The sequence below is a fragment of the Dasypus novemcinctus genome, chromosome 21, assembly GCF_030445035.2.
Source record: "Dasypus novemcinctus isolate mDasNov1 chromosome 21, mDasNov1.1.hap2, whole genome shotgun sequence".
Taxonomy (NCBI): Eukaryota; Metazoa; Chordata; class Mammalia; order Cingulata; family Dasypodidae; genus Dasypus; species Dasypus novemcinctus.
Window position 1 is genome coordinate 13,062,488 of NC_080693.1, and position 142,951 is coordinate 13,205,438.

General features: G+C 48.6%; 2 protein-coding genes and 1 pseudogene across 3 annotated transcripts in view; 2 read left to right on the plus strand and 1 right to left on the minus strand.

The window, feature by feature from the left end:
- LOC101415611 (glyceraldehyde-3-phosphate dehydrogenase-like) overlaps nucleotides 1-5,560 on the plus strand; it is a 23,067-nt pseudogene extending 17,507 nt beyond the window's left edge.
- Nucleotides 5,561-18,484: 12,924 nt separating this feature from the next.
- Nucleotides 18,485-83,293, plus strand: USP22 (ubiquitin specific peptidase 22). Of its 2 annotated transcripts, none has more exons than XM_058283329.2 (13): nucleotides 18,485-18,839; nucleotides 39,211-39,343; nucleotides 51,577-51,690; nucleotides 53,545-53,646; nucleotides 54,211-54,380; nucleotides 59,775-59,922; nucleotides 61,491-61,596; nucleotides 62,488-62,646; nucleotides 73,503-73,629; nucleotides 74,475-74,566; nucleotides 77,726-77,788; nucleotides 78,821-78,970; nucleotides 79,727-83,293. In XM_058283329.2, the coding sequence occupies exons 1-13, from the start codon at nucleotides 18,702-18,704 to the stop codon at nucleotides 79,767-79,769; spliced, it is 1,545 nt and encodes a 514-aa protein (XP_058139312.1). In that variant the 5' UTR covers nucleotides 18,485-18,701; the 3' UTR covers nucleotides 79,770-83,293. The 2 variants fall into 2 exon arrangements, with proteins under 2 accessions (XP_058139312.1, XP_058139313.2); XM_058283330.2 differs by lacking the exon at nucleotides 18,485-18,839 and adding an exon at nucleotides 19,481-19,925.
- A 13,614-nt stretch (nucleotides 83,294-96,907) lies between these two features.
- The window catches only part of TNFRSF13B (TNF receptor superfamily member 13B), a 50,418-nt gene continuing 4,374 nt past the window's right edge, over nucleotides 96,908-142,951 (minus strand). The window contains exons 2-7 of the mRNA XM_058283331.1: nucleotides 140,007-140,097; nucleotides 139,385-139,466; nucleotides 109,236-109,373; nucleotides 107,554-107,805; nucleotides 98,945-99,130; nucleotides 96,908-98,435 (exon numbers count right to left, since the gene is read on the minus strand). Of these exons, the coding sequence (XP_058139314.1) occupies nucleotides 98,203-98,435; nucleotides 98,945-99,130; nucleotides 107,554-107,805; nucleotides 109,236-109,373; nucleotides 139,385-139,466; nucleotides 140,007-140,027 (912 nt within the window). The 5' untranslated portion in view covers nucleotides 140,028-140,097 and the 3' untranslated portion in view covers nucleotides 96,908-98,202. The remainder of the gene's footprint in view (nucleotides 98,436-98,944; nucleotides 99,131-107,553; nucleotides 107,806-109,235; nucleotides 109,374-139,384; nucleotides 139,467-140,006; nucleotides 140,098-142,951) is intronic.

Genomic DNA, 142,951 nt, shown 5'->3' on the forward strand with positions numbered 1-142,951 from the left:
GCTGGCCATGCGCAGTGCTGATGCGCGCAAGGAGTGCCGTGCCACGCAAGGGTGACCCCCGCGTGGGGGAGCCCCACGCGCAAGGAGTGCGCCCGTGAGGAGAGCCGCCCAGCGTGAAAAGAAAGAGCAGCCTGCCCAGGAATGGCGCCGCCCACACTTCCTGTGCCGCTGACAACAACAGAAGCGGACAAAGAAACAAGACGCAGCAAATAGACACCAAGAACAGACAACCCGGGGAGGGGGGGAAATTAAATAAATAAATAAATCTTTAAAAAAAATAAAATAAAATAAATGCAAAGGCTATAGGTTTGCTTGACTATGTTAAGATTAGGGCTTTGATTCAACCACGTCATTAGGGCGTGCAGGGTTGAGTCCCTGCCCCCTTGGTGGGCTGTGTAAAGGGACAGTCCATCAAGACGACAGAAATATGTACACAGAAGAACACAGAGGAAGAGAGACCGCGCCATAGACCCAGCAGAGGCCCCAGGAAGAGAGATGAGCCTGACAGTCTACAGCTGCCCTGGTGAAGAGAACAGAGCAGCTGAGCCCGGAAAGAAATGAGCCCCAGGAAGAGAGAGGAGCCCTACGCCAGCCTAGAGCTGAGACTGGAAGAAGCTGGGACCATGGAGACAAGAGAAAAAGGAAGGCTGAATCCTCGCGGACACCGCTTGCCATCTTGCTTCAACACGTAGCAACAGACTTTGGTGAGGAAGTAACCTTGAGTTGGACTCTTTAAGGCCTTGCAGCTGTAAACTTTTATCCCAAATAAATACCCTTTATAAAAGCCAATAGATTGCTAGCACTTTGCATCAGCCCCTTTGGCTGACTAATACACCAAAGTAAAGACATTTCTCAAGGCATTATATTTAGCATGAAATTAAATGCAGTAGGAGGTCCTTGATTGGATTCTGGATGGAAAAAAATGCTAGAAAGGACACTCATGGGACAACTGGGGAAATCTGAATCTGGAATATATAATGGATACTAGTTTTGTATGACTATGAAATTTCCTGTGTATGATAATTGTACTGTAGTTTTGCAGGAGAATGTACTGATTCTTAGGCAAGACCTGCTGAAGTATGTCTGCAAGTAATTCTCAGATGACAAAAAAATTCAAATAAGAAAATAGAGAGAGATAACATAAACATGGTAAAATATAAACAACTGTGAAAGCTTGATAAGGTGTTTATGAATACATTTTGCTGTATTCTTAGAACTTTTCTTTAGGTTAAAAATTTATCCAAAAAAAAAAGCTGAGGAAAAATAAAACTCATATAGAATTGGGGAGGATGAGGTGGGAACATATATAAAACAAGATTGTCTATGAGTTTATCATTATCATTCGATGGGTGCTTTCTTGAGGGTTCATTATAATATTTATAATATTTGCTATTTTTGTCTATTTTAAAATTTTTTCCTAGTAACATTTGTTTAAAGGCTATTGCAGACACCTGGCCCCATCGAGATGGCAGAGTGAGATACTTCAGGGCTCCATTCCCCTCCAGCAGATTTGAACAACCAGCAGGAAAGCTGCAGGAAGTAGTTAAAGGATACGAAAGCAGCGTGAGTGCTGAATCAAGAAAAAGGCTACTTAAAAGCAGTCAGATCTCCTGGTGTCCTGGCTGGCCCCGCCTCCACCCCCATCCCCACTCCCAACCCCGTCCCCATCCCCGGTGTGGAATGTTGGTCCTGGTTCTACATAATCCTCGTGCATATACTGGAGCATGGCTGTCTGGCCCAATATGTCTGGTGGTGGCCTGAGCAACTAGCCATCCCAGAACTTGCCAAGCATGAGGTAGGCAGCTCATGGAGCTCCCCTACAGAACACTGGCAGGGAGCAGTCAAGTAGCCGCCTGGGGCAAAGGATTGCTGGCCATAGGACACACAGTGCAGTGCAGGGGAGCGTAACGAAACTGTTTCCTAGGGAAGAGAAGTCACTTGTATCCTGGGAGAATTCCCAGGGCCACATGTGCATGCCCAAGACAAATGTATGCACAGAAAGGATCAGGGGTCCCCTGCACCTTGGCCTCGAGCTGTTCTCTAGACTCATTGTATGGACAAGCTCTGAAGGAGAGCACTCACACAGGCCAATCTGCAAAGTTCAAGGAAGGTATTTTCTTACTTCCTCCCTCCCTCCCTCCTTTCTTTCCTTTCTTCCTACCTTCCTTCCTATTTTTTTTTCTTCCATTCTTCTCCTAGCAGTTAAGGAAAGCTCTGTCACAACACTAGCTAGACAAAAGTTTAAGAAATAGACTTCTCAGAGTCTAAAATCTAGCAACAACACATTCAAATATCAAAATGACCATATTTCAACAAAAGAAAGATCGCAAAACATACAATAACTGCTGACCAAGATTTCTGCATCTGACAAAGTTGTCATTCAAAAATGAGGGAGCGGTGAAGACATTCCCACATAAACAAAAGCGGAGGGAGTTTGTCACACTAGATCAGCCCTTCAAGAGATGATAAAGAGAGTTCTGCCTGTTAAAAGGAAAGGACAGCAGGCAATAGCTCAAAGCTGCATGGAGAAATAAAGATCTCCAGTAGAGGTAACACAGGTGTAAATATAAATGCCAGTACTATTGTAGTTTTGGTTTGTAACTCCACTTTTTACTTCCTACAGGATCTAAAAGGTAAATGCTTAAAATGTAATGAAACATCAGTGATTTTTGGACTCATTGTGTATAACCTTGTAATATGTGACAGGACCTATATAAAAGTGGGGGGTGGAGGGTAGGAGAACATAGCTTATATATACTATCAAAGTTAGGTTGGTGTCTAAGAAAACAAAATTGTTATAGATGTTTTTTAAGATTTATTTTTATTTATTTCTCCCCTCCTCTCCTCTCTCCATTGTCTGCTCTTTGTGTCCATTCTCTGTGTGTTCTTCCATGTCTGCTTATATTCTCAATAGGTGGCTCCAGGAACCCATCCTGGGCCCTTCCAGAATGGGAGAGAGGTGATTATTCTCTTGTGTCACCTCAACTCCCTGTTCTGCTATGTCTTCTTATTTTCTGTCCTCTGTGTCTCTTGTTGCGTCATCTTGCTGCGCCAGCTCTCCGTGTCAGCCGGCACTCCTGCACAGGGTGGCTTTCTCGCACTGGGTGGCATTCCCACGCAGGGGGGCACTCCTGTGTGGGGCAGCATTCCAGCGTGGGCTGGCATTCTGCGTGGGCCAGCTTGCCCTCACCAGGAGGCCCTGGGCATCGAACCCTGGACCTCCTATATGGTAGACGGGAACACAATTGGTTGAGCCACAACCACTTCCCAATTGTTACAGATTTAAGATGTTAAACTCAAGTCCCAGGGTAACTATTAATATAAAGAAAATATCAGAGAATACATAAGCTTGTAGAATCAGAAATCAGAGTACAGGTTGCCAGGGCACAGGGCAGGCAGAATGGGGAGTTAATGTATAGTGGGTATGAGTTTCTGATGGGAAGATAGGAAAATTTTAGTAATGGAAGGTGGTGAGGGTATTGCAACATGGTAAATGATTAATCTCAGTGTGGTCTGCTTGGGAGTGGTTGAGATGGGAAACTATGTTGTATGTATGTTCCCACAATTTAAAAAAAAAGAGCAAATAAAAAAACAATGACAATTAAAGGCAATACATGAACCTGGACATGATCTAACAAGGTAGAAAGAAAAGGCTCAAGAGGACATTATCGGGACATATGAAAATATTGGAATGTAGACTACAAGGTTTATGTCAATGTTAAATTGCTTGAACTTGATAACTGCACTTAAGGTACTTAGACAGGTGAATATTGTTCTTCTTAGGAAATATTCATGGAATATTAAGTGTTCATGGAGCATGATGTGTACAGCCTACTCTCAAGTGCTCAGAAAATGGACTGATAAATAGATAGACATATGGATGAATAGAGAGTTGGATTGATTGAGGGATAGATAGAATGCTGTGGCAAAAATGTTAAAAATTGGTGGATCTGGATATCTGGGGGGATTGGGGGATGCTGGGGTTTCCTCTTTTGTGTGTGTATTACTTTTGTAACTCTGCTGTAGGTTTGAAAGTGTTTCAGAATAAATGTGGGCTCTCTGCCTCCCTGTTGGACAGAAAGCCTCATCTAATTGTGCAGTGTGAGTGCATCCTTGAGACACAGTGGTGAAGGATGGCATACATGGCTTTGGCCATATCGAGAGCCTGATCACTGCGCCTGCTTTTAACTCTGGCAAAGGGGAGGGTGTCACCATCAGTGACCCCTTCACTGGCCTCAACTACATGGTCTACATGTTTCGGTTTGATTCCACTCACGGCAAGTTCAAAGGCACTGTCAAGGCTGAGAGCTGGAAGTTTGTCTTCAATAAGGAGCCCATCTCCATCTTCCCAGAGCAAGATCCCACCAACATCAAATGGGGTGATGCTGGTGCTGAGTATTTTGCAGAGTCCACTGGTGACTTCATGACCCTGGAGAAGGCGGCGGCTCACTTGAAGGGTGGAGCCAAGAGAGTCATCACCTCTGCCCCTTCGGCCGATGCCCCCGTGTTTATGATGGGCATGAACCACGAGTAGTGTGATGGTTTGGCTCTTGTGTCAACCTGGCCAGGTAATTGTGCCCAGTTGCTTGGTCAAGCAAGCCCTGGCCTAACTGTAATACAAGGGCATTTATGGACTTCAGTCACCATTGACTTTACTGCAGTATTAAATCCTAGATAGCTGATTACAATTGCATCAATCAGGGAGATTGCCATCAGCAATGAGTGATGCTTAACCCAGTCAGTAGAATGCCCTAAAAGAGGAAGTGATTCCAGCATTGAAAGAGAATTCCCCAGGTTGTCTTTGGACAGCTAACATCTCCCAGAAGTCCAAGAACCTTCATTGGACTTTCATTGCCACCCTTGGTTGCAGCCTGCTTGCAGAACCTGGACTTGTGCATCCCGACAGCTGCGTGAGAGACTCTTATAGAATCGTGCACTATTGACACATATCTCTTGTTGATTCTGTTTCCCTAGAGAACCCTGACTAATACAAGTAGTGTGACAGTTCCCTGAAGAATGTCAACAATGCTTCCTGTACCACCAACTGCCTGGGCCCCCTGGCCAGGGTCATCCATGACAAGTTTGGCATCGTGGAGGGTCTCACGACCACTGTCCGTGCCATCACTGCCACCCAGAAGACTGCGGATGGTCCCTGTGGATGGCCTAGAACACCGTCCCTGCATCTACTGATGCTGCCAAGGCCATCGGCGAGGTCATCCTGGAGCTGATGGGAAGCTCACTGGCACGGCCTTCCGTGTCCCCACCCCCAGTGTGTCTGTCGTAGATCTGACGTGCTGTCTGGAGAAGCAGCCAAATACGATGACACCGAGAAGGTGGTAAAGCAGGTATCAGAGGCCCCCCTAAAGGGCATCATGGGCTACACTGAGGACCAGGTTGTCTCCTGACTTTAACAGTGACACCCACTCTTCCACCTTTGATGCTGGGGTTGGCAATGCCCTCAATGACCACTTTGCCAAGCTCCTTTCCAGGCATGACAGTGAGTTTGGCTCCAACCAACCGAGTGGTGGGCCTTATGGTCCACACGGCCTCCACGGAGTAAGAGCCCCTGGACCACCAGCCCCAGCAACAGCATGAGAGGAAGTCAGCTTCTGGGGAGTCCTAGCCCCAGTGCGATCCCCAACACTGAGAATTGCCCATCCTCTACAGCTTCCATCCCAGACCCCCTGAAGAAGGGGAGAGGCTCAGAGAGCCCTGCCTTGTCATGTTCCACCAATAAAGGCTATTACATTTAGAAAGAGGATGCAAATGTACATTTGGGGGAAAAAAGGGAAAGGTCTCCATCAGTTTCAATTCAAAAGAACAAAGAGGAGTAAGTTATTTCAGGTCTGTAAAAGAATTACCATAGTTGCTTAAGGGATTTAATATATTACAGAACTTTTAAAAATTTCAGTTCTTCCTTTTTAAAAAAAAAGATTTATTTATTTATTTATTCCCCACCTTGCAGCTTGTTCCTTTCCTTTTTTTTTTTAAGATTTATTTATTTATTTATTTCTCTCCCCTCCCCCCCCCCCCAGTTGTCTGCTCTCTGTGTCCATTCACTGTGTGTTCTTCTGTGACCACTTCTATCCTTATCAGCGGCATCGGAATCTGTGTCTCTTCTAGTTGCATCATCTTGCTGTGTCAGCTCTCCCTGTGTGCGGCGCCATTCCTGGGCAGGCTGCACTTTCTTTCGTGCTGCGCGGCTCTCCTTACAGGGCGCACTCCTTGCGCGTGGGGCTCCCCTACGCAGGGACATCCCTGCGGGGCAGGGCACTCCTTGCGCGCATCAGCACTGCACATGGGCCAGCTCCACACGGGTCAAGGAGGCCCGGGGTTTGAACCGCAGAACTCCCATGTGGTAGGCGGACGCCCTATCCATTGGGCCAAGTCTGCTTCCCTGTTCCTTTTCTTTTGCTGTCTCTTCTCTGTGTCCATTGGCTGGCATTTTTTCTGTATCTGCTTGTCTCCCTTCCTTGCGCCATCTTGCTGTGCCAGCTCTCCACAGCACATGGGCCGTCAGCTCTCCGCAGCGCATGGGCTGGCTTTTGCCTTCACAAGGAGGCCCTGGGACACGAACCCAGAGCCTCCATATGGTAGATGGGAGCCCAACTGATTGAGCCACAGCTGCTTCCCTGTTCTTCCTTTTTTATAGTTGAAAAATGGAGGAATATTTTCAGATAACTGTGAGCATTTTTTAATACTACACCAAAATTTCAGCAAATCGTAGTTCCTTACAGATTAGCTGCAATGGGCAATGTGAAATCTACCGTAGTCCACAGCTTACCTCAGGGTTCACTCTTTGTGGTGTACAATTCTCTGGGTTTTAAACTATTTTATATTTTGATCACACGTATACAACCTAAAATCGCCCATTTTAAGCATTTTCAAGTGTACAATTCAGTATGATGATCATTCATTTTGTTTTACAATTCCGTGGGTTGTTAACATTTTTATTCTAGTAATTCATATACAACCTGAAATTTCTGGTTTTATGAACTGTCAGATACACCATTCAGTGGTGTTAATCACATTCACAATGTCGTGCTCCTACACCACCATCCATTACCAAAGCTTCTCCATCCCCCCAAACGGCAACTCTGCACCGATTAGTTAGTTCAGTTTTTAATTTTTTAAAGCAATTTTATTGAGATATATTCATATACCATACAATCCACCCTACATCCGATGGGTTTTGGTATGATCACAGAGTTGTGCATTCAGCACTACCAACAATATGAGTTTATAACTGTTAAAGTATCTGACATAAAGTTCTGTTAGTTACCGAGGGCCTATTTTCCTCTTGGGTCTCCACTCTGGATGTAAAAATCCATGTATACCTTAAGTTCTATCTTTTCCAGAGCTGTAATGTGACCCAGTGGCCAGAGGCCACCAGAGACAAACCCATCATCCAGAAACAACAGGTTTGCTAACCTCCCTCCAGCAAGAGAGGCCCAGACAGCAGATGAACCAGGGGCTTCTCATCCAGCGCTGGAGGAGACGGGGTTATTATAGGATTTGGGGAAGGGTAGAGTTGAGGCAAAATTTAAATGAAGCAGTGTTGTGATAGGTTTAAAGCAAACAGGAGTGTGTATAATGGGACTAACGTCCGGCCTGAGCTGAAGACCAGAGCCAGAACTCTGTTTCCTTAGAATGTACAAAGGTGAGGGAGCTTGTGATGAAACCCACAGAATGTATGCTTGGGAGAAGTTAAGCTGGGAACGTTCTTGTGTATATTTCCACAATGAGAGAGAGAGGGAAAGAGAGAGAGAGAGAGAGATTAAGGACACAGTAATAAATAAAGGCTACACACGATTCCAGACTGGATCTAATAATGGAGGAGCAAATGCATATGGGGACATATAAAAACACTGGAGTTTAGATTAAGCTTTATATCAATGTTAAATTTCTTGAACTTGATACTGCACTTAAGGTAGTTACCTAAGTGAAGATCCATGTTCTTAGGAAATGTCCATGGAAGTATTAAGTATTTAAGGAGTATGATGTACACAACTTCCTCTCAAATGTTTAGAAAAGAGGTAAATAGATAGATTGATGGATGAATAGATAGAATGATAAGGCAATTATGGCAAAATGTTAGGTTGGCAGATCTGGGTATCTGGGCGGAGGATATAGTGAAGTTTCTTGTAGGCATTTTGTGTTATTTTTGCAACTGTCCTATAAGCTTGAAGTTCTTTTAAAACAAAAAGGGTTTTTTGTTGTTGTTATTTTGCTTTTTAAGTGGGAAGTTGTATCTGAAAATGCGGTTCTGCACCTTGATTGGAAAAATGGAAGCTGCTTCTGTGTCAAAGAAAGTTCCATTCTCACTAATGTGATTTCAAATAATCTGTGATTCAGAGAACAAGCTGTTTCAGTAGTCTGTCCTTTGCTAAGCCTCAAAAGGTAGTTTTCATTGGTTCACAACTGTAATAAATTGGCATTGCTGTACGAGGCACTCAGGGCGAGGGTCCTCGTGAGAGGCAGAGAAGGCGGGACTCCCTGGTGGACAAAAGCAAGCTACATTGTGCAATAAAGACTGTTCTGCAGCCTGCAACCAGCATCGCACAATGCGCTTCCCAAAATCCAGCGCCTACCACAGTCCCAAGGTTATTTTCCTGTGTCTCCACCTGTCGTGGCCATCACTCATTTGATCGTGGGGGTCACAGAGTTACCCTGTGTGATGGTTTGAAGCCGTAGGGACCCCAGAAGGGAAAGTTCTTAAAGTTAAGCCATGCCTGTGGGGGCAGACCCCTTGCAAGTAGGGTCTTAAGTTATGATGTGACCCATCGCGTTTAGGGTGGATCTTAATCCTCTTACTGGAGTCTTTTATAAGAGAAGGAAATTCAGACAGAGAGAGAAAGCCACAGAAGCCAGAAGCTGGAAACGACACCTGGAAGAGAAGGGAGCGCCCAGCAGACGCAGCCGTGTGCCTTGCCACGTCACGTGGCAGCGGAGCTCAGGATCCCCAGCAGCCCGTCTCCAGGGAGAAAGGATCGCCTGATGTTGCCTTGACTTAGCGTTTTTCTCAGTCTCAAAACTGTTAGCTAGTAAACTAATAAGTTCCCATTGTTACAAGCCATTTTCAGCGTATCTGCTTGAGGGGCTTTAGCAAACTAGAACACCGTGCTTTCCCTGTGCACTCTCTGAGTCTTCAGTGGTATCCGTGGTTTGCAGATGAGCCAGGCTCACCTTGTTTGGGGTCAGCTCTGCTGTGATTCTGATTTGTGGTCCATGTCCTTCGTGCTGGGCAGTGAATGAGTGATCTGGAGGAGCGAGACCATGGCGGCTGCCCTGTGCATTGCACAGGGGAAGGGCTGTCAGAGGAACCGTATGGGCCCATCTAGGTGGAACGTGGAATTTCCTCCAGAATTCTAACCGGAAAGCATGTATTGGCAAGGAATCCAGGGTTGGCATGGCAGTCCCTTTTTTTTTTTAATATTTATTTCTTTCCCTTTCCCGCCCCCCAGTTGTCTGCTCTCTGTGTCCATTCACTGTGTGTTCTTCTGTGTCCGCCTGTATACTTGTCAGTGGCACTGGGAATCTGTCATCTTGCCTCATCAGCTCTCCTTGTGTGCGGTGCAACTCCTGAGCAGGCTGCAATTTTTTCGCGCAGGGCGGCTCTCCTTACGGGACGCACTCCTTGTGCATGGGGCTCCCCTGTGCGGCGGACACCCCTGCGTGGCAGGGCACTCCTTGCGCGCATCAGCACTGCGCATGGGCCAGCTCCACATGGCTCAAGGAGGCCTGGGGTTTGAACCACGGACCTCCCATATGGTAGACAGACGCCCTAACCGCTGGGCCAAGTCCACTTCCTAGTATGGGATTCTTGAAGTAGGAAACTATCTTAATCATCTCAATTCCCAGTGACTACCAGACCAAGAATTTCTATTGTTTCTTGAGCCCTTAATAAATGACAGGCCTGTGCTAAGAGGTTTGCACGGACTAATTCACGTGTTCCTTACCATGTCCCTACAAGTTAAGCACTATGCTCTTTGCTGTTATTATCTCCCATTTTAACAGAGAAGTAAACAGGCTGAGAAAATTGGACAGTCTGCCCAAGGTTACACAGCTAGTAAGTGGTAGAGCCAGGATTCTAATTTAGCAGTCTGACTTGTTTTTGTTTTATTTTGACTTAAAACAACAGAAATTTATTGTCACAGTTCTTGAGTCTAGAAGTCTGAAATGAAGGTGTCAGAAGGGCCAATCCTTCCTCGCCTTTTCTAGCTTCTGGTGTTTGCTGACAATATCTGGTGCATCACTCCAATCTCTGCCTTCAACTTTTTTTTTTAAGGAGGTACAGGGGGTTGAACCCAGGACCTTGTACATAGGAAGCAGGTGCTCAGCCACTGAGCTCCACCCACTCCCTTCCCATTTACTTTCCAACCCCTCCACTGTGGCTTTTGTGCCTGCTCTGATACCCAAAACAATCTTGGCATGCTGTCGTTTTTCAGCCCTCCTGTATCTTACTTGTTGTTTTCTCAGCTGGTTGCGTAAGGAACACTCTCATCATTGAATCAATCTTCCCCATGACACCTGGTTGTCCACCAGCTCTGTGCCGCTCTCTTTCAGTCTGCCATAGAGCCTCCTTCTTTTCTACCCACCTGGCTTGGTTTTCTGTAGAGATGAATAAATTCTGAAATTGAACTCTTGGACCTCCTCTGCCAGATTTTGTGGAGCAGCATGAATGTGTGAACTTGAGCAAGATCTCTTTATCTGGGCCTTAGTTCTTTTTTTTTTTTTTTTAAGATTTATTTCTTTATTTCACTTCCTTACCCCCCACCCCGGTTGTCTGTTCTCTGTGTCTGTTTGCTGTGTCTTCTTTATCCACTTCTGTTGTTGTCAGTGGCACGGGAATCCGTGTTTCTTTTTGTTGCGTCATCTTGCTGTGTCAGCTCTCCGTGTGGGCGGCGCCATTCCTGGGCAGGCTGCACTTTCTTTCGTGCTGGGCGGCTCTCCTTACGGGGCGCACTCCTTGCGCGTGGGGCTCCCCTACGCGGGGGACACCCCTGCGTGGCAGGGCACTCCTTGTGCGCATCAGCACTGCGCATGGGCCAGCTCCACACGGGTCAAGGAGGCCCGGGGTTTGAACCGCGGACCTCCCATGTGGTAGACGGACGCCCTAACCACTGGGCCAAGTCCGCTTCCCATGGGCCTTAGTTCTTTATGTTCCCTTGTATCCATGACATTTTGTCCTTCCTTTTTAAGTTTTTGTGATTTTCGGTACAAAGTGCTGTATTAATAATTTCCATTGCAACAAAATTCAAACATTACAGATTGTCAAGTTAACTTCCTCCTCCCCAGTGGTTGACTATTGTTTATTGATTTGTTTGCTTCTTCCACACCTTTAATTTATACCTATAGATATACATAGTATTATTTTTTTCTGTAAATGTCAGTCTATTATACTATCTGTATTTTCCTTCAGCTTGATTTACTCATTCCATATTAATACCTACAGATCCACTTTATTCTTTTTTTTAAGATAATTTTTTTATTAGAGAAGGTGTAGGTTTACAAAAAAACCATACAGAAAATACAGAGTTCCCATGTTACCCCCTCTCGTTATTAACACCTTGCATTAGTGTGGTTTCTTTGTTATATCTGAGGAAAGAATATTATTATAATTGTACTATTAACTATAGTCCTAGTCCCATAGTTTACATTAGGGTTCACTGCTTGTGTTGTCCAGTCCTAAGTTTGTTTGTTTTTAAATTCTCATAGCATATATATAGCCTAAAAATTTTAATGTTGCATAGTATTTCACAGAATGGCTTTTCCATTTCACTGTCACTTAAGTTTTTTTTTTTTTTCCTATTTTGCTGTACTGAACCACTTTGTACATGACTCTTGGGGATTGTTGCACAAGCGTGTATGCTGGTGGGAAGTGGATGTGGCTCAAGGGATAGGGCCTCCACCGACCGTGTGGGAGGACCCAGGTGTGATCCCTGGGCCTCCTGGTGAAAAAGAAGGGAAAGCGTGCCCATGCAGTGAGCTGAGTGCCCACGCAGTGAGCTGAGTGTCCGGGCAGTGAGCTGAGTGCCCACGCAGTGAGCTGAGTGTCCGGGCAGTGAGCTGAGTGCCCACGCAGTGAGCTGAGTGCCCACGCAGTGAGCTGAGTGCCCACGCAGTGAGCTGAGTGTCCGGGCAGTGAGCTGAGTGCCCACGCAGTGAGCTGAGTGCCCACGTGGTGAGCTGAGTGCCCGGGCAGTGAGCTGAGTGCCCACGCAGTGAGCTGAGTGCCCACGCAGTGAGCTGAGTGCCCACGCAGTGAGCTGAGCGTCCGGGCAGTGAGCTGAGCGCCCACGCAGTGAGCTGAGCGCCCACGCAGTGAGCTGAGCGCCCGGGCAGTGAGCTGAGCGCCCACGCAGTGAGCTGAGCGCCCGGGCAGTGAGCTGAGCGCCCACGCGGTGAGCTGAGTGCCCGGGCAGTGAGCTGAGTGCCCACGCGGTGAGCTGAGTGCCCGGGCAGTGAGCTGAGTGCCCGGGCAGTGAGCTGAGTGCCCACGCAGTGAGCTGAGTGCCCGGGCAGTGAGCTGAGTGCCCACGCAGTGAGCTGAGTGCCCACGCAGTGAGCTGAGTGCCCGGGCAGTGAGCTGAGCGCCCACGTGGTGAGCTGAGTGCCCATGCAGTGAGCTGAGTGCCCATGTGGTGAGCTGAAGCCCACGCGGTGAGCTGAGTGCCCGGGCAGTGAGCTGAGCACCCACGCGGTGAGCTGAGTGCCCACGCAGTGAGCTGAGTGTCCACGCAGTGAGCTGAGTGCCCATGTGGTGAGCTGAGTGCCCGGGCAGTGAGCTGAGTGCCCACGCAGTGAGCTGAGTGCCCGGGCAGTGAGCTGAGTGCCCACGCAGTGAGCTGAGTGCCCGGGCAGTGAGCTGAGTGCCCACGCAGTGAGCTGAGTGCCCACGCAGTGAGCTGAGTGCCCGGGCAGTGAGCTGAGCGCCCACGTGGTGAGCTGAGTGCCCATGCAGTGAGCTGAGTGCCCATGTGGTGAGCTGAAGCCCACGCGGTGAGCTGAGTGCCCGGGCAGTGAGCTGAGCACCCACGCGGTGAGCTGAGTGCCCACGCAGTGAGCTGAGTGTCCACGCAGTGAGCTGAGTGCCCACGCAGTGAGCTGAGTGTCCGGGCAGTGAGCTGAGTGCCCACGCAGTGAGCTGAGCGCCCACGCAGTGAGCTGAGTGCCCGGGCAGTGAGCTGAGCGCCCGGGCAGTGAGCTGAGTGCCCACGCAGTGAGCTGAGTGCCCGGGCAGTGAGCTGAGTGCCCACGCAGTGAGCTGAGTGCCCACGCAGTGAGCTGAGTGCCCGGGCAGTGAGCTGAGTGCCCACGCAGTGAGCTGAGTGCCCGGGCAGTGAGCTGAGTGCCCACGCAGTGAGCTGAGTGCCCACGCAGTGAGCTGAGTGCCCGGGCAGTGAGCTGAGCGCCCACGTGGTGAGCTGAGTGCCCATGCAGTGAGCTGAGTGCCCATGTGGTGAGCTGAAGCCCACGCGGTGAGCTGAGTGCCCGGGCAGTGAGCTGAGCACCCACGCGGTGAGCTGAGTGCCCACGCAGTGAGCTGAGTGTCCACGCAGTGAGCTGAGTGCCCACGCAGTGAGCTGAGTGTCCGGGCAGTGAGCTGAGTGCCCACGCAGTGAGCTGAGCGCCCACGCAGTGAGCTGAGCGCCCGGGCAGTGAGCTGAGCGCCCGGGCAGTGAGCTGAGTGCCCACGCAGTGAGCTGAGTGCCCGGGCAGTGAGCTGAGTGCCCACGCAGTGAGCTGAGTGTCCGGGCAGTGAGCTGAGTGCCCACGCAGTGAGCTGAGCGCCCGGGCAGTGAGCTGAGTGCCCACGTGGTGAGCTGAGTGCCCGGGCAGTGAGCTGAGTGCCCACGCAGTGAGCTGAGCGCCCGGGCAGTGAGCTGAGTGCCCGGGCAGTGAGCTGAGCGCCCGGGCAGTGAGCTGAGTGCCCACGTGGTGAGCTGAGTGCCCGGGCAGTGAGCTGAGTGCCCATGTGGTGAGCTGAGTGCCCGGGCAGTGAGCTGAGTGCCCACGCAGTGAGCTGAGCGCCCATGCAGTGAGCTGAGCGCCCGGACAGTGAGCTGAGCGCCTGGGCAGTGAGCTGAGTGCCCATGTGGTGAGCTGAGTGCCCGGGCAGTGAGCTGAGTGCCCACGCAGTGAGCTGAGTGCCCGGGCAGTGAGCTGAGCGCCCACGTGGTGAGCTGAGTGCCCATGCAGTGAGCTGAGTGCCCATGTGGTGAGCTGAAGCCCACGCGGTGAGCTGAGTGCCCGGGCAGTGAGCTGAGCACCCACGCAGTGAGCTGAGTGCCCGGGCAGTGAGCTGAGTGCCCACGCAGTGAGCTGAGTGCCCACGCAGTGAGCTAGCTACGGCATTTAAAAAATATCCACACGACTCTCTGTTTTAGTTTCCTCATTGCTGAAATGAAAGCAACATGGAATTTATTTATTTATTTTTTATTTATTTTTATTGACTTTGTAATAATATTACATTAAAAATATATATGTGAGGTCCCATTCAACCCCCCCCACCCCCTCTTTCCCCCCCCCAACAACACTCGTTCCCATCATCATGACACATCCACTGGATTTGGTAAGTACATCTTTGGGCACCTCTGCACCTCATGGTCAATGGTCCACATCATGGCCCATACTCTCCTCCATTCCATCCAGTGGGCCCTGTGAGGATTTACAATGTCCGGTGATTGCCTCTGAAGCACCATCCAGGGCAGCTCCATGTCCCAAAGACGCCTCCACCTCTCATCTCTTCCTGCCCTTCCCCATACCCATCGTCCACCATGTCCACTTTTCCCAATCCAATGCCACCTCTTCTATGTGGACATTGGATTGGTTGTGTCCATTGCCCCTCTATGTCAAGAGGAGGCTCAGATGCAACATGGAATTTATTGGCTCAGGGTTTTGAGTCTAAGAAAAGTCCAAAATCGAGGCGCGGGGAAGGCGATGCTTTTTCCCAGAAGACTGAGGCGCTCTGGGGCTGGCTGCTGCGATTCTCCACCCCTGGCTTTCCGTCACCGTCACTGCACATGGCGCTTCTGCCTTTCCCTTCCGCTGCCTTCCTGTTGCCTGCTGCCCGCTGTGGCTTCTCTCTCTGTGACCTGCAGAATAGGATTCTGACCCATGCTGGTTAAGTAGGGCCACACCTTAACGGAGTGACCTCCTCAAGAGGTCCTAGTTACAGACGTTCACACCCACAGGAGGGGGTTCAGCTTAAGGGCATGTTTTCCTGGGGTACAGACCTCCAAACCACCACACCATCTAACTGCAGAAGAATACCTACGCTCTTTATTTGAATTAATAAATAATTATTTTAAATGCTCCATCAGAACGGTCGTACTCATAAATAAAAGAAAAACTGCAGAATACACTTTTTTTTTATACATTTTTTTAATTTTGAAAAGGTACTTAGATTACCAGAATACACTCTTGTTAACTCCCCCCGGGCCCCCTGCTGTTTTTGCTGTGTCCATTCACTGTGTGATCTTCTGTATCTATTTCTCTTATTTTTGGTCTTCTCATCTTTCTCCTCCAGGATTCACCAGGATTTAATCCTGGGGCCTTCTGATGTGGAGAGAGGTTCCTTCCCCGTTGCTTGCGCTAGCTCAGTTCCTGGTCTCTGTGCACTTCATCCTGATTCTTCCCTTCGTCTCTCTTTGTCATATCATCTCGCTGAATGACTCGTTTGCATGGGCACTGGCTTATGACTTGGGCACTCGGCTTGCTGCGCAGGCACTCAGCTTGCCACACAGGCACTGGCTCACCGCGCGGGCACTGGCTCACCGCGCGGGCACTGGCTCACCGCGCGGGCACTCGGCTCACCGCACGGGCATTCGGCTCACCGCGCGGGCACCGGCTCACCGCGCGGGCACTCGGCTCACCGCGCGGGCACTCGGCTCACCGCGCGGGCACCGGCTCACCGCGCGGGCACCGGCTCACCGCGCGGGCACTCGGCTCACCGCGCGGGCACCGGCTCACCGCGCGGGCACTCGGCTCACCGCGCGGGCACTGGCTCACCGCATGGGCACTTGGCTCGCTGCATAGGCACGCTATGGGCAATCAGGCACACAGCAGCCAGTCTCAGAGTGCTTTTGTTCTGACATAGAGTTCTCAGTTCGGCATGAAGCTGTTGTTCTATACATCTCCTTGCTCTACTCAGAACAGTGGCCAGGGGTGGGTCTTACTCCTTTTTACTGGAGTCCTTCATAAATGGAGGAATAAAAGCTTCAAACACAGAATAAAGCTGCAGAGACAAATAAACCCCAAGAGGCAGAGAGTGAGGGCCTGGATGCCGGAGGCTGGAGCCAGCAGAGCACAGAGCCTCAGAAAGAGGCCCCGGAGAGGCTAAAGAGACAAGGCTGGGGGAGAGAAGAGCCTTATGCCTGCTGGCCCACTGCTGGGCTCGGGGAGAAAGCAAGCCTGGAGGAGAAAGCAGAGCCCGGCAGAGCCCACTGCGCCCTGCCCTGGGCCTGCTCCCCACAGCCGCAGCTGGTGACACAGCATCGCCGCCGGCGCCCTGACCTGGGCGTTCTCAGCCTCAGAACTGTGAGCTTATACTCTAATAGATTCCTGTTGTAAAAGCCAACCCATTTCTGGTGTATTGCTCCCAGTAACGTCTGGCAAACGAAAACACTCACCAACATTTATTTCCTGTTTTTTGTTTTGTTTTAAACAAATTCTTCCTGGTGGGTGAAAAGTAGGGGTGTGGGAGGGTTTGCAATTTTCAATAGCTTGGCAGGGGAAGGCCTCACTGAGCTGGTGATGTTTGCTAAAGGCCCAAAGGAGGCAGGTTAGAAAGCATACTCCACGGAGGGGGGTGGAGAATATTCTAGACGGAGGGCAAAGAGCCTTGGGTCAAAGTGCGCCCGACAGTTTGTCCTAACCACAGACACTTTATTCCAGTCCCCAGCCCGCGAAGCCTGGCCACTTTAAGCATCATACAATGCACTTGCTTATTTATTTTTTAACTTGTGATAGCTCTCTGACAGTAGCAGGCCAGGATGGTAATTGGCGATTTTCTCCAATCTGTCAAGAAATGCAGCAGTGAGGTGACAGGTAAGCAGCACCGTGCCTCACCCAAATGCCTGGGCCCTGCAGTCTCAGAAGACAGTGTTACATTTGCCTTGAAAGACCTTCTCGCAGAGTGCTGGGGTCAGTTATTTATGGACTTAGTCCTGCACTGACCAGTACGAAGGCCCGAGCACTTGAAATGTGACTAGTGTGGGTGGGATATGCTTACGGGTAAAATACACTGCTGGGTTTCTGAGAATTAGTGCAACAAATGGAAAATACCTTATTCAAGTAAAAATATACATGTGGAAATGATAAGATTTTGGTTACATTGGGTTAAATAAAACATCTTAAATATAACTTCCCGTTTCACTCCATTTCCTAAAGAATGTTTTATTCTGGTAGCATATTTACAACTTAAAACTGCTCATTTTATCCACGTTCAAGTATACAATGAAGGGGTGTTAATTAGGTCATTGATTCATTTTGAATTCATTTTTGAATATGGTGAGCGGTCAGAACCCAAATTCATTCTTTTGCATGTGGATTTCCAACCCTCATAGACTTTTCATGCTAGTGCAGAAATGACAAAAAAAAAAAAATCAAGCAAATATGTCACACGTGGTGCTACCATCACCACCATGCCTTACCAAAACCTTTCCATCATGGCAAACAGGAAGTCTGCACCACTTACGCTCAAACTCCCCATTTCCCAACCTCCAGTAATCCGCATTCTAGTCTCTGACTCCACGACTTGGCGTATTCTGATTATTTCTTGTAAGTGAAATCATACAATATTTGTCCTTCTGGATCTGGCTTATTTCACTTAATATGATGCATTCCATTTTTTAAAAAAATGTTAGCTATGTGGTGAAAATGCTTTTTCTTGAATAACACTGTAGCAGACTAGACTGTGGGAACCTGCGGGGAGAGACCCCATTCTGCTAGTGAGAAGCAGCGCCAGCCAGTTCCAGTCCGCGGCTGTGGAACCGTGGTGCCCGAGGTGGGCACCAAAGCTGGGACCCCCCGCGGAAAGCCCCAAGTGATGGGTGCCAGGGGCGAGGGGAGGGGCTGAGGGCCTCGGAGGGGCCGGACGGGAGGCAGCGGGCGGGTGTTGGCACCGCCCCCCGCCCGACGCCCCGCCTCTCTGCGGCAGAGCTCAGGCCGGTGCAAACCGGCTCAGCGCCCTGACGGACCCCCGAGAGCCGCCCCCTCCTGCACCCGCCCCCACCTCTCCAGCGAGCGGTTGGCATCAGGGGCGGGGCGAGGCCAGGACGGACGGCGCTGATAACCAATGGCCCGGGGCACGGAGGGTAGACCGGCGGCCAATGGCGTGGGCTTGGGGGCGGGACTCCGGCGGCCCCGCCCCCTCCGCTCCCGGCCAGCCTGGGAGAAGGCGGGGCTCCCGGAGCCTGGGGAGCGGGGCGGGCCGCGCCTGCGCAGACGAGCCGTGGGGGCCGGCCCCCCGCCCCTCTCCCGAGCGCTCGGCGGCCCCGCGGCGCAGTCGCGGCTGGGCCCGTGCGGAACCCAGTCGAGGTCCGCGGGGCTGTGAGGCGCCACGCGCTCCCTCCGCGCCGAGGTCCGGGCCGCCCCCCCCCGCCGCCCTGGCGTCGTCCTCGCCGCCCTCGCCGCCCCCCGCGCGCGGCCGGGCCCTGCCGCCCGCCGCGTCGCGGCCCGAGCCCGAGCCCGAGGCCATGGACGCCGAGCTGGTGGGCCCCGCGCCCGGCTGCTCGCACCTGAGCGCCTTCAAGGTGGACAACTGGAAGCAGAACCTGCGGGCCATTTACCAGTGCTTCGTGTGGACCGGCACCGCGGAGGCCCGCAAGCGCAAGGTGCGGCCCCCCGCCCGGGCCCTGCGGGGCGAGACCCCCGCGCGCGGTCGCGCCGCGGCCCCGCCCCCTCGGGCCCCCTTCCTCCAGGCTTCCCTTCCCTTCCCCCCTTCTTCCACCCTTCCCCCCGCCCCTCCCATCCCCCTCCTCTCCCACCTTTTCCCCCTCCCGACTGCTCCCTCCTCCTCCCCCATCACCCCTTCCACTCTCGTCCCCCTCCCACCTCTTCCTCCCATCTGCCCCTCCTCCTTTCCCCCTCCCCCGTGACCCCCTCTCCTACCCCTGCCCCATTTCCCCCTCTCCCCCTCTTCCTTTCCCCCTCTCCCGTGACCCCCTCCCCCTTCCCCTCTCGTCTGCCCCTCCTCACCTCCTCCCACCCCCACCTCCTCCCTCCGGTCTGTCCCTTCTCCTCGCTCCTCCCCCCCACCTCCCTCCCCTGTCTGCCCCTCCCCCCACCTCCCTCCCCTGTCTGCCCCTCCTTTCCCCCTCCTATGAGCCCCTCCCCCCGCCTCCCTATCCCCACCTCCCTCTCCCGTCTGCCCCTCCTCCTCGCCCCTCCCCACCTTCTCCCTCTCCGGTTTGCCCCTCCCTCTCCCCTCCCCTCCCCCCTCCTCTCCCCTCCCCTCCCTTTCCAGTCTGCCCCCTCCTCCTTTCTCCCCTCCCATGACCTCCCTTCTCCCGTCTTCTCGCCTCTCCGGGTTTTCCTCCTCTCTCCTCTCTGCCCCATCCCCACTTCCCTCATCTCCCATCGCCCCCCCTCTCCATCTCCCCGCTTCCCGCGTGTCCCCTCTCCCACCCCCTCTCGCTCCTCTCCCCCCACCTCCTCCTCGCGTCTGCTCTGGGCGCGGGGCCGCCGACGTGCTGGGGGCGGGTGCCTGGAGCCGAGGGGGAGCGGGGAGCGGGGCCTGGCTGGCGGGCCCCTGCCGGCTTCCGGGGCCTCCGGTGCGGCGCTGGCCTGATCTGGGCCACGGCGCCCCGTGCCCACGACGGGGGCGCATCGCGGTGTGGTCGAAACTGCTGTGCCCGGCGGAACACCCCGGCGGGGCTGGTGTGCAGGGTGAACACGGAGACGGTGTTTCTTTCATATATGTATATGTATATATATTTTTCAAAAAATTTTATAAGGGGTATTTATTTGGAGTGGAAGCTTAATTAGAATTTTTTTAATAACCATCAGCGACGGGCTTGCTTGTACCTAGCGAGGAGGCGCGGGCAGTTGGAAATGCAGCAGCTGGGGTGGTCTCGCAGACCGTGTCTGGAAAAGGCTGGCCAGCGCAGCGGCTTGGAGAACCACCGTGGCTGCGGAGGCGTGGGTGGAGAAGCTTGGTGATGGAAGGTGGGGTCGCGGGGACCCCTGCCTTCCGCCGCGGTGCCCTCGGCGAGACTGCAGGAATAAATTTGAGCTGTAGTGTTGGTTGTAGGACTTGGAGGCAGTTAGGCTTCTTCATGACTTGAAAGTCAAAGTAAAACGGTATAAACTTATGTATTTTTTAGTTTAACAATGGGGTTTTGTAGATTGCAGTCTGAGATGGGGAGTTTCTTAAATTATGTCCGCCTTGAGCAGCATTTTTTTGTTTAAGTGGGAAAATAGACCCACCGAAATGGTAGGCAATTTGAAGCGTTAATTCTCTTTTTTCTTTTCGGCGGTAACGGTGCTGGGAAGCATTACCTCTTCAGGTGCATTATAATCGGAGTTGAAATAGATTCCTGAGGATCAGTGTGTGAGATTCCAGGAGCTGTTGAAGAAGGAAGTGCCTCTAGAATTGTGAGCTCTTAAAAATTCTGCCTCAGGTGATCATCTTGTTCTCCCCAGATGTTGCTCTCTGTAATTGATTTCTTGATTACGATGTAAAATTCGCTTCCACCTTGGATTAAGTAGGGGACACCTTGCTCTTTTATAATTTTTAACAGGGCTGAAGGAGTCAGTTAACTGTCATATTTCCTAAAGGAAGGATTTGTTGTTATTTTTTATTTTGTTATGTGTGGCTCGGTCTTTTACTTTCCAGTTGCAGTCGCTTGGTTTGAAAGCTGTTGCACCACTCTCAAGAACCTGAGTGTAGTGGACAAGAGGTGGTAAATGCCTCTTTCCTAGCTCAGGTCTGTCTTACTGCAGCATCTTTGGTCATACGCTGGTCTGTTCATCAGGCTTCCTCGTTTGGAGGTTTTGGGGGGTCGTTTTCCTTCAGCTCCCTGAACTACATTTCCAGCACTCTCTAGTGGCCCAGTTAAGAGTCCACGTGGGAAATACCCTGGTGATTAACCCTGGAGACCAACAGTCAGCTACACTAAGTGTGATAGCTTGCATAGGATTCCAGCAGATCTGTAGGCTTTTGGTTCAGAAAATAGTTTCCTCTGAGAATTCGTCAACTGACTTTATAATCTTTGTAAACAAGTAAAGTGCTTTTTAAAGTTGGTGTCTGGTAAGAACACAGCCCTGAAATCAACTACGGAAGTGAGTCCCTGGATGAATAGGCGTTAAAAAGTTTTCTCATCTGAGTAGGGGTGGATTATGGTTTTTTAATCCAAACATTGTCTTTCGATAGGGAGTGAGAAGAACAAGAGCAGATTTGGTAAATATTTTCCCATGATTTAGGACGCAGGCTCGTTACAGCGAGCTCTCTCCTTGGCATTTATGATGTGTGTTTATAGAATCAATCTCAGCACTTGAGGGTTTTTTGAGTTAACTGGCAATAAAAACTTGAGGAACTGTCACAGTTCTGGTGACTATGAGTTACACGTTCTCTATTTTGAATAGATACTTTGGGAGGATGGATAATGTTTCTTAAATAATTGTTCACCTCTATTCTCCTTTGAACTGTTTGTTTCTGTGAAACTAAATTTCTGTGGTAGCCTTTTCTCAAAACCAGAGCCCTTTTTGCAGAGAGTACTTTAAATATTTTATCAAATCTACTTGCCCACAAGTGAAGATGAGTTCTCAAGTACATTATTAGTAAAATTTGGACCATTACTGATTCTGGCTTAATTTGGGTGGTAATCTGGAGGATGGGAAACTGTATTGCTGGCTTCAGAGGCACAGTATTTGAGGCTGAAAGTAATTTTTGGGGTGGCAATTCTTAGGAAAATTTTTGGGTTTCAGAAAGGGACTGGAGAAGGAGGAAAGCTATTTGGTAAACAATAGGCACGGGGCAGAGGGCTTTGTAACTAATAATATGTACATGAATACATTGGTAATTCTAGATGCTTAGGTGTGGTTGAGTTTTACTGAGGAGGCTTAAAATTCATGAACCCATATATTTAGAAAAATAATGACAGAACTGGTAATGTAAATACATTATTATTATAAAGTGATATATACAAATATAAACCACAATAAAGGCTTATAGAATATACAAGATAATGTCCCAGCACCCAGATAACCACTTCTAAGATCAGCTTGCTGTCTGTCTGGGTCCTACAATTTTTTTTTTTTTTTCTTTTTAGCTGCATTACATCCATGTACATGTAACAGTTTATACATATTTTTCTTTTTTAAAAGATTTATTTTTTATTTATTCCCCCCCCCCCCAGTTGTCTGCTCTCTGTATCCATTCGCTGTGTGTTCTTCTGTGACCACTTCTATCCTTACCAGCGGTGCTGGGAATCTGTTTCTTTTTGTTGCGTCATCTTGTTGTGTCAGCTCGGTGTGTGAGGCGCCATTCCTGGGCAGGCTGCACTTTCTTTGGCGCTGGGCAGCTCCTCACGGGGCGCACTCCTTGCGCGTGGGGCTCCCCTACGCGGGGAACACCCCTACGTGGCAGGGCACCCCTTGCATGGGTCAGCACTGCACGTGGGCAGCTCCACACGGGTCAGGGAGGCCCGGGGTTTGAACCGCGGACCTCCCATGTGGTAGACGGACGCCCTAACCACTGGGCCAAGTCTACTTCCCTATGTATTTTATATTTTTCTTGTATACATAGAGGGGCATATATGCTATGTATATAGTTTTATTTTTTCACTTACCCATACATACAGATCTCAATTTATTTTCACCTGTGCCATTACGACTTCATTTTTTCTTCTTCCCCACAAACTTTCAATTTGGGGTTTTACTAAAAATTGAAAAAACTCAGGCCTGGTAATCATTTGAAAGGAGGACTTGTTTTGATTTGCCGAGGGGTTGAAATGTGAGTGATTTGTTCACTTGATATGCACAGGCATTTGAAAATGCACAGATAAATGAAACAGACTGAGATGCTATCAGTACATCCTAACAAAAGCACAGGTAACAGAGCCGACACAACTGTGCCCCTTGGCAACAAAGACTGCTTCTTGGTCGTTTCAACTTAAATTTTATTTTTTTTTAATACGGCTGGTTTCTGTTGATCATTGCTGAAGCTAAGTGAGTACATGGGGGTTTATCATGTTTTGATGTGTCTTTGAAAATTAACGCAACGAAAATTTAAGAATACTGTGCTCTTTTATGTATAGGGAGCAAGGTGGGGAGGTACAAAAACTAAAAATAAAAACAAACTTTTAAAAATATTTTCCTAGGGTACGAGTTTAGTGGCCTCACTTCCATTTTGGGACTTCGTGAAGTGATGGTTCACGTTATCATTCATGTACAAATACCTGTTCTGAGTCCCTGCTTTCAGTTCTTTTGGGGCTATGCCAAAAGGAGTGAGATTTGCTGGGTCGTATGATAACTGTTCTCAACTGATTTCCACAGTGGCTGCACCATTTTACAGTGCCTCCAACCGCGCGTAGGGGCTCCAGTTTCTCCACATCCTTGTGGAGATTTGAGATTATTTATGAATTCCAAAAAGAGACTTACATCTGTAAACTGGTCTGTTCCTCTGGGCGTGATCCCCTCTGATTGTTTTAGATTCAGCTGCGATGTCTTGGATTTTGTTAAGAACAGGGCTTTGAACCAGCTGTGTCCCTAGGACAACTCAGGTTTGAGCCCCCTCCGCCTTGGCGGGCTACGTAAACGGACCCTCAGTCAAGGAGAATATACACGGAGGAGTAGACAGAGCTCCGTGGACTCCACAGGGGAGAGAGCTTTGTTCCTGGAGCCCCGGGAAGAGAGGAGCCATTTGCCTGATAGTTTACAGCAGACTGTGAAGAGACCAGAGCAGCTGAGCCCTATGCCAGCCTACCTGAGATGGGAAGAAGCTGGGCCCCGGAGCCCTGGAGGAGGAGGAGGAGAGCAGGCAGGCTCCCGCCATCTTCCTTCAGCACGGGGCAGCTGACTTGGGGGAGGAGGTACCTCTCAGGGTACCTTGAGTTGGACTCTTTGGGGCCTTGGAACTGTAAGCTTCTACCCCAAATAAATACCCTTTATAAAAGCCACCGATTTCGGGTGTTTTGCATCAGCACCCCTTTGGCTGAATAAGACATTTGTCAATGCTTACTTTTTGCTAGTTTTGTGTTTTTAATGGTAGCCATCCCAGTGGGTGTGAAGTGGTATCTCACGGATGTGGTCAACATTTTATTTTCTCTGTATTTCCTGCAAATCAGTAGTTAGACCCAAGAGGCTTGATTGGACTTGAGGCTAATTCCTTTGTCAAGACTTGTGCAAGTAGCGTTGTGTTCTTTTATCAAGACCCCCTCACTGTAAACACACTGGCCTGGTCAGATAGGTCCCAAACAAACATTCAGAAGATGTAGGTAAGATGTAAGTCAACTCCGTTTCCAGGAACTAAATTGACCTACTTGCAGACCTTTGAGATCTTTTTCTTGCCTCTCATTTGATGTTGGTGGGCAGCTGAAGCAGAGAGTTGGGGAAGAAGAGAAATGAAAGTAGAATTGCGTGTCAGTGAGTTTGATTATTACTTCTAACAGCTCTGGTAAAAAGACCCAGGTATAAAATAAGAACAACAGATTAAAATGAGGTTTTAAAATAACATGGTTGATCCTGCGCAAGGGGAATTGTCATTTGGGAGGCCAGCTCAAATTTGACAGACAGCCCAGAGGTGTGTTCTGGGGCAGACCCCAGACCTCATGTCTCGTTTATGATACTTTGCGTTTACAAAGCCCTCACGTTTTACGAAACATTTTTATATGTTACCCGGTTTTATAGTCATGATAGGCTTTTTTTTAACAAATCAATTTTATTGTACAATCAGTGGTATTTGATGTAGTCACATAGGTGCACATCCATCACTTCAGTCATTATTAGAGCATTTTCATTACTTCAATAATAAAAGACAAGAAATTTCTTCACCTCTCAGTCTCTATTTCTCCTGTTGTACATAGCTGCTATTTCTGGCTATTGTGCAATTATTTATTTTTAAGATTTATTTATTTCTCTTCCCTTCCCCTTCCCCCCTCAGTTGTCTGTTCTGTGTCCATTCGCTATGCGTTCTTCTTTGTCTGCTTCTGTTCGGCAGGGGAATCTGTGTTTCCTTTTGTTGCGTCATCTTGCTTTGTCAGCTCTCCGTGTGTGTGGCACCATTCCTGGGCAGGCTGCACTTTCTTTTGTGCTGGGCGGCTCTCCTTACGGGGCGCACTACTTGCGCGTGGGGCTCCCCTACGCGGGGGACACCCCTGCGTGGCATGGCAGTCCTTGCACGCATCAGCACTGCGCATGGGCCCACACGGGTCGAGGAGGTCCAGGGTTTGAACTGCGGACCTCCCATGTGGTAGACGGACGCCCTAACCACTGGGCCAAGTCTGCTTCCCGTGCAATTATTTACTAAGCAGTTTTATTGAGATATGTTCATATATTGTCTAACAAGTGTAGTCAGTGGCTTTTATTATAATCACAGTGTTATGCATTCATCATCAAAAAAAGAAATTTTAGAACAATTTCATTACTCCAGAAAGAAAAACACACCCCTTAGCAGTCCTTCCTTAGCCCGACATAATCACTAATGAAATTTTACCTTTAAAAATTGATTTATATTCACATTTTATATGAATGGAATATGTTACACAATATATTTAGTTCATAGTAGCACAATCATACGATATTTGTCTTTTTTGTCTGGCTTGCTTCACTCAACATAATCTCCAGGCTCATTCATGTTGTCATATGCTTCACAACTTCATTGCTTCTTGCAGCTAATCCATTGTGATGCACTTTTTAGGTAGGCATCGTACAGGGATGTGTTGTACATGCCAGATCTGGGCCTGGGATTGTGTGAATCTGGCTGTAAAGCTCATACTCCTACTGAATGATGCTGCTACTTGTGTAAATTGAAGGGGTTGGACTACATGGATTCCAAGATCTATTCTAACGATGAGATTGGGAAATTAATTTGAGAAGATTGCCTAATTCTGGCCAAGTCTTTTGAAACTTTTTAGCGTCTTGTTCTCTTCATATAGAAAATGGGATGTTTATGCCTGTCCCTCTGCTGTTACTAGAAGTTTATGGTGGTAGAAAAGTATTTTGAGCCTTGAAAAAGTCATCGGAGGGAAGCGGATTTGGCTCATTGGATAGAGTATCCACTTACCATGTGGGAAGTCCCAAGATTCAAACCCAGGGTTTCTGGACCTGTGTGGTGAGCTGGCCATGCACAGTGCTGATGCGCACAAGGAGGGTCGTGCCATGCAGGGGAGCCCCACGTGCAAGGAGTGCGCCCCATAAGGAGAGCCGCCCCGCATGAAGAAAGTGCAGCCTGCCCAGGAGTGGCGCCGCACACACAGAGAGACTCAACAAAAAGAAACACAGATTCCCGTGCTGCTGACAGCAACAGAAGCGGACAAAGACGAACACGCAGCAAATGGACACAGAGAGCAGACAACTGGGGGAGGGGGGAGAGAAATAAATAAAAAATAAATTAAAATAAAGCCAAGTCATTGGAGAGAATGCCTAGAAGTTAGACTTAGCTCAAGATTGTCAGTCCTAATAGACCAGTGGTAACTGGAAGTTGCGTTTGAAATGTGTGTTTGGTCTAAAGGTGCTATTTCAGGCATTTATATTTCTTTAATCTGGCCTCAAAATGGACAGTACCGTTGGAGGCATCATTTCACCATTTGTTTGGCTAAAAGGGCTGTCCTCTGCGCTTCTCCCCATCCTTTAATTGGGACCAAATCAGTGGACGTTAGTGAGTTTCTCACCCTCTGTCAAATGCAGTTCATTTAAATTGTCCTTGTTTTCTATTCCTGTAGTACACAACTCCTAGTCGTGTCTGTCAGGGTTTACTTACAGGCAATGAGTCTACTTTAAATTGATTTCAGGAGAAAAGAGTTTTGACATAAAAATCATTGCTGGGGCTCTAGGCGTGGTGGGTTCTAAGCTCAGTTTTGGGGGGGGGCCCTGCCAGCCTCCTGACCCTTCTGCCCTCCTGCAGAGGCAGGAGGGTGGCTGTGCCGCTCGTAGGTCAGAGTGCTGCTTGCTGCCCCTGCAGAAGCCCAGCCAGGGCGCAAGCTGCTGTGGTGGCCGGGCGCGGGCTCCCCTGGCCGGGCACGGGCTCCCCTGCCGGCCGTGGCCCGCCCCCACCATGCCTCTCTCCCTGGCTGATGCAGACCAACACTGTTTTCTCACGTGTATCCTGAATCATGTCCGCAGTCCTAGCAGGGCTACCTGGGGAATTCCTTTTCTAACCTCACACAGGATTTAGTTTACTAAAGGTTGCCAGTGCAGAAATACTAGAAGTGAGTTGGCTTTTACAATAGGAATTTATTAGGTTAAAATCTGATCGTTACGAGGCTGTGAAATTGTCCAAAATCAAGGCACCAACAGACTTGCTGAGCGAACGCAGATCCTGGACTCCTGCCACTGCAGGAGCTCAGCTGTGGGCATCAGGCACACGGCTCTCTCCGCAGGCCTGTCTCTCAGCTTCCGGCTGCTGCACTGCCTCCAGCCTCCCAGCCTCCCAGCCTCTTGGGGTTTCTCCCCTGCTCAGCTGCGGCCTGGAGCCCTCTCTCACGTGGCAGGGTAAAAATGACAATCCTCGTTCTCTGTTCTCTGCATGGTTTCTCCAGGAAGGGAGGGCTGTGTTAGCCAGCCAAAGGGGTGCTGATGCAAAGCTCCAGAACTCTGTTGGCTTTTGTAAAGTATTTGTTTGCAGTAGAGGCTTACAGTCGCAAGGCCTTAAAGCATCAGTTACCTCCCTCACCAAAGTCTTTGGCCACGTGCTGAGCAAGATGGCTGCCGACGTCTGCCAGGGTGCAGGGCTCAGGCCTCCTGGGTGCCTCTCTTCCTGGGACTTGCCTCTTTTTCAGCTCAGCTGCTCTGGTATCACAAGGCCAGCTGTTGTAGACAATTAGGCAGATGGCTGGCTTCTCCTGGGGCCTTCTCTCTTTCCTCATGACCAAGTTCCTCTGTGTTCTTAACTTCCTGGGGCTCCAGCTCAAGATTCCAACATCAGAACTCCACCTCTGGGAAGCAGATGTGGCACAAGTGATAGAATTTCTGCCTACCATGTGAGAGGACCTGGGTTCAATCCCTGGGGCCTCCTGGTGAAAAGGAAGAAGAGAAAGCATGCCTGTGCAGTGAGCCAGTGGCCACATGAGTGCCTGCGCGGTGAGCTAGAGCCCGTGCAAGTGAGTTAAGCAGCAAGATGAAGATGCATCAAAAGAAAGACAAGGGGAGAGTCAAGGTGAAGCACAGCAGAGACCAGGAACTGAGGTGGCGCAGCTGACAGGGAACCTCCACATCAGAGGTCCCCAGGATGGAATCCCAGTGAATCCTAGAAGAGAGAAATGAGAAGAGAACACAACACAGAGAGCAAAAACAAGGTGGGAGGAGGGAAGGGGGAAAATAAATAAATCTTCTAAACAAAACAAAGCAAAACTCCACCTCTGTCCTTGGCTGCGTCTTTTATCTCTGAGTCCCTGCCCGTCAAGGGCACCCTACTGACTGGCCCACACAGAGCCCTAATCATAATTTAATCATGCCCAGTACAGACGGGTTCACAGACATAATCCAGTCTCCACCTTTGGAGTTCATGAGCCATATGGAGCTGCCAGGGGCCAAGGCCCACCCGGGCCTAGCCCACTGGAGAGCTCCAGGCAGAGGCCCCCGAGCCCAGGTGGTCCGAGGGCCACAGTCTCCGCAGAGGCCATAACCACAGCGATCTACTCAGAAGGCCCTTCTCCCACCACGCGCGGTAGGTTTACAGGCACAGGAATGGCTTCACTTAAGAACTTATTTTCTGGGGTCCACAAAGACTCAAACCAGGACAATCGTGTTAACGGAAGGGAGCTAGAGTAATACCACAAGCCTCTTGACTTCTGGATTGGTTTTCTGTGTGACTGCTGCAACAAATGACCATAGACCTGGTGGTTTAAAACAGTAGAAGTTGGTTTTCTCATGGTGCTGGAGGCAGAAGTCCCAAATCAAGGTGGGGGTAGGGTCCTCCCTCACTGCCTCCAGCTTCTGGTGGCGCTGGCCGTCCTGGCCTTGTGACTGCATCACTCTCTCTGCTCCTCCTGCACGTCACCTCTGAGTATGTGTGATTCTTGTCATTTTTAAAGAAGCTTTAGATTACATGTTACATCGAACATATAGGGGGAAAGCGGATGTGGCTCAGGCACGGGCTCCCGCCTCCCCCATGGGAGGTTGCTGGTTCAGATCCTGGCGCCTCCTAAAGACAGCGAGCTGGTGTGAGGGCAGGCACGGGGAGCTGAGGTAGCAAGATGGCGCAGCGAGAGGCACGGAGCGAAAAAACGGAATGAGAGACACAACAGAGCAGGGAGCGGAGGTGGCTCCAGCAATTGGACACCTCCCTCCCACATCGGAGGTCCCAGGTTTGGCTCCCGGTGCTCCTAAAGAAACAAGGAAGTGAAGCAGACTTGGCCCAGTGGTTAGGGCGTCCTCCTACCACACGGGAGGTCCACGGTTCAAACCCGGGCCTCCTTGACCCGTGTGCAGCTGGCCCATGCGCAGTGCTGATGCGCGCAAGGAGTGCCCTGCCACGCAGGGGTGTCCCCGCATAGGGGAGCCCCATGCGCAAGGAGTGCGCCCCGTAAGGAGAGCTGCCCAGCGCGAAAGAAAGTGCAGCCTGCCCAGGAATGGAGCTGCACACACTGAGAGCTGATGCAGCAAGATGACACAACAAAAAGAAACACAGATTCCCGTGCCGCTGACAACAACAGAAGCAGACAAAGAAGACACAGCAAAGAGACACAGAGAACAGACAATGGGGGGGGGGGGGATTAGGGGAGAAGGGGAGAGAAATGAAATAAAAAATAAATCTTTAAAAAACAAAAAAGAAACAAGGAAGACAAATAGATACCACAAGTGCAAACAAGAAGGGTGGGGAGACATAAGATAAATCTTTAAAATTAAAAAAACAAACAGGGGATTCCCATGTACCCCACCCCTCCTCCTCCCACACGTGCCCTCCTTAAGAACGTCTTCCGTTGGTGTGGCGCCTTTGTTACGTTGGTCAGCCCGTACTGAAGCATTGCTGCTGACCCTGGACTACAGCTTACATTATGGTTTGCACTTTGCACTGCACAATTTTATAGGTTTTGACAGAATGTTTGAAGGCCTGTATCCGACACTGTCAGTCAGTGACTCTGGATGGGATTTACTGCCCACCTGCATAGTTTGGATAATGTCATCACCTCTGCAGAAGTCCTGTTTTCAGGTGAAGGCAAGTCTCAGGATGTGGACAGCCCACTATGAAATCCCCAAATCCAGCATTTTAAAAATGAGGAAGCTGAGCCCAAGGGACAGGGTGTGACTTGCTTAATTTCACACAGCTGGTACTTGGCAGAACCAGGAGTCAAACACAGGGCCATGTCTGGTAAAGATGGTGAGTGATTCCTGGTGTCTGCTGCACCAACCGCAGCTGCATCTGAATGCAAGATTTTAAAAGAATTAAAGGGAAGCGGTTGCGGCTCAACTGATACAGCATCTGCCTACCACATGGGAGGTCCAGGGTTTGAACCCAGGGCCTCCTGACCCGTGTGGCGCTGGCTGTAGTGTTGATGCGCGCAAGGAGTGCCGTGCCATGCAGGGGAGTCCCTCACGTAGGGGTGCCCCATGCGCAAAGAGTGCGCCCTGCAAGGAGAGCCACCCTACGCCAAAAAGCGCAGCCCACCCAGGAGTGGTGCTCCGTACATGGGAGAGCTGATGTAGCAAGATGACGCATCAAAAAAAACGACACAGTTTCCTGGTGCCACATGACAAGAACGCAAGCGGACACTCAGCAAAGGGACACTGAGAGCAGACGGTGGGGGCGAGGGGAGAGAAATAAAATAAAAAAATCTTTTTTAAAAAAATTAAATGAGCTGGTTTTGCATGAGTAATTCACATCAGTACCTAACTATTTTCATAAGTCCTTGGTGGCACGAGTCACCTGCCTTTGTTTAAGTGTCTTGAATTTTGTTTTCAGGTCTACAAATATGAATGCTGTATATCTGATGCCATGGTTAATGAGTGCTACCGCCGTTTCTTTAGTGGACTGTAGATGGCTTTAGCTTCTGTGGTACATGAGGTTGAGAAAAAGTACTTGATGGTTCATTTTAGGATCTATGATTACTTCCAGTACTGTAGCCACTAGCCACATATGGCCGTTTAAATTAATTTAAATTCATTAAAATTTAAAATTCTGTTCCCCACTTACTCTAGCCACATTTCAAAAATTTGGTTACCACGTGTGGCCAGTGGCTACCATAATGGACAGTGCCAATATAGAATATTTTCAACATTGGACAGGGCTAATCTGGAGGGAAATCATAATATAAAAGGCAGAGTACATGTTAAGAGTTGTAAGAGCACATCGGTGGGAGGTGGATGTGGCACACACTTGGGCACCTGCCTACCACGCGGGAGGCCCCAGGTTCAGTTCTGGTGCCCCCTGAAGACGAGCAGACAACGCCCTCATCGCAGCAGATGCCAGAAGCATCAGGTGCTGTCGCCCCTGGGAGCGGCGGCGGCTCAGGCCGTTGGGCACTCCGGGCACTCCCTCCCGTGTGGGAGGTCTGGGGCTCAGCTCCAGTGCTTCCTGGAGACGGTGAGCCGACAACGAGCCGATAGGCGAGGGAACTGTCGGGGAGGGGAGCATAAATAAAAGTTAAGTGAATCTTTAAAAAAAAGAACCAAGGAGCACATGGTGTGCTTGCCTTGTGGTTGGTCGGCTGCTTGATTCACGTTTGAGGAGGAAGCTCTCGGGTATGTTGAATCCTTCAGCCAAATAAAATAGTCGATCTTCACAGGTGAGAGTGAACCAGCCAGAGTGCCTAGCAGACCACTCGACCCTGTTGTCCAGCTCTGCACATACCCCAGTGAGGAAGTAACGATCCTTAATAGGTGTGTTAGAAAGAACTCTGCAACAGTAAGAAAACAAAAGCTCACCTGACTGTGGAGGTGAAAAGAACTTTATTAACGATCTTGCAAGAACGGGCGCTCGACCTGGACAAGATGGCCAGTGCACCAAACAACAAGAAACGGTGACATTTATACCCTGAACCTAACCCACGGGTCCCTCCCCTGTTCCCCACTGATTGGTCCTTCAGGGGTTCCGGCCTGTCTGGAAGGTCTAACCGACTTCCCCGGTTCCTGCTCTGATTCCCGGCTCTCGGGTCCCTCACTCCCGCTGGCTGAGCGGCTTGGTGCCATTTTCATGCCTGGCCCTGCCCCCAGCACTCCCCATTGGCCCTCCCTCATTTTGGCGCCACTTTTCAAATTCTTGGTGTGCCAAAGCCGCTGGAACCCATCCCCTCCCTCCTGGAACAGCAGAGCAGGCTCCGGCTTCCCTCTGTGAACGTTCAGCTTGACCCCTTCCCACAGGTACTCCTGGTTTGTGTGTCGTTGTTTTTCTTTCTGTTAGGAGCAGTGGGGCTTTCTGCTTTGAGTTAATTCTCTTTACTCCATACAAAGTGAGATCATTGTCTAAGAAAGAAACGTTTATTCCATAGAATTCCATAGACTTCCTAACAGTTCAAATTCCACTTCTTGAATGGAGGCTTTTCTAATCTTCCTCCCTTCTCCATGATTAGGTGGGATTGTTTGTCGTAACATTTTATTTCTAGCCCTGCGCACACCCACATAGAGGTGTTCACTGTCCCGTGTTGTGGTGGTTGTCCATGTCTAATCTCGTAAAGCGTGCTTACAAGGGAGCACGTTCACACCCTGCCGCACAGATGAGAGGACAGCGGCCAGCACTCCGGGAGTGCCCCCCAGCCCCTCCCTCCCTCCCTCAGAGGCGTCCACTGTTCATTCACATCGCTCTTCAGTCACATGGCCATCCGTTCATTTTCCTGCTTTTATACTTAGATAATGGTATTGCAGCATGCACTTTACTCAGTGTTATGTTTGTGAGTTTCATCCATGCTAAGTGTTTTCCATTGCCATGTGGTATTCCAGTAAATGAATGAACTATTTTTTCTACCGCTGATAAACGTTTTTTTATTTCCAGTTTTGGAGTACTACAGATAATATTAAACATACGTCCGTGTGTTTTTGGTGCCCTTAATGTGTGCATTTCTATTGGGTATTGTGATAGTTTTAAAATTCTTATGAATCCCCAAAAGATATTGTGATAGTTATAAAATTCTTATGAATCCCCAAAAGACACATCATGTTGTGAACTAATCCGTTCCCGTGGGTGTGATACCCTTCCAGTAGGACGACGTCAGTGAGCCGTGACTCAGGTCGAGTCCCTCTTGCTGAGTCTGATACAGAGACGCAGGAAAGAGAACGCTGCCGTATTTGATCCTACATGTGAGGGTGAGAGCTCCAGGTTCGCCCGCGGCTGAGCTCCTGGAGAGAAGCCCGGAGAGGCTCAGAGAGGAGGCCGGCAAGAGCCACGCCCCAGGCCTGGTGGCCACAGCTGAGCTCCAGGAGATGGCAGATGGAGGGAGGGGCGGGGCCTTGGCGAGGTTGGGGCATCTTGCTCCTCCCTGCGGCGGGATGACAGGGTCAGTACAGCTGTCTCTGGTAAGAAAGCACCTCTGATGGTGCCTTGCTTTGGACCATCTCATAGCCTCGAAACTGTGAGCTTGTAACCAAAGAAATTTCCCATTATAAAAGCCAAGCCATTTCTGGTACTTTACATCAGCAGTCCTTTAGCAAATTAAAACCGGTATATTCCTAGCTATGAAATTATTTGGGTCATAGGGTATATATTCAATTTAATAGTTAGGTTTTTCCCTAACTTACCTTTGAGCGTGTGAAGCTACAAAAATATTGCAAGAATGACTCTCTAAGCAGCACCATGGCAATTGACAAGCAAGCACCTAACAAAGTGTGGCAAAAGGGAGCCCAGAAGAAAGTGGGCAATCCATTTCTAAGAAAGATTGGTAGGATGTGAAAGCACCAGCAATACTTAATTCAAGAAGTGCTGGAAAAACCTATTACTGGGACTCAGTGAACCAAATGTGTGTCTGACGGCCTTAAGGGTCGTGCTTTAGAAGTAAGCCTTGCTGATATGCAGAGTGACGAAGTCCCATTTAGAAAATTCAGACTAATTACTGAGGGTGTGCATGGCAAAAACCGCCTAACCAGCCTCCACGGCAGGGATCTTAACCCGTGTCACAGTGTGCTCCATGGTCAGAAAGCAGCAGGCCAAGCCTGAAGGTCACGCTGACGTGAAAGTCACCAACGCTTATCTGCTTTGTATGTTCTTTGTTGGTATTAGTAAAAAATGCAGCAGATTCGGAAGAGCTCATGGTCAGCATCAACTGGTCTGCCAAATCCGGAAGAGGATGATGGAAATCGTGACCCAAGAGGTGCAGACAAAATGACTTGGAAGAAGAGGCCAGTAAATTGATGCCAGACGGCAGTGGTGAAGGCATGGCAGAGGCTCGCCCGTCTGTGTCCTCTCCATGTGTTCCTAGAAAAGGAAAATGCTGAAGAAGCCCGGGTTTGAGCTTCACGTGAAGGAAGTAGTTCTGGAAGAGCAGCTGGAGATGAGATAGGTGCTGAAGTGGAACGAGCTGATGCATACGAGCCATCAGTCCAAGAAGTTGTTTAAAATTGAGACTTTTAAAAGTGATAGGTCTTATTTGTGGAAAAAACGGCAAGACTACCATAATGAATGTCATACACGTTCATCTAGATTCATCAGTTCTATTTTTGCCACATTGGCTTTATCTGTCTCTTCGTACCTTCTCCCTCTGAATTATTTGAGAAGTGGTCAGGATACTTTCCCCCTAAACGCATCTTCTAAAAAGTAGGACATTGTTCGCCTTAGCCACAATACAGTTATTGTGCTTGCAAAGTTTGGTATTGGTATAATGATATTATCTAATGCAGAGCTTCTTAACCTTTTTTGTTCCATGGACCCCTTTGCCACCTTTCCAGGTGAAAACCACAGACCCCTTACTAAGTCCACACTGTGCTGTGTATTTTTCAATACATATATCACATCTGCATCAGTGTGTCCCCACAAGAACAGTGTTTTTTTGAATTTCAGTTCAAGCTCCTGGACCTTTTGTTAAGAACTCCTGATCTAATGTGTAGTGCATGTTTATATACCCTGCTTCTTAAATGTGTGTATGTGTAGTGTTAATTTCAGTATGGACTGTGGGGATTCTTTTTTAAAAGTGTGTAATAATTCATTCTTGTTATTCATTCTTAAATTCAAGTTGTGTCACACTTGGCTAATGGAAACTTCCTAGGCCAGTTTCTCTTCTGCACGTTTCCCCATTAGTGTTTGAGGAGAGTAATAAAGTTCCTGTAAGTCAGCAGCTTGTAAGAGGGTTACGCTACGTTCCTTCTTATTTAGGAAGCACCAGATGCTTCAGGAACCGTTGATGCCTCGAGGGTGGCAGGCCCCTGGTGTTCATGAAGAGTGGATTGGTAAGGCGCGTCTCCAGTGAGCGTGTGCAGAGCAGGAGAGTCCTAGTAGGACGTTTCAGTCAGGATCTTAGAATGAGTACTGGGCATGGGTGTTATTTAAAGGAAAAAGATTGGGTTGAATGGCGGATGTATAATTTATATTTGAGCCTTTCTTTCCCTGACCTGATAGTGCCAGGATGTAATAAATTCTGTGTTTTCTGGTTGTAGCAGATGTGCCTTTGTATAGTTGCCATAGTTTTCTTTTTGGGGCAGCTGAAATTCTTGAAGCAGATTTTTCTTTTTTTCATGAAGTTCTTCTGCAAAGGCATTGGTAAAATGGTTTATCTTTAGAATTCAGAGCTTAATTTTGGTCTGTTTTTTAAACCTCTATAACTTTTTTTTTTTTTTTTGGTTAATTTTAAGGGAAAATAATGGTATTAAAGTGTTTAAGTTGTATACTTATCCTGGTAAGAATTGTGATGAATTTATATCTTCAGGGGAATGCTTGTCTTGAATTAATTTTTGTTTGTTTATATAAATAGAGTTTGGTTTACTTTGTTTATCAAGCTCATAGAGAAATTTTAAAAAATCTTGATCATTCCTTTATAATATCTTTAAAATAAAGAGCATTTATTCTTTTCCTTTCTCTTCATCTCTAGTTGTAAGGAACCCTAGATAACTAAGGAGAAAATTTCCATGTTAGTTGGACAGGTTGTTCTATATCAAGTATAATAGTCTGTAATTGTAAAATGTCCCTTTTACATTCCTGAGAGCAGCGATGGTCAGTTAAGTCCTTTGATTAGTCACTGGAGGAATAAATAGACGACCGTTCGACTACTACAATGTGAGTCTTTTCAATGAGCCTCTGAGCGTGCTGGCGTTACCTTGGCCTGAGGCCTGTGGGTCTCCACTGCAAAAAAAAAAAAAAAAGAGGGTTCTGGCCCCAAAAGGCTAAACCTTATGGTTTAACTAACCTCTGTAGATTATTTTAGAAAAAAGCAGCCATTGAGAGTAACTGAAATATAGTTTTAACTCTGAGATTTGGATTTGTGCTTCCGGAGGTGAACTGGCGCGTGGAGTGGAGAGAAAGGACGAGCCTGAGCAGGCCGAGGTCTTTGGAAGGCGGCGCGTCTGCGTCACCAGGAGGGCTTCTTACAACAGTTTCCCGACGAGTCCCCAGGTGATGCCACTGCTGGTGATTGGGAACCGCTGTGTGAGACCCACCGAGGAAGGACGCAGCTCCGTCCACACCGTGGGCACGGCCTGCTAACCTGCCTCTGACCAGGGCGACAGCCCCGGCGCTGCCATCCACGGGCCTCCCTGTGTGGAGAGAACCCCCTTTCCCCCACCTACCACCAGTTCTTCCAGCCTGTTTAACGTCCCCACAGACCCTCCTTTAGGCCGGGGGTCCATGGACCCCCAGGGGCCCAAGGAAAGATTGCTGGGGGTTTGTGAGCTTGAACTGAAAAAAAATCAACTTCTGAGCTTTATTTTCTTTGACCTCTAACTGAAATCTAGTATTTCTTTCACCTATGAATGTGTGCGATAAATTACAGTAGCATTCATTTTATAACCCTTTACAGTTGTTGCATATCTCAAAGTCACTTAAGCTCATCCATACTTTGAAATTATGGTGGTAGTTAGACCCATTGCTAGTTACGTGTCATGAACCGTCTGCCTCTGCGCTCTGAGAAGGGGTTCGTGGGTTTCACCTGACCAGCAAAGGGGTCTGTGGGGCGGAACAGGCTCCGAGCCCCTGCCCTGGGCAGTCCCAGTCTGGGAAAGCGTGCATCCTGCATGTAAACACAGGCCAGGGCCAGTGCCCTGGGCCCCTCCTGCTGGCCCCCTGCCTCGTGGTGCCCCCTGCCCTCCACGCCGTAGAAACCCGCTTGCTGGTGCTGCCGGGCTCCTGGCCCTGGTGGTGAGGGTGCGGCCAGAAGCTTGAAGCCGTCGGGCAGGTGCTGATGCAGAGTTCAGTCATGCCCCTCGCGGTGTGGTCACACCTTTCGGTTTCTTCTGTGTGTCCAAAGGAGTCACACCTTTCTTAGGAGATGGTTGTGCGCATTGAAGGCAGTAAGTTTACAGGAGGCATCCAATGCCCACGTCTAGCACGCCCTCGGCGGGTAGTATGAGATTTTTGTAACCTGCCTTTGTGGCCCTTCTTATGTCACCCTTTTTAAAAAATTTTTATTTTATTTATTTCTCTCCCCTTCCCCCAACCCATGTTGTCTGCTTTCTCTGTCAGTTCAGTGTGTGTTCTTTTGTGTCTGCTTGCATTCTCAACAGGCAGCACCAGGAATCTGTGTCTCTTTGTTGCGTCACCTTGCTGTGTCAGCTCTCTGTGTGTGCGGCGCCACTCCTGGGTGGGCTGCGCTTTCATTGCACGGGGCGCCTCTCCTTGCTGGGCGCACTCCTTGTGCGTGGGGCTTCCCTGTGCAGGGGACACCCCTGTGTGGCAGGGCACTCCTTGTGCGCATCAGCACTGTGTGGGCCAGCTCCACACGGGCTGGGAGGCCCTGGCTTTGAACCCTGGACCTCCCCTGTGGTAGGTGGATGCTCTATCAGTTGAGCCACATCTGCTTCCGTCAACCTTTTATTAACCTAATTAATTCTCTTTCCTTATTGTGCCAAATCCAAACAAAGAGAATTAAATAGTGTGGAGTCATCTTAGAGGTTAGAAATTCAGTTTGATCTCCAGTTATTGGAACTGTTACTGTCATGCTGTGCTGGAAAATGGTGATGTTCCTGGGTGGGTTAGAGCAGAAGAATTTTTTGCCACTCGGCTTGTAATTGCTGTGCTTTAAAATTTGAGATTTCTGTGGTCTGGACAATAAATTGTTCCCTCTTTCAGTTCCGTGCATGCTTCTGTGGTTCATGTCCCTTTCCCTTTTTCTCTCTCACTTTTTATTTTTCTTCAAAATTTGCTCTGGGAAAAAAGAAAAAAAATAAAATAAATTTTTAAAAAAGGAAAGAAAAAAAACTAAGAAAACCAAATTGGCCTAGTTCTTGACAGCTGGGCTGTTGAATTTGGAATGGCTCTCCAGATCCAGGGTGGCGGGGCTGTGAGTCGGCCTGGCGTGAGATGGGAGCGGAGGCCTGCCAGCGAGGAGCAGGCACAGGCTGAGCACACATGGAGCTCTCTGGGCAACAGTCGAGTGCTTTTTTGTTTTTGTTGTTTTTAGGAGGTACTGGGGATTGAATCCAGGACCTCAGGTGTGGGAAGCAGGTGCTCAACCACTGAGCTACATCTGCTCCCCAGAGAGAGTTGGTTTTTCCTCTTGGTCTGTTTTTTGTTTTTAGGAAGTACTGGGGATTGAACCCAGAACCTCCTACGTGGGAAGCAGGTGCTCAACTGCTTGAGCTACATCTGCTCCCCTGGCTAGTTTTTTTCCCTGTAGGCACCAGGGCTGAGGATTGAACCCAGGGCCTTGTGTGTGAGAAGCTGGTTCTCCCACATGAAGCGCTCTGGCTCCCCGCTGCCTGGGTTTGATGGTTGAGGCAGTGTGCTCAGTTTTCTTACAGAGCTAGTTTTGAGCTAAATGAAGTAAATACTCTTTTTTTGAGGGCGGGAGTGGAGGATTGATCAAAATATTTTAGAAAATGACCTTTTCGTGTATAGCAAGACTTGGAGGTGAAACTCGGAATTTCCCTTCCCTCTGTAGCTGTACCCCTCGTGGATCACTTTGCTGGAACGTTTCTCTTTGAGAACGCCTGGCCTGCTGCCTGCTGTTGATTACTGTTCTCTCCTCCTTTCAGGCCAAGTCGTGCGTCTGCCACGTGTGTGGAGTCCACCTGAACAGACTGCACTCCTGCCTCTACTGTGTCTTCTTCGGCTGCTTCACCAAGAAGCACATCCACGAGCACGCCAAGTCGAAGCGCCACAACCTGGGTGAGGCCCCTGCTGAGCTCCCCGATGAGGTGCCCGTTTGGCGGGGTGGCCTCAGCCTCCCTGCCTCCGAGCGTTGATTACAGCTCGCTTCTTCCACAGTGGGAATAGTCCCAAACCTTTTGTCTTTATCTTTTCTAAAAACCTAAAAATTACTTTTTTCCTCCTCGTGAAACGTCACAGTGGACATGAAGAGACGTCTGTCACTGAGCACTCGTTGGAGCGTGGGTGGATGGCGTATCCAGGGCCCGTAAGGCTTTAAAAGCCGGCCTCAGCCTCTCGTCGCAGGGGATGAACGGTGTCCACGTTCTTTGTGCTCATCTCTCCTGCAAACACAGCATCAAGACTCAGCTGAGGCGGAGTTTCCAGGGAATCCTCTTGGGTGTGTGTGTGGGCTGTTGGTGCCAGCGTGGACTTGATGTGTGGGGATCGTGGGCTTTCGGTGATGGGTTTTCATGCTCGCGCCAACACAGAGTCTTGAAAAGGCTAACAGCACTGGTGGTGTCCAGGTATTTACCTTTCATGTATTAAAGAAAGCAAGCTGTCATGTATTCTGGCAGGATTCTAGCAGTTACAGAAAATGAAGTTGTGTTGATTTTCTTTTCTAACCATAGTCATTAAAAGTTTTCTTTTTCTGCTCCAAATTAATGTTTTCAGTTAAATAATTATGCAGTTGTTAGGCTATCCATAAGAAAATCACTTTAAAAGTCTAAGCAGAGAAACTTTTCTGGAAAATACATATATGGACAATTCCAATAAAAGATCTTTACAGGGCTTTTTTTCCCCTAAAGAAAATTTGTGAGCTTACAAAGCAATCATGCATAATGTGCAGAATTCCCCTTCCTCACCCCTGCACTAACTATGGTCCATAGTGCACTTGGTGTATTTTTTCCATACACCCCCCGTTATTAACACCAAGTATGAGTATTGTCCATTTATTATAGCTCATGAGAGAACACTCATATTTGTACTGTTAACCACAGTCTATCTTCTACCACATGGTTCCCTGTGCTACAGTCCCATGTTTTGTAAGCGTTTTTTCCCCCTAAAAAGTGCTATATATATAGTCTGCTGCTTTCTTGAAAACATGAGCCTGAAAAATCCTAATGGGAAGCAGTGTTCGACACATTTTTCAGATCAGTACTTTAATCATGTCCCTTGAAGCTGTGTATAAGCAGATCTAATAAAAGTAAAAATCCCATGGATTTACCTAAGGTTTTCGTTATTCTGAGCAATGTGTCAAGAAGCAAGACCATGTAAGGTGCAGCTTCTCTTTTTCTAATGTGATGCTATCAGCTTTTATTATGGACACATGGCAGCTGCCACCCCACCATCATGCTGTGTTTGTGATTGTTGTAACAAACATCTCTTTAATTTCTAGGTGACATATGGTGTGCTAGGTCTTACTACAGAAAGTGTGAAAACTCAAGAACAAAATCCATTCCTTGCTTTATTTTATAATTTACCTCAAGATTTTTTTGGTTAAAGTTTAATGATTCTTAGCAGTGTAAATAATAGCTTAAAATTTAAACTGAAGGAGACAGCAGAAATTTTCACCTACATGTATTTCTTTTTTTGGTTTTGGTGTTTTTGTTTTTGTTTTTTTTGTATAAATAGTGGAGATAGAATTTTCCTAACTCAGTCATGTCCATTTGCAGTTAATATCTAACAGCACAAGTGTTTGCAAAAAGCCTGCTTGGAATTAGGGGCTCAAGCTCGGCAAGGAGAGCTAGTGACACGGTGCCCTTGTCAGCCGCAGGGGAGCAGGCCTCGCCTCGGGAGAGGGCCAGGCGATCAGTGAATGGCTTCCTTAGAAGGAGCGGCCATGGGGAGAAGAGGCTCAGCAGGAGCGAGCGTGGGAGAGGATTCTCAGTGTAGGCGTTTGCTCCAGTAATGTAACGAAGAGTGTTCCTGGCATAGCTGATTCTCATACCAGACCAGCAAGCCTGCTGTTTATTCCTGGGCTCTGATCTAGAGCCCTTGTGAAAGCATTGTGGAAAATGGGGGAAATTGGGAATGTATTTGTACTTAAGTTGCCTAAAGAATTAACTGGGTGGGAGGAGTGGGGGGCTGGGGAGTGGAAGTATATGGGATCCTCTTTATGTTTTTTAATGTACCATTTTGTATGACCTGTGTATCTAAACAAAACTTTTTTTATTTTTATTTTTATTTTTATTTTTTTTAATTTTTTTTTTATTATTTTTTATTTATTTAATTCCCCTCCCCTCCCCCGGTTGTCTGTTTTCTGTGTCTTTTTGCTGCGTCTTGTTTCTTTGTCCGCTTCTGTTGTCGTCAGCGGCATGGGAAGTGTGGGCGGCGCCATTCCTCGGCAGGCTGCTCCCTCCTTTGCGCTGGGCGGCTCTCCTTATGGGTGCACTCCTTGCACGTGGGGCTCCCCTACGTGGGGGACACCCCTGCATGGCAGGGCACTCCTTGTGCACATCAGCACTGCGCATGGGCCAGCTCCACACGGGTCAAGGAGGCCCGGGGCTTGAACCGCGGACCTCCCATGTGGTAGACGGACGCCCTAACCACTGGGCCAAAGTCCGTTTCCCAAAACTTTTTTTAATTCTAAAAAAAATCTGACTGGTACCCAGGCTCATCCATAAAAATTACATGATAAATTTGTGGTGTTAGTTCATTTTACCAACCCAAGTGATATGATAAACTCCGCCTTGACATTTGCTAACATGAGAAGTTTTTATAAAACTTGTTTGCTTAGGAACAAAAAGGAAAACATGAATTGGGAGAAAGCGCCCACCCTTTGCTGTGTTAGAGTCATGAGTTCAGGGAAGGTTGCTTGTGCTTGTGTCTGTTTTAACAAAACAAGTTAGAGGTCTCATTCCTTCTGGGAATGATATATGAACAGGATGCGTAACAGTGCCTTTTCTTTTTTTCTGTGGTTTCTGTTTTAACGTCCAGCCGTCCATTATCCATTCTTGCATTTGTATTGAAGAGTCAATCTCCTACAGTTGGTTTACAGTTTATGGAACAAAATCCAGGATCTGAAACACTTTCCAGTCATTTTCATTACCAACATTTATGTGGAGAAAGAAAGAGCTTGGAAGTCTGAATCAAGAATTCTGATAAAATAAAACAAACCTGGCCAGGTTTAACAAGGACAGAACTAAGAATGTTTTAAGCTTTTGCTTCTGTTCTTTATCACCAGATAGATGTTTTTTTTTTTCTCCTACCAACAATTTTTCCAAACCATACTTTATACAGAATGATTAATAATATTTTCTTTTTCTTTGGAGTTCTGTATACTTCACTATCATGAATAGTCTCTTAAGTTGTTTCCTGCAGCTATAATTTTGTTCCTTTATTAGATCTAAAGCCTTTAAAAAACAAAGGGTTTTTTTGGGGGGGCAGGGAGGGGTTTAGGAGGTACTGGGATTGAACCTAGGACCGAGGACATGAAGCAAGTGCTCAACCCCTGAGCTATACCTGCTCCCAAAGGTATTTTTATTCTTTTTGTATTATTTGCAGCCCAGTGCTGTGAGGAGATACTTAATATGTAAATAAGTAAATGGGTGGGTAAGTGACATATTCTAAGGGAAAATCCCATCCCCGTCATTCATACTAACCTCTGCTGGCTTTATTTAAGGAAAAAAGAAGGTAACTAACCATAAAGAGTAACTCCCAGGAATATAGATAGTTTTCCTAATCCCCTCTTCCCTGTCTGACAGGTTCTCCCCTTTTAAGAACTCTTCATGTTTTCTTATTTGGTTGTGCAGAAATGTATCAGCATGCTGAGTGACAACAGTGTTTGCCAGAAAAGGGATTGCCAGGAGCGCCAGTGAGCCTTCCACAGGATAGATAGGGCCATAGCTTGGGTTTTTCTGAACAGGGCAACACTGTATGTGTGGTTTGTTCAGCAGAGCCTCTGATTGAAAGAGGAGGGAATGTGTTGGATACACAGTTACACTTTTCATGTGGCAGCCCCCACTTGGATAGACTCTGATTCCTTTTCCAGGTGCTTCTCAAAATTGGAAATGCTGTGTGCTGTTTTGACAGTATATCATCTTAGCCTCGTTAGTTTTTCGTTTTTTTTTTTTACGGTTTATTTCTCCCCACCCCTTTGTAGTTTGCCCTTGCTGTATCTGTTTGTTGTGTCCTCGTCTTCCTTTTTTTTGACGGTATCAGTAACTGAACCCAGGACTTCCCATGCAGGAGGTGGGAACTCAGTCGCTTGAGCCACATCTACGTCCCACGCTATTTTTTTAGTCTAGGCAGAAGCAGTTTGCAAGCAGGGGCCAGGGGTCCCTCATGGGGCGCTGGAAGGGACTGGGAGTCTTGACTGACTCCAAGTGCTGTCACGCCGGCGTAGCCACACCATTTGGAAGGCTGCTCTGGAGCCTCTGGCACCTTCTCTGTAAGTAAGTAAAATGGGGAAAGTGGTGCTTTCTGCTAGCCTTTCTGTTTTAGATCCACAGGAGGTTTCTTAATTGCTGCTTTGGATGTTAGACTCCTTCACCCCAAAGAGGGGTGGATTCTGAGGCTTCAGGTTCTGGGGTTTCTAAGTACCTTGGAAGAAAAGTAGGAGCTGGATGCTCCCTGGGGCAGTAGTACAGTGTTCAGTTTGGTTTTGCTGGAATTCAGGTGTCTGTGGAACATAATGTGGAGGTGGCCAGGGGAAGTTTGGAAATTTGAATTTGGAGTAGAGGTCATAGAGCTAGAGCTTTGGAAATCCCCTTTAGCTGAGCATTTGGGGAAAAACTGTCTCTTGGAAAGGAGGAGGGGGAATGTGGAGTGGAGAGAAGAGCCGTGGCCTGCGTGGGAGGGGAGTCCACCTAGGGGACGCAGGGGGAGGACGCCGCTGAGAGCGTGGGGCAGGCGCCGCGGGTGGTCAGCGCGTCGGGATTGTGTTGCAGCTCGAAAGTTAAGGGGCAGAGGAGGAGAGGCGAGGAAGAATGCTTATGTTCTCTAGTACTGCAAGGAAGACAAGGAAAGTGGGACTAGTAACGGGCCAAGGATTTGGCCATAGCGGGCTACTGGTTGACTTCTGAAAAATTAAAATTTATATTTTGGAATAATTTTAGATTTACAGGAAAGCTGCAGATAATACAGAGAGGCCCCTGCCCGCTGAGTGCCCTTACCCAGCTCCCCTGTGTGTTGACGTCTCGTAACCGTGGGACACTCATCAAGACTAGCTGCGTAGAGTTTCTGTGGAGTCACCAGTGTTTCACCAGAGCATCTTCCCTCTCCATTGTTCCATGCTGCGTCTAGGTGGACAGGCGCAGGACAGGGACTCGGAGGCTTGATGGCGAGTTGGGGCATCCTGGAGGCCAGGGGCAGCGGGGGCTCCTGCGGGAGCCGTCAGGAGACGAGGAACTTACTCTTCTTGTAGGGTGGAGAGCAAGTTGGAGCAAAGGTGGGGTGCAGTCTTCTTAGAAGGGTCATGCAGGGAAAGAAAGGCGAAAAGATGCTTTTTTCTCCGACACAGGAGTGAGTAGAGCAAGCAAGAGCAAGGTAAGGGGAGGGGAAGTTGTGGTAGACGTCTCATTGCGCCTCGGGGAGTGAAGGACGGGCAGGTGTCCTGACAACTGCAGTCTGAGCTCGTTCTAGATGACTCAACAACAATAACAAAAAAAAGAGACACAATGAGAGACACAGCAAACCAGGGAGCTGTTGTGACTGAAGTAATTGCGTGCCTCTCTCCCATGTCGGAAGGTCCAGGATCTGTTCCCTGTACCTCCTAAATGTTAGAAAGAAGGCTGCACCTGTAGCAAAACAAAAGCTCACCTGATTGTGGAGGAGAAAAGAATTTTATTAACAATCTTGCAAGAACGGGCACACAACCTGGATAAAATGGCCGGTGTGCCAAACAACAAGAAACAGTGATATTTATACCCTAAACCTAACACGCGGGTCCCTCCCCTGTTCCCCATTGATTGGGTACTTCAGGGGTTCCAGCCTTTCCAGAGATCTAACGTACAGGGTTCCCGCTCTGATTCCCCGCTCTGCGTTCACTACACTCAGGTGGGCTGGGCAGACTCAGTGCTGTGTTCACTGCTGGCTCGCTTTTCAAATGTAGTGCTGCTTTCACTACTGGCTCTGCCTCCAGTGGTGGCACCGTTTGGTGCCAGTTTTCAAATTCTTGGCTTGCCAAAGCCGCTGGAACCCCTACACTGCCTCCCTGAACAGCAGAGCTGACTCTGGCTTCCCTTTGTGAAAATTAAACTTTTAACTCTTTCTCATGTAAAGAGAAGATGAGAAGAGAAGACAAGCAGACACAGAAGAACACGCTGCGAATGAACACAGAGAGCAGACAGCAAGTGCAGGTGGCAAGAGGGGGGAATAAATCAAATAAAATCTTTTAAAAGAAATACTAATTGGAAAACTACAGAAAAGTGACTTTAGATTACCCCTAGATGATGATATTATCGCACACATGATATACACACGTTGCACAATGTCTACAACATTGTCCAACACATAACAGGGAGTTCTGTGTTAGCGATTAGATACTATTTGATGGTGAATAAGTAGGTTTGGTCAAATATTTATATTCCATAAATGAGGGCTAAATGGATTTGAAAATACACTGTAATTATCCGACAGATAGCCTGGCAGGATTGGCAGTAGCCTTCCCTCTTCATAGATGGGAATGCCAAGGCCGAGAGGTAACTGTTGTGTTCAGCACGTAATAACTAGTTACTCTGGTAAATAGCTGTTAACAAACGCTGAATGAACAGATTAAGTAACTTGTCCAGATCCTGTCACCCATAACAGGCAGAGCCAGGGTTTAGGTGCAGGAAGGCTGGACTACACAGCCTATGTGCTCTTGCAGCACTATACGGCCTTGTCTGGTTTCCCTGCGCTGCGACAAGTGCCACACCGCGGGTTGGCGTAAACAGTGGCGTCTCCTGGCCCACGGTTTCAGGGACGGGAAGGCTGGCTTCTCCCGGGGCCGGGGGCCCCTGGCCGGCACACGCCTCGCGTTCCTCGGCTTCTCCGTCACGCCCTGGCAGCTCTCCTGTCTCCTCCTGCTTCTGTCGACTTCTGGCTCCCCGCGCCTCACCGTGGCTTTATTTTGCTGGGATAGGGTTCTAGGGTTAAGGTCCCTCCTGATGATCGCTGCGATCCTTAATAGAGGCAGCCTCCTTAGAAGGTGCTGTTGACGGGCGTCCCCCCGGGATGAGAGGAAGAGGAAGAACGGGTTTTCAGGCACCAGAACTCGGCCCCCCCCCCCCCCGCCGCTGTGCTCTCCTCCACCTTGCCCCTCATAAGAGAAAAGCGCAGCTTCGGTTTATTTTGTTTTATTTTACTACCTCAGTGGTTTTATTTTTGTCATTGACAGTATGCACAGCACTGCAAATTGCATCATGACTTTGTTTGATTTCCTTAAATGCCAAGTACACATGAAAATATGTTAATGTTCCATATATGTAGCACTTAACAAAAACCCTCTCAGCATAATCTCTCTTCAATGTTTTCCTGCTTATACATAAATAACGTAATCTACAAAATTGTTAACTCTTATGGCCTACGACTGTATGTAAGTTTTGTTTAAATTAAAAGCCTGAAAAGTGTTTTCCTTATATGATATTATAAGTAACAACATGTAGTGTTTATTGTCAGTTAAATGACCTTGTCATCACAAGTTATTGTCTTCCTGTCAGTTCTGCTAGTATTAGACCTTCTACTGCACTGGATGAAGATGCTGTGAATAGTCAAAAGACTAGATTTTTTTTTTTTAAGGAGGTATTGGAATTGAACCAGGGACAGTGTACATGGGAGACAGGCGCCCAATCAGTGAACGATATCCATTCCCCAAAAGACTGGAGTTTACAAACAACAGTAGAGAAAGTTGCTACTTAAATATCACTGGGCCTTATCTAAACCCTTTCAGCATGTCTGAAGAACAAAAATTACTACTAAAGCAGGAATGCTTGTACTATTACTTATTTTTAAAGATTCATTTTCTTTTTTCCCTCCCCTCTCGTGGTTTGTGCTCACTGTCTGCTCTCTTTGTTGTGTGTTCTCTGTGTCTGGTCTTTTTTTTTAGGAGGCATGAGAACTGAACCCAGGATCTCCCATGTGGGAGGGAGGTGCCCAATCCCTTGAGCCACCTCCACTCTGCTTGTTGTGTCTCATTGTGTTTCCTTGTTGCATCATTTAATTGCATCAGCCCGTCAGTCAGCTGACTCTCTGGTTTTGGCTTCCTTTAGGAGGCACGGGGAACCAAACCCGGCACCTTCCCTTCTATTCCACCCCCAACCCCCCCGCCGGCCCCGTTTGGTAGGTGGGCACCCAACTGCTTGAGCCATATCTGCTTCTATAACATTTAAATAATGTAAGCTTTTAAAAGTCTAATATTTAAGAAACAGAACAGATTAAATTCATGTAAATCTTGTGAAAAGTCTTCCATTGAAATTCTTTTACAGGAACAGAATCAACACTATCAGTGCTCTTCTAAAATTTATTTTGAATCACTGCTAACTTTCAGGGTAAAAATAATGACACACAAAAATGAACTTAGAGAGGCATAGTAATTAATTCTGATATAGAACATTTTATGGATTAGTTTTTGTTTGATTACTGGAAATCCTTATTCCTTCAGAAAATATTAAGATGTGTGTCTGAAAGATACTTCCCATCTAGTGATCTCTCTGGTAGCCATTTAAGATTTATTAGTTAAGCACTTAAATTACTTTTCTGTAAAAAAATCAAAAGAAATTTTGCATGATGGCTGTGTTGCAAGGTACACAATATTTTTCTAGGTCTTCATTTATAGGGCATAAAACCTAGAGAGCAACATAACCCCATTTGATTCAAGCGGTGTAAACTACAAATAATACTAAGTTAAGCACTGTCATTATTTTTAAAATCTAAGCTCCTAAGTTTTATTTTCCTGTAGAGAAATGATCAGATTCACGATATTAATTGCCAGCTGAACTTTATGTTTAGAAAATGAAATATTCTTTGTTAAATGCAGGTCACATGGTCTTACTAAAAAAATTCTGATAAAACCTAATGAATTTGAGTAAAAACTCACAAGTGGTGACTAATTCTGTCAGCTTTCAGCCCCAAACAGCACAAATTGATAGTCGTTATGCACGGGCAGTTCAGACTTGAAGTTAATCATAGAAATGCCAACAGCTCGGAAGTTATTCCTGATGGGTTCCACTAGACTTTGAATGAGGCGCAGCAGATGTGCCCATCTGATAGACAGTCTGCTTAGAAAATTAAAGCTATTGGAACTGTAAATAGGGAATACAAAAATACAAACACAGTGATGGCAGGGCATTAGGGCCGTAAAAAAAAAACGAGTAAGGTGTAAAGTCAGCACATCCGATAGTTCTTTGTTTCCACTCTTTTTTTTTTTTTTAAAGATTTACTTTATTCCCACCCCCCACTCCTTGCTTCGTTGTTTGTGCTGTCTACTCTCTGTTCATCTTTTTTTCAGGAGTCACTGGGAACTGAACCCAGGACCTCCCCTGTGGGAGGGGGGCACCCAATCACTTGAGCCACCTCTGCTCCCTTTCCACTGATTTTTAAAAGCTGTGGCTTTGTAATCTTTTTAAAAGGGAAAGCATTTCTATGCTGCTGCTTGTTGTGTTTGCATTCTGCATTCTTGACTACAATGCAGTCTTCAAATCCTCTTGCAGAGCCTGATGTATCGCTTTGGGATTTCTCCAGAAATTCACCTTGTCGTGTGTTCAGCAGCCTTTGGCGCTTTGGTGGCCTGGCAAACTTCCTTGTGTACAGAGCTGTGCACAGACAGTTTCCTGTCCAAGCCAGTGTTGAACGTTCTTGAAGTCTCCAGCAGAATGTCCACGGGCTGATCCTCACCAGGTTCAGATTCCCTCCCGCCCTAGCACCACTCCTCATTGTTGATACCTGTACGCGTAGAGCAGCTAACAGGTCGGGTCTACCTGCGTGTGAGTGGGTGGGGTGGGTTGCTGTTCCTGTGGAGAGCATCCAGGCAGCCACAGAGGGAGGGGATGGTACAGAGGTGGAAAGCTGAAAACATAAAACCGCTGCAGAAAGAAATGGGGAGGGCAAGCTCTTTAATTCTTCTAGCCCCGGTTTGCTTAGGTCTTTTCTGACATGCTGAAAACAGTCATCGTCTGCTCTATGCCTCTCACTCTACTACTTTTCAGTTTCCTGGCGTCGTTGGAGTCAGAGGCCTGTGCAGCTGAGAAGGGTTTTAGTAGTTGCCTAGAAAGGATTGGGGTGGAGGTGGGACGGCTTTCAGCTCATTCCATGTGGGTGACGTTTTCCCTCTCTTCTCAAGGTCGTCCTGTGACCTTGGGCTGACATGTGAGGACAAAACCAGGCACCCCCTAGCAGTGGGAGACCCCATCACGCGAGAGCTTCTCCACTGTGTGGGATAGCGGTTTGTTAATTTCACCCGGCTCAATTCCTGTCCTGCACCCTGTGGTCCCTGCAAAGCGTTGTCCATGGAAGGCTTGTTTTGATGTGAAGTGATTTTCCAGGAGCACCACCCTGTAGGTGCTGCTTTGGGTTTGGAACAGCGGAATTGTCATCGTGTAGAAGTGCCTCGAGGAGGCCCTAGGATGTTCACAAAAGCACTGACGTCCTCGAAAGCCCTCCGTGCCGGCGTTCCTTCCGGTGGCTCCCCTCCTGCAGCGTTTCTCGCTGACCCTTCTGCGTTCTCCATCATCCTCGCCGTAGGCTTGTGCCTGACAAGGCTTCTCTTTGTGCCCACGTGCCAGGAACTAGACTGCACAGGAAGCTAGAGCGCCCCAGGGCGTCCAGCTCCTCCCCAGGGCGTCCAGCTCCTCCCCAGGGCGTCCAGCTCCTCCCCAGGGCGTCCAGCTCCTCTCCAGGGCGTCCAGCTCCTCTCCAGGGCGTCCAGCTCCTCTCCAGGGCAGCTCTGGGGGGCATGTAGCGCAGGTTGTGGGAATTCTGTCAGGGCTTTTGGGAAGGGGGCAGTGGTAGAAATGGGGTTCTTAAATTGATAGTCTGATTTTTATTTCTTGTTATTTCTTAAATTGTTATTTTTAATCTCCACCTCAAAATGAATTATCTGTCATAGTTGCGTAAGACAGTGTTATAAAAGCCATGATTTACTAAGACATTACTGTTCACCATGAGGCGTGCTGCCGTAGCGTTGCGTGTACTAAGTGTATTATCACACAAACCATGAGGCGTAGGCGCTGTGGCTATTGCCTTTTTACCAGTGGGGAAACAAAGGCTCGGAGAACTGGAGCTGTTTCTCAGAGACAGAGCTGGGATTGAGGCTAGTTGTTTGAAATCTGTGCTCTTTTCTGTGTGCTGCACTGCCTCCCAGATGTAGGGGATTGCTTGCGGAATTTAAGCCCCCCTCCCCCTTTTTTTGGTTGTTGGTGTTTGATATATAGTGCCTTTCTTCCAAGGGCTCAAAGCACTTTATCTTGTTTGTCTTCATGATAAAAAATAATTAAGGGCCCAGATATAACCGTCTTAGAGGGGATGCATGTGAGAAAGTATGCAAGGCCCAGCAGCTAGAGGGCAGTAGGCAAGTCAGGGTCAAACAGGTCAAGGTCATTGGGCCAGAAAATATTTTTCACTCATCTTTTTTTTTTTTGAGGTGCTGGGACCAGGGATTGAACCCTCAAGGCCAGGGCTCAATCACCGAGCCACATTGGCTCCCCTGGGTTGGCTCCCTTGTCTTTTAGCTCGGTGTCTGCTCATCTGCTGGTTGTTTTTGCTCATTGTTTGTTTGTGTCTTTAGGAGGCACGGGGAGCCAGTCCCGGGACCTCCCGAGTGGGAGGCAGGCTTGAGCCAGGCTTGAGCTGCATCTCCCCATTCCCACTCTGTTACAGCAAAAGCGAGACAAACAGCTGTGCATTCCTGCCTTTGTATGCGGAATCTTAGCTGAGGTGAAACTGTCAGGTAGCCGAGCATCCTTAGGGAGTTACTCTGTTCAGTGAGAGTTTACTCGTTTTAAACATCGTGCCTTCTGAGAGAAGGCGGAGGGCCCCGACACTGAGTGTTAGGTGCTCGGGCAGGTAGGCCTGGGGTTTCCCCGTGTCTCTCTCTGACGCCTCCACCCTCGGCAGCCCTTGCAGAGGAGGGCACGTGCAGCACTGCCAGGGGTTAACCATCCCCAGGGCGGAGCCCTTTTGTGCTCTGCCTCTGTGATGGAGGGCGGGGGCAGGGTGCAGCTAAATGTCTGCCAGACTGTTACTGTGCTTTAACCTCCTGTCCTTACCTTTTAGGTTTTAATTGGGCTTTGTGTCTCTCCCCTGCCCTCCCGGCCCTCCCTCCTCTCTCTTTTCAGCCATCGACCTCATGTACGGAGGTATATACTGCTTTTTGTGCCAGGACTACATATATGATAAAGACATGGAAATAATCGCCAAAGAGGAACAGCGGAAGGCTTGGAAGATGCAAGGTCTGGTTTTGCTCAACTTTATCTTCCTCATTTGTCTGTTAAGCCTGCAATTCCCTCGTGTGTTGAGGGCAGAACTCACTAAGCCAGAGTAACTCTAGGGAGAAAGTAAAGTTGGAAGGGGGCGGCTGCCTCTGCAGGTGGGCTGATTTATGGGGAAGAGACCCAGCACCGTTCCCTGCAGTCGGTGCTCAGTGGAGTTGGCCAGGCAGGCAGAAGCGCAGCCCGGGGTCCCTGGTGTTGCTGCAGCTCACCTTCCCGGAGCTCCGCAGGACTGCAGCTCAGGTGCCTGCAGAAGTGGGGCTCGGCGGGCGCCTAGCCGGAAGCCGGGCAGTGCTGTGCCCCTCTGCGCTCTTAGTGGACGTTACAGAACACGCTACACCAGCAGTCCATGGGCTCCCCTAAAGGTGCACGTGCAGGTGCAGCTGCTCCTCAAGGCTGCCTCCCCACGTGGGGGACAGGTGTGCTGTGTTTGCCCTCGGCGCTCCAGGTGGGCCCCTGCGCTGGTATTACGCAGGTATGTGCATAGGTGCACGTGCTTTCTTCCAGGAGGGTAACTGTTTTTCTTGTTCGATTGCTGTAGAATCTCTTTTGAAACTCTTAACTGTTTGGGTTACGGTAAGCCTTTATCAGCAGAATAAACTTGCCAGATAGCAAATGTAGTAATCTTCCACTTAGGTACACTAGGCAGTTCAGATTTTCGCTGTCATGTGACATCCCCATAGTTCTCGTCCCAACATACATATTAATTACTCATTGGCTGCCACTTTTTCTTGTCTGCATGTATTAGCTGGCTCTTTCTTGGGAATATATAGAGTTAGAGATACAGACATTATGTAAACATTTTCTTTTTACTCGCCTTGGTTGCCCTGACTTTTCCCTGAGTTTTCGGTCCAGCAGATGGTCATTGCCAGTTTACAGTGACGTGCGCCCCAGCTGCCCGATGAGTGTGTCTCAGGGAGCGGGTCTGCCACTGTTCACAACCGGAACATAGAAACCTGGCAGCTGCTTTACCACATTTTGATGGGGTGTTCCTCAAAAAACTAACACCTGTCCTTTATTTTTCAGAAAGAATTGAGATAGATGCTCTCAGTGATCAAAATTACTTGTTTCCCAAATCTTTCCTGGAGAACAGTCTCTTTGAGTTCATCATCCTATTTCTCCTCCTCCTCAAAAAATTAATAAATGTTGCACCTAAGCCTGAGGTTATTTCTTTGGGCAAAACACTTTACCACAAGACTAAGAAATGTGCGTCCCAGCTAAAGTGGAATTTTTTCACATCAATCCCTAATCTGTCCACAATCTCTAAAGTTTTCTAAATTTTGTAGACATTTTACATCCCATGGCACATGAGGATGAAATGTGTTTTTAGCATTTTTAAGCCATAACCATCTTCGGTGTGATTCTTTACAGGATATCGCTGCACAGTAAGCTGGATCTATTTTAGTTTGCTCAGAAATGCCTTTTGTTCCGTCAGTTCTGCACATTTGCAGGAAATCCTTCACCTCATTGCCGAGTATTTCCCATGGGCGCTGAGGCTGTGGTCCCTACTCAAGGCCTGGAAGCGTTTGGGTAAACCACGGTGGCCTTAGCATCAGTGCAGCCTTAAGAGGAGGCTTTGCTCTCCCTTTCCGCATGGAAACGGCTTAGTCCCAGCTCACCCTGTGAAAGAGGGACTCCTCGAGTTGCTCTTCTGAGCTGTCTCAGCAGACTCATCATACTAGGGTTTCAGGAAGAGCTGCTGTGACGGAGTTCCCTGTTTGAGTACAGCACCTAGTGTCGTATTTCAACGTATGTTGTGAACACGCGTGGTGGAAATTTAGCCGACCATGCTTGGAAATGCCTTTCGTCTGCTAGGCGTCGGGGAGAAGTTTTCCACTTGGGAACCGACCAAGCGGGAGCTGGAGCTGCTGAGACACAACCCGAAGCGGAGGAAGATCACGTCCAACTGCACCATCGGTGGGTGGGGCGCCCCCGAGCCGGGCGCTCTCCTCGGGGCTGTCAGGCCCGCGCCTCGGGGCGGTGGTGAAGACGTGGGTTTGTAAGGCAGGGCCGGTCTCAGCATTTGCTCCACGTCTCCTGGAGCATCTGCCCGGGACTGCCCTGGGTGTGCGGAGCGCGGCGTGGGACGGCGTCCTCCCTGTGGGCCTGGCAGACCACCCGTGCAGAAGGGCTCGAGCCTAGGTTTTGGGCTTCAGGAAGAGAAAGGATAAGTGTATGAGAGTATTCTCTGAGTTTTCTAAGAATTAGGAAAATTAATTGTCAAAAAAGAAGCCTTTGGGGGGATGGGAGGGGCTTCTGTCCTGGCCTGTTGTGAGAAGTAACTTCAGGTAGTGGGAGGGGGTGATGATGGCGAGCAGGCCTTAAGACACACCTATGAAAAGTGTCCTAAAAGTTAGGAAAAAATGAAGAACAAAGGAAAATGCCCAAGCGTGTCAGTCACTGTGACGGGAGCGGTGCGCCAGCGTGCAGCCGGGTTCAGCCGCGCGGCGCGGTGCCTGCGTAACCGGTGCTCCCTCGCAGGTCTGCGGGGGCTCATCAACCTGGGGAACACGTGCTTCATGAACTGCATCGTGCAGGCGCTCACGCACACGCCGCTGCTGCGCGATTTCTTCCTCTCCGACAGGCACAAGTGCGAGATGCAGAGCCCCAGCTCGTGCCTCGTCTGTGAGATGTCTTCACTCTTTCAGGAGGTCAGTGCCACTCTTGATTTTTCTTCGTAACTTTCCCATAACTTTTTTTCTTTGTTCTTTAAAAAAAGAAAACCAGAAAGTAAGGGTGACTATAATAAAGCAAGGTGACTTTCCAAAACTCAGGTAGTAAATAAATGCTTCATATACGTTCGTTATGGATAACATGTTCTTTCCAAAGGAGTTGTTAGATAAGAGACCTTTAGGGCATGAGTTTTAGGGTGCACTGCTGACCTTGAGGATGAGAAAGTGCTCTTTGGAAGTGGGATGGCATCTGGTCTCAGTGCTGGAGATTTCCCTCTTTCTTCATTGTCTGCCATCCTGATTTCACAGTGAGTCATCTGTGCTTTGAAAATTGGAAAGGGTAAGTGCGTGGATGGGCGTGTGGCACTCACTCGCTTCACTGAAGGGGAGTGGTCCTCTCCTGTATTGCCACATTCTTCTCCGTGTGCTCCCTGCTTGCTTCAGTAAGAGGCACTGAAGGCCCCGTCTGTGCCCTCTACCCTGAATACTGGCTCCTGTCCTCCTGACGTGACTGCAGCGTCACTTAAGTTGTGCCTTTCCAGAGACGAGCGCGCAGCCTTGGGGTCCGCAGGCCTTGGGGTCAGGTGGGCTTGGGCTGGAGCCTCAGCTCTCACCAGTGGTGACTTCAGATGTGGTTCTCAGAGCAGAAGGAACACATTTGCCCCCAGTAGAAAAATGGGCTGGTGCCTGCCCTCCCGGCCGCTGAAAGGATGGGGACTGGAACCCAGGCACACCCATTCACTTAGGCATTGGTCACCCACTGCCCTCACTGCAGCTGCAGAGGCGTGAGGGCCAGGTGGCTGAGACAGACCGTGTGGACCTCAGAGCTGGCAGTGTCTGCTGTCTGGCCCTTCTCAGAAGAAGTTGGGCGTCCCCTGGCCTAGCTTGACCCGTTTCCTAAGTTCCTATGGCATCTGGTGATGACTGGGCTCCCCGCAGAGGAGGAGCCTGAGTAAAACCACACAGGAGTAGGCCAACACAGGAGAAAGAGTGACATGCAGAGCCCAGGGGGTGGTTTCAGCAGCGCTTGGGCTGCCGTTAGACACTACTGTTCAGGCGATAAATCCGTCTCTCTTGTATTGGGTTTTGTTTCATTTTGTGGTGGAAAGCAACCTTTGAATGACTTTAAAAAATGTTTATTGTAGTAACATGTATAATACAGAAATTCCCATTTTAACCATTTTCAAACGTACACCTCACTTGTGTTAATTGCATTCATGATGTTGTGCTACCATCACCACCACCCATTACCAAAACCTTTTCATCACCGCAAACAGGAACTCCACCCAGTAAGCCATAATCCCCCTGCCCTCGGCCCTGGTACCCTCTAGGCTGCTTTCTGTCTCTGTGAATGGGCTTGTTTCACTCCGTGTCTTCAGAGTTCATCCAGGCTGTCACATGTATCAGAACTTCATTCCTTTTTATGGGTGAATAACATTCCATTGTTTGGGTAGACCACATTTTGTTTATCCATTCATCTATTGATGGACACTTTGGGTTGCTTCCACCTTTTGACTCTTGAAATAATGCTTCTGTGAACATTGGTGTACAAATACTGTTCAAGTCCCTACATTCAATTCTTTTGGGTATAGATCAAGGAGTGGGATTTCCAGGACACCTGTTATTTCAATTAGACTGTCTTTTTTTTTTTTTTTTTCTTCCTCCTCCCACCGCCCCACTTTTGTTTTGCTCTAGCTTCCTGCTCTCTGTGTCCATTCATTGTATGTACATTTTGTCTACTTGTCTTCTCTTTAGGAGGCACTGGGAACCGAACCTGGTGGGAGAGAGGCGCTCAATTCAATTGCTTGAGGGACCTCAGCTCCCTGCTCTCTTGTGTCTCTCATAGTCTTTCCTCTTTGTGTCTCCTTGTTGCATCACCTTGTTGCGTCAGCTCACCATACCTGCCCATCGTGCCAGCACACTGTCTTCCTCTTCGTCTTCTCCAGGAGACACCGGGAACCAAACCTAGAACCTCTCATTTAGTAGGCAGGGAGCTCAATCACTTGAGCCACACCTGCTTCCCTAGACTGTCTTTTTTAATTTATTTCCCCTTCCCTTCCCCCCCCCCCTCCCGTTGTCTGCTCTCTGTGTCCATTTGCTACGTGTTCTTCTGTTTCCCTTATATCCTTATCAGCGGCACCAGGAATCTGTGTCTCTCTTTGTTGCGTCATCTTGCTGTGTCAGCTCTCCTTGTGTGCGGCGCCATTCCTGGGCAGACTACATTCTCTTTTGTGCTGGGCGGCTCTCCTTATGGGTGCACTCCTTGCGCGTGGGGCTCCCCTACGTGGGGGACACCCTTGTGTGGCAGGGCACTCCTTGGCGCACATCAGCACTGAGCATGGGCCAGCTCCACACGGGTCAAGGAGGCCTGGGGTTTGAACTGTGGACCTCCCATGTGGTAGACGGACGCCCTAACCACTGGGCCAAGTCCACTTCCCCCAGACTGTCTTTTAAACTCAGGTTTATTTGGGTGTCATTTATATTTGGTAGTGTGTAGTACTGCAGTACTAGCTAGGCAGGTGGCACTAACCACCGCCACAGTCGAGAACAGGTTCGTGCCCCCTCCCCAGACCCCCTCATGCCCTTCTGAGTTCGTCCTTCTCCCGCTCCAGCCCTGACAGCGCTGCTCTCCCTTCCGTCTCTGCAGTCTCCTTTTCTTGACTGCTCCTATGTAGCCCCTTACCTTGAGAGCCGTCCCTGCCCTTGACTGTCTAAGTAAATCTATTGCTTTTTATTGCTGAGCAGTATTCCATTGTATGGATGTGCTACAGTTCAGTTATCTATTTACTAGTTGAAAGACATTGGGGTTGTTTCAAGTCTGTAAACATTTGTGTGCAGTTTGTCCATTTATTTATTTCTTTAACTTCTGTTATCAGTGTTTTGTGGTTTTCAGTGTACTAGTCTTGCACATGCCTTGTTATATTTATCCCTGAGTGTTTTGTGGTTTCGGTGCTAATGTGAAAAGTACTGCTTTGATTTCCGTTTCTTATTTTTCATTTCTAGTGTCTAGGAATACATTTAGTTTTCTTGTATATTGACCTTGTGTCCTGTGACCTTCCTAGACTCACTTTTTAGTTCTAGCAACATGTTTTGCAGTTTCTTTGGGATTTTCAACACAATCATGTGATATTGAATAATGAAGGTTTTACTTCTTTCCAGTCTTCCCTCCCTTTTATTTCTTTTTCTTTCCTTATTGTAGTGGCTAGGACCTCAGTATAATGCCGAAAAGAGTGGTAAGAGTGGACATCCTTGCCTTGTTCCTGATAAAGTATGATCTAGCTGTGTGTTTTTCTTAGATGTGTTTTGGCAGATTCAGGAGATTTCCTTCTAATCCTAGTTTGCTGGGAATATTTGTCAGGAATGGATTCTACATAGTAAAAAAAACAACCTTCTAGAGCTTTTGAGATGCCTTTTCTCTTGTTTTGTTAATGTGGTCATTGATTTTAAATGGTGAATCAACCTGACGTTCCAGTTTGGAACAAGGAATATCACCAAGGATGAAGAGAAATACTCGTTAATGATAAAGGGGTCTGACCTCTATCCTTAGGGATTTTCCACGTACTTGAAAAGAGAGGTTTGGAATCTCCAACTGTTAACTGTGGATTTGTCTGTCTGTTCATTCATTTCTGTTCGTTTTTGCTTCATGCATTTGGAGCTCTGTTCTTGCTGCGTGCACATTTAGTTGTGTCAGGTCTGCTGCTGCTCAGGGACCATGCTTAGAACCTCTGCTCTGGAGCACAGGGCTTGGAAAGGCTCGTTCTGGGTGTAGGTGCAAGGTGCTCCTGCTGTGCTCGTTTAGGGTTTTTGGCTGTTTGATGGCCTTGCTATCACATAATCTTTTACAGGTGAGTGTCTCATAGTCAGTATAATGAAAACTGCATATTTACAAGGTAAATAAATTCTGTATCGCTCTAAAACACTTAGACTAGTTCTGGGACTAGCTCTGCGTGGCTGGCCACTTGACTCTTCTCTTGGATCGTCATTCATTACTCGGGCCTTTCCTCCCTTCTATTAAAATTAGCCAACAGTTCACTTTTCTCTAATCTATTAACAGAAGCTCTTCTCTTTGTAAGAGGAGTATGATATCAGCATCTGTTTTCCTCACAGCTGTTCTCTTATGATGGTAAACCTCCTGAGGAATTTGATGTTTCTTCCTGCCTGCTTCCTTCTGCCAGTTAATGTAAAGTGAGTGAGTGCCATGAGTATATAAGCCCTCTCACAGTTTGAAAGAATAAAACTAATTTCAGTATTAATGATTAATTTTAGTGTCTGTAACATAGCCTTATAAATCTGTCCTTAGGAAAGGTAGATTGTACATTTATTTTAGGCAAAATTACAGCTGTTCCCTCAGAAGGTAAATCTGAAATGCAAATAGCAAATGAGTGTCTGTGTTCCTGCTTCCACATCTGAACGGCCAAGAACTCCATAGATTCTTGCCCTGGTTCTGAAGCTTCAGCTCAAAGCTTACTGCTGGGTCTGCTAAGTGGACTGGAGTCCCTGGAGAAAATACACCCCGTTGCAGTGACAGCAAGCCTTGGAACCGACTGCAGTTAGCTCTGGAACAGGGAGGCTGGACTGCTGATATTCTTTGAACTATGTATAATCATGTGTTAGTTTTCTGGGCTGCTGAGAGGCAATGTACCAGAAATGAGCTGGCTTTTTGATGGGAATTTATTCGCTTACAAGCTAACAGTTCTGAGGCCATGAAAATGTCCAAACAGAGGCATCAGCAGGTGGTGGTCTCTCCCCAGAGGCCGGCTGGCGCGATCCTGGGCTCCTCTGTCACATGGCAGGGCACATGGCGGCGTCTGCTGGGCTCCCCTTCTCTTCTGGGTCTCGTTGCTTCAGCTCTTGGCTTCCTTTGGCTTTCTCTTTCCTTCTGCGGCTTTTTTCCTCTCTGTGTGCATCCCCTTTAGGAGGGGCTATGTAAAGGTAAAAGCATTAGACCACCCGTGGTCATGCCTCGCTGAAGAGCGTCTCTGGAAGGCCCCGCTTACAGTGGGCTCACCTCCACAGGAGCCGTACAACGCGAGTCCACCACCCCGTGGTCGTGCTTCTGGTGACACTCCTGAAGGTCGGGTCCCTGGGTATAGGTGCCTGTGCCCGTTTGGCTAGGGTTTCTCAGTCATTTGATCTCTTGTTAGCAAGTCATAATTCACCATTTAGGTTTATTTGTAGAAAAGTAGATGATGAGAAGGGAGAAAACGATTGTAGCCTCAAAAAGTCCAATGAGTTGAAATAAAAATACAAGTTAAAAAAAAAAAAAGGTGAATTGAACCATTTTCATCCAACTGGCAGTAAGAAATTCTAGGCAGTTGCTGAATAACTTTTTTAATGGCCAGCACTCTCCCTCCTTCTCCCTCTCTGGAGCAGTTTTACTCCGGGCACCGGTCTCCCCACATTCCGTACAAGCTGCTGCACCTGGTGTGGACCCACGCACGGCACCTGGCAGGGTACGAGCAGCAGGATGCCCACGAGTTCCTCATCGCCGCCCTGGACGTGCTCCACAGGCACTGCAAAGGTGAGCTGTCGGCCGCCCTCCGGGGGTGGGGGGTCCCCGAGCCTTCTGCGGCCAGTGGGACGCAGCGCGTTAAGAGTTCCTATAGGAAAACAAAAACGACCAAGTCGTCTTTTTATACAATATATATTCAATCACAATGCAGTGTATGTTACAAACGAGTGCTTCTTAACGGTTTATATATTTAATTGAGGATATTCACCTAACGGAAAAACAAGCATGTTAACAGTGTACTATTCACAGGATTGCACATCATCATCTCCATCTAGTTCCAAACATTTCCATCATCCTGAAGGGAAACGCTACTCTCAGTCCTTCCCCAAGCCCTGGCGACCAGCTCCCTGCCCTCTGCCGCTGTGCGTTTGTCTGTCCCACATGCTCGATGTAAGTGGCGCCGGGCAGTGTGCGGTCCTCTGTGTCTACCTTCTTTCACACAGCACAGTGTTTTCAAGATGCACCCGTGCTGTAGTGTGGATCAGCGCACATTGCTTTTTATGGCTGAATAATACTTCATCGTATAGAGAGATACATACTTTTTATTTTCACATATCTACACACACACACGTAAATAAGGCTTGTATTGATCTAGAGAGAATGGGAATGGTGCTTTATCTATGTCCAGCTGACTTGAAAACATAAGCCATTTCTTTCAAATTCAGGAATGCAAGAGCAGATGAGAAAAAACAATTATTGGCTGGAGACTGCTTTGGAATGTGCTGTGATCCTTTGTGAAATAAGGACACACCGAGTATTCGGTCGCCATCCAGTCCAGGGAGAGAAGAGTAGGGGCTTCCCTGGGAGTACTTGACTCACAGTATCTTGGCCACCTCCCAGGAAAATATTGAATTATTCACTATATGAAAAAGGCAATCACCTGCCTCAGTTATGGGTGTAAAATGTGCTTTGGTGGCACAATAGAAACCTCTTAGGGAATGGAAAAAAAAGATTTCCTTGATTTCTCAACAAAATGTTTTTTTTTTTTAAACACAAGTAAAAATACTTTATTTTTTAATTTTTTTACTTTTTTTTATAACTTTATTTCAAATTCAGAAAAAACATCAACAACAGAAAAATGCAGCTTAACAAGTTATGGAGACATTCCTCATAAAAAATTCTTTCCAGGCACTTTTATCTCATCTAACTCCAAATTCTTTTTTTTTTTTTTTTTTTTAATTCATTTTGTAAAAATATTACATTCAAAAAATATGAGGTCCCACTCAACCCCACCACCCCCACCCCAGCACTCCCCGCCAGCAACACTCTCTCCATCATCATGACACATCCATTGCATTTGGTGAGTACATCTCTGGGCATCTCTGCACCTCATGATCAATGGTCCACATCGTAGCCCGATTTCTCAACAAATTAAAATGAACTGCTGGTCACCCCCCCCCCCCCCTTGCAAGTTTCCCTAGACCCCCGTTTCGAGGAGGTTTGGCACAGTTCCGGGTCTGCAGGGCCCCCGTCCTCGGCTCTTGGAGCCGTCGCAGCCTCTGGGGCTCGCCGATGGCCAGGCCCAGCGCTGCGCGCCCTCGGCCGCTCTGGAGGGATTTGCTGTCCTCTGCCCCCAGGGGACGATAACGGCAAGAAGGCCAACAACCCCAACCACTGCAACTGCATCATCGACCAGATCTTCACGGGCGGGCTGCAGTCGGACGTCACCTGCCAGGTCTGCCAGTAAGTGCGCCGCCACGTGCCCCGCCTCCGCGCAGGGCCCCGCTACAGCGCGTCGGAGGAGCGTCTGGCCCCACTGGCTTGCCGCGTGCAGCCACAGCTTTCAGAGCCAGAGGGAGGATTGAGGAGAACGCCAAACCTGGCCCTCCCTCAGATTATATCAGCATCCACTAACGATGACCATTTTGCAGTTGGTGTAAGATAGAGTCTAGTCAGTTTTGCCCGTAAGTGTTTACAGATGCAGTTTTCTGTTAAGTAGTTTAAATTGTTTTTGGCCACTCTCTTAAGCAGTTTAGACCCACAGTTTTGAAGAACCTACTAGTTGGCCCTAAAATACTAGCTGCCTTTAGCAGATGGGCACATGATTGTCTCATTTATGTCCTGAGAAATCTACCTAATAAATTCCCCCAATTTGGGGGTTCCCCTTTTCAGTTTGTAAGTGCGTCTTCAGGAAGGGTCTGCCCTTCTCAGGTAGAGCGTCAAGCATCGTGGGGGCGGTGCCGAGGGTGGGCTCTCAACGCGACGCGTTTTTGGGGTCTACGTTGTTACCCACAGTCGCACTTCCCAGCATGATCTGAGATAAATCCACTGATTCAGAACCTCTGGATGTGAGGCTGGGAGTTAATTGCACTTTTCAAAAGCTGCCCAAATGATGTGCCTTCTAAAGACTTCAGAAGCGGGTTTATCCTCAGCCGCTCCTCGGGGTCCCCTGGCGCTGGGGCGCTCGGCCGGGCACACACCCCCCCTGCAGGCGCAGTCCCTCTCTGCCATCGTCAGGTGCTCTTTGCAGCAAAGGGCAGGGCCGCGGACGGGGCTGTGAAACGCCCTGTGCGGTGCCCTGCAGAGCTCCGCGCCGTCTTTGTGACGTCTGCTTTCCCTGCCTCCTGCCTCCAGCGGCGTCTCCACAACCATAGACCCCTTCTGGGACATCAGCCTGGACCTGCCGGGCTCGTCCAGCCCCTTCTGGCCCCTGAGCCCCGGGAGCGAGGGCAGCGTGCTGAACGGGGAGAGCCACGCGTCGGGGACCACTACCCTCACCGACTGCCTGCGCAGGTGAGCGCCCGGCAGCCCTCGCCCCCCGAGGCTGCAGAGAATTCGTGGCCGCAGAGAATTCGTGGCCGGTCGGAGTAAACCCTAAATTCAGGACAGACCAGGGTCCCCGTGGCGTTTTCTTCCTCGTGTTCAGGATGGAGCCCTGGGAGAGGAGTACGCTATCAGCCTGTGGGTGGCCGCGGTGCGGCCTCGGGGCTGTGCGGGCCGGGCGGCTTTCTCTGAGCTGGTGTCTGTCTGCCCAGCTGTGCCTGTGGGACCTCTGTGCCCCAGCTCCTCATCCACCCTCACCTCCCATTCGAATTAACAGGGAGGCAAAGAGAAGAGGAGCTTAGACCTCCCCCGTCTTACGCGGCATTTTCTGGGAGCAGTTAAAACATTTTTGTGGTGGTCTGCAATTCAGTTCATTTTGAATTGGTCCAGATCTACCCTAATCAGTCTAGACATGTGGCAAGTTTAGGATGCAGGTGCTGTAAAGCATCTCTAAGTAGCACAGTTTACACTTGTGGCGAGGCTAGAAACCTTTCTAAGTGTTCCTCTAGTGGGTTTAGTGTTTCACAGACTTAGTTTTCTTTTGCTTGATTCATTAGAGGTTAGTATAGGAGAGTGAGTGATACTTCTGGAGAGGTACAAGCATTTAGTTTTCATCTCTCTGCGTCAGGTATTTAGAATCTTAAGATGTGTTGACTTCGTGACACTAAGATGTGTTGACTTTGTGACACTGTAAGGCTGTGGTGCTGATGTGTTTATTATGGGGAAGGCTTTGGGAGTTGTTTTAGGGAAGTGGTGGGCCACAGTGTCTCTTGGAACCAGGTATAGGAGTTTGGAAAGCAGGAAAATAACCAAAACCAAATGTTTTTCAGTAGAGGGGGAAAAAAAAAACAGGTGTCTTTGATGTAGCATTAGGTTCTTATGTCCTAAGGGAATAATAATCCTTAAGAAGTGGAAGAAATAGTCAAACGAAGTGTTTTGGTTATTAAGTGCCTAATTTTACCTGGCTGCTGTTTTCAGCACTGTTCAGAGTGAACCCAGCTGAGTTTGGAGCGCTAAGAGTCTTTATTAACTGTTTTTGCCAATAGAGAATAAAATTGAAACCTTGGCAACACATCAGGCCGTGAGAGAGAAACCAAACTTCACCGACTGATCAGTGTAGAAAGTTCTCTGCAGTTAGAAGTCTCGGAATTGTGATGGAGAGAAGAGGGATTCATCTGTAGGTTTTTATTAAAGCAGAAAGGTTCTTTTTCAAGTTCTGTTGAGAACACAGTACAAAGCTAATGGGAGCATCTGCGTGTTCAGGTGTCCGGTGAGGCTGAGAATTGCGGGAGTGGCCAGGGAGTGCTGGAGCCTGGGAATCAGCCCCTTGCGTCGGTTCTCATCGTATCTCCTTGACCTCTTCCCGGTCGAGTCCCAGGGCTCTGCACGGAGGAGGCAGACCCTCCGCTCACCCAGAACCACCCCCTTTCTAGGATGCCTGATGCCTGGTCCTTTTATAAAGGCTTTTGGCCCTCGTCGGGGTCCGTGGTGCATTTCTCCACCAGGGTGGGGGTGAGGCGCCTTCGGCGTGGGGGGCTGCCTCATTCCATCTTGACGTCCCCCCTCAGCGCCTGGCGCGTGGCGAGCATCCCAGCACAGGGAATACCCGTGACGTTGTCAGAGTTCTCGGTTGCCGACAACAGAAACTGACTCTCGTTGCCTTAAGCAGGTAAAGCTATGGGTAGTTCACAGAATCCACAGGAAGGCAGAGAGAGACCCAGAGCCAGGAGAGGCACGGCGGTCTGGAGAACCCCACTGCGCGTCACTGCCCCGCGGGTGCGGCCCAGGCCCCGGCAGGCCAGGCGTGTCCCTGCTGCTGCTTCTCGATCGTCCAGATGCAGCCTGACGGAGGCGTCCCGCTGGCCAGGCCTGGGGCGAGTACGTGCTGGGGGGTGGGAATGGCCAGCACCTGCCCCCCACTTCTGCAGTGGAAGGTGGGCTCTGCCTTGTGCTAAGGAGTGCAGAAGGGGAGAGGGTAGATCTTCAGAATTACATGGCATTTTCCTTCCATGATTCCTGTGTTGATGTTTATAGGCCGCTTTTTTTCCTGCGTGACACTCTGGAAGTTGCATATATTTTTTTGGTGTGGAGGCAGTTTGGATTGACATGGAATGGTGGCAGGAGTTCAGATTAGTTTTGGCAGAAATGACATCAAGTGTCTGGGGCAAGTCACCATTAGCTCAAGGTCACTTCAAATGGAAAGGAAAATGACAAATTATCAGAAGCTTCTAGAAGAATAAAAAGAGAAAACATCAAAGGGTTTTTTTTAATGAATTGATTTATATTTTTTATACAAACGGAATCATAAAATATGTTACACGATACATTTAGTTCGTGGTAGTGCCAATCATACAGTATTTGTCCTTTTGTGTCTAGCTCTCTTCACTCAACATAATGTCCTCCAGGTTCATCCATGTTGCCATATGCTTCAGGCTTCATTTCTTCTTACTGCTCTATAGTATTCCATTGTGAATACACCACAGTTTATCCATTCGTTGGTTGATGGACACCTGGGTTGTTTCCAACTTTCGGCAGCCTTAAGTAATGCTGCTGTGAACATCAGTGTGCAGATGTCCATTCGTGTCTCTGCTCTCAGTTCTTCTGGGTGTGTACGTAGTACTGGTACTGCTGGGTCGCATGGCAGATCTGTATTCAGCTTCTTTAGGAACTGCCAAATCGTCCTCCCCAGGGGCTGTGCCATTCTGCATTCCCGCCAGCAGTGAATAAGTGTTCCTCTCTCCACGTCCTCTCCAACACTTAGAGTCCTCTGTCTTTTAATAGTGGCCATTCTGATAGGTGTGAAGTGATACCTCATTGTAGTTTTGGTTGACATTTCCCTAATCATTAATGATGCTGAACATTTTTTCATGTGTTTTTTGCCATTTGTATTTCCTTTTAGACAAATGTCTATTGAAGTCTTGCCCATTTTTAAATTGGTCATTTATGCTTTTATTGTTGAGCTGTAGCATCTTGTTATGGGTCGTGGATATTAAGCCCTTATTGGCTGTGTGATTTCCAGATTTTCTCCCATTGAGTCAGCTTCCTTTTCACCCCTTTGACAAAGATCCTGTGAGGTCCAACAGTATTTACTTTAAAGGAGGTCCCATTTTTGTATTTTTTCTTTGGTTGCATGTGCTCTGGGTATAAGGTCCAAGAAACCAGCACCTACCACAAGGTCTTTAAGATGTTTCTGTATGTTCTTCTGGAGTTCTATGGTCTTTGCATTTATTTTTCTCCTCTCTAGGATTACCAGGATTCAATCTGATGTGGAGAGAGGTTCTCTGTCAGTTGCACCACCTCAGTTCCTGATGTCTGCTGTGCTTCACCTTGACTCTCCCCTTCCTTTCTCTTGTTGCATCATTATCTTGCTGCGTGACTCACTTGCGTGGGCACTGGCTTGCCACGTGGGCACTGGCTCGCCATGTAGGCATTCACATGGGCACTCGCACCGGCACTCGCCTCGCCACACAGTTACCCACCTCACTGTGGGGCACCGGCTCACTGCGTGGGGCACTGGCTTGCCACGCAGGCACATGGCTCTCCATGTGGGCACTGGCTCACTGCGTGGGCACCGGCTCACCCTGTAGGCATTCACGTGGGCACTCGCCTCGCCACACAGTTACCCACCTCACTGTGGGGCACCAGCTCACTGCGTGGGGCACTGCCTTGCCACGCAGGCACATGGCTCTCCATGTAGGCACTGGCTCGCCATGTAGGCATTCACGTGGGCACTCGCCTCGCCACACAGTTACTCACCTCACTGCGTGGGCACCGGCTCACTGCGTGGGCACCGGCTCACTGCGTGGGGCACTGGCTTGCCACGCAGGCACATGGCTCTCCATGTGGGCACTGGCTCACTGCGTGGGCATTCACGTGGGCACTCGCCTCGCCGCACAGTTACCCACCTCACTGTGGGGCACCAGCTCACTGCGTGGGGCACTGGCTTGCCACGCAGGCACATGGCTCTCCATGTAGGCACTGGCTCACTGCGTGGGCACCGGCTCACCCTGTAGGCATTCACGTGGGCACTCGCCTCGCCACACAGTTACCCACCTCACTGTGGGGCACCGGCTCACTGCGTGGGCACTGGCTCACCGTGTAGGCATTCACGTGGGCACTCGCCTCGCCACACAGTTACCCACCTCACTGTGGGGCACCAGCTCACTGCGTGGGCACTGGCTTGCCACGCAGGCACATGGCTCTCCATGTGGGCACTGGCTCGCCATGTAGGCATTCACGTGGGCACTCGCCTCGCCACACAGTTACTCACCTCACTGCGTGGGCACCGGCTCACTGCGTGGGCACTGGCTCACCGTGTAGGCATTCACGTGGGCACTCGCCTCGCCACACAGTTACTCACCTCACTGCGTGGGCACCGGCTCACTGCGTGGGCACTGGCTCACCGTGTAGGCATTCACGTGGGCACTCGCCTCGCCACACAGTTACTCACCTCACTGCGTGGGCACCGGCTCACTGCGTGGGCACTGGCTCACCGTGTACGCATTCACGTGGGCACTCGCCTCGCCACACAGTTACTCACCTCACTGCGTGGGCACCGGCTCACTGCGTGGGGCACTGGCTCACCGTGTACGCATTCACGTGGGCACTCGGCTCGCCACACAGTTACTCACCTCACTGCGTGGGCACTGGCTCACTGCGTGGGGCACTGGCTCACCGTGTACGCATTCACGTGGGCACTCGGCTCGCCACACAGTTACTCACCTCACTGCGTGGGCACCGGCTCACTGCGTGGGCACTGGCTCACCGTGTAGGCATTCACGTGGGCACTCGGCTCGCCACACAGTTACTCACCTCACTGCGTGGGCACCGGCTCACTGCGTGGGCACTGGCTCACCGTGTAGGCATTCACGTGGGCACTCGGCTCGCCACACAGTTACTCACCTCACTGCGTGGGCACCGGCTCACTGCGTGGGCACTGGCTCACCGTGTGGGCATTCACGTGGGCACTCGCCTCGCCACACAGTTACTCACCTCACTGCGTGGGCACTGGCTCACCGTGTAGGCATTCACGTGGGCACTCGGCTCGCCACACAGTTACTCACCTCTCTGTGGGGCACTGGCTCACTGCGTGGGCACTGGCTCACCGTGTAGGCATTCACGTGGGCACTCGGCTCGCCACACGGTTACTCACCTCTCTGTGGGGCACTGGCTCACTGCGTGGGCACTGGCTTGCCACGCAGGCACATGGCTCTCCATGTGGGCACTGGCTCACTGCATGGGCATTCACGTGGGCACTCGCCTCGCCACACAGTCACCCACCTTACTGTGGGGCACCGGCTCACTGCGTGGGCACCGGCTCACTGCGTGGGGCACTGGCTTGCCACGCAGGCACATGGCTCTCCATGTGGGCACTGGCTCGCCATGTAGGCATTCACGTGGGCACTCGCCTCGCCACACAGTTACTCACCTCACTGCGTGGGCACCGGCTCACTGCGTGGGCACTGGCTCACCGTGTAGGCATTCACGTGGGCACTCGCCTCGCCACACAGTTACTCACCTCTCTGTGGGGCACCGGCTCACTGCGTGGGCACTGGCTCACCGTGTACGCATTCACGTGGGCACTCGGCTCGCCACACAGTTACTCACCTCACTGCGTGGGCACCGGCTCACTGCGTGGGCACTGGCTCACCGTGTGGGCATTCACGTGGGCACTCGCCTCGCCACACAGTTACTCACCTCACTGCGTGGGCACTGGCTCACCGTGTAGGCATTCACGTGGGCACTCGGCTCGCCACACAGTTACTCACCTCTCTGTGGGGCACTGGCTCACTGCATGGGCATTCACGTGGGCACTCGCCTCGCCACACAGTCACCCACCTACTGTGGGGCACCGGCTCACTGCGTGGGCACTGGCTCACCGTGTAGGCATTCACGTGGGCACTCGGCTTGCCACACGGTTACTCACCTCTCTGTGGGGCACTGGCTCACTGCATGGGCATTCACGTGGGCACTCGCCTCGCCACACAGTCACCCACCTTACTGTGGGGCACCGGCTCACTGCGTGGGCACTGGCTCACCATGTAGGCATTCACGTGGGCACTCGGCTCGCCACACAGTTACTCACCTCACTGTGGGGCACCGGCTCACTGCGTGGGCACTGGCTCGCCACACAGGCACACTTTTTCTTCTTTTTCCCTAGGGATTGAACCCGGGTCCTCCCATATGGTAGGTGGAGGCCCTATCACTTGAGCCACATCCACTTTCCTTATGTTTTTTTAATCCATTTGTCAGCCTGTATCTTTGATTGGGGAGTTTAATCCATTCACATTCATGATATTACCATTTTATTCTTTCTCATGTCATATCATGTTTTCATCTGTCTTTTTACTCTTTTGGTTATCCTTTCTGTTATTCTTTCTTCTATACATTCCTCCAAGCCTCTCTCTCCTGTCTTTTTCTTTCAGGCTCTGAGGCTTCCTTTAATATTTCCTGCAGAGGTGGATTCTTTTTTACACTCTCTAGTTTCTGTTTGTAAATATTTTATATTCACCTTTTTTCTTTCAGTGGCTCTGGGGCTGGGAATGAGCTCAGGGCCTCATGTGTAAAGCTGGCGCTCAATCACTGAGCCACATAGGCTTCCCTGAGTTGGTTTTTTGTTTTTGTTTTTTTTCGTTTGTTTTGCTTATTGTTTATCTGTTTCTATGAGGCCCTGGGGACCAAACGCAGGACCTGCCATGTGGGAGACAGGTGCTCATCTGCTTGAGCTGCTTCCACTCTCCTCGCCTTCATATTTGAAGGACAGTTTTTCTGGATAAAGGATTCTCAGCCAGCAGTTTTTCTCTTTCAGTATCCTAATTGTATCATACCACTGTCTTCTTGCCTCCATGGTTTCTGATGAGAAATCTATACAAGATTTACTGGGTGTCATTTGTAGATGATGGTTTGCTTTTCCCATGTTCCTCCCAGAATTTTCTCTTCATCCTTGACATTTGATATTCTGAGTCATATGTTTCTTGGAGTAGGTCTATTTGGATTTATTCTGATTGGGGTACAGTGAGCTTCTTGGGCATATAAGTTCATTTCTACATGAGAGTTGAGAAATTTTTCAGCTATTATTTCTTCAATACTCTTTCTGCGCCTTTTTCTTTGTCTTCTCTGGAACTCCCTCGACATGTCTTTCATTGCATTTCATGTTGTCATTCAACTCCCTGAACTCATGTTCAGTTTTTTCCATTCTCTCTGTCTCCATTCTTTTCTCTGTTTAATTTCAGCTGTTCCATCTTCAGTGTCAGTTTTTTTCTTCTATCATTTCGAGTCTGCTGTTGTATGCCTCTAATGTGTTTTTGATCTCAGCTGTTGCATCTTTCATTCCCATAAGCTCTACTACTTTTCTATTCAATATTTCAAATTCTCCTTTGTACTTGCTCAGTGTCTCCTTGATGTTGTTTATCTCTTTAGCCATATTGTCTTTCAGCTCATTAATTTGGCTTTTGAAATTCACGTGCATCTTGTTAATTAGTTGTCTCAAATCCAGTGTCTCTTCTGATGCTTTGATGTATTCCTTTTCTTGGACCATGTCTTCATTTTCTTAGAATGGCGTGTAATTTTTTGTTGATGTGTTTAGACATCTACTTAGGTTGTAGTTTACTCAGATGCTCAGTTTCTCTTTTTTGTAGGCTCTGTTGGCAGGAGGTTGTGTGCTACTGCTGTTCTTTGATTCTTGTTTCTTCCTGGATCGTTAGGATTGTCTCTCTTAGTTGCTCAAATCTGGGCTCTGGACCCAGTAATGGGTTGCAGAGCCTCTTCCTAGGGCCTTGGGGAGAGGGGATATAAAGACCTGAAGAAGCCTCTCTCACTTAATTTCTCCACGCGCCCTTCCTTGGTCCACCAGCAGACGGCGCGCTTCGGCAGCCCTCTCAGTTCAAAGCCGGGTCGGCCTGTTTGCTGCAGCACACTGGATCGTGTGATCGAGCTCCCCACTTGGAGGCTAACAGCCTTGAACTTCCTACTGTCTTGGAGACTGTTCTCCAGGCTTCTCTGGTAGCCCCCTGCCTTTTCCCTTTTCCCAGACAGGAAGAATTTCCACTCCCCTCTGTCCTCTACAATCAGTCCAGGTTAGTAGAGGAGGAGCTTGGGAGGGTCCTGTATCTTCAGCCCCCTTCCATCTCCAGCGCAAACAGTGGCGCGGTCCCACCCAGCGTGGAAGGGCAGGTGGGCACAGCAGACCTTAGACTGTGTCCTCCTCTCACCCCTTTCCGGGGCGGGGGAGGATCCCTGGGCCCCTTTCTGTGCAGCTGCCAGCCCCAAGGCCTGAGGATTCAGAAGCATCTGCAGCAGCAGCTGCGGTTTCAGCTCAGTTTTGCCAACGCGATTCCCCTCCTTTGCCCCTCTGTCTTCTGGGCAGAGTCCAGCCTTCCCCTGGTGTCTTCAACCCTAGGAGATTTTTTCAGCCATTTCTGCCTCCTCTAGCTATTTTTCTGGGAGAGAAGAGAGTCCCATGTCTTTCTAGTTTGACATCTTCCTAGAGGTCAAAAGGTGTTTTTGATGACACAACATTTTGCACTGCACTACATTGTCATGGGAAGCTTTATACTTATTTATCAGGTGATCAATACCCTTTACCATTCAATATTATATAATATTCTTATTGATCATTTGATAATAGTTAAATTGAAGTTTGTTGGCTTCTAGCACCTGAATCAAATTTTGGGGGTAATTAAGTTCTTTTTGCCCATTGATTGACCTGGCTACAGCAAACCAATGCATCAAACAAAGTTTGACTCTATTATTTAAAAAAGAGAGACTTCTTGCAAGTGAAACGTCTCTTCATCAGCCAGGGTTGTTTTTCACTTGTTTAGGGAGGAAATTTGGGAGTTCTTCTGGGACGTGGGGGCCTTGCTGGTGGCCCTTTGAGCCGGGTACAGCGTGTGTCTGTTACCACGAACGCTGGCTGGTTCTCTGCTGGCTGTCCCCTCAGCTCCGAAACGCCTGTTAGAGGGACGTGTGGAGTCCTCCAGCTGACGGGTTGGTGTCCAGTGGTCAAGCTTTTCCATAAATCTGGGCCAGGGGAGACGGTTCACGGCCTCTTCGGCCCCTCCGCCTGTGCTGACGTGTGCCTGGGAGCCGCAGTTGGACCAGGGAAGCCCCGCAGGCGGGTCAGAGGCCCACCTGCGGCAGGGCGCTCCCGAGCCGCACTGGTGGTCGGCACAGCGGCTTGGTTTTATTAGAGCAGTTGTACATTTACTGAAAGGAAAAGTCATGTAGCAAGTAGAGTTCCCGTATACATCATCCCTCCCACGGGCAGTTTCCCTGTTGTTTTACATTGGTGTAGTACTTCTGTTACAGTTGATAAAACAATATTACAATCATGCTCCTAATTTTAGCTCAGTATTTACATTAGGATTCACTCTTCATATTATTCATTTCCATGGGGTTTTTATGCCTCTGTGTGTGTGATAAATTATCCCTTTTCAAATATACACATCAGTGGTGGTAGTTATTCATAATTTTGTTCCTCCATCACCATCATCCATTGACAAAATTTTTCCAGCATCTCAAACAGAAACTCTGTACCACTTAAACCTTGACTCGCCATTCCCCTCTCCCCCTCCTCACCCCTGGTAACCTGTATTCTAGTTTCTGACTTTATGAATTTGCCTGTTACAGATTTTTCATCTGGGTGGAATTGTACAATATTTGTACTTTTGTGACTGGCTTATTTCACTCAACATGATGTTTTCAGGGTTTGTCCCTGTTGTGGCATGCACCAGAATGTCATTCCTTTTTATGGCTGAATAGTAGTCCATGGTATGTATATACCACATTTTATTTAGTCATTCATTAAAAGAAAAAAATTCCATGTACAATAGCAGCTAAAAGAGTCAAGTATCTAGGAATGCACAGTTGTTCGTGGTTTCCCTTATAGCGCCTTTCATTCCATGGTGTCAGTAGTGAGGTCCCACCTTTCATTCCAAAGTTTAGTTACGCCTGGCCTCTGAACCGGCCTGACATGCATCCCTCAGGGTTTGATAGATTGTGTTTTTGTTTTGGGTCATCTCAGTGTGTCTCCTGATTGCCCTTGTGATTTCTTCTTTGGTCCACCGATTGCTTAAGAACATTGTTTAACGTCTCCGTATTTCTTTCAGTCTTTTAAAATTTGAGACTTGTTTTATGTCCTAACATATGGCCTCTCCAGGAGAATGATCCATGTGAGAAGAGTTTGTATCTTGATGATTTTAGGTGCAGTGTTCTATGCATGCCTGTTAGGTCCAGTTCATTTCTGGTGTTGTTCAAGCTCTCCGTCTGCGTATTGATCTTCTGTCTAATATTCTATCCATTGACAAGAGTGGTGTAGTGAAATCTCCAGCTGTTACTCATTATTGTGGCAGTGTGTCGTTGGTGTCTCGCAGCTGCACAGTGTCCTGCGGTGGCTGCAGCAGTCTGACCACCCACCTGTTGAAGGACTTGCACGTTGCTTCCAGTTCTGTGGCTCTTAGGCATAAAGCTGCTGTAACATTTGTGGACAAGTTTTTATGTGGACATAAATTTTCGTTTCTCTGGTAAATGCCCTGGTCTGTAATGGCTAAGTTGTGTGGTAGAAAATGACCAAATTACCATTTCCCCAGACCTTTAATTAAAAACAAAACATAAATATGTTTTAAAGCAGTCGGGGAGAGAAGATGAAGAAAAAAAGAGCTTCTCTTTTCTTTTTGTGACATTGTAAACACCCTGAATTGTATGTGTATGTGTTTTTTTAAGAAAAATTAAACCCAGTGAAACTGAAAAAATAACTCTTTTCTTTCCTAATAACCTCTTACTTCTCCCATCTTTTTTGCCTAAAAATATGTTTTGTCCGTGCCTTGTAGGTTCACCAGGCCAGAGCACTTGGGAAGCAGTGCCAAAATCAAGTGCAGCGGGTGCCACAGCTACCAGGAGTCCACCAAGCAGCTCACTATGAAGAGGCTGCCCGTCGTCGCCTGCTTCCACCTCAAGGTGCGCCGGGGGGCAGGCCGTGGCCTGTTCCGTCCTTATTCCCTCCGTCTTACAAAGCCTGCTGGTTTGGTTTGCAGAGGACATTGTTAAGTTGCATTGGATTAGTGAATGCTCAAGAAGCTAGAGTGATCGTTGCGCCTTTTTCCTGTCCCTGAGATGCATGCACTCGTGATGACAAAAGGGTGTGGCTTACTCCATTTAACTGGGTGGGGATGTGTCTTGTTGCGGTGTTACTACCTCAAACCAAATTCTGCCATCTACTCCCACCTCACCCCCCACCCGTGTTTTCTGGTTTTCTTTAAATTTAAAAACTAACAGCAACAACAACAGAAAGCAAAGGCATTATGATCTAGCCCCGGGGTCAGCAGGCTTTTTCTTTAACGGGTCAGGTAGTAAATATTTTAGACTTGGTGTACAGCAGTGAACATTGTTGCATTTCTTCTTTGTTAGGTTTTACAATCCTTTAAAAAGATAATAACCATACATACCTTGGTGGTTGAATTTGGTGACTCCTGATTTCGCCAAAGGAATGTCTTCTGTTTGGTGAAAGGATTGGTGTGTGAGTTTTGTTCTCCACCACCTTTTGCTCTGCTGGGTTTGTCTTCACGTTATTTTTATTATAGCCCTGGTGTTTATCACTCTGAACAATTTACATAATTTCGAGATTTGACTTGAACCCTATAAATTAGATTGAAGTGGATTCATGTTGTGTCTTTGAACCTGTGAGCTCTAAATACGGCCAAAAGGCAGCTCCATAAATAAACATGCAGCTCTCTCTCTTACATACCTACGTGTCGTAAAGCTTGTAAGCTCAGCCTTGCCCGTCCCTCTCTCCTCCCCTGCAGCGATTCGAGCACTCGGCCAAGCTGAGGCGGAAGATCACCACCTACGTGTCCTTCCCGCTGGAGCTGGACATGACGCCCTTCATGGCCTCCAGGTGCGGGCCTGGGCGCGGGGCCCCGTCCCCAGGCACACGGCCTGCCTCTCCCCAAGGCGCCGCCGGGAAACGGGTACAAACCTGAGCTTCTGCAGAGCTGCTGCGGGGCCCTGACCCTAACTCGGGGTGCATTTTTGTCCAACGCCTTGTGTTTCCTCAGATGAATAAGTAACGCTTTAGCTTTGAGTTTCTGTCTGGCACTGCTTTAGTTAGCTCTTTTTCAGGTTGGAAGGTTGTCATGCGAGAAGCACAGCTAAAAGGCAGTGTTTTAGACAAGGGAACTGATTTTGAAATACTCACTAGTGTTGAGTTTGCTGCTGTAGATGCCATTTTTCTTTTTTTCTTAAGGTTTCTTTTATTTATGTATTTTTCCCCACCCCCTTGCTTTTCACTTGCTGTGTCTGTTCATCTTCCTTGATTCCTTCGGAGGCACTGGGAACTGAACCTGGGCCCTCTGATGTGGGAGGGAGGTGCCTAATCTGTTGCTGCCTCCACTCCCTGCTTTGTTGTGTGTCTCATTATGGTTTTCTTCCCGGCGGCTCTTGTTGTGTCAGCTTGCCATCCCTGCATGTCGTGCCAGCTCACTGCCATCTTGAGGAGGCGCTGGGAACTGAACCACGGACCTCCCGTGTGGTAGGCAGGAGCCCAGCCCCCCAAGCCACATCTGCTTCTTGTTTTTCTTTTTTTCCAAACTTCTTGTTGTAGACCACTTGACGTTCACCCTCCAGAAAACCCCTGAAACCGCCTCCGTGTGTTCCCCTGGCTGCCACAGCCTGAGTGGTGTGAAGCAACAGGGACTTACTCGCACACGATTCCGGAGGCCAGAACTCCAAACTCAGGGTGCTGGCAGCACTGCGCCCTCCGAGGCTCAAGGAAGACCCTCCCTGGCCGCATTGCTTGCCACTGCCCTCGCGGCCACGGGACCGGCTCTGCCGTCTCTCTGCCCTCGCCTTGCTCTGATGGACACACTCATTGATTAACAGTGCACCTGTCGTCCAGGATGACTTCATCTCAAGGTCTCAGTTACATCCGCGTCTGCACCTACAAGGGTCCTTTTTCCAAATAAGGCCCGCCCACAAGGGTCTGGGAATTTAGGACATGGGTAGTGCTAACTGCCTTTTTTCCTTTCTCCTCCCTGCCCCCCAAGATGGCACTCTTGTCTGCCTGCTCGTTGTCTCTGCTCATTGTGTCTGTTCGTTGTCTGCTTGTTGGCTGCTCTCTTCTCTAGGAGGCACCGGGAGCGGAACCTGGACCTCCCATGTGGGAGAAGGGCTCCCACCTGCCTGAGCCACCTCTGCTTCCCGCAGACTGCCTTTTGCTGGTTGTCAGTCTCGCCCTGTGTCTCCTCTACCTTGGTGTCCCGTCCCTGTGGAGGAGCCGTCTGGTCAACAAGACACCATGTTGCAAATAAAACACTCCGTGAGAATTAGCTCTGTATTTCCAGGTTGTGGATCTGTAACTGAGAAAATTAGACAACCTTACTTCATTTATGCAGGCAGATGCTGCTCTTGCTGATAGCCAGGTGCAGAAGATCTGAATGTTTGAGCACTTGGTGGATCAGGGACTGTGCATCATAAAGCTAGGAACTTAGCATTTCCAGCCCTGCCCCTCCCGGTTTTACCTGGAGGTATGCTGCTAGTAAAACACACCAGCAGTAATCTTCCTTTGTTTGAGGAAGTAACTGTCTTGATTGGTAAAAGTTTGAATTTGTACCTTTCACAAGTAACTCTTAGGGAGCTGAGGTTGGCTTGGGTGATTGAGCACCTCCCTCCCATGTCAGAAGGTCCTGGGTTCGGTTCCCGGTGCCTCCTAAAGAGAAGACACGCAGGCACAGAAGAAAGAGCAACAGATGGACGAGGAGCACAAGTGGCATTCGGGCGGTGGGAAATAAATAAGTAAATCTTTAAAAGAAAAGTTGCTCTTTGCATGTGGTTACGAAGAGCGTGCGCAGCGTCTGGACTCGTCCCAGATGAACTCTGTCACAGCCCCTTCAGGGGTGCCCAGCCAGCAGCCGGCCCCAGCTTCCCCTCGAGGACCCGCAGGCGCTTTTTTTTTTTTTTTTAAGATTTATTTATTTATTTCTCTCCCCTTCTCCCCCCCACCCCGCCCCAGTTGTCTGTTCTCTGTGTCTATTTGCTGCGTCTTTTTTGTCCGCTTCTGTTGTTGTCAGTGGCACGGGAATCTGTGCTTTTTGTTGCATCATCTTGCTGCATCAGCTCTCCGTGTGGGTGGCGCCGTTCTTGGGTAGGCCGCGCTTTCTTTCGGGCTAGGCAGCTCTCATTACGGGGCGCACTCCTTGCACGTGGGGCTGCCCTACACGGGGGACACCCCCGCATGGCACGACACTCCTTGCGCGCATCAGCACTGCGCATGGGCCAGCTCCACACGGGTCAAGGAGGCCCGGGGTTTGAATCACGGACCTCCCATGTGGTAGGCAGACGCCCTAACCACTCGGCCAAGTCCACTGCCAGGATTTATTTTTTATTTATTTCTCCCATCCCCCCTACCCCCATTGTCTGCTCTCTGTCCATTCACTGTGTGTTCTTCTGTGTCCACTTGTATTCTTGTCAGCAGCACCAGGAATCTGTGTTTCTTTTTGTTGCATCATCTTGCTGCAGCATCTCTTTGTGCGGCACCATTCCTGGGCAGGCTGCACTTTTTTCGTGCTGGGCAGCTCTCCTTCTGGGGCGCACTCCTTGCGCGTGGGGCTCCCCTACGCGGGGACACCCCTGCATGGCCCGGCACTCCTTGTGCACATCAGCCTGCGCATGGGCCAGCTGCACACGGGTCAAGGAGGTCAAGGAGGGTTTGAACCCTGAACCTCCCATGTGGTAGGCGGATGCTCTTATCAGTTGAGCCAAATCTGCTTCCCCAGCAGGTGCTTTTTGTGGTCAGGCAGTGCAGCCACGCAGCTGTGGGGCCTCAGGCAAGTGTCGGCTCAGGCAATTTACTTAACTGCTTGGATACTATTTCCTCACCTGAAGGTGGGGACTGTTTCTGCCTAAACGATAGTCGAGGGAGGAATTAGAATTCTGTATAAAATGTGCTTAGCCCTGTGTGCGACACAGCAGCCTGCTGTTGATGTTGAGATCATTGTTAGAGTCATGCTCCTCTCTGGTCATTTCAAGTAATGCTGGCTTTCGGTGTCGCCTATTACAGTAAAGAGAGCAGGATGAACGGGCAGTACCAGCAGCCGGCGGACAGCCTGAACAACGATAATAAGTGAGTGTGCTGCGGGCTTTGTCACGGCCGTCTCCAGCCGGGGCGGGGGCGAGGGCTGCTGCCCTCCTGGGGAAGGCCCCGCCTCGCGGAGCCCGGGCACCTGCAGGAGGGCGCGCCCGGCATGCTGTGGGCGGGCCGCCCCTCCTCCCCGCTGTGCTGTGGGTGCCCACCCCTCCTCGCCCCCCCCCCCCCACAGTGCTGTGGGCAGGCCGCCCCTCCTCGCCCCCCTCCGCAGTGCTGCAGTGCTGTGGGCAGGCCGCCCCTCCTCCCCACTGTGCTGTGGGCGGCCACCCCTCCTTGTCCCCCCGCCGTGCTGTGGGTGCCCACCCCTCCTCGCCCCCCCCCCCCAATGTGCTGTGGGCGGCCACCCCTCCTCGCCCCCCCCCACTGTGCTGTGGGTGGGCCGCCCCTCCTCCCCGCTGTGCTGTGGGCGGGCTGCCCCTCCTTGTCCCCCCGCCGTGCTGTGGGTGCCCACCCCTCCTCGCCCCCCCCCCCCACAGTGCTGTGGGCAGGCCGCCCCTCCTCCCCGCTGTGCTGTGGGCGGCCACCCCTCCTTGTCCCCCCGCAGTGCTGTGGGCAGGCCACCCCTCCTCCCCGCTGTGCTGTGGGCGGCCACCCCTCCTTGTCCCCCCGCAGTGCTGTGGGCGGGCCACCCCTCCTCCCCGCTGTGCTGTGGACGGCCACCCCTCCTTGTCCCCCGCAGTGCTGTGGGCAGGCCACCCCTCCTCCCCGCTGTGCTGTGGGCGGGCCACCCCTCCTCTTGGCGTGGGTGGGAGGATGCCAAGTGTAGTTTGAGAAGGAGTGGTTGTCGTTTCCGCTGCAGAGTGTTTCCTTCTTGGCGGTCAGTGGCGTCTCTGTCCCTGTAAACGTGGGACCCGTTAGGCGAGAGCCGAGGAGGACACAAGGTTCTTGCTTTCCCTGGGGGCCAGCAGGCTGTCCCCCAGGCTCAGGCTCCTAAGCACACAGACTACACCTGCTGAACCCCACAAATCCTGCTCGGAGGAAGCCGACGCGCTGCTTCTCCCACACCAGGTACTCCCTGTTCGCCGTGGTCAACCATCAGGGCACCTTGGAGAGTGGCCACTACACCAGCTTCATCCGGCAGCACAAGGACCAGTGGTTCAAGTGCGACGACGCCATCATCACCAAGGCCAGCATCAAGGACGTGCTGGACAGTGAGGGGTGTGTCCCCAGGGGCGGTGGGGCTGGGCAGGGGCGGCGGGGGCCGCCCGGGGCCGCCGGCTTCGGCCTGTCCTCAGCAGGGGCACGTGCCTGACGCGGCCACCCCAGCCTGTGTTGACCTTGACCGCAGCCTGAACCTCCCTCCGCTGCGTCATCCCTCTCCCTCTCAGTCCTTCCGGCACAGGGGGCCTGCCGCCCCCTCCCACCACTCCCCTGGCCCGAGAAGAAGAAGCAGAGCAGCTGCCCTGAGTTACCTTCTCAGTGGCCGGGAAGCTGCTAAGACAGTCACAGCAGAAGGGTGGTGTGCGCTCATTGGCAGGGACGGCCCAGAGGGCGCTGAGGGGGCCGGCTGGACGTGGTCTGGCCTGGGGCCCTCGCAGCCGCTGTCAGCAGGAGAGGAAGGGCCCGAGGTGTTGAGGAGGCAGGAGGGGGCTCACAGCGGCTGGGCCCAGGCGGGGGCCTGCCTCGGCCAGGCTGAGGATCCCTTCCTGGAGGGCTGAGCTTTCCAGCCAAGGGTCAGACACTGGGGGACGAGGGGCTGGACGCGGGGGGCGCGCGGGGGCCGGGGCACGAGGGGCCGGGCGCAGGGGGCGCGGGGGCCGGGGCACGAGGGGCCGGGCGCGGGGGGCGCGTGGGGGCCGGGGCACGAGGGGCCGGGCGCGGGGGGCGCGGGGGCCGAGCGTCTGTCGGGACGGTGGTGGCAGCGGCGGTTCTGTTTAGCTGGAAGGCTAGCAGGCTTTTCTCTCTGCCTCTCAGGTACCTGCTGTTCTACCACAAGCAGTTCCTGGAGTACGAGTAGCCTTATCCAGCCAGCTGGGCAGAAGCACCAGGGGAGCACCTTGGCACGCCTCGCAGAGTGACCCCTGACCTCCCTGGCGTGTCAGCTCCAGCCCCCACCCCTGTCCTCCCTGTGCTCCTCCCCCCCCCCCCCCCCCCCCGTCAGTTCCTCTGTAGCCTGTGTGGTGGTTTGAGTGGACGAGCACTGTGGGCAGGGGGCGGGGGCGGGGGGGCGCTGGGAATTGGACAGGAGGAAATGTTGTCTAAAGGGCGTGCGGGGTGGAGCGGGCAGCTCTGTCGCTGTCCTCTCCTGCAGGGGGCAGGGGTGCCCACGGCCACATGGCGCGCCGTCTGCTTTGCGCTTTGAGCCTGACCACCCGTGCAGACCCCCGCGGGACGTGGCGGCCTGGCCGCAGGGCTTGCGGGTCTCTCCGGGGGGTTCGTGTTGGGTAGCTGTGGCCGGAGGCTCCTCACTGCCTGAGCAGACGCTCACGGGCTGGGGCGGCCGCTCGGGTCCCCGCAGCCCGCCCCCACGGCCCCGGCCGACCGCGCCGCTGCTGAAGCAGGCGTTTCCACCCTTGCCCCTCTTCTCCTTCGTAATGGTGAGTTTCATAGAAGTGTCGGGAAGTGAATGAATTACTGGGTCGCTAGGAGATTTAATTTCCCCCTTTATTCTTGAGCAGGAGCTTTGCTTTTCAATTTCTGCTTCCTTCCGTCGTCCCTACCTGCCGCCTCGTTACTCTGGAAGCTTTGGAGGCGTCCGTGTCTGCCGGTGGACGCTGGGCAGGGGCCCGGCGCGGCTCGGACCTTGTGTGCTGTGGTCACGTGCGCTCGCGGAGCCCTTCCTGGGGGCACGTCCTCCTCCCTCCTGCTTTTCTTGTCTGCAGTCCCCGTCTGTCTCGCTCCCTGCTCGGCAGCTGCTGAGTGGGGTTTGGAGCTGTCGTGGCTTCACGTGGGGACGGCACTGAAATTTGGTTGCGTGCGCAGCTTTACGTTTTGTGTAGTTTTCATTGTAGCAGAAAGAAAAATAAGACTTTTATGAAATGAGCTTGTGAGGAGAGCTAATCGAGGAAATAGAATAATAGTTTGTTCTTTGTGAGATAACTTGCATGTATCTATTCACACCTGAACTTAGATGGTTTGTCCATTTCTGAGAAGTTTTTACCTTTATACAGCCTAGGGATTTTAGGGGAAGAAATGTTGTTTTAGGACTGTTTGTGAAATAAGCATCTTTCTCAAGCTGCACTCCTGGGAGCCCATTCCCCATCGGAACTGTTGAGTCTCAGTCCTGGAGAAGAAGGGATCAGCTCGCTGCAGGGCTTCCCAGCTTTCTGTGAAGAGCCGGGCAGTGGATGGCTTAGCCCCGGGCCCGCCTCTGCCGCTGTAACACGGAGACCGTTGTCCGGGTCAGAACAAGGGCGTGTCCCGGGGCCGGGAAGCTAGTTACGGGCCCTGACGCTGAGTTGCATACGGCTTTCAGATGTCAGGAGCTATTTTGGCTTTTTTTAACCAGTTACAAATGTGAGAACCACCCTCCGCTCACAGGCCGTGTACAAGCAGGCGGTGCCCGATGCGGCCCGGGGCTGCGGCTTGCAGGCCTCAGGCTGGCTCAGGAGCGGCTGGGGCTGGGCTGGGGGCAGGGGAAAACGCGAGAGTCCACCTGTGTGCCAGAGTCGTGACGTGGCAAATTCCTCGGTTATCAAGTTTTGCCAGCGCTTTCCAGGTTTATTCCCTGTTCTGCTTTTAAAGAACACACACTGAAGCATGTTTTTTTATTATTATAATTTTTTTTTTTGCCCGTTTCCTGTTACTTGTTCCTTTCCCCCCCCCCCCCCCATCATGGGACATTCATTGCATTTGGTGAACACATCTTGGAACCCTGCTGTACCCCATGGATAATGGTTTACATTGTAGTCTACACTCTCCCCCAGTCCACCCAGGGTGCCATGGCAGGACATACAGTGTCCAGCATCTATCCCAGCAGCACCACCCAGGACAACTCCAAGTCCTGAAAACGCCCCACATCACATCTCTTCTTCCCCCTGCCTGCCCTCAGCAGCTACTGTGGCCACTTTCTCCACATCAGTGCTACAGTTTCTTCCATTACTAATCACAATAGTTCCAGAGTAGAATACCAGTCCATACTCTCTTCCTCCTGTGGACCCTGGGATGGTTATGTCCACTCCGCCTTGTATCGAGAGGTGAGGCATGTTTAAATGCAGGCATTATCAGAGAGCAAGGGCAGGCAGAGCTGGCCCGTGAGACCCAGCTCTGTGTGACTGTGCCGTGAGATTTCTTGGGCTTCGTTTTGGAGGCGTAGGTGAAGCGGAGTCTAAACCAGAAACGCCCTAGCAGAGGAAACTGGCTTAAGTTGACCTCAGAACCCTGAGTCGTGTAGACCTTTCCCGAAGAAGTTTGCCACCTCTCGACATTCCTGGATTGCCCCAGACACTCAGTATACCGCCACGGAAGTGGGTTTGCTGGCAGCCGCCGGCATGGCCCTTGCTCAGCCAGGGTGTTCCCAATCGCAGGCGCTGCCGGCCGGGGGCCCACACTGGGGCCATCTCCCTGCCCCCGTGCATCCGTCCACCTGCCCACCCCTTCCCGTCTCCTCTGCTCAGCAGTGCCGGGTGCCGAGAGCGTTAGAAGGGGTGGGACCTGGTGGCGCTGCATTTTTTATAGACACTCTTCAGCTGTTTCGTATCCAAAGTAATTGTGGTTGGCTTTGGTGCTCCACACACGTTGTTCAGAACCGTGTGTGTGTCTGCCGTGGGGCCCCCAGGCTTGGGGGGTAGGGAACAGGGGTCACCGAGCCACTGCCTGCGCGTGGGCCTTGGGTCCTGTGCTCAGATGGTGGGAGTTTGCTTTTTTAGAAACAATATTTACAGGATGTGATGGGTTTGGGGTTTCTTCCTTTTGGCTCCAGTCCAGCAGTTGAGATCAGGAACACTTTTCCTGTTCCTGGTAGCCTCCCTGTGTTTGTCCATCACTGAGACTCGCCGTGTGGCCCTGCCTCTGCCGTGTGTTAACAACGGGCATCCTGTGCTGGCGGCTGTCATTTCTGTGCTTCACAGACAGAGATGGATCTCTCGCCTGGCCGTGTCCAGGGTGAAACCTTGCGGCGGGGCCACGCGTGGCCAGCACTGCGGGTGGCGCGGATGGCCTCCGGGCACCTTCAGCCCTTCTGGAAAGGCCGAGGCCTCTGCCCCAGGGCAGGCGGTGCCCCCTCCCTCCCGCTCCAGAACGACGTGGGCTTCTCGCCGCAGCAACACGAGTACCTGAGTGCTGTTGTTCCTTGGCTTGATCTGTGCTCTTCATTGTGTAAAATTGCTGTTCTTCTGACAATTCAGGTGACTGTTTTGTTTACTATAACTTTGGAAACAAAAATTGTAAGAAAAAAATCTTCAATGATTGTGTTGTGGTTGGATATTTTATTACCGAGATGTTTACACCTTCTACCTGCTGGTTGAGGAGCTATGTGACTCCCCCCCCCCAGTGGCTTGTAGTCTTTGCTGTGTCGTAATAAAGCTACATTTTATTCTGAAACTGCTGGTTCTGCTGGTAACTACTAACACAAGCAGCCAAGGCCGTGGTGGCAGGAGAGAAGAGGCCCCCAGCCCGCAGGCACGGAAGGGCAGACCCCTGCTGGGAATCTAATCTGCTCACTGCATCCCGCAGCCCCACTCAGCCGCATTCCTGGTTGGCGCCGTCCCGAAGATAGCTCCAGGTTTTTGGAAGTCCATGTAGCATTTCTTCATTGGCCGTCTGCCTTTTGCTGCTTCGACCCTCTTTTCCCGTTGTGGGTGGGAGGGTAACATACCCCGGAGTCAGGACAACCATGGGCTTTCAGATTTGGGGGTGTTTGAAAACACTGCAGGAGTCCTTGCCAGGGTTTGATCAGCAAGCCTGGGGTGTGGCAAGCACTGTGTGTGTGTAGCAGGCTCTCCGTGTGACGGGAAGAAGAGCGAGCACTCTCAGGCAGTGCGCCGGTGTCGGTGTCGCAGGCATCTGAACCGCCTGCTCGTGCAGCCCGGCCTGGGCCTGCCTGAGCTCAGAAGCTGACTTAGGGCCACGTGGGCCAGACTGCTTGCCAAAAAGGACATACCCAGGCGCAGAATGAACTGATAGCCCATGGTTAGGCGTCCAGGAGCTAGTAAAAGCTGTTTCTCAAAAGAAGAATTACCTGTAGAAGAGGACAAAGATTTGATTTGTCCAAAATCCTAGGTGTCCGTCATGATTCTCCTGTTGGTCCTTGCTAGAGTCTGATTTGCCGTGGTCCCTTGAGTGTCATTGGATCTTCTGGCTCGTAAGATTAGTGGTAGAGGAGCGTGTGTAATGTCCTAAACTTGCTCTGGTCCCACTGGAAATCTGTAGCCATATGGTGCCTGTAGATGAGTGAAACCAGCACTCACATGTGGTCTATGCTATCTCCCAAACCCACAGGCTCTGTGCCTTTTGTTATGTGGTAGGTGGAATGACATGCAGTAACTTGTCTTTCATCTTGGAGGCAGTGTCTTAATGTGCCTCACGCCACTGAACCTCTAAACTGCACGAGCTGGGAACCCCTGAAGTTTTTTAGTTTATTGTTCACCCTCTAGTTCATTTATGTCTTAGTGAAGGCATCTGTAGTATTTACTCTCCTTGCTTATCCAGTTCCGTCAGCGAAACGTCCTCAGTGTACTGGTCCAGAGTGCTGATCTTTGGAATGTCAACTTGGTCATTGTGTCTGTAGACCCCAGTTACTGCAGAGACCAGAACTGCCGCAGCCCTGAAGCTCTACTAGGACGGTATACTGTTCACCCTACCAGGTAAAGTAAGCTGCTTTAGGTGATATTTTCAAGTCGGTATGGAGAAAAAGGCATTAGTCAGACTGAAAGATGCATATTTAGGGTCAGGGACCATAATGGTTTAATCCAGTAAAGTTACATGTGATAGCAGCTGCCATTCGATAGCACCTGGTAAGGTTTACAGTAACTTGCAGTCCTTCTCTAAGACCTGTCTGTCTTTGCCAGGCTGCATGAGTGAGTTAAAAGGAGAAATGGCAAGTATTACCATCGCTGCTGCGTTAAAGTCTTTAATGGGGCATTAATCTCTGAAGTCTCCCCCAGGAATACAGCATCGTTCATGGCTTATCTTCTTGGTAAGAAGGTGAGGTTGTGGGGGCTTCAGCACACTACTTCTCTACCACAGTGGATCAAAGAGTTAATGTGGGCGGTCTGGCCAATTACACATTCAGGAATCGGGAAAAAAAAACACAGCGTGGGTCCGTGGGCCAACTGGACCCGCTTGATATTTTAATCATGTGTTTTTATTTTTCCTGTTGGGGGGCCTGGGTAGGTTGGGATTTTAAGTACAGCTCTTCTCTCTCCACCATCGCTGATCTAGATAGCAAACAGGCCATTGTGGAGAAACCAGATTATCAACATTCACTTCACAGAGCACAGAACCAATTCAACTAGCAGAATCAGCGAGAAACGGCGCTTGGTCCCCCTTCAGAAATAAGCAAATTATTTTACTTTTCTTGCATTTACACCTAGCAGAAAAATTCTTCAGTTGAAAGACTAGTTTCTATTAAGTTAGTGGAGTTACGGCGCAACAAGCATTGTCTATTACTACATGAATGTATGACACAACCCAAATGTCTGTCACCAGGAGAAAGGATAAATTGTCTCTCCATGCAGTGAAAGACTAGTGAGCAATAAACATGAACAAACTGCTGGTACTTGGAACCACATGGTTGAGTCTCTAAAATATTTTGTTGAATAAACCAGACACAGAAGAGTACGTATAGTAAATCTCTAAGTAAAATTCAAGATAAAGCAAAACTACTCTGGTGATAGTGACTGGACGGCGGCTGCTTAGGGCAGGGCGTAGGGAAGGGATTCTGGAGAACTCTGGGGTGGTAGAAATGATTTTACGTGTCATCGCTCCCAGGTATATGCATTTGTTAGAACTCATCAAACTTTACAATTGAAAGCTATGCATTTTACTGTAGGTAAAATCTTCAATTTTAAAAAATATGTGTAATTTCCGGGCAGAAACTCTGCACGCCAGTGTGTGTTCTCTGCTGCCTTTTCCCCTCTGCTGTGACAAATGGAGGCTCCGTCAGGCAGAATGCGCTGGGCAAAGGCTGACCACATGCAGCAGGAGAGCCTGGTCTAGAGAACCCCGATGGACATGTGTGAGCAAGAAATAGAACGGTGGATTTAAAAAGAAGAAAGCTGTTACCCTGCGCTGCGTCGATAAATGAATAGCGTCTAAGAAAGGAGCTGGGACCAGAATGCCCATTCTTTTCATAGAGCCACACACAATGGATGAGTTGAACACTTCTTTGACTGAAAGATAATTTTGCCAGACATAGAATTCTTTGTTGTTTTTTTTTCTTTAAGGACTTTTTTTTTTTTTAAGATTATTTTTTTTAAATTTTTATTTATTTAATTCCCCTCCCCTCCCCCGGTTGTCTGTTTTCTGTGTCTTTTTGCTGTGTCTTGTTTCTTTGTCCGCTTCTGTTGTCAGCAGCACGGAAAGCGTGGGCGGCGCCATTCCTCGGCAGGCTGCTCCCTCCTTCGCGCTGGGCGGCTCTCCTTAAGGGGCGCACTCCTTGCGCGTGGGGCTCCCCTACGCGGGGGACACCCCTGCATGGCAGGGCACTCCTTGCGTGCATCAGCACTGCGCATGGCCAGCTCCACACGGGTCAAGGGGGCCCGGGGTTTGAACCGTGGACCTCCCATGTAGTAGACGGACGCCCTAACCACTGGGCCAAAGTCTGTTTTCCTCTTTAAGGACTTTAAATATGCCATCTCACTGTCTTCTGACTCCTGTTTTTTCTGTTAAATCTGTTAATCTTATCGGGGATCCTCAGATGTGGTAAGTCACTTTTGTTGCTTTCAAAATCTTTGTCTTTGGATTTTGACAATTCCTCTATAATTTGTCTTGGTTTAGACTTCTGCCCTGCTGGGAGTCGTCGGCCTTCCTGAAGTGTATACTCATGTCTTTCCTCCGGTTTGAGACATGTCCGACCATTATTTCATCAAGTATTTTTGCCGCCCCTTTCTCTCTTGTCCTTTTGGGATTCTACTCATGCATATGTTTGTGTTCTTGATGGTGCCTGCAGGTCCCTCCGGCCCTGTTAACTTTTCTTTGTTATTTTTTCTTTCTTCCTCACACTGGATAACCCCAGTGGCCTTGTCTTCACACTGCTGGTTCTGCCCAGATCTGCTCTTGAAGCCTCTGTTGAGATTTTCATTTGAATTACTGTACTTTGCAGTTCCAAAATGTGTTTGATTCCTTTTTATCATTTTTCTTTATTTTGTTCAGATAATCTTTTCCTAATTTCCTTTAGTTCGTTGTATATGGATTCATTTGGCTCCCTGAATGTATTTCATACTGTCGATTTAAAGTCTAACACTTAACAGTGTATGAGCTTCAACAAGGGTGGTTTGGGCAAGATTTTTTTTTTGTCTTCCTCTGAATAAGTCATCGTTCCTTGTGTGTTTTCTAATTTTTTGTGAGAACTGGATATTTTGAGTATTATGTTGTTATAACTTTGGAAATTAGGTTTCCTACTTCTCTGTTGTTGTGGGCCGGAGCCATCAATTTGTAACTTTGCCAAACAATTTTATATCCCAAATTGGCAATGGAAGAAAAAAGAGAAAAAAGAAAATAGGTACTCCCTTAAGATTGCTCTGCTGCTTTAGCCTGAGGGGCAATTGGAACAGTGTGGCTGCCCTGAGAGCCAGCTCCCAGCACTGAGGTAGCGTCTCAAAAGCAGTGATAAGCATCAGACCACACTGCCCTGGATTTTGAGGAGGAGTTGCTTACAGCCCACCCTGTTACCAGCAAGCTGCACCACACGCCTGGGGGTAGGGGATGGCAGCTGCTGCACAGAGGGTGAAAGTCATCAGTATTTACCACAATTTTCCAACCTTACATCCAGTTCTTCCCTGTATGCTGCACGGTGTTCCACTAGAATGTTGTGTTTTAAAATAGTTGGCTCAGTTCCTTCAGTTTCATGGTGGTTTTGGTGCAGGGACTGATTCCTGGAGCTTCCTGCCCACCATCTTCCACAGTCCTCCAGCTTTGACATTTGGTGTTTCTAAAGTTGTGTTTTCTCTGTGCTTCTACCTCTGATGGTGATACCAAAAAGCCAGGAAGAAACTAAAGTATGAGTGGCTAAGAGAGGATGCATTTTTTGTAGACGTTTAAAGCTATAGAAGACTTGAGAAATGAGCTGATCCAAATCCAGCATTCATTCATTCATTGGCCAAACAAGTGACAGCCTCGTCCTGCGTACAGACACTGTTCCAGACGGAGGAAGAAGACGGACAGAGTTCCGTCCTCACAGCATACAGTCTAGTGTGGCAACTACATGTACGTTGGGTTCTGGCAGGTGTTATGTAGAGAAATGAGAGCCATGAGTGCTTCGTACAGGGTGGTCAGCAAAGGCTCTCCAGTAAGAGGACAAAGAGAAGGCCTGAGTCCCGCAAGCGGATGAGCGTGTGACAGTGAGGGACACGGCATTCCACGCGGAGGAAGCTGCGTGTCCTGAGGGGGAAACAGACCGCGAGGGGTGCCATAGTGAGTTCTACACTGGAATACTTGGTTGTTTTCCATTTATTCTGGAAGTCTGCCTTTAATGGTTTGTAGGAGGGGCAGTCACATGTCTCTATACTTGTGATTTCCCTGCCCAGTTCTCTTGAGCCAGTGGGAAAGTTGCTCCTGGTTTCTAGCCAGAATTTCTCATGCCTCACATGCCAGTACTCATGTTGTTACTTCTACTCTGTCAGAAACGTAACCACTGCATGCTAGAAGTTTCCAACCTCTCCAAATACATCAAATTGTAATTTTAACCTTCTCTGCAGTATAATCTAGAGAATAAGAGCACAGAATGCAAAGCCAGACTACCTGGGCTCGAAGCCTGATTTCCAGGCACTTTTTGGAGACTCTGCTTAGCTCTGAGCCTGAGTTTCTTCACCTGTAAATTGTGAACAGCCATAGCACCTCTCTCCTGGGAGTGCTGGAAGGGGAGGTTGACTTAATAAATGTAAACGTACCTTAGCACAGTGCTTGGCATGTGCTAAGAGTTATGTTCCTTAAAAAACCCAAACCTGACATGTGTCAAAGCCTGGGGCACTTTAGTTGGTTTTCTGACTAGCAGGGAAACAATAACAAAACTCAGTTTCCTAGGGTGCATTTATTATCAACAATGAAAGGCCATGGGAAATGGATGTGGCTCTAGTAATTGGACTCCCGTCTACCATATCAGAGGTCCAGGGTTTGATACCCAGGGCCTCCTGGCCTGTGTGGCGAGCTGGCTCACACAGAGTGCTGCCCACATAGAAAGCTGATGCAGCAAGATGACGCAACAAGAAGAGATGGAGAAGACAACAGTAAAACACGCAACGAACTAGGGGACTGAGGTGATGCAAGAGAATGAGCGCCTCTCACGCACTCCAGAAGGCCGCAGGATCATTTCCCAGAGCCCCCTAATGAGAATACAAGCAGACACAGAAGAACACAGAGCAAATGGACACAGCAGACAAAGGGGGGTGGGGTGGGAGGAGAAATAGACAAAATAAATCTTTAAAAAAAACCCAAAACAATAAAAGGCCAGATAGTCTATATAAAGTAATAACTTTCCTTGAACCTGTCAGCTGAGATCTCAGGGCAGCCAACTAGCCTGGACTCTGACGGGAAGGCAGGTGCCTCCAAGGAGATGGGATGTGAACACTGGCTCACCTGTGCCAGGGCAGAGGGGAGAAGACAGCACTGCCAGACGAGGGGGAGAGAGGAATATTTTTAAAGAACCAGTTAAAGAATTCAGCTAGTATTTTTTAAAAATTGTGAAAGGCTGGGTGTTGGTCAGCATGAGAGCGCAGAACTCCTGGGAACTCTCCTGTAGACAAGGGGAGTTCACTCCCACTTGCAGGCTCTTCTTCACAGAGTTCCGTTGGACTTTTACGTTTTTTAGGATTTATTCTGCCCTCCCCCAGCCATTGGTTTTTGCTCGCTGTCTGCTTTCTATGTGCAGTTGCTGTGTGTTCTGTGTCTGCTGTCTTCTCTTTAGGCAGCACTAGCAACCAAACCTGCGACTTCCAGAGTGGGAGGGAGGTGCTCCATCTCTTGCGCCACCTCAGCTCCCTGGTCTGTTGATCTCTTATTGTCTCTCCTTTGTGTCTCTTTTTGTTGTGTCATCTGGCGCTAATTCTCCATGTGGGCCAGCATGCCATGTGGGTCAACACACTGCATTGGCTGGTACTCCACATGGGTCAGCTCTTCACTTGGGCCAGCTCGCCCTGCAGGCCAGCCTGCCTTCATCAGGAGGCCCTGGGAAACGAACCCTGGACCTCCTACATGGTAGACGGGAGCCCAATCGCTAGAGCCACATCTGCTTCCCTCCACTGTACTTTTATATGAAAAGGGAAAAATGGGCACCATGGTAGGCGCCCAGAGGTAAATTCTCTTCAGTGGCCAGGCCTGGAGGGGACATCCACTGCTCCAGGAAAAATGCAAAGTCCCACCTGGACTCTGCTGCCCTAAGGACCAAAACCGTAAGTTGCTTGGGAAAGATCAGTGTCTCAGTTTCCCAGCTGCTGTAACAAAATAGCACAGTGGTTGGCTTAAGCAATAGGTATTTATCGTCTCAGTCTCCAAGGCCAGATGTCCACGGTCATGGTGTCAGCCGGCCATGCTTACTCTGAAGCCTTAGTGTCCTGGTGGTAGCTTGCTGGCAACCCAGCACTCAGGCTCTGCCTCTATCACCTGGCATCTCTATCACGTGGCATCTCTCTCCCTTTCTGTCTCCTGCTGGGTCCAAATCTCCTCTGCTTGTAGGAATTCCAGGCAGACTGGGTTAAGGCCCGTCCTGATTCATTGGGTGGGGCCTCATCTTAACAGCGTTTTCAAAGATGCTATTGACATGTGGGTTCACACCCACAGGACTGGAGGTCACCTGTCTTTGTGGAGGACACGGTTCTATCCGTAACAGGCAGCAAATGGTGCTGGCCCCAGCGTGCAGGTAAAGACCCGTTAAGATGGGTGGAAGGGAAAAGAAAACACCCTCTACTGTAGGCAGAGAAGTCTGCTGCTGCCAGGGAAAGGGCAGGATCCCTAAAAGAGCCTTGTCTCCTAAAGCCAGAGACAGGTCTGAGCTTGGACTGAGCCTCGAACAAGACAACAAACGCCTGGCCTCCGCAGCAGGTTAGCAGGCAAGTAGTGGTAGCCTACCCCTGAGGGAGGACAAAAATTGTGCAGAAAGATCCTCTTTGAGGCAAGGGCACACAGGAAGGCATAAAGCTGAGGAGCATTCTCTAGCAAACCAGCCACCACCCTGAGAACAGGATAACACTTAGGGAACTCTGATGCCAGAGGTATGTGAAGGTAACTATAACAACAACAAAACCCAAACCCAACTCAGTTCATAGGTAGACTAACTCAACTCTTCACACTAATGGCTTAGGAAAAGAAAGGGCATGGCTATTTCCAGGCATAAATTCTTCCTATTTCAGTGTCTATTGTGTAGCATATGTCTAGCATTCAGTAAAAAATTACAAGATCTAAAAAGCAAGTAAATGGAATCCACTGTTAAGAGACAAATCAGCAGATGCAGAGATGATCCAGATTTGACACTATTAGGAAATTTTAAATATGATTAAACAATTATTAATGTGTTGAAGGCTGTAGTGTAAAAGGTGGGCCACATGCACAGATACAGAATTCCTGCAGATGGAAATTATAAGGAAGAGTAAAATGGAAAGCTAGGTAGAAAGAAAAGCCATGGTAACAGAGATGAACAGGCTCATTAGTAGACTAAATGCTGCTGAGGAAAGAAGCAGTGGACTTGACAACAGAAATTACTCAAACTGAAATGCAAAAAGAAAATTAATGAAGGAAAAAACAAACCCCGAACACAAGTACCAGCGCTGTGGGATAGCAGCAAATAGTTTAACATATGTAATATTATGGAAATTTCAGAAGACGACAAAGAATAGAGCAGACAATATCTTTGAGAAGATAATGGCAAATAGTTTTCAAAAAATAAAGAGTCGCTGCCTGCCGCGGGCCCAGGGAGGAGGAGGAAAGTGCTGAGGCATATGGGCCTGGACGCCCTTGAGTGCAGCGAGCTTTGAGAAGGCTGTGGTCACTGTGCGCAGGTGTCCCCTCTAGTGCCCTTCAGCTCTAGCCACCAGCTCCATGGCAAGTCTCTAAGTGAGAAAGAAAACTTGGGAAGCGGACTTGGCCCAGTGGTTGGGGCGTCTGTCTACCACATGGGAGGTCGGCGGTTCAAACCCTGGGCCTCCTTGACCCGTGTGGAGCTGGCCCATGCGCAGTGCTGATGCGCGCAAGGAGTGCCCTGCCACGCAGGGGTGTCCCCCGCGTAGGGGAGCCCCATGCGCAAGGAGCGTGCCCCGGAAGGAGAGCCGCCCAGCGCAAAGGAGGGAGCAGCCTGCCGAGGAATGGCGCTGCACACACGGAGAGCTGACACAGCAAGATGACGCAACAAAAATAAACAGATTCCCGTGCTGCTGACAACAACAGAAGTGGACAAAGGACACCGGAGCAAATGGACACAGAGAACAGACAACCAGGGCGGGGGCGGGGGGAGAAATAAAACACAAATCTTTAAAAAAAAAAAAAAAAGAACTTGAAACTGGGAAATGGAACAATCCAAATGGCCGTGGGCACACTTAGAGAGCTGTGGTGACAGACCCTGGGAGATTGGTCCTGTGGCAGGGATGGTCATGAACATGACCAGCCTCAAAGAAGATATGGAGGAGGCAATTCTGAAGCTCCTCGGCCACAGGAATCTCTTCTGGGCGTGCACTAATTCCCAGTGTTGTGAGCATGACAGAAAATGTGGCTGTGTGTGTCTGGGAAAACCATCAAATTTCCTGAGTCCTTCATAAAGTAAAAGTATATGCAACTAACAATGATATTGTAGTCTATAAAGGGGAGTAGATCTTAGGGTTAGCATTGTAGAGACTTAATTTATTTCTATATTTGAAAAAGATCTTCTCCCCCTAAAGCCTTAGGGAGTCATCACATGGTTGTACTTCCACATTGTCTTCTGGAGTGCCTGATTTATTGAAATTATTGTAAGATCTGTTTTAAATTTAAATATATTTTAAACCAATTTGTAATATATCCTTGTAGCAGTTTGATATGGTCATAAATTCCAAAAATAGATACTGGGTTATGTTTCTAATCTGGCCTGCACCTGGGCATGCTTGAGTTATGATTAGGGCTTTGCTTGGGCCACGTCATTAGGATGTTGAGTCCCCGCCCACCAAGGGGTGGGGACTCGCAGGTAAAAGGCCTGGCAAAGGACAGAGCTGAGGGTTCTTGAATGTTGGAGTTTTGATGTTGGAGTGTGACGCTGAAACTGGAGCCCTGGGAAGAAAGGAACCCAGGAAGCCTGAACCCTGGCAGACATCAGCAGCCATCCTGCTCCAAAACATGAAAATAGACTTTGGTGAGGGAAGTAATTTATGCTTTCTGGCCTGGTATCTGCAAGCTCCTACCCCAAATAAATACCCTTGTTAAAAGCCAACCAATTTCAGTGTTTTGCACAAGCACTGTTTTGGCTAATAAAATCCTCAATATCATTTAGACAGTCTTTTATCTATAGGTTAAAGATCACTTCATTTTCAGCAAAATGTTTTGGTATAGAATTATTTGAAAACCAAGGAGATATGTTTTTTTATTGTCTCCAATATCTCAGAATTGGTATCCATTTTTTCTTGGTATATATAAATGGGAAAATGTTAATGAAATTTACAGAAGGTGAATCTTACAGAAAATAAAATATAGGTGGCCAAAATATCTGGAAACATAGACAATATGTATTTTTAAAATAAACTCCCTTGACTACTTCTCAGGTACGCTAAAGGTACACATTTATTCAGTGAAAATTAAAGACACAAATCCTCTAAAGCAATGCATTGCAGATGGATATATAAGGATTGATGGAAATGCTGCCTTAGTGCACTGTTCCTTGCAATTTTGCACAACTTTTTGAATTCTATGGAACAATACATTGAACATAGCATGTATTATCAGTGAACTATTTATTATGTATTTGGTCTGCATTTCCAGCCCTTATAGCACCTTGAACAATTTCAGTTTACAAGACTGAAAAATAAATAGCATGAAAATAGCATGAAAAGGGTATATTATTCTGTGTAAGGCATCTCCTATAATTTTTCCCCTAATTGATCCCATTTTGTTCCAGTCATTAAACTTACCTGCTTTTAAAAAAAAGTCATCAATCAATAGATTCAAAAACTTGAACTCCAAGGTTTATATGAAAACAAAACAAAAATACCTAGACACATCTTATTCAAACTGCTGAAAACTTGACGAGAAAACTTTGAAGATACATGTTACATACAGTGAAACAAAGATAGAAATGTTAACAGATGTCTCATCAGAAACCATGCAATGCAGAAGATAATAGATATCCTTAAAATGCTGAAAGGAAAAAAAGCCCAGCAGCCCCAAATTCCATAGTCAGAAAAATCTTTCAAAAATGAAAGATAGGGAAGCAGATTTGGCTCAACTGATAGAGGGGCTGCCTACTACATGGGAGGTCCAGGGTTCAAACCCCGGGCCCCCTGACCCATGTGATGAGCTGGCCCACGCACAGTGCTGATGCATGCAAGGAGTGCCCTGCCATGCAGGGGTGTCCCCCACATAGGGGAGCCCCATGCACAAGGAGTGCACCCAGTAAGGAGGGCTACCCCGCACAAAAGAAGTGCAGTCTGCCCAGGAGTGGTGCCGGATAGACGGAGAGCTGACACAGCAAGATGATGCAACAAAAAGAAAAGAATCCAAGCGGACACAGAAGAACACACAGCGAAAGAACACAGAGCAGACAACTGGTGGCTGGGGGGGAAAGGGGAGAGGAATTTTTTAAAAAGATAGACTTTCCAAACAAAAATAGAATTCATTAAAAGAAATGTTGAAAGAAGTGTTCTGTATGATACCAAACAGAGACTTAGAATATACAAAGAAAAGATCTCTGGAAATGAATGAAAGTATAAAAGACATTGCTTTATTCTTTTTTTCTTTGTTCTTTTTCCGGTGCCAGGCCGGGGATTGAACCCACGATTCGTATGTGGTAGGCTGATGCTCGACTCCTGGGCTATACCAGCTCCTAAGACATTGCTTTTAAAGAAACTTTTAATCCCTAAAAGATAGTGACTTTCTAAAGCAAAATTAGTAATATATAGTGAGTTTATAGAACATATGGGAGTAAAACATATGCCAACAGTGTAAAAGGAGGAACTGGCACTGAGCGGTGGTAAGGCTCTGGCACTACAGGACATGGCCTCTGGCTATTGCAGGTGGTAAGGCTCTGGCACTACAGGACATGGCCTCTGGCTATTGCAGGTGGTAAGGCTCTGGCACTACAGGACATGGCCTCTGGCTATTGCAGGTGGTAAGGCTCTGGCACTACAGGACATGGCCTCTGGCTATTGCAGGGCTGGCTGTGCACAGCCACTAAAAAATATCCAGAGGCATAAGGAAAAAGAGCCGTCTTTTTGCAGGTGTGGTAAACTCTGGCCCAAAGGCTAAATCTGGCACGGGTCTTTGTAAACAAAGTTCTATTTGGAGCGGCCGTCCCCACGTGATCTCTCACCGTGTGGCCGCCTCTGCGCTGTGCCGGCGCAGTCGAGGCGCTCTTGAGTGGTGGCAACAGAGGCAGTGTGACCCGCAAGGCCTACAGCAGAAAAAGCTTGCTGGTCCCTGGGGCGGGCGGATGAGGGGGCAGCAGGGCCCCGGGAGGAGGCCGGTGCACTCGCGAGGGAGACGGCAGGGCTCAGACCCACAGGCTGTGACCAGTGGCTGGAGTCAGGATACATTTTGAAGGATAGGGAACCAACAGAACATTGATAAAACGGACAGTATTTACAGCAATTCATTTCAGATTTTCTTTTCAGCAGGGGACCCCTTTCTCTTTTTTTCCAAAAATAAAAGGATACAAAAAGCCAATTTAAAAAACTGATCCCCTCCCCGCCAAAAAAAAACCCCACAGAACACCCAATTTTTGTCCGATCTAAGCCAAAGAAGGGGTTCAGCGCCGGTGCTCTCGGCAGCTTCCACCTCGCCCACGTCTGCCCCGCCGCTCCCCGAGCCCCTGGTTCAGGTGGCAGAATGTGGAAACGGCGGTGTCCCGGGAAGCCTGGGCGTTCTGAGCTGTGTCTGCGGCCATCAGCGTGGGGCTGCTCTGCCAGCGCACAGGAGGTGTCCACACCGCCCCCCAAGGTTTTGGGGTTGACCCTTTTGTGAGAGAGGAAGCTGCTTGCAGCGCGGTGGCGAGAAGCCATGCAGCCATGCTGCCACTGTTTGCGTGTCCGGCTGACCGCATACCTGGTCAGACACGAGTCTTGGGCAGGTGCATTTTAGACGCCAGCTTCCCTGGAGAGGAAGTGCAATAGCGGGGCTGTCCTGGTTTGAGTCTTTTGGGACCCCAGAAAAGTACATCCTCAGGCTACCCATCCCCGTGGTGTCAGCCTGTTGCACGTTCAGATCCAGGTGGGCCTCTGGTTAGAGGTGGGCCCAGGGTGCAGCCTGGTCCTTCACTGGAGCTATGTGAGTGGGACACAGAGCAGGTGCTGCCTTCTACCCTGCCGCGTGGGAGGGCGCCAGGGCCACCTAGGGCCGCGGAAAGTCGGGGAAACCCAGAGGCTGAGCGGGGCCAGGGGCGGAGCAGCTGAGGCTGAGGCAGCGAGCCGGAGCACCCACGGCGGGCGGCGAGGCCAGCCACGAGCCGGGGCGCCCACGGCGGGCGGCGAGGCCAGCCGCGAGCCGGGGCACCCACAGCGGAGCAGGGAGACCGGGGCCTGGGGGAGGCGGCAGGACGGGCTGCCATCGCGCCTCGCCATGCCAGGGGCCAGGACGCCAGCAGCTGGCCTGTGTGAGCCAGCTTCTCGCTGGTGCCTGGATTTGGACAATTTCACAGCCTCGGAGCTGTAAGCGTTTACCCTAAACCCCCATAAAAACCAACCCATTACTGACACGTGCCCGCAGGCCTCAGCAAACTAAGACGGGCCTCAGAGAGGGAGCACTGGAGAGCGCCCCCGGTGTTCCAGCTACTCTTCCCAGCTCTGCTGGGGGGGCATATTGGTGTTTGTAGGAATGTCAGATAATTTTGGATGGCACAGGATGAATACTTGTAATTTATTGAGAATGAAAATTGAATTTTATCTTCATGTATAAATATTCCTAAGAACAGTTATGTATTTTAAGTTATGTATTTAAGGGTAGTTAGGCAATATGTATTTTAAGGTTAAAAATGCTACTAAAAGTTTAAATGCTAATAAAAATATAAACATAAAAGCCAACAGATATAAATTCATAGGTAGCCTCTAACATATGAATGCTTAGATAGTATTGCGTAGTGTATTAGTCAGAATCCATACGATTTTAGCGTGAGGCCAAAGGAGATACATATTTTAAAAAAGAGTGAATTTAAGGAAAGCTGTTCATGTTAAGGACAGTGCAGATGGCTGGTGAAGTTTGGCAAAAGGCCAGACGCCACGCAAACCTCCTTGGCTGTGGGCGGGGGACTAGCCACGCAGGAGCGGCTGCCCCCTTGCTCCCACCCCCTCTCGGGACGGGACTCTGGTTTTCACAGACCCTTCCTGAGCCGTGGGTGACGGAGCCGCACCGGAGCTTGCACCCACTTGCTCACGACCAAGTTCCCTGCGCCCGCCCGGTGAGTTCCTTGCGGCCGGGGCGGTGGAGCCAGCCCCCCAGGGCGCAGGAGAGGCCGACGGGAAGACACAGCCCAGCGTGCCAGGGGGCCTTTATTTCTGTAGGAGGGTGGGGGCAGGGGGTGGGGGTGGGGGGCTGCGTCCAGCCCGCCAAGAGGACCTTCCTGCAGGCAGCTATGTCCTCGTCCTCGGGGCGACGGGGCAGAGAGCCACAGCGGCAGGGATGGGATGGAGGTGGCCTCGCGCTCCCTGGGTGCCTCCCCCTCCTCTCCCTCTCTCTGTGCCCTCTGCTTCTGTCTGTTTCCCTCTATCCTCTCTCTACCCCCACCTCCTTTCCTCTCCACTCTCCTCTCTCCATCCATTCCCTCCCTTTATACATCTCTGTCCCCCTTCCTTCTCTCCATCTCCCACCTCTATTTCTCTCCCTTTCCCCTTCTTTGTCCATCACCTCTGTCTTCCCTTTCTTTCTCCCATCTCCCCTTCTCTCTTCATTTCTCCCTTACCTCTCTCCTCTCCCCCCTCTGCCCCCTTCCCCCGCCGCTCTGTCTCCTGTCTCTCCCCTTGCCCCTTCATTTTCTCCTTCTCTCTCCATCTCTCTCCCCTCCCCCATTTCTATACCCTTTCTCTCTCCCCCCTCCTCTCTCTCTCTCTCCCCCCTCCTCTCTCTCTTTCCCCCCACTCCCTCTCTCCCTCTCCTCTACCCCCACTCCCTCTCTCCCTCTCCTCTCTCTCCGGGTTTTAGGTCACCAGACCCCTCTCCTGCGAGGGGGCGCAGATGATCTGGAGGCCCCCATCGCCGGTGCCAGGGGTGGGCTGCTGCACAGATGCCGTGCCGACCAGGTGCCCCCACCTCTGGGCGGGGGCCTCCGCGCTCTCCTCGGTGGGCGCCCTCTGCTCCGGGAAGCAAAAGCTGCACGTTTCCACGGGCTCCGGCGTCCCCGGCCCGACACTGCCGGTTTCCATCCAGTGATCTGAGGGAGGGGTGGAGGGAGGTCGGCCTCGGGCCCTCCGCCAGCCCCCCCCCTGCACCCCAGTGGCCCAATCGCGCGGACGAGGAGCTCGGGAATTGCACGTGCCTTGCGCCTCCCCAGCCAGCTCAGGACCCACAAATCTCCCAGGCCCAGGCGCTCCGGGGACACCCGGCCCGAGGGACGTCCCGGGGTTGGAGGGGGCCTGGCCCATGGGAAGCAGGCACTTGACTGCGGAGCTATCCCCGCTCCCCACAGCTTTCAGTGTTCTATCCCTCCTGCCTGCACCCCCAACAAGCCACATCCGCCGAGGGCGACCCGCTCCTCTGGTTTTGGCCTCCCGGGAGGCCCCTCCACCCCAGGCAGACCAGGAGGCCGGCTGCCCCACGCCACCCTTTCTGGCCGGGATGGAACAAGCATTCAGGGGTCCCCCCCCACCTCCCGGAATATCCACAAAGGCTCCCGGCGGGGCCAGGGGCAGGGACCAAGGCAGCGCCGCCTCCCGCACTCACCCTTGGAGGAGTCGGCCTGGGCGCGGCAGGGCCCCGGTGGGGGCTGGCAGGAGCGCTGGTGCCCCCTCCTCTTGAGGAAGCAGGCCACGGCCACCAGGAAGCAGCAGGCGATGGTGCACAGGCAGAGCCCCAGCGTGGCGTAGACCAGCACCAGCTGGTCCCCACTGGGCCTCGGCCCCGGCAGGGCTGCGCGACAGGGGGGCCTGAGGTCAGGAGGGGCCGCTGGCTCCAGGCCCTCCTCTGGAGTGGGGCCAGCAGCCCCAGCCCCAGGGTCTGTCTGTCCATCCTTAGGCCCACACGGTGCACACGGCCACCCCCACCACACCAGCCCCTGGGACGCACACAGCGCCGCGTCCCAGCTCCTGGCCGCCTCGGGCCCATGCGGCCCACGGAAAAGCTGGGTTTCATCCCTGGCCCTGAGGCCTGGCTGATACGCTCTCTGGACTCTGGAGGAATTGGCCCCCATCCCCCAGATGGTGGCGGCTTTTTCCAAAACCTCAAAACTGGAAACGCTGTTGAGTTGGCTGTCAGGTTGTCCCCACTTGATATGGGAATGTAGGTTGTGGCAGAACCGGAGATGGGTGGGTGAACGGATGGATGGATGGGGGGATGGAAAGGTGGGTGGGTGGATGGATAGATGACGAGATGGATGGGTGGGTGGGTGGGTGGATGGATAGATGAAGAGATGGATGGGTGGGTGGGTGGGCGGATGGATGGATGGGCGGGTGGGTGGGTGGGTGGGTGGATGGATGAAGAGATGGATGGGTGGATGGGCGAATGGGTGGGTGGGTGGGTGGATGGATGAATGGGCGGATGGGTGGATGGATGGATGGATGGATGGGCGGATGGGTGGGTGGGTGGGTGGATGGATGAAGAGATGGATGGGCGGATGGGCGGGTGGGTGGATGGATGGATGGGCGGATGGGTGGATGGATGGATGGATGGATGGGCGGATGGGCGGATGGGTAGGTGGATGGATGGATAGATGGAAGGATGCTGGATGGCTCTACCTTCCCTGAAATAGAAATTTCCTCCAAGGAGATGCCTTCCAGAGTGATCACACACTTTACTGTCCAAATCTGGACACTTTTGAGGGTTAAATGGGGCACAATTACTAACTTGTCTGGAGCCCCAGGTATGAACGAGGACCGTCCTGGGGAGAGGGGCACATGGTCCCTCTACTCAGGGACTTGAACCTCCCGGTTTTGGTACCTGAGGAAGACTTGGCCCAGGGCCAATAATCTCCTCTCGTAATTTCTCCTCACCCCAAGTTTTTCCTGGGCCCTGAAATCGGCATCCCCAAGGTTCACATTAGAAGGATAGCTAAGCCAGGTTTCATTTATGTACATATCATGAACTGATGACGGGGGCCATTTATCAAGCCCGTACTATGTGCCAGACGCTGTTGATACATTATCTCCCTTTACCCTCCTGGTCCTATGAAAGAGGACTGAGTACCGCCACTAAAAAATGAGAATATAACTTGTAGACCACCAAGTTCATCGTTTAAAGTGTACAGTTCATTGGTTTTTAGTCTATTCTCACAGTTGCTCAATTATCACCTCTAATTCCACAATACTTTCATCACCCCAAAACGAAACCCTTTACCCATTAAGCAGTCCCTCCCCATCCTCTCTCCCCACAGCCCTGGCAGCCAAGCATCTGTCTTTATGGATTTACCTGTTCTAGACATTTCCTATAAATGGAACCATACGATATGTGGTCTTTGAGCCTGACTTCTTTCAATCAGCATAATGTTTTCAAGGTCCCCTCATGTTGTCGCATGCATCAGAACACCATGCCTTTTTACAGCTGACTGATATTCCATTCTACGGACAGACCACATTTGTGTATCCATTCATCTGGTGAAGGAAATTTGGGTTGTTTCCACTTTGGCTTGTTATGTCAAATGCTGCTGGAGAACATTCCTGGGCAGGGTTTTGCCTGAACGTATGTTTCCCGGCAGCCTCTGCTTTTGCTTTCTTGGGAGCCCTGAGACAGTGTCAGAAGGCCATGTGGAGAAGGGAAAAGAGCAAGAAGGGGCACTTCACTTGCCACCATGTGTGTAAAGACATGTAATGACATGTAAATATGCTTGACGGATTTGTAGGATAAACAAGAAATGGCTAAGACACTGGGAGGCTGGGGAGATGGAGACGTTCCCCTGTTAGGGTACCTATGTCTTGTACCCTCTTATTTTCTGAATGATGTCTGTGTACCACCTGTTCAAAACAGGGAAAAAAATAAAAATTGCTCTGGTAGTCCACCCTTTTAAATTCCACTTTAAAGTCTGAGCAGGAGGGAGCAGGTGTAGCTCAGTGGTTGTGCACCTGCTTCCCACGTGTGAGGTCCTGGGTTCCATCCCCCATACCTCCTAAAAAAAACAAACAACAAGGCTGACTAGGAAGGACAGGAAAGCCACAAAGCAATTCCAGGACCCTGCGCGGCCACCAAGAGAAGAGCCGTCCCGGGGTTTCTTTCTCTGACACTCTGAGTGGGTCTGGCAGGACTGAGCACCACGGCGCTCCCGGGGGAGGGGGGGTCACGGCGCCATCTGCGCCGCTCCACGGGAACGTCGCCTCTCCTGCTCCTTTTCCTCAGTGCACGGCCTGGGGAGCGTCCTGCCTGCCCCCTGCGGCCTCTAGCGGAGGCCTCGCCCCGTCGTCCGCTGTCGCCGACCTCGGGTAGCCAAGGGGCAGGGTCACGAGGGGGCGTCAGGAGCACCCGCCGGAAGCCGCGCGCGGAAAGGGCTGCAGTTCCGGGCGCCGGCACCAGGGGGCGCCGCGGGCCGGCTCTTCCTGCGTCTGCGTTTTAACTTTCCAGAACCTTCCCTCACCCCCAAGCAGAAGGCCCTGGCCGCGCTCGGGCGTGAGCAGCGCGGCGGCCTGCGGGTCAGGCGAGGGCGGAGGGGCCGCGGGCGTGGGGGCCCGGGGGCGGGCGGGCTAGTCCTCGGCCCGGTCCGCTCAGGCCTTTCGGCCTCCGCTTCCTCTGAAAACGGGCCGTGACGGCCGCATCTCGGGGAGAGGGCCCGGGTCCGGGGTGGGCAGCAGGCCTCTGCGCTCAGCGGGGGGGGCGCGGCCCGGGGGAGGCCGAGTGCGCGGCGCGGGGCCCGGCCACGGCCTCCTCGCCGTCCGTCCCGCGCGCCCGCTCGCGCGTCTGCGCTTCACCAGCCCCGCGGGCGCGCGCCACCGCGCCCCAGACGCCTGCGCGCTCGGCGGACCGCGGGGAAGCCTTTCCTGCGAGCCCCCGCCCGGCGCTGCGGGCACCCCGGGCGCTGACTCTGGTCCGCTTCCCGCCGCGGAATCCCCCAGGCCCTGGTGCATGTGTGCGTGGCTGCCTGGGGATGCAAGCACGTGCACGTTCGTGTATACGCCGTGTTCACGTGTGTGCGTGCAAGTGCACGTCCCTGTCGCTGTGTTCACGTGTGCGCAGGCGCACGTTCGTGTATGCGTCGTGTTCACGTGTGTGCGTGGCCGCTTGTGGATGTGCGCGCGCCACGTTCGTGTATACGCCGTGATCACGTGCGCACACGCAGGTGCACGTTCGTGTATACGCCGTGATCACGTGCGCACACGCAGGTGCACGTTCGTGTATACGCCGTGATCACGTGCGCACACGCAGGTGCACGTTCGTGTATACGCCGTGATCACGTGTGCACGCGCAGGTGCACGTTCGTGTATACGCCGTGATCACGTGCGCACACGCAGGTGCACGTTCGTGTATACGCTGTGATCACGTGCACACACGCAGGTGCACGTTCGTGTATACGCCGTGTGCAGGTGCGCGGGCGCAGGCGCACGTTCGTGTATACACCGTGTTCACGTGTGTGCATGCGCACACGTGTGTAAGCCCCTCAGCAGCCAGCATTCTGGAGACGACGTGGGGACAGCGGGAGGGGGTGGGGGCTGCCGCCTCCTTGGTGGGTGGACTTTCCCGGCACCTGTCTCCAGAAGGCCACCGCCCGCCTTGGGTCCCGGAGCCCAGCTTCCTTCTGTGCGTGCTCTCCTGGGGGGCGCCCCCATCCCAACAGTGGGGTGCCGGCTTCCTGCACAGGCTGCCAGCCCCGGCCTCCGGCCCCTCCCCCTAGCCACTGCCCCGCGGTATCCAAGGGCCCAGGTAGCCCCAGACCCCAGCTGTCCCGGGGCTCCGCGGCTCCGGGCCCTGGACGCCTGGCTGCCCGCCGCCCTCGCCGGTTAAACCGCCCGCCTTCGGCTCGCCAGCTTCCAGGGTTTGCAGACGCATCCTTGGCCGAGCCCCTCTCTCCCGCTTTTCTGTCCTCGAGGGTTTTGCCATCATTTTGGAGGCGTCTCAGGAGGGAACTCAGTCAAATTCGCGTCATCAGTCTGCCGTATGTAAGGGGAAGCCCCCGCCTCTTCCAGCGACGTTGTCGTGTCCACTCACAAGGCCATAACCCTGGCTCTGGGCATCAGACGCCCGGCTCCACGTCCCAAGGGCTGATCCAGACGTCCCCTCTGTGGTGGCTTGGCGCTATGCACCCCAGAAAATCACGTTCTTAAACTCGGCCCATTCCCGTGGTGCGAGGCCACAGTACGGGGACCTCCTGTGAGGCTCCTTTGCTTAGGCTGTGGCCCAGCCCAGTGAGGAAGGGCCTGAGTCCCTTATAGGCAGAATGGAATCCAGGTGGACGGAAAGCAATGGAAGCAAGAAGCTGAAATCTAATGCAACCTGGAATACAGGGGAGAGGCCGCCCCGCGCACTGCCAGGTGGCAGAGGAGCCGGGACCGAGGGTCGCTGGCAGCCCGCCCAGAACGCCACGCTTCGGGAAGAGGCAGCGCCCTGCTGGCCCACTGACTTGGACTTTCCTTCAGCCTCAAAACTGGGAGCCAGTCAATTCCCGTTGTTTAACCCGGCCCATTGCTTGAGCAGCCAGAGAAACTGAAACACCACCCCCGACCACACACTCCTTTCCTTCCCTCCTCTCCAGCTTTCCCTCCCCGTGGCCTCCCCCCACGCCACTGACCCCACCCCTTTACTCTCTGCAGATGGATTCCACCTCCTGCTTCGCTGAGAAAACAGCAGGCGCAGCCCCCTGCCCAGGCGCAGCCCCCACCACGGCCACAGCCGCGCGACGCCACGTCCTGGTGAACGCGCATCCCAGCCAGAGTCACCCTGGGGCCCCAACCTCTTCCTGGAGCCCCTTATAAATGGAGGAGTAAAAAGCCGCAGACACGGAGAAGAGACGCAGAGACAGAGAGGAAGCCGGGAGCTAAAATTAACCCAACACAGAAACTGAGAGGAGCCGCTCTGGCCAGACGCTGCCAGCAGGGAGGCCGGAGGAGAGGAGAGAGGGGAGAGGGGAGAGGGGCGCGGGCGGTGCCCCGAGCCCCGATGGCCGCAGCCTGGGAGGAAAGGTGTGCCTGGATTTGGACACGTCCAGGGCCTCAGCACTGCAGGCTTTTAAATGAACCAATCCCCCTGGAAAAGCCAGCCCAGTCCTGGTACCTGGCTCCCAGGGGCGCTGAGCAGACTTCAACAGCACCCAGCACAGGGCGTGGAACCCCGAGCGCAGGCGGGCCCCAGGCGCAGCAGCCCAGGGGTCTTAACCCCGGGGTGTCTGTGGATAGAATTGAGGGGGTGGTCCGCGGACTTGGTCAGGAGAAGACAATCTTCACTGTCACTCAGGGCTACTGAGACCCAGCCCTCCCCTCCATTACACACGGCGGCCCGAGCCCCGCTGCGTGGCCTGGGCCTGTGTCGCCGAAGGAGTCACAGGAATTTTCACAGCCTGCTGCGGTGGTTCCTGACAGCTCAGGACCGCGTCCGAGCTCGTCGTGCTTTGGAATGACTTGTCTCCCGGTCACGCCTGGCCCTGCTCCTCCAGGGCGTCAGGGCAGATGCCTGCAGATGAGCCTCCTTGCGTCACGGCTGGCTCCGTATTTTGATGACCATATTGCAACGTCACTGGCTTCTTTGCATCCCGACGTGTTTCATCAGATGCATTTTAGAATTATGCCAAGAAGGGGCTGGGGTATCCCCACCTCCCAGAGGACTGGGGGCCCTGCAGGGCTGAGCCTCCCCCAGGAGCCAGGCAGTCAGGCCACCTTCCGCCCCGCCCGGTGCCGCCCCTCATTCCTGTCGCCCCTGGCCAGGTCCAGTCCCTGTCCAAGAGCCCTGTAGCCAGGGCCGCACCCGCCCAACAGCGTGCTCGTCACAGCCCCGTGTGACCTTCCTGCCCTGAAAAGACGAGCGTCTCCACCGCCGGGTGACGGGTCCCCACCCCCGGCCCGCGCTGCCCCCTGCCTGCTTGCCGGCCTTGGCTCAGCCCTGCGCCCTGGCTGCCCACCCTCCCTTCTGTGCCCTGCACGTGCCTCCCCAGGCGGGTGGCCCAAGCACCGGCTGCCCCCAGCCCACGTGGTCTCCCCCGGGTGGAGCGCGTGGCCTTGGTCTCTGACTGCTTAGTTAGTGTTTGCCTGCTGGCGGCTTTGACACGCCCCCCCCCCCCCCCCCGCTTCCCCTCGCACCCCACCTTTGTGCAGGCTGATAAGAAGACCCGGTGCCCTTTTCTCGGGTGCTGGGGAGATTCAAACTGCACAAGCCCTTGCCTGGAAGCGTTCCCCCAACCCCACCGCCGGCCCCCCAAGCCAGCAGTCCCTTTCCCTCTTGCTCTGCCATTTCAGACCAGGCCGGGAGCCTGCCCCACACCGCACCCCCAAAGCCGCAGACGTAAGCGACACCTTTTTATGCTTTCTTGGGGCAAGCAAGTGTCATCTGTCTCCACACCCCAAACCAAATTCTGAGAGTGTGTGGTAGGGGGCATCCTGCTTCTGAAGAGCGGTCCCAATTCTTCCCTCCAGACGAGGAGCCCCGGAGCAGGGGATCTGCCTTGGGGCCCAGCCTCCAGCGCCGCGCCCCTCACAGCCCCTCCACCCACACGCTCTGCTCCCTCTGGCAGGAGCATCCTTCCTCTACCTCTCCTCTTCAACACGCTTTCTTTTTAAACGAGCATTTACTGTGTGCCAAGTACTGGCTAACCCCCGGTTTGCCTTCTCTCACCATCACATAGCCCCAAAAAGGCTGCTCTGGTCCCAAAAACCCAAGCACCAAGAAGCAACGTGCTTTGCTCAAAGCCACGCAGCTGGGGGGCAGGGAACAGCCAGGGGACCTGGCCCCACAGCTTACCCCATCACCACCTCCGCAAGGAAGCCTTCTCTGCCCTCACCTGGGTTCAGAGGCTGCCGTGCTCTGAGATTAACTGGCCACTTGCATGAGTCTTGGCCACTGTCTGTCTCCCCACTGGATGGGGCATTCCGTGGGGTCAAGGCAGGACCCCCTTGCTCACACTGCCTGCCCAGCACCCAGGAAGCGGCCTTCCCGTCTCACCCTGTCATCAAGCCCAGGCCGCCTCCGTGAGGACAAGGGACCACGGCCCAGCTAATGAAACACCTGGCCGTGGGAGCAGCCAGGAGCCATCCAGCTGAGCCGTGTGCTGCTGGCCAAAAGACTTGTGAGCAAATAAATGACTGTCGCTGGAAGTCATTAAGTTGAATATAGCAATAGCTCACTGATGCCAAGGTCAGTTTCCCCTCGACTCTGAGCTGACCTGGCAAAACACTTTGGCCAATAAGGTGGAAGGAAGAGGACGGCTCCTAGCGTGGTATGTGTATGCTTGTATTAATGCTTCTGCCATCACCGTGAGAAAGTCATACCTTGCCTGCTGACTACTCTCCAGGAGAAGGACAAGAAAGACATGGAGCAGAGCCAGCCCCTGCTGACCCCAGGCAGCCTCCAGACTCATGAGAAATAATAAGCCACTGGTTAGGGGTGTTTTGTTATGCAGCAATAGCTGGCTGGTACAAGAAAGGACAAATTTAAGAGACTTCAGCCCAACCAAGTGGAACTTGAGGCTGGGCAACCTCCATTATCAAGGCACACAAGTTCTCTTCTTTTCGTCTTGGTAATGGGGACGAACCTCAGGAAAATTAGGTGATCATGAAGAAAGGTGCAGGCTAAGGAATAAACTAATGAGCCCTGCTGGGAACTAGCGTCTGTTATCTCCCACTGACAAGCCAAGGGTAAGGAAAATATCCATCTCAGATGGGTCTGGATCCACAGGGCAAATCCCCTTCCATCTGTATCGACACCACAGGGCAGGGAGGTGAACCAATATGGGGGTATGAAATCAGATCATGTCTACTTCCGCCACTTTGGAGATGCACAGCACGTGTCCCAGTTGGCTGATGCCCCCTACAGATACTTTCCACACATTCATTACCACATTACCTGCTCATTCTTAGAAAGCCTCTGTTGCTTCTAGACTGAAAACTGAGGTCTTGGCCTTAGCAGGTCTCCTGACCTGTCTGCTCACAGGTGAGTTCAGCTGTTCACTTGCTGCCTTAAGTTTCAAGAACTCACTCTGCCTTGGTGAGCTCCATGATAAGCCTCTAACCTGTCAGGGCTCCTGAACATTCTTTCTTCTCCGGCTTCCTTCATGCCCACAGGCTTCTGAAATTTTGTCTAAATTGTTTACTTTCCTGTGATGAGACTCCTGGCTTCTGGCCATTTGCCTGGACTCTAGACTTCTGGCTCTGTAGCCCCTTCCTCCTGTTGTCATCCTCCAACGCCACGCGGGTCTGTCTAGGGCGGCTTACCTGGACCTGCCTCTGAGCCTCTGTGCACCGATGCCTGGTAGCTTCCTGAGTTGTCTTGCTTGCTTTCAGCCTCCCCATCCTGCTGCCTCCTGAGCTCTGGTGGGAAGTTCACTCTGTTCCGCCCCAAGAACTTGTTCTCGCAGACATACGCACATTGCCTGGGGTGCTGTCCACAGATGGAGATGCAGCTGATGCAGTCATTCAGGAGCTGGTCGTAGTACCTGCCTTGCTCCTTGCGGCAACTGAGTGACTCTGGGAGACAGAAATGAGTACATGCAAGTGGGCAGTGGAACCCTGCAGGAGTTTTGGGTCTGGTCTCAAAGGGCATCAAAGTTAAAAGAAACCAAAACACACACAGTTCCATTACCAAAAGCAAGAGACATTCAAGTCCTGTTCTGATATACAAATCAAAGGCTATGCATTGTCCTGTAAGTACAGTTTTAGCTGCATCCCACCCTGATACGTAGTTCAAAATGGTTTCAACTTTTCATTATTATTTCTTTTTGATCTGTAGATTAAAGTGCAATTTTAGTATCCAAACCTATAAAGATTTTCTAGTTATCTTTTAAAATTGATGTTTAGGTAAATTACATTGTCACTCAAATTCCTTACTTGCATTTTTAACCCCATCAAGGAGAAACATTTTGTGTTAATAGAATAAAGGGAAGGGGAGAAACCAGAATCTTCTTTGGCAAGTTGGGGGAAGAAGCTGGAAGAAAGGTAGGAGAGCTCACACTAATAGAATGTCTTCTCTCTTATTAGCAAATGGGAGTCACAGGTGCTTAAACAGGTATCAGTGGCAAGGAGCAGAAACCAAGCAATGAGTGACCATTCTACTTCACTAAAGAGGAGTGGAGTCAGACAGCCCTTGGTTCAAATCTTGACTTTCCCACTTTCACACTGTGTGATCTTGGATAAGTCCCTCACCCTTTCTGAGCTCCACTCAACAAGTAGTAATACTTATGAAGTACTTACTATGTGCCAGGTTCTGCTCTAGGCTCAAGTCAGAGGTGGTTTCTCCCTTCAGGGAGCTCCCGGTCTACTGATTGATAAGGACATAAAACAAAATACATGCAAACGAGCATAATTACAAATGCCGTAGGTTCTGCCAAGGAAAAGAATGAAGTTATAAAGGAACCATTTTAAAGGCCCCCATATGACAGAGACTCATCATTGAGTATTTACAGATGAAATGACATGAGGGCTTGGGTTTTCTTTAAAATAATTTTTTTAAAAAGTGATTGGAGGATAGAAAGGCAGAATTTTTATGATTTTTTTTCATCTTTTTTTCTGTTTTTTTGTTTGCTTTTTTTAAAATGATTTTTTAAAGCTGGTGCTTGGTACATAGGCATGTATTATTATGCTCTCCTCTTTGTGTTTTGTGTATAGTTTGATCATTTCTTTAACAAAAAGATTTCAAAGGCAAGGAAGACAGAAAGACAAGGTAAGGCCTCTGCGAGAAAGCGCCTTTGGGGAAGAGGGAGCCTGGGGAAGGAGAACCAACGAGGAAGAGCATTCCAGAGAGGGAAGAACAGGCGCAGAGCCCTGGGGCAGGAGAGAACATGGCATGTTTAAGAAACTGGAAAATCGGCTAGTGTGGCCAGAGCAGACAGCTGGAGGGGTGCCCGCAAGACCGTGCATGGGGTGATTCGGCGCGTCCCAGGCGCGGCCCCAGAACTCACTGCAAAAGGCTGCACAGGTGCGCGGGCTCCGACGGCTGCAGATGGGCTTGCAGGAGACACAGCTCTTCAGCAAGGGGTCCCAGTACTGCTCCTCGGGGCAGGATCCCATGGCCGCGGGGGTCCAGAAGCCCTGTGGGGCTGAGAGCAGGGAGCGGTGAGGGCTGCCGGACGCTGCCATCTGCCTCTGCTCCCCAGCTGAGCCCAAGGCTCGCTTCGTCTTGGGCAGCAGCGGGGAAGCAGACGCAGCCAGCTGCCACCCGAGCTGCACGCTGGGTGGCCTCGGGCCAGCCCTCCCCTCTCTGAGCCTCAGTCTCCCTGCCTGTGTGGTGCTCTCTGCTGTCCCCTTGGCATAAAATGCTCTGTTCTCTGTTGCCACCCCGTCCCCTCAACCTGCTTAGCTTCTCTAATCCCTCAGATCTCAATTGTTTTGTTGTTGTTGTTTCATTTTGTTTTTCAAGAGGTACCCAGAATTGAATCCAGGACCTCATACATGGGAGGCAGGCACTCAACCACTGAGCTATACCCACTCCCCAGATCTCAGTTTAACCTTCACATCTTCAGGGAAGGCTTTCTGACTCTCAGGGCCAGCCCCCCCACCTGCACACACACACACACTCGTAATGTCCTTTATTTGTCACTGGTCTCACTTTACTTTTTTGAGTGCGACTATGGGAAACTGTTTCCTCCACAGACTGCACATCCTGCCGGCAGGAAAGGGGTCTACTTTTTTTCCCTGCTCATTGCCGGGTCCCCAGAACCTAGAGAGTCCCTAGAATCTAGAAGGTGAATGAATTTTTAGAGAAGCAGACCTAGCCAGTACCCAGCATACAGCAAGCACTCTATAATGTCCCTCTTCCTTTTTAATCAACAAAGTGGGTGGAACGCACAAATCTTAAGTGCACAGACTGATGGATTTTCACATCCACCTATTCACTGACACAAGACACAGAACATTTTCTCCACCCTGAAGTCCCCCAATTCAATTGGCTCCTCCAATTCAATTCTGGGGCTCCGAGATAACTACAATTTGGACTGATCTTGAACTTTAGTCCCACGTGCTCTCTGCGACTTGTCCGTGTGGATGCTCAAGCAGCACTTTTTGTATTGCTGTGTCTTCCATTATTTGAATGTATCGCCTCTTTTATAACTTCCTGTCTGATTTCATGACCTTTGCTTCCCCTAACACCTTCTCCTTTGAAACATTCTGCAAGTCATTCACGTATCCATCAAGGAAAGGAAGCTGAGAAAAGAGCAGCGGCTTCCCGTTTAACAAGCAGCTTAGATACGTGGGTTTATCTCCCTTCCCTCCTGAAACCCTACTGTAACGACAATAGAGGACGTTTGTCCTCCATGCTGGGACGAGAACGAGAGAAGATAACACAGCAGGGGGCAGACGTCAGCAACATTTTGGAAGATGGAAGGTAGATGGACTGGGACAACCGCCCACTAAGATTTCCCTCCTCCGATGCCTGGAGCACAAAGAGGCTGAGAAGAGACAGAGCACCCCAGGAGATTTCCAGAATTGGAGACACCAAGTGCCTCTGAAGGTGGGGGTGGAGGTGAGGCTGTGAGTGGAGGACTGGCTGGAAATCTGTATAAAGAGGGCTTGATCCCAACCAGCTCTCCAACAGAGGCAGAAGATGGTTCCTCCCCCACCCAAGCAGAAGATTGGGGGCTGGGGGGGTCTCCCCAAGCCCAGCTGAGGGTGTGGGGGCATGTTAAGTGAAAATCTTCCTCCTGATTGGCAAGACTCTCCCCCAAACACTCTCACCCCAGCTCTTTCCCTAATGAGTATTTGTGGCGAGGCTTTTAAAGTTGCTTCCCTATCACCCCACCGTTGGCAGGAAACAGGCAGAACTCTGCTCTGGGAAAACTGACCTGGGAACACGGGATGGTGTGGCAGTTTGAGATTAATTTCTCAAAAAGAGAGATTATGTTTGTAAACTGGCCTGTTCCTCTGGGTGTGATACCTTTCGACTGTATTAGATTCAGCTGAGATGACTTTGGTTAAATTATGTTAAGATTAGGGCTGGATTCGCCCACGTCATTAGGGTGTGCAGGTTTGAGGTCCCATCCCCCTGGCGGGCTGATAAAACAGGCTCTCACATGGAAGTAGACACACAGAGGAAGGGAGACAGCTCATTAGACACGGCAGAGCCTCGGGGAGAGATGAGCCTGATAGTCTACAGCTGACCTGGAGAAGAGAGCAGAGCAGCTGAGCCTGGAAGGAAGAGCCCCGGGAGAGAGAGAGGAGCCCTGCACCAGCCTGCAGCTGAGATCAGGAGGAGCTGGGACCATGGAGCCTTAAGAGGAAGAGGAAGGCTGGACCCTCACAGACGTCGCCCGCCATCTTGCTTCAACACGAGGCAGAAGACTTTGGGTGAGAAAGTACCTCCTATGCTACCTTGAGCTGGACTCTTTAGGGCCTTCTGACTGTAAGCATCTACCCCAAATGAACACCCTTTATAAAAGCCAACAGATTTCTGGTACCTTGCATCAGCACCCCTTTGGGTGACTGATAAAGATGGGTAGGAGATTCTCTCAACAAAATGGCCAGGTCCCTACCTGATCATCCTAGAGTCACAAGTCCATTCATTTACCCAGAACTTCCAACTGGCCATTAGTGCCTCAATCTTAATTGTGAACTAACAGCCAAAGTTCACCTGATGTTGGAGAACTGCCTCGAACAGGAAAGAAAATTTGAACCAAGCAGAAGAAACAGGCTTGGTGCCAACAAGACCTTGCAGGGAACAGAGAGAACTTAAAAACAACACAACAGTGACAATTTATAGCCTCAGAAAGATAAAAAGAAAATTTTGCATTCATGGAAAAGAACAGTTTACTTAAAAAAAAAAAAGAGCATTCATAGAACAAATGAGAATGATTGGAAATTAAAAATATAAAAGCCATGACAAAACCTTAGTAGAAGGGAGCAGATGTGGCTCAAGTATTTGGGCACACGCCTCTCACATGGGAGGTCCCAGGTTCAGTTCCCGGTGCCTCCTTAAGAAGAAAGACAAACAATGGGCAGACAATGAGCAGATATTGAGAAAAATTTAAAAATAAAAAAACAGAAAGCAAAAAATAAGCAGACAATGAGCAAAAACAATGAGCGATGAGCAAAACAAACAATGAGCAAGAAAACAAGCAGCCAACAGTGGACAATGAGCAAAAACAAATGAGCAGGGAGTGGATGTGGCTCAAGCAATTGTGTGCCTGCCTCTCACATGGGGGAGGTCCTGGTGTCTGTTAAAGAAAAAACAAACAATGAGCAGACAACAAGCAAAAAAACAATGAGCTGACAATGAGCAAAAACAACGGGCAGACAATATGCACAAACAAAGAGCAAAAACAACCAGGGATGTCCTCCCATGGCCCACTGGATGGAACGTGGGAAAGTGTGGGCTCTGGTGTGGAACACGGGACATGGGGTGCAGCGATGCCCGGAGATGTACTCACCAGACGCAATGGATGTGACATAATGATGGGGGAGAGTGTTATTGGGGGGGGAGTAGTGGGGTGGGGGGGTGGGGGCGAATGGGAACCTCATATTTTTTTAATGTAATATCTTTTAAAAAAATGAATAAATTGAGTAGAATGTGGAAAAAAAAAAAAAAAAAAAACAACCAGGGAAGCAGATTTGGCCTAATGGATAGAGCATCCACCTACCACATGGGAGGTCCAAGGTCCAAACCCCAGGCCTTCTGACCTGTGTGGTGAGCTGGCCCACACGCAGTGCTGATGCGCGCAAGGAGTGCCCTGCCACACAGGGGTGTCCCCTGCATAGGGGAGCCCCCCACACAAGGAGTGCACCCGTAAGGAGAGCCGCTCAGCACAAAAAAAGTGCAGCCTGCCCAGGAATGGTGCTGCACACACGGAGAGCTGACGCAGCAAGATGACGCAACAAAACAAAACACAGATTTTGGGTGCCACTGACAAGAATACAAGCGGACACAGAAGAACACACAGCAAATGGACACAGAGAGCAGACAACTGGGCGGGGGAGAAGGGGAGGGGAGAAAAATCAATAAAAAATAAATCTTTAAAAAAACAAACAAAAAAACCCAATGAGCATACAGATGAGTAGCCATCTTGTGGGAGAAACATTAGTAGAAGGGCTGCAAGATATAATTGAAGAAAATTTCCCAAAAATAGGAGAGAAAAGATATGAAAATGATGGAATCATTACAGAAGGTCCAAAGATAAAATGTAAACCACTGACCATGGTTAGAAGCAATGTTTCAATATGTGTACATTAACTGTAACAAATGTACCATACACATTAGCATGGGAGAGTGGGAGGGGTTTGGGTATATGGGAATCCCCTATATTTTCTATAATATGTGACTTTTCTTTAACCTGAAGCTTTTTTGAAGATAAAGTAAAAAAAAGAATGCACTGGGGGAATGTATAGAAGAAACTGTCACTGTACATAAAAGACACAAAGAAAAAATTTTTGTTTTAATATTTTTTATTTTTGTGTTTTATTTATTTTTAATTACTTTTATTTTATTTGCTTATTATTTATATTTGTGTGTTTTTGGCTTTGTTTTCAGGGAGGTTTTGGATCACAGAAGGGTCACAGCTGTGGCAGGGGAGGAGCACTAGTGTGGGGTGTCAGTGATTGTGGAATATGTGGGGAAGAGTGCACCTGGAGCATGTCTCTGTGGCATATGAATATGTTCAAATGATCGGCAGAGTCCCACACAAAAACCAAAAGAATTTTGAATTCCCATACTGGGAAGTCCTGCTACATTCTCTAACAGAGGATCAAGTATCCCCTGAGTACAACAGCAGTGCCTAGCAAAGAAGGACAGATCATTATGCCAGGCTCTTGATACTTATAGTAGTACTTATAAACCTTTTCTAATGACATTGAAACTTAGCCCAATATTATATATTGCCTAAGAGTTACCTCCTGAAAATCTCCTTGTTGCTCAAATGTGGCCTCCCTCTAAGTCAAACTAGTATGTAAATGTACTACTGACCCCCAAGCATGGGACATGACTCCCAGGGATAAGCCTCCTTGGTACTGAGAGATTATTACCAAGCACTGACTAGCAATGAATCTGGAAAAAGACCTTGAACTAAAGGCGGAAATACTAAATACAAATGAGTTTTTAAGGCTAAGAGACTTCAAAGTGAGTTGGGAGGTTATTCTAGAGGTTATGCTTATGCACATCTCAGCAGGATCTCATTGGCTACTACAGTTTACTGTAGGCTCCTTCAAACAGAAGGGCTCCTGAGGACTCTAGAGACATCTAGACACTATAGTCAGGGCAGACAATCTCAGGAATTTGCCACCTGACATTGGGCCTTACTCTGGAATATATGCACCCCAATGGAACACAGTTAGACTCATTTTATAATTTCCTTACACATGACTTTTCTGCCCCTTTTATTTGAACCTATAATTAGCACTATACTTGTTAAATATACATCCCAGAGACTTAAATCTTTGGGCTGTCCATATGCCAGTTGAGCCCTGAATCTCAGCAGAGTTGTAGCACCTATTCACCAGTTCATTGGACTCACGCAGGACTCACGCAGGACAACTAACAAGATGATGATGGACAATGCCCATCCCAAGAAGTGGAGAGTGTTTGCAAATGTAAGCAAGATAGTTCCATCCACCTGCCTCATGGGATCTAAGCCCTCTCTCAACCAGAGACAGAGTAGGCATTCCCATCCCCAAATCTTCATGATTGAGGAATAAACAAACATAAGGGTGGTAGAACTATGGACTGAAGTAGACTTGTGATTATCCTAGCAGTGGAAGAACTTGTAGCACTGATATAAAGGCAGTGGCCACCCGAGGTTCTGAGGGGAGGGGGGAAGAATAGTGTAATATAGGGACAATTTTGAGACATTGGACTTGTCCTGCATGACATTGCAATGATGGATACAGGCCATATATATTTTGTCAAAACCTATAAAATTGTGTGGGCCAAAGTGTAAACTATAATGTAAACTACACTCCTTGGCTAGTACAATGCTTCAATTTGTTCCTCAATTGTAACAAATGTACCACACTAATGAAAGATGTTGTTAATGTGAATATGTGGAAAGGGGAGGGGTGGAGTAAATGGGAATCCCCTCTAACTCTGATGTAATGTTTATGTGGTCTAAAACTTCTTTAAAAATCGAAAAAATTAAAGAAAACTTTCTTTGTACTTGGAGGTCAATAAATTAGACATGATGCATTAAAAAAGAGTTCCAGAAAAAACAGAGGTGACGGTCATGAGCTTCCAGACTGAAAGAGCCAAATAAATGACCAGCACAATAACTTCTCACAAATCAAGACACATTATTATGAAATTTAGGACAGTAGAGATTAAGAGAGGATTCTAGAACTTCTTGAGAATAAATAGATGATCTACAGAGCTTTCTGAGTTAGGATGTCAGTGGAAATCTCAAAAGCAATACCAAACATGAGAAGAAAGTAGAACAATGCCTGCAAATGTATGATAGAAAATAAATTTGTCTAGAACACTATATATTATCTATCAAATGTGGGGACCATCAGTTATTAGACATGCAAGATCACAAAAATTATATCTTCTATGCACCACTTCCTAGTAATCTACTAGAGGATAAGCTCCATCAAAATTAGATAGTATGAAGGAAAAAAAAGGCAAGAAAAACAGGATTCATCCCAGCAGAGAAATGAAAATGGAAATTCTCAGGATAGTCATGAAGGAACGCCTGGGATGACAATTGTTTGTAGGCCTAGAGGACATTCTAAAATAGGAGAAGAAAGGGAGGGATATTTCTAATAAAAATCATGGTGTTTGACCATACTGAGAGGAGTTTAACAGTTGTGTCACAGAATTGGTGATATGTTACTGATACATGTTTAGAAAACTAGGAGTTATCAACACTAGGAAAACTAAAGAGGTGAGGCTCTGGTGGGCCCATATGGCAGTGTAAGAAGCTCCAGGGTGCCATTCCTCCACAGAATCTTTGAACAACTAGCAAAAACTGGCAGAGCTATCTTCCTCAGGACTCTGGAAAACAGTTAAAGGGTTGCAGTAACTGGATGAGTGCTGGATCAAGAAAATACAGCTTTAAAAAATGGTAGAACAATCAGCAAGATGGCAGCAGAGTAAGGAGCTCCTCAAGACAGCTCATGCTATAGGGGGTCAGTAATCACCCAGAGCTAACTAAAGCACCTGTTTGGGGGCTCCAGGAGACCAGAAGAGCATCCTGCAGCATCCTTGAGAGAATGGAAGCAGGAGACTGCCTGCCTGCAGAGAAGACTTGTAAGTGGAGCGCTCCACACCCCGGAGGCTGGTGCCCATCCTCCACTGGAGGCACAAGCCGCCTCAGGAGCTGTTCCACAGCCGGAATTGAAAGCTCCACTTCCCCAAAACGGGAGGAACAGACAGTTGGGCACCAACTTCAGCTACTGAAGTTAGTAGATTTGGCAGGTTAAAGTATAATTCTAAGAACAGCTAAAGTTTGAACCTATCCAAGCCAGAAAGAAGCCAGGAGCCACCATTTTAACTCCACCCCTGGCACAAGGGGAAGCCGGGTGGACTGAAAATCACCATGCTGGTAGGGGACAGCTTCTTTCCATCCAGATCAGACTGCAGCCTAGCCTGGGCCCCATTTTGACTCCGCCCCTGGCATGAGAGGAGGCCAGGCTGACTGAAAATCACACAGTAGGACCGGCTTCTTTCACCCTGATCGGCCTGCAGCCCTAGCCTGGGCTTCAGCCCCACCTCTGGCAGGGAGGAGGCTGGTGGGCCCTGCACCAGCCTGTCCAGGTAACTGCAGGTACCTTTGGATGGCACAGACTGAATAGTCAGAAGTCTACTGGGGTAACTGCAGTCATTTTGGTCCCTCAGAGCATAGCTAGCTGCCCACACCTGCAGCTCCATCCCTGCCCCAGACAGGGGAGAAAGGGGTGTGAAGCTTCATCCGTCTGTCTGATGACTTAGATTATTACACATGTCTCTGTCCCTACCTCTGGCAAAGGAGAAAAGTGGGAGAAGTTTCATTGGTCCCTGGGACAATGAGGGCAGCTTGAACCTCCACAGCTTACAGCACCAACTGCATCCTTGGCTTCTACTGCACAACCAGCAAGGGAAAAATGGCAGGAAGCCCTAAACTAAGGAGAGAAACTGCACCCAGAATAAATACTCTAGTAAGCCAGATGCCAAGACACCAACAAAAAATTACAATCCACATCAAGAAACAGGAAAATATGGCCCAGTTAAAGGAACAAGCTAAGCCTCGAGATGACATAAAAGAGGTGAGAGAACTAATCACAGATGTTCAAACAAATCTCCTTAATAAATTCAGTGAGATGGCTAAAGAGATTAAGGATATTAAGAAGACACTGGATGAGCACAAAGAAGAATTTGAAAGCATACATAAAAAAACAGCAGATCTTATGGGAATGAAAGGTGCATAAATGAAATAAAAACATTGGAATCATATAACAGAAGATTTGAGGAGGCAGAAGAAAGGATTGGTGAGCTTGAAGAAATGGCCTCTGGAAGTGAACATACAAAAGAAGAGATGGAGAAAAGAATGGAAAAACTCCAACATGGTCTTGGGGAACTAAATGACAGCAAAAGACGTGCAAACATATATGTCATGGGTGTCCCAGAAGGAGAAGAGGAGGGTAAAGGGGCACGAGGAATATTTGAAGAAGTAATGGTAGAAAATTTCCCAACCCTACTGAAGGACATAGATATCCATGTCCAAGAAGCACAACGTACTCCCATCTGAATAAATCTGAATAGACCAACTCTGAGACACATACTAATCAGAATGTCAAATGCCAGAGACAAGGTGAGAATTCTGAGAGCAGCAAGAGAAAAGCAATGCACAACATATAAGGGATACCCAATAAGATTAAGTGCTGATTTCTCATCATAAACCATGGAAGCAAGAAGGCAGTTGTATGATATATTTAAGATACTACATGAGAAAAACTTCCAGCCAAGAATCTTATATTCAGCAAGATTCTTTCAGACATGAAGGTGAGTTTAGAATAGTCACAGATAGACACTGACAGAGTTTGTAACTAAGAGATTGGCTTTGTAGGAAATACAAAAGGGTGTGCTACAGCCTGAAAAGAAAAGACAGGAGAGAGAGGCATGTGTAGGAGAGTCTAAAAGTGAAGATTATATCAATAAAAGTAACTAAAATTGTCAAAACAGTGGTGAAAATAAGATATGACAGATAAAACCCAAATATTCAGGAAAACACTTAACCAATGATGTAAAGCACTTGTATTCAGAAAACTACAACTCATTATTAAAAGAAATAAAAAATGACCTAAATAATTGGAAGAACATGCTCATGGCCTGGAAGATCAAATATCATTAAGATGTCAATTCTACTCAAATTGACACACAGATTCAATGCAATCCTGATATAAAAACTTCATTAGCATTTTAAAAATAAATGGAAAACACAATTATCAAATTTATTTGGAAGTATAAGCAGTCCTGAATAGCTAGAAACATCTTAAAAAGGAAAAGCAAAGTTGGGGGTCTCTCATTCCCTGACTTTAAATCATGTTACCTAACTACAGTGGTAAAAACAGCATGGTAGTGGCATAAAGACAGACACATAGACCAATGGAACCAAACTGATGGTTCAGAAACAGACCCTTGCATCTATGGTCAAGTGATTTTTGACAGGCCTGTCAAACCCACCCAGCTCAAGCAGAACAATCCATTCAGCAAATGGTGCTGAGAGAACCAGATATCCATAGCCAAAAGAAGGAACGAGGACCCCTATCTCACACCTTATCCAAAAATTAACTCAAAACGGATCAAAAACTTAAATATAAAAGCAAGAACCATAAAGCTTCTAGAAGAAAATGTAGGAAAATATGTTCAAAATCTGGTGGTAGGTGGTAGATTCTTAAAAGAGATAGGAGGACCAAGACAGACTACTCATGTTTAATGTATGTAGAATTTTTAATTAGTGTTACTGTAAAAGTGTGGAAATGTACAGAGTTGATGGTAAAACATTATAGTAAGTAATAGCTGATTTATAAATGGGAATGTGCCTGAAAATGGTAGTCTAGGGATGTAAATGCCAAATGACAGTACGCTAGAGAATAATCTAGGAAGTGAATAGCACAGTCAACCCAGAGGTGGATGAGAATTGTGGTTGATGGTACAGCTGCAAGAGTGTCCTTTGTGAGCTAGAGCAAATGTACATCACTACTGCAGGGTGGTGGGAGTGTGGAGAAGCATGGGGAAAATACAACTGGAGTGACCTATGGACTGCGGTTAGCAGCAATACTGTAACAGTCATGCATCTATGCCAAAAATGTACTGTGTTGATAATAGGGGAATATGGAAAAAGTGTGCCAAATATACACTATAGACCTGGTAATAATCTGATATTATTTCACAATCTGTAACAAATGTTCCACCATGGTGTGGTGTGTTGATAGAGGGGTATTGTATGGGAATTCTGCATGTGTGTGTGATTGTTTTATAAGTTTACAACTTCTGTCATAAAAATATATTAAACAATAATAATAGGGTGGGTTGGGGGAAAAATACACCAAATGTAAGATAAGGACTATAGTGAGTCGTAAGACTGACAATATTCTTTCATAATTTGTAACAAATTTCTCACAACAATGAGGGGTGTTGGTGGTGGGTTGACACATGGGGCCCCCATATGATGTTATGCATATTTGCTTTGTCAGTTCACAACTCTTTCTATACACTTATGGTTTATGTATGTTCATGTATAAATGATATCAAAATAATAATAATATGGTGAATTGGGGGAATAATGCTTTGGTTAGTAATAATCATCATTATGCAAGGTATTAATGATAAGGTGAGGTATGAGAGCCCTCTATAATGTTAGGTATGTTTGTTTTGTAAGTTCACAACTATTACTATATACTTATTATTTATGTAGTTTATTTTATGATTGATACACTTCAATGAAGTTTTAAAAAATTAAAAAAAATTTAAAAATGGTAGGAGAAACTGAAAAAATACAACAAAAAATAAACATAAAAATAAATGGCAGGTGAAGCTTGCAGCGCCCTTGCTGAGCCCTCTGGTGGGAGCCAGCCCATTGTGGGGACCTGGTCCTGGGTGCCTGCATGTGGGTGCCAATCTATGGGGTGGAAGCCAGAAAGACTGAACCAGGACACTTGTCTCTGGCTCGCCCCCCAGAAATTGCCCTGCAGGCAGAAGCAGCTAGCAGCTAGCTAAAACAGGGCAAGAAAGAATTAAGTCAAAGTGGCCAGGGGCAAAGAATTACCTGCCTTAAGTCATTATGATAGAGCACCTGAGAGGAAAAGAAGGGAGTAGAGGGGGCATTCAGATTCCTAAAAACAAAGGAATTCCTAAGGCCCCAAGCCCAAGCCCAGGATGAGAGGGAGGCTCAGCAAAGATAGGGAGGACACCACACTTCACTTTTGCCTTGGGCTGATCTTCTTGATAGGAGGGCTAAACTCCAAGAGAAAGCATAAGCCAAGTCAGAGCCAATTTGTTAAGATTGTGAAAGATTTCTTTTCGGTATTGGTTTGTTTGTTTTTGTTAGCTCCTGGCACTCAAGGAAATCTGTCATGTCATTAGCTAGATACACAGTTAAGGAACAGACTAAATCCCAGAGTTAACACTTTAAAATATTAAAATGTACAGCATGCAACAAAAGATTACAACACACACACAAACAAACAGGAAATGATGGACCATCCAAAGGAACAAAATAAAAATCAAGAAGCCATCAATGTGGAATACAAGACCATGCACCTATTGGACAAAGACTTAAAACAACAACAACAACATAATTTTCAATATGAAAAACACAGAGAAAGACTTAAAGAATATCATGAAAACAATGAATGAACAAGATAAAGAATCTTAATAAAGAGACAGAAAATTTTTAGAAAGAACCAAACAGAAATACTGGCACTGAAGACCCCAATAACTGAAATGAAAAATTCTGTAATAGGTTTCAACAGCAGATTGGAGTCATCAGAAGAAAGAATCAGTGAACTCTACAAAAAGACAGTTGAAGTGATTTAGACAGAGGAGCAGAAGAAGAAAGAATGAAAAAGTGAACAAAGCCTAAGAGACCTGTGAGACACCATCAAGAATACCAATATATGCATTCTGGGAGCCCCAGAAGGAGAAATAAGAGAGAAAGGGAGCAAAAATAATCAAAGAAATAATGGCAGAAAACTTACAGGTTTAATGAAAGACTTGAATATGCACATTCAGGATGCCCGACAAACCCCAAACAGGATAACCACACCCAGACACATGGTAGACAAACTGTCTAATGCCAAGGACAAAAAAGAGTTCTGAAAGATAAAAGCAACATGTTTTGCACAAGGGAGTACCAATAAGATTATGTGCCAATTTCTCATCTGAAACCATGGAGGCAAAAAATGCCAAAAGAAAACAATTGCCAACAAGAATTTTATATCCAGAAACATTGTCTTTCAAAAAAAGGAGAGATTAAGACATCCAGATAAACAAAAGCTGAGGGAATATGTCACCACTAGACCTGCCTACAAGCAATGCTAAAGGGACTTCTTCAGACTATAAGGAAAGGGCACCAGGCAGTGGATCAAAGTGGCATAAAGAAATAAAGACCTCCAGTAAAGGTAACCGTATTGATAATTATAAATGCCAATGCTATTGAATTTTACTCTTTGGTATGTAATCCCATTTTCCTCTTCTCACAAGTTATAAAATGGAAATGGATAAAAAGTCATGATATATCTATGATTTTGAATGTACAATGCATAAGGATACAATTTGTAACAAGTAAAACAAAAAGGTGGGGAGTGGGAGGGATAGAGAAATAGTTATGTGTGTGCTATTGAAGTCAAGTTAGCATCAAAACAAATGTGATGGTTAAATATTTAAGATTTACATTTAAGCCCAGTGGTAACCACAAAGAAAATAAATGAAAAATACATTCAGACAGAAAGGAGAAGGGACTTAAAATGGTACACTACAGAAAATCAAGTAAGTTTGAAAGAAGGCAATAATGGAAGAACTAAAAGATAAAAAGGTTTAAGGCTTACAAAGACCAAATAGTAATATGGCAGAAGAAAGTCCTGCATTATCAGTAGTTATGAGGCAGCTTAGTATAAGAAACAGGGAAGGCGGCTGAGGCCCAGCAGACCACATGGCCACGAAACTCTGTCCAGAACCTCCTGAGAGTAGGGCTACAGGAAAGATCCCGTGAAATCCTGGCCATGAGATCCCATTTGGAACTCTTCTGGAGTCAAGGGGAAGCCCTGGATCCCTCCAACAGGACTCCTCATTGGGCCCCTGAGAGCTAACAGGAAGGGATCACAGGCCACCAATCAGAGCAGGAAAGAGCTGGGGCTCCAGTGTCCTTGTTTCTTAATAAACTCTTCACTCCCTTGCCCACCCTGTGGCATGTCCTTACATTCTTTTATGTGATGTAAGCCAAGAACCTAGAAGCCCAGAATCCAGAGCATTCCACTAACAGTTACTTTACATGCAAATGGACTACATTCTCCAGACAAAAGGTAGAGATTGACAGAATGGATTAAAAAAAACAATGACCCAAATATATGCTGTTCACAAGACACCTTAAATTCAAAGATGCAAGTATTGAAAATGAAAGGATAAAAAAAATTATTGCATGCAAATTGTAACTGAAAGAAAGCTGACAGGGTAGCTATACTAATAGAGATAAAATAGACTTTAAGTCAAAAACTGTTACAGGGGACAAAGAAAGCCACTATGAACTGATAAAGCAGTCAAGTCAACAAGAAGACAACAATTATAAATATAGAATCCCAAGATGTATGATGCAAATGTTGACAGATGTGAGGGAAGAAATAGAGGACTCTACCTTAACAGTAGGTGACATCAACACACCACAATCAGTGATGGATGGAACATCTAGAAGGTAGATCAATAAGGAAAGAGAGGACTTGGATGATACTACAAACCAACGAGACCCGCCAAACACACATAGAACGCTTCATCCAACAGCAGCAGAATACCCAGTCTTCTCTAGGGCACATGGATCATTCTTCAAGATAGAGCATGTGTTAGGTTACAAAACAAGTCTCAGTACATTTTTAAAATATTGAAAGCATACAATTTATTTTCTCCATCCCCAGTGGAATAATGCTGGAATTCAATAACAGAGGGAAAACTGGAAAATTCATGAATACATGGAAATTGAACAATACACTGTTAAACAGATCAATGGGTCAATGAAGGAATCACAAGGAAAATTAGGAAATAGCTTGAGGCAAATGAAAATGAAACACAACATATCCAAATTAAGGAATGCAGCAAAGGCAGTTGGGGAAAAGGAAATTCATAGCTCTAAATTCTTACTTTACAAAAGAATAAAGAACTCAAGTCAGAGACTTAACCTCCCAGTTGGAGGATCTAAAGAAAAAAGCAACTAAACACAAAGTGAGCAGAAGGAAGGAAATAAAGATTTGAGTGGAATGAAAATTTAAAAAAAACAATAGCGAGAATCAACAAAACCAAAAGTTGGATCTTTAAAAAGATCAATCAAATCAACAAAACTTCAGGCTGACAGAGGAAAAAAGAGAATAGATACAAAAAACTAAAACCAGAAATTAAAGGAGGGGGCATTACTACTGACATCACAGGAATAAAAAGGCCTATAAGAAGATACTGAGAACAACTTTACACCAACATATTAGATAACCTAGACAAAAAGGACAAATTCCTAGAAACACACAAACTTCCCATACCTACTCAAAAGAAATAGAAGGGAAGTGGATGTGGCTCAAATGATTGCGCTCCCACCTACCACAAGGGAAGTCCTGGGTTCAGTTCCCTGTGTCTCCTAAAGAAGACAAGCAAGATAGCAAGCTGACGCAACAGGCTGGCGTGGTGAGCTGACACAACAAGAAGATGCAACAAGAGACAAAAGGAGGAAAACGTAATGAGAGACACAACAAAGCAGGGAATGGAGGTGGCTCAAGCAATTGGGCACCTCCCTCCCATATGGGAGGTCCCAGGTTCGGTTCCTAGTGCTTCCTCAAAAGAAGATGAACAGGGAAACGGACTTTGGCCCAGTGGTTAGGGCGTCCATCTACCACATGGGAGGTCCGCGGTTCAAACCCCGGGCCTCCTTGACCCGTGTGGAGCTGGCCCATGTGCAGCGCTGATGCGCGCAAAGGAGTGCCGTGCCACACAGGGGAGTCCCCCACGTAAGGGAGCCCCATGTGCAAGGAGTACACCGGTAAGGAGAGCCGCCCAGCGCGAAAGAAAAAGTGCAGCCTGCTGAGGAATGGCGCCGCCCACACTTCCCGTGCCGCTGACGACAACAGAAGCGGACAAAGAAACAAGATGCAACAAAAAGACACAGAAAACAGACAACTGGGGGAGGGGAGGGGAATTAAATAAATAAATAAATAAATCTTTAAAAAAAAAAAAAGATGAGCAGACAACAAACAGATACAGCAAATGCAAACAATGGGGTTGGGGAGAAATAAACAAATAAATAAAATAAAATATTAAAAAAAAAGAAATAGAAGATCTCAAGAAACCAATAAATAATAAAGAGATTAAATCAGTAATCAAAACCTCCTGACAAAGAGAAGACCAGTACCAAATTGGGAAAGAAGAAGGAAAACTATCTCTATTTAGAGATGGCACGATCCTATATATAGAAAATCTTAAATAATCCACAAAAAATCTAGTAGAGGGAGCAGATGTAGCTGAGTGGTTGAGTGCCTGCTTCCGTGTACAAGGTTCCAGGTTCAATCCCTGGTACCTCCTTTAAAAAAACATAACAAACAAACTGGTAGACTAATAAATTCAGCAAAGTGTCAAGGTAAAAAATTAACACTCAAAGATGAGTCGTGTTCTATACACTAGTAAAGAACAATCTGAAGAGAAAATGAAGAGGAAATGAAGGAAGAAAATTCCATTTACAATAGCAACTAAAAATAATCAAATATCTAGGAATAAATTAACCCAGGATGTAAAACACTGGTACATGGAAAACTACAAAATCTTGCTAAAAGAAAATTTAAAAGACCTAAGTAAATGGAAGGACATTCCATGTTCATGGGTTGGAAGAGTAAATACTGTTATCAATTCTACCCAAAGCAATTTACAGATTCAGCACAATCCAAATCAAAATTCCAAAGGCTTTCTTTATAGAAATGGAAAGTCTTGAATAGCCAAAACCATCTTGGAAAAGAAAAACAAAATTGGAGGACTCACACTTCATGATTTTAAAACATAGTATAAAGCTACAGTAATCAAAACAGCATGGTACTGGTAAAAAGACTGACATGTAAACTAATGGAATAGGATTGGGAGTTCTAAAATAAACCCTCATACTGTGGCTGATTGATTTTTGACAAGGGTGCTAAGTCCACTCAATGGGGAAAAATTAGTCTCTTCAAGAAATAGTGTTGAGGGAAACGGACTTTGGCCCAGTGGTTAAGGCATCCGTCTACCATATGGGAGGTCCGCGGTTCAAACCCCGGGCCTCCTCGACCCGTGTGGAGCTGGCCCATGCGCAGTGCTGATGCGTGCAAGGAGTGCCGTGCCAAGCAAGGGTGTCCCCCGCGTGGGGGAGCCCCACGCGCAAGGAGTGCGCCCGTGAGGAGAGCCGCCCAGCGTGAAAAGAAAGAAGCAGCCTGCCCAGGAATGGCGCCGCCCACACTTCCCGTGCTGCTGACGACAACAGAAGCGGACAAAGAAATAAGACGCAGCAAATAGACACCAAGAACAGACAACCAGGGGAGGGGGGGAAATTAAATAAATAAATAAATCTTTAAAAAAAAAAAAAAAAAAAAGAAATAGTGTTGGGATATCTATATAGCCATATGCAGAAGGATGAAGTCAGACTCATACTTCACACAACATAAAAAAATGCAAATCAAAAAGGATCAAAGAACTAAACATAAGAATTTAGGGGGAAGCGGACTTGGCCCAGTGGTTAGGGCGTCCGTCTACCACATGGGAGGTCCCCGGTTCAAACCCCGGGCCTCCTTGACCCGTGTGGAGCTGGCCCATGCGCAGTGCTGATGCGCACAAGGAGGGCCGTGCCACGCAGGGGTGTCCCCCGCGTAGGGGAGCCCCTCGTGCAAGGAGTGCGCCCCGTAAGGAGAGCCGCCCAGCACAAAAGAAAGTGCAGCCTGCCCAGGAATGGCACTGCACACACAGAGAGTTGACGCAGCAAGATGACGCAACAAAAAGAAACACAGATTCCCGTGCCACTGACAACAACAGAAGCAGACAAAACAAGAACACGCAGCAAATGGACACAGAACAGATGACTGGGGTGGGGGGAGAGAAATAAATTAAAAAAAGAAATCTTTAAAAAAAAATAACTTAGGAGTCTATGTTTACCTAGAAGAAAACATAGAGAAGCATGTTTTGTATTATATGATGGTTTCTTGGACTTTACACTAAAAGCACAAGCAACAAAAGAACAAAATAGATAAATGAGACTTCATCAAAATTTAAAATTTTGTGCATTACCGGTTTTATCATGAAAGTAAAAAGACAACTACAGAATGGGAGAAAATATTTGGAAATCACATATCCAATAAGGGTTTAATATCCAGAATATATAAAGAGGGAAGTGGATTTGGCTCAACTAATAGAGCTTCCACCTACCACACAGGTGGTCCTGGGTTCAAACCCTGGGCCTCCTGACCCGTGTGGAGCTGGCCCATGCACAGTGCTGATGCACGCAAGGAGTACCATGCCATGCAGGGGTGTCCCCCACATAGGGGAGCCCCATATGCAAGGAGTGTACACTGCAAGGAGAGCCACCCCATGTGAAAAAAGCATAGCCTGCCCAGGAGTGGTACGACACACAAGGAGAGCTGATGCAGAAAGATGACGCAACAAAAAGAGACACAGATTCCCAGCGCCACTGACAAGAATGCAAGTGTACAAGGAAAACACACAGGGAATGAATACAGAGAGCAGAAAATGGGGGAGGGGAGGAGAGAAATAAGGAACAACTAAATAAATCTTTTTTAAAAAAAAGATTATATAAAGAACTCCTACAACTGAACAACAAGGAGACAAAAAGCACAATTTAAAAATGTGCAAAAGACTTGAATATATATTTCTCCAAAGAAGATATACAAATGGCCAATAAGATGCTCAACATCATTAGCCATTAGGAAATGCAAACCAAAACAAGGATACCATTTCACACCCACTAAAATGGTTACTTTTTTTTTTGCAACCATTTTTAACAAAAGAAAACAACGTGTTGGATTAAATGTGGAGAAATAGGAACACTTATTCATTGTTGGTGGGAATGTAAAATGGTATAGCTGCCATGGAAGTCAGTTTGGCAGTTCCTCAAAAAGTTAAGTATAGATTTGCCATATGACAAGGCAATCCTACTTCTATGCATATACTCAAAGAATTGGAAGCGGGGACTTAAGCAGATACTTGCACACTGAAGTTCATGGCAAAATTATGTGCAAATGCAAAAAGATGGAAGAAACCCAAGTATCCATGAACCAATGAATGGGCTAAACAAAATGTGGTGTATACACATTGGAATGGAATAGCATTCAGTCACTAAAAAGGAATGCAGTTCTGATACGTGATACAACACGGATGAACTTGAAGATATCATGTGGATAAGTCAGACACAAAAGGACAAACATTGTATGCCTTGCTGACACGAAATAATTAGAATAAACAAATCTGTAGAGTCAGAATCTAGAATACTGATTACCAGGACCTGGGATGAGGGTGGGCAACAGAGAGGTAACGCCTAACTGGCATATAGTAGAATGTTTGGTGTGATGGAAAAGCTGGGCAACACTGTGAATGTAATTAACACCACTGAATTTAAAAGGTGAAATTTTAGGTTGTGTACATGTTACTAGAATAAAAAAAAAATTTAAACCATGGGCTCTAGATAATAGTATACCTACAACAATAATGTTTAAAGTATTGTAACAAAGGTACCACACTAATGCAAAGTGTTAGTAATAGAGAAAACTGTGTTTAAAGGGGCATATATGGGTACTTTTATTTTACGCATGCTTTTCTGTGAACCTACAATTTTTCTAATGAAAAAATGATGGTCAAAGGACTTGAATAAACTTTTTTTTCCAAAGAAGACACACAAGTTGCCATAAGCATATGGAAAGATGCTCACGTCATGAGCTGTTAAGGAAATGAAATCAAAGCTACAATTTGATAATACTGCACACATGCAGGGATGACTATTATTTTAAAGAAGGAAAATAAAAATTGTTGGAGAGGCTGCAGAGAAATTGGAACTCTAGTGCATTGTTGGCAGGAATGTAAAATGGTACAGCCACTGCGGTAAGCTATGCAGAGGTTCCTCAAAAAGTTAAATAGAGAATTATATATGACCTGGCAATTCCACTCTAGGTACATACCCAAAGAAAGTGAAAACAGGGTCTCAAAACAGATATTTGTATACAAATGTTTGTAACAGCCGTGTTCACAATAGTCAAGTGTCTGTCAATGAATGGTGGATAAACAAAATACGGCCCATACGCACAATGTAATATTGTTCAGCCATATTAAAAAACAAAGTTCGAGACATGCTACAATATGTATGAACCTTGAAAACTATGTTCAATGAGTGTTATAAGCAAGACTCATAAGGACAAAAATTGCATGATATCTTATAATAGATGTCTAGAAATAGCAAATTTGCAGACACAGAAAGTGGATTAGAGGTTACCACTAGATGGGAAAAAGAGGAAAGGGGAGTGTATGTTTGGTGAATATGGAGTGTTTGTAAATAAAATTAATTTTAAAAGAATCAAATGAAACTAGAATAAAATATACCTGTTTACTTAAAAAGTTTACTAAATGTACATCAAAAACCCTTGTATAAATGTTATAATCTAGTGAGCAAAGGTATCTAATTTGGTCCCAAATAATTGATGTTGGGATTTTATGGTTAACACTAATCAGTAATTCATGGTTTTACACAATGAACATTAAAAAGAAGAACTAAAGAAAAACACAGACAAAGCTAAAGTAAACCAGAAAAATGATGTATGAACAAGCAGAGAAGATCAATAAAGAGGTAAAAATCATAAAAAGAAATCAAATAATTTCTGGAGCTAAAAAGTAATATAACTGAAGTGAAAGACTGATTAAAGGATTTCAGTAACTGATATGAGGTAGGAGAAAGAAGGAGTGAATCTTGAATGTAAGGTCAATTGGAAAGATCAAGTCTGAGGAGCAGAAAGCAAAAAAAAAAAAAGAAGAAAAATGAATGGAGCCTAAGAGAAATGTGGGATATCCTCAAGCTTACCAAAATACGTGTAATAGGAATCTCAGAAGGAGAGATGAGAAAAGAGTAGAAAAAATATTTGAGGAAATAATTGCTGGAAGTTCCCCAGATTTGATAAAATATATGAAGCTACACATTCAAGAAGCACAACGAATTCCAGACTGCATAAAAGCAAAGGTATCCCCACCGAGACACATTATAATTAGATTGTTGAAAGAACAAAGGGAGAAACTTGAAAGTATCAAGAAAAAAATGACATCACAGAAGACAGATCCTCCGTAAGAAGTACAGCAGATTTCTCATCAGAAACCATGAAGGTCAGAAAGGAGTGGGATTTCATTTTAAAGTGCTGAAAAACAAAAACTGTTAACCAAGAATTTCATATCTGGTAAAACTACCCTTCAAAAATGAGGGAGAAAGTAGGACACTCCCAGAGAAACAAAAGCTCAGTGAAATCGTTGCTAGAAGATCTGCCCTATGAGAAATGCTAAAGGGAGTCTTTCAGGCTGAAATGAAAGGACACTGGACAGGAATTTGAACCATATGAAGAAATAAAGGAGTCTGGTAAAGGTAACTGATAGGAAAATATAAAAGCTTTTGGTTTATAACTCCTCATTATGTTTCCTGTATGATTTAAAAGACAAATACATAAAACAATAATGGTGACTCTATGTTAATGGACACACAATGCATAAAGATTTGATCTGTGACATCAGCAACATAAAGTGGGGGGGAGTAGAACTGTCTAGGAGCGGAGTTCTTGTGTGCTGTTGAAGCTAGGCTGACAGCACATCAAATGAGCTTGTTATAAACTTAGGATGTTCATTATAACCTCGTGGCTACCACTAAGACTGTCACTAGGAAATATACACAAAAGGCAAAGATAAGGGAGTCAAGATCATAAACTATAAAAAATCAATTAAGCATGAAAGACGGCAATAATGTAAGAAATGAGGAATGAAAAGGTATAAGATACACAGAAAACAAATAGCAAAATGACAGAATTAAGTCCTTTATCAGTAATTACCTTAAGTGTAGGTGGATTAAACTCTCCAATCAAAAGGTGAAGGTGACAGACTTGATCCAAGTATATGCTGTTTACAAGACACTCACTTCAGATCCGAAGTCACAAAAGTTGAAAGTGAAAGGTTGGAAAAAGATATTCCATGCAAACAGTTACAAAAAGAGAACAGTGATGGCTGTATAAGACAAAATAAACTTTAAGTAAAAATTATTGCAAAAGACAAAGAAGGACATTATATATTGATTAAAGGTTCAATTCATCAAAAAGATGTAACAATTATAAACATATGCACCACACAGAGCCCCTGGCTATATGAAGAACTGTAGGAGAAGTAAACAGTTCTACAACACTAGTTGGATGCTTCAATTCCTCACTTCCAACAATGGATAAACCATCTAGAAGAAGATGAAGAAGTGTAGAGAGGACTGAACCACACTATAAATGAACTACACCTACCACACGTAGATACAACACTCCACCCAAGAGAAAATACACATTCTTTTCCAGTGCACAGGAGCACTCTCCAGTATAGGCCAGAAAACAAGTCTCAATAAATTTCTAGAAAGACTGAAATCATACAAAGTAACTTCTCCATTCAAAATGAAGCTAGAATTCAATTACAGAAGGAAAAAAAAAAGTCCACAGATATTGGAAAACTAAACACATACCTAAACAACCAATGTGTCAAAAAAAGAAATCACAGGGGAAATTAGAAAATATTTAGAGATGAATGAAAATGAAAAGAAAATATACCAAAACGTACGGGATGCAGTGAAGACAGTGATCAGAGGGAAATTTATAGCACTAAACACATACCTTAAGAAAGAAGAATCTCAAGTAAACATGTAACCTTATATCTTAAGGCAGTAGAAAAAGAAGACCAAATTAAAGCTAAAGCAAGCAGAAGGAAGGGAGTAAAGACTAGCGTGGAGATAAACAAATTAGAGAACAGATAAACAACAAAGAGAAGCAACGAAACCAAAACCTGGTTCTTTAAAAAGATCAGCAAAATTGCTTAATGCTTAGCTAGACTGACAAAGGAAAAAGAGAGAAGACACAAATAACTAAAATCATAAGTGAAAGCAGGGATATTAATACTGACTTCACAGAAATAAAAAAATATAAGAGGATACTGTGAACAACTGTACACCAATAAATTAGATAACCTAGATAAATCGGACAAATTCCTAGAAATACACAAAGTACCTACACTGACTCAAGAAGAAAGAGATGAAAAGAAATTAAATCAGTAATCAAAACCTCCTGATAAAGAAAAGGAACAGATGCTTTCCCTGGTGAATTTCACCAAACCTTCCAAGAAAAATTAATGGGAATCCTGCTCAAACTCTTCCAAAAAAATACAGGGGAGGGAACACTTCCTAACTCGTTCTATAGGGCAGCATTACCCTGACACCAAAGCTAGACAAAGATAACAGAAGGAAAGAAAATTAGACTATAGATGCAAAAACCATTAACAAAATACTAGCCAACCAAATCCACCATCACATATAAAAAATTAAACACCATGACCAACTGGGATTTATCTCAGGAACGTAAGGGTGGTTTAACCTAAGAAAATCAACCAATGTAACACGACATGTTAATAGAACAAAGGGGGAAAACAACCCACATGATCATTTCAATTGATGCAGAAAGAACATTTGACAAAATTCAGCACCCTCATGAAAAGCACTCAGAAAACTAAAAATAGAAGGGCATATGTGAAAAACCTACAGCTAATATACTCAACGGTGGAAGACTATCTTTTCCTCTAAATCAGGAGCAAGACGAGGACGCCCACTGTCATCACAGTTATTTAGCGCTGTACTTGAAGTGCTAGCCAGAGCAATTAGGCAGGGAAAATAAATAAAAGTCATCCAAATTGGAAAGCAAGGAGTAAAACTATCTCTATTCACAGATGACATGATCCTGTACCTAGAAATTCTTAAAGGAATCCACAAAAAGCTAGTAGAGCAAATTCAACGAAGTGGTGAGGTAGAAGACCAACATGCAAAGATCAGGAGTGTTTCTATACACTTCTGTACATAATCTGAAGAGGAAATTAAGGAAAAATTCTATATACAGTATTAACTAAAATAATCAAATACCTAAGAATAAATTTAACCAAGAATGTAAAGGGCTGGAATATGGAAAACTACAAAACCATGCTAAAAGAAATTTTAAAAGACCTAAATAAATGGAAAGGCCATTTAATGGGAAAAGAATAGTCTCTTCTGCAAATGGCTTTGGGAAAACTGGGTGTCAACATTCAAAAGAATGCAATTGGATCCTGCTTCACACCATAAACAAAAAAATCAATAAATAAATTCAAAATGGATCAACAACCTAAACATAAGAGCTAAAACCATAAACTCTTAGAAGACTCTTATAATGACTTTTGATGATGGATCCTTAGACAACGGTACCCAAAGCATGAGCAACAAGAGAAAAAAATAGAGAAAATGGACCTCATCAAAATTAAAAGCTTTTGTGCCTCCAAGGACATTATTGAAAAACTGAAAAGACAACTTACAGACCGGGAGACCCGAACTAACTTTCAGAGCTCTTCAGGGCTGTGAACCCACTACCCCACGCTGTGTCTAAACCAGAAGAACCTAATGAGATGCTGGAAGACTAGACAAGTAGCTTTCTCAGGTTTTCTGGTTTGTAAAACGGGGGCGACAATTTCCAGCCATTGTCATTCTGAAAACGGATTTGCCTCAGTTCAGTGAGCGAATGCGTGGCGCGCTCGTGGTGGAAAACTCAGCTCTGAGGTCACCACTGAGTCAGCCTGGGAGAGGCTCTGAGCTGTGCCACCCGTGGATTTCCCCCTCTGTAAACTGGGCAGGATAAGGTTTCCTCAAGAACGAGAGCCTGTCGGGCACGTAACCGGACCAAGAAGCGGTTGACGAAGGGTAGTTATTGTTCCGACATAAATGGAATAGAGTATAATGGATTAATAATTGTCATTTTATAATAACACATAACGATGATAGTATGAATAGCTATTGATAATGACAGTCACATCGAGTTAGAGCTCCACACCTGGGAACTGCTCCCTGGACCCGAGGTCGTGGCTGAAGCACCACCGTTTTCCTAGACCCCTGTCCCTGAGCTGCCTCGGGCACGTCCCACTTCTCTGAGCATCTCCCAGGTGCCTTCCTTGATCTGCCTTCGACTGTCTCATTCACCTCGGAATCCAGAGCCTGCCAGAATGCCAGGCATACAGCAGGGGCTGAATAAATGCTCATAAGTGACTGAATACCTGGTACACAGTGGTGCTCAGACAAGGCTTGTTGAGTGAAAAGCAATTTACATTCCTCCACTGTGTCAAAACCAGCTGGGCTGGGATCATCTCTGATTTTCATCGGGTACCTTCCCCAAGCTTGCCAGCATCTCCCCCACTCAAGCAGGTAGTTGGCCCCCGTGATCCTTGACTCAGGGGGGAGATGTCAAGGTGGGGGAAGCAGAAATCCTGGATTTTGCTTTAAAACAGTGGGAAAGGTTCTGGGACCAGACAAAGTGACTTGGCCAGAAACAAGCATGGAGAATAATTTTCCTTAGATTAAAAAAAAACCAGGGGAGTGGGTGCAGCTCAGGGGTTGAGTACCTGCCTAGCACGTACGAGGTCCCGGGTTCAATGTTCAATCCCCAGAACTCCTAAAAACAAAACAAAACAACAGCCCAATCACAGATTTAAATCTGAAAAAGAATGATAAAATTTCTAGGAAGAAACCATTTGATAGTTTCCTTGTAACTCTAGAGCATGAAAGGCCTTTCTAACTAGAACCCCAAACCCAAAGCCATGAAAAAAAGGTAGACAAAACAGCCTACACAAAACAAACTAGCAAGTCTGAGGGTTTACTCAAGAGTGCAAAGTGAAAAATTCATTGGAGCAGTGTTTGTAATAGCAAAAGACTGGAAACAACCCAAATGTCCATCAAAAGAGGATTAATCAGGTGAATCATGGTATACTCATACACCAGATTATTATGCATCGACACACAAAAAAAGAATGAGTACACTTTTCATATACCACCATGAAAAGAACCCCAAGATGTATTAAATGTGAAACAAGAACCAAAAATGGGACATAACAGCATGGTTCATAGGCTCCTTGTTTTGTTTTTTTCCAAAAAGGAGGGAATTTATAATCTATATTTCTAATTGTTTGTATACACATAAAGAAACCCTGTAATGACATAGAGGAAAACAGTTACCTAAATAAAACACTTAGGAATAAATGTAACCAAGGAGGTGTAAGACTTATACACTGAAAACTATAAAACATTGTAGGAAGACATTGAAGAAGAGCCAAATAAATGGAAAAACATCTCATATTCACGGATTGTTTTAATGGCAATACTACTCTAGCTTCAGATTCAACACAAGCCCAATCAAAATCCTAGCTGGCTTGTTTGCAGAATTTAACAAACTGGTCCTAAAATTCATTTGGAAATGCAAGATACCCGAAATAGCCAGAAGAATCTTGAAAAAGAACAAAGTTGAAGGACTCACACTTCCTGATTTCAAAACTTACTACAAAGCTTATTATAAAATAGCGTGATACCGGCATAAGGATAGAAAGACAGATTCAATGGACTAGAATTGAGCATTCAGAAGTCCATTTATGACCAATTGGTTTTCGACAAGGGCACCAAGACAAATCAATGGAGTAAAGAATAGACTTATAATAAAAAGTACTACATATGCACAGTTGGATATCCACACCCAAAAGAGTGAAGTTGGATCCTTAGCTCATAGCCTAGACAAAAATTAACTCAAAATGGATCAAAGACCTAAATGTAAGAGCTAAAACTACAAAACTCTTAGTAGAAAATACAGGAGTAAATCTCTGTGATTTGAGGCCAAATAATGACACCAAATGCACAAACGATAAAAGAAAAGATTGATAAATTGGACTTCATCAAAATTTAAACCTTTTGTGTTTCAAAGGACACCATCAAGAGAGTGATTTGCAAATCATACATCTCATAAGGGATTTGTATTCAGAATATATAAAAAGCACTTATAAATCAATAGTGAAAGGACTAATTACTCAATTTAAAAGTGGGCAAAGGCTTCTAATAGACATTTTTCCAAATATATCTATATACATGAATGGCTAATAAACACACGGAAAGATACGCAGCATCCTTAGTCATTAGGGAAATAAGTCAAAACCACAAGGAGATACCACTTCACACTCACTCGGATGGCTACAATGAAAAAGACGGACAGTAATAAGTGTTGGTGAGGATGTGGAGAAACTGGAACCCTCAGACCTTGCTGGTGGGATTATAACATAGTGAAGCCCCGTTGAAGACAGTTGAACAGTTCCTCTAAATATTAAACAGTTACCATATGACCCAGCAATTCCACCTGGGTATCTTCACCCGAGAGAAATGAAAACGTGTCCGTGCACCATTCACAATAGTCAAAAAGCGGAAATAGCTCAAATGTCCACCAACAGATAAATGGATGAAGACTTCACCATTTCAGGGTTTCTTTACGCATACACGAACATTGTACAGTCTCTCCACACAATGAAATTTATTTGGTTCCAGAAAGCAATGAATTTCTGATATATTCTGTAACATGGATGAGCCTCACAAATGCCATGCTAAGTGAAAGAAGCCTACCACAAAATACCACGTGCCGTATGAGTCCATTTATACGAAACGTCCAGAACAGGCAAACCTATAGAGATGAAAGTTAAAGTGGCAGCTGCCTCCGGCTGGGGCGGGGAACGAGCAAGGAAGGAGTGACAAGGTATATTTTTTTCGTGGGGGGCTGGTGAAAATGTCCTAAAATCAGGTTGTGGTGGGTGGCTGCACAACTCTGTAAACATCCTAAAAACATTGACTCGTTCGCCTTAAACAGGTGAATTATACCCCATAAAGCTGTCAGGGGAGGAACTGGGCAGATGGGGGACAAAGAAGAAAGGAAGACTTCTTCCTGTATTTTCTTCTATATTTTCTGGTTTTCAAACCTTGTGGTATACCATCTATTCAAAAAAGTTAATTTAAAAATTAGGAGGAATGAATGGAATGAAAAAGAAACCCCTGCGTCACCATCCCCCTTTGGAATGGGGGGCACGACAGAGGACGAGACCTGGACCCTGAGTGCCCGCAGAGCTACGGCTGGGTTCCGAGACCGATTTGTGGCCACGATGCCACCAAAGCCCCCACACCTGACGGGGTGGTGCCCGCCAGAATAGAGGGGTGCCTGCCCCTGCTCCCTCTTCCTCCAACACCACCTGAACGGATGGAAAATTCCAGAACCACGATGCAGCCCCAAGAAAGGTCAGGAGAACCCCAAGATTGGCCCCAGCCAGGCTGACATGAAGCTTGAGAAAGAGTCCGTGTTGATACACAGGGCGTAAGGGAAGCTCTCTCGGCTCACTGGGGCCTGGGGCGTGGGATCGGACCCCATGCTACAACCAGGACTCAAGCAGCCGCTCACTCCAGGGAGACCCGAGGACAGCAGCGAGGAAGAGTTCTCAGAGGAAGTACCCAGGCTCTGAAAACAGGTGCTTTACCAAAAAGGGGCCCTCTGGCCGGCTCCGTTTGAAAAGTGCTATGTTAAAGAAAGCCAAAGCTTTTTTTGGTAACTGCAGGCCTTCTCAGAGCCTTTGCTCGTGACTCTTCAAGAAAGGGCTGGGACAGATACAAAGCCCTTTTCGGTTTGGGGGGCACTATGTGGCGGACAGATGCTCTCCTTCGTGCTAGAGTTGAGGAAATGGAGACCCGGGCAGAGGGAGCTCGTCCAAGAGGACAGGTGACTGTGGGCGGGGTGGGAGGAGAAGCAGTGCCCGGGCGCCTGGCCTGGGAGGGGGCTGACCGTGCCCCGACGCCAGCGGCCCGGGTGAGGCCAGGCTCTGCGCTGCTGCCGGCCACTCGGGGCCATCCGGGCCGGCCCTCCTCACGCCCTGGTCTGACTCCCAAAAGTTTTCTGTTTGAGCTCTCATCCAGCTCCGGGGTGGGCCCGGCTGCTGGTCGCAGAGGGCATCAGAGAGCAGAGCCGCCCCCCGGGGCGCGGGGCAGGCCGCGGCAGGCAGGGCCCTGAGCTCAGGCTGTGCAGCCCCGGCCCGCCACGGCCCCTCTGGGCCCTGGGTGCGAGGAAGCGGCAGGAAGGCACTTTCACCTGCCTCGGGAGTGTACGCTCCCAGGGTGGCTGCGTCTTCCAGCCAGCTCAGCACTCTACAGGCTGAACCAGACAGTTTCCTCAACAAAAAAGAGCAGGGGGCTGCTTTAAATTAAAACAACCAAACGGTGTCGGCGACGGCAGCACAGGATTATGAATGTAATCAGCACCACTGAATCATAGCCTAGAAAGGGTCAAAATGGGAAATTCTATATTATAAAAGTGAAAAAAAAAAAGGATCTGAAAAAGAAAAGTAACCGAATGTGGGCCCTGCTGGGATCCTAATTTGAACAAATCAACTGAAAAAGCCCTTTATGAAGCAACCGGGGAACTTCTGAAATCTGACTGGGACGTGTGTAAAGGTGTAAGGGTAGTTTGACTTTCCAGGCGTGCTTGTTTTTAAGAGGCGCCTCCTGACGTAGCTACCGCACAGGACGCGCTGCTGGATGAGCCTGACGACGCGCGGGCAGCGGGCAGCGGGCAGCGGGCAGCGGGCAGCGGGCAGCGGGCAGCGGGCAGCGGGCAGCGGGCAGCGGGCAGCGGGGCGCGGGCAGCGGGCAGCGGGCAGCGGGCAGCGGGCAGCGGGGGCCACGCACGGGAGGCCGGCGACGGGGCGCGCGCGGGGCATTTAGCCTGCCCCGGCCAGGACGGCCTGAGTTTCCGTTTTAAAATAAAACGCTGAAGAAGCTCCCTGGCCCGTGTGGAGCCTCTGGCCAGGTGGGGAGAGGGCGCCCCAGGGGTGAGGCCGGGGTCCCTGCCTGACGCCTGCGCCCCAGCCTGCGCCCCTCCTCCCCTGACCCGCAGCCGCGCACCCCAAGGCTCCCAGGGCCCGCGGGGCGCTCCCCCAGCCAGGGCGGCGCGGGGCGCGGGCGGCGGGCTCAGCGCAGACCCCGGCCCACCCGGCGCAGGGCGCCCCCCCCCACGGCTGCCACGCGCACCCACGGCTGCCGCACACACAGCTCACACACGCTCACACATACACCCACGGCTGTCACACGCCCCCACACACCCAGAGCTGACACGTGCTCACACACACACCCAGGGCTGGCACACGTACTCACACCCACAGCTGACCCGCACACACCCACAGCTGACACACACACTCTCACACACACCCAGGGCTGGCACACGTGCTCTCACACACACACCCAGGGCTGGCACACGTACACCCACAGCTGACCCGCACACACCCACAGCTGACACACACGCTCTCACACACACCCAGGGCTGGCACACGTACTCACACCCATAGCTGACACACACGCTCTCACACACACCCAGGGCTGGCACACGTGCTCTCTCACACACACACACCACGGCTGACACACACCCCCACAGCTGACACATGTGCTCACACATACCCACGCTGGCACACGCACTCTCAGACCCCCACGGCTGGCACACACGCTTGCACACACCCCTGGCTGGCACACGTGCTCACACACCCACACAGCTGACACACCACGGCTGGCACACACGCTTGCACACACCCGTGGCTGACACACGTGCTCACACACCCACACAGCTGACACACCACGGCTGGCACACGCACTCTCAGACCCCCAGGGCTGGCACACACGCTTGCACACACCCCTGGCTGGCACACGTGCTCACACACCCACACAGCTGACACACCACGGCTGGCACACACGCTTGCACACACCCGTGGCTGGCACACGTGCTCACACCCACGGGTGACGCGCGCGCCGCCCGGCCGGCTACTCACAGCGCTCGGCTGCCCCGGCCCGGCCGCTCCTGCCGCTCGCCCCTCGCCGCCGCGGCTGCGCTTCCTGGGTTTTCCCCCCAACCTGCAAGATGCAAATCAGCAGCTCCCGGCCCCCACCCTCCGCCTGCGCCTGCGCGTTCCCTCCCCGAGGAGCAGAGGGGCGCGGGCTGCCCCCCCCCTCGGGGAACCCCCCCGGAGCTGCCTGAGCGCCTACTGTGCGCAGGCAGAGCCCTGAGGCCGGCCCTCCCGTCCCGGCGCGGTCAGCTCGCCCTGGGCGCACGCCTTTCCCCGCGCAGGCCCCGGCCCACCGGCTGCGCCCCATGCCCGCCCTCACTCCCCCCACTCTCACGCCCCCGCCCAGGCCACCCGCCCAAGAGCAGGTAAATGCTCAGGCCCTACCCTCTTTCGGGACCCCCTTTTCCTATTTCGTTGCCTGGTCAGCAGCTCCTCCTCCTCCTTCGAAGCTCAGGTGAGGCGCCACCTCCTCCCGGAAGCCATCCCTGACTGCCCCAGGCCAGGGTAGGTGCCCGCTCTCTGGGTTTCTTGAGTTCTTTTCCCCAATCAGAACACTTGAGAGGCTAAACCCCAGAACCCGGGTTTGAATCTCGGCTCTGCCACTTACCAGCTGGTGGCCTGGGGCCATTTCCTTAACTTCTCTGTGCCTCCATATTCTCGCCAAGAAAATGGGGTGATCACCGTCCACATCTCAGGCGCTGCCATGAGAAGGAAGAGTTAACACAATAAAGTTCTTAGAGCAAGTCCTTGGCCTGGACTCAGTTCCCAGCAAATGGTAAGTATAACAACTACAGCCTTTATTATATTCCACTGAAACTTAGTTTCTTTTTTTTTAAGCTTTGAATTCTTCAGTCTTATTCTAACATGTCCCACAGGTTTCCAGGGAAAACTTTTATTAAAAATTCAAACTTAATTTCAAATTCAAAAAATAAGATAATAGACAGAAGACAAGCTCAATAAGTTATGGAAGCATTACTCTTAAAAAGATGTGTCCGGGCACTCTTAGCTCATCTAATTCCCAAAAAACAGACGCAATTGTTCCTCCAGTGTTCAGAAAGATACACAGATGAACACAGACTAGTTAAATGACGTGAGCAAGGTCTCCTTGCTGGTGAAGAAAATGAAGAGAAAATATAAGCCTTAATCATATTCATATCTCTAAAACCAAATCCGTATTCTTTTTTCTTAACCTTTAAAATTAATATAGTATCTGCTTTGCTCCAAAAATATTACAATATTGTTCTTAACTATAGTATATAAATTACATTAGTTATATTTCCCCTCGTATCACCATAGTCTTAACACCTTGTAGAAGAAATTCCTGTATTTATATGAACCACAATCCTCATCTGTCAAAATCACTGTTATAAATTCGCTATATTATCCTCCTACAAGTTTTATTCTACGGCAAACACAAGCCGAATCGACAAGGATCGAGTCGGTTTGCCCTGCCTGCTCCTTTTCTGCAAAGCCTAGCATATTACCTTCCCAGAAAAGCAAGGAGGAAGAAGGAAGCTCTTTCCATTTGTACCATCCGTGGGTGAGAGGCAGGCACCTCTCCCCTTTCACCACCCACACTGGCCCTCAGGTACCGAGATCAGGATACAGAAAATTAAATGCCTTCTAAATACTCTGCAGATGGTAGAAGTAAACATATCCTGAGAATTCAACACCTTTCTGAGGAGCTCCTGTTTTAAGTTATATCTAAATTGAACAGACCTGACACATTTTGATTAAGAGCTGCTGTGAATACCATCTCATGACTTTTCCTTTTCGTTCAGTTGTTTTTAAGATCTTTAGTCTGGTAGCAACATCAGATTTCCTGTTTGATCCCTTTTCAGTTATGCAATTCAGTGGTGTTAATTACACTCAAGTATCGTGCCACCGTCACCCATTACCTATGCTCAAAGCTTTTCCATCACCCCAAACAAAAACTCAAACCAATGAAGCATTAACTCCCCAGGCCTCACCGCTCCCCCTGCCACTGGTAACTGGAATTATAATTTCTGACTCCGAATTTGCTTGTTCTAATTATTTCATGTAAGTGAAGCCAGACTATTATTTGTTCTTTTGTGTCAGGCTTATTTCACTCAGCATAACATCTTCAAGCTTCATCCGTGTTGTGGCATGCACTGGAACTTCCTTCCTTTTTATGGCTTAGTAATATTCCACTGTATGCATATGACATATTTTGTTTATCATATTCATCTGCTGAGGGACGCATCTCTTTCATCTTTTTGCAATTGTGAATAATGTCGCTATGAACATCAGTGCGCAAATATCTGTTTTAAGTCCTTGCTTTTAATTCTTTTGGATATGTATCTAGAAGCAGAATTGCTGGGTCATATGGTAATTCTATAATTAACTTTCTGAAGAACTGCCAAACTGTTTTCCATAGCAGCTGTGCTATTTTCCATTCCCTCCAACAATGTACAAGGGTTCCTATTTCTCCATCTCCTCTCCAACTCATGCTATTTTCCATTTTTAAAAAATAATAACCATTTTAGTGGGTTTGTGACATGGTATCTCATTGTGGCTTTACTTGTATTTCTCTAGTGGCTAAGGATGTTGGGAATTTCTTTTCGTGTGCTTTTTAGCCATTTGTTTATCCTTTTTGGAGAAATGTCTGTTCAAGGTTTTTTGCCCACTTTTTAATTGTGTTGTTTGTCTTTTTGTTTTTGAGTTGTAGGAATTCTTTCTATTTTTTGGATATTAAATTCTTATCAGATACATGGTTGTCAAATATTTTCCCCCATTCTGCAGGCTAACTTTTTACTTTCTTGATACAGTCCTTTGATTCTCAAAAGTTTTATATCTTGGTGATGCCACATTCATCTGCTTTTTGTTTAGTTGCTTGTGCTTTGGTGTAAAGTCTAAGAGAACACTGCATTACACGACGTCCTGAAGATGCTCCCCTATGCTTTCTTCTAGGATTTTATAGTTCTGGTTCTTATCCTTAGGCCTTTGACCCATTTGGAATTAACTTTTGGATGTGGTGTGAGGAAGGAGTCACCTTCATTTTTTTGCTTATGGACCTCCAGTCTTCTCAACACCATTTATTGAAGGGACCATTCTTTCCCCACTGAGTGGACTTAGCTCCCTTGTGCCAAAGATCGATGAGCCATAGATGTGAAGGTCTGTTTATTTCTGTATTTTCCCAACTACTGTGAAACCCAATCCAACTTACGGGGTGGCCGAAAATTGAAAAGAGCCACACAAACGCAAGGAATGTTCGTTATTGTTGCTGATGGGCATGCTTGGAACTCGTGACTTATGAAAATGGACCCCGACAGCGCTGGGGTTCTCAGCACAGGTGCTCGCGTTTCTGAACCTCACTCGGAACCTGCTAAACCTCATTCTGAAACTAGCCCTTTCTGAATTGTCTCCGGGGACGTGGGGTTCTAATTTTAAGTCTCACGGTCTAAGGTGACAGAATTTGGGTGCCCAGCGTAAAGCTATCTTGTATATGTCGAGTTTTCGGAGCCCATCCATGTACACATGTATATTTAAATAGTTTAAATGTTCACATGGTTAAAAAAAATTCAAACGATG

Coding starts and splice junctions, on each gene's coding strand:
- USP22 (XM_058283330.2), top strand. CDS start 19,500: ATGACCTCCCTTCTCCCGTCTTCTCGCCTCTCCGGGTTTTCCTCCTCT. Junction 19,926..39,210: donor ACGGTGTTTCTTTCATATAT/GTATATGTATAT, acceptor TCCTCCTTTCAG/GCCAAGTCGTGCGTCTGCCA. Junction 61,597..62,487: donor GTCACCTGCCAGGTCTGCCA/GTAAGTGCGCCG, acceptor TCCTGCCTCCAG/CGGCGTCTCCACAACCATAG.